We start from the raw sequence: 144,179 nt of genomic DNA on the forward strand, positions 1-144,179 counted from the left end.
TATTTCCACTTCTTTCGGTGTGACTGGAGGGAAGAAGAAAGGTGGGCAGGAAGGGGGGTAACGGTCCAGTGGGATGTTAATGTTAGAGCTATTCGCAAGTCTTGTTTTTTTATCTCTATTTTAGTTTGTAACATTGTAATTTTGTCAGATAGAGCATTCTGTATTTTGGCGCACCAATCCGCATCCTTGACGCATGCTTATGTTGGTGGACATGGAGACTCCAGTTCCCTTAGAATGCTGAAGAGCTCCTTGGTCCCAGATTTAGCATTCAGAATTCTGTTATTGTATGTCTCTTTTTTGGTGTTGGGGATGGCTGATTTATAGGAGGCAGCAGCAGAGGTGAACAATGCCTTGTTGTGGGTGGTAGGCGATTTTCTCCATTTGGTTTCAGCAGCTCTTTTGACCTTACGGAGGGTTTTTAGTTCAGTTGTGACCCATTAATTAAAGTGGGCTGCCGGTTTGGCTTTTTTTAGTTTGATAAGGGCAATGTTGGTTATGGCTAATTTTAAGGTGTTGTTAAGGATTTCAGTCAGGCAATACACCCGGGTCTCAGCCTAGCATGCAATGCACAAATGAAATACTTATTTTATTGTGTCTATAGGTTCAATATTCTGAGTGATATACCACTCATATCACACCCCTTCTCAAAATACCCCCAGGTCACAATGGACCAGGAATCAGGCTGGTTGGTAAAGGTAATATTTATTTATTTATTTAAAATCCAAATCAAACAAATGTTTTAATATATGGGGCATCAATCACCAATGTGGTGACAATACAAATAACAGAGTAGGTAAGGCAATTGAATTCAATTTTTAGCAACACAGAATATAAAACACAGAGAAAAGAACAGTTTTGGCTTGTTGAAAAGATAGCGCTTAAGTTAAGATTTCCCCCTGAAAATTTCTCAACTCACAAAGAAGCAATTCTACACAGGTGTAAATAAGCAGCAGGTATTCAGGAATATAGAACAGTGTACAGGGTTTGAATACAATCTTCCCTCCCTGTTAAGGATCTCAATCAGGCACACTGCCAGGTCTCACCTAGCATGTAGTGCGCGATGAAACCCTTATTTATTTGTGTCTATAATTTCAATATTCTGAATGATATACCACTCATATCACACCCATCTCAAAATACCTCCCAGGTCACAGTGTACCAGGAATCAGGCTAGTTTGTAAAGGTAAATATTTATTTATTTAGTTACTATTCAAATCACACATACACAATTCACTTATACTAATGCAGAATAGAAAACACAGGAAAAAGAACAGTTTACATGCAATCGTCCCTCCCCCAACAAGAGAGAAAACCGTTTTGGAATTTGACACTTTTAAAATGACAGGTGAAAATGGCGTTGTGAAATACTGCAAAAGGGTGCAAAAATGCTTAAATGGAGACAAATTCTTAGGAAAGCAACACTAAACAGGTCCTAACACACATGAGCTACAATATGAACAACAGTACACACTTTAGATCAGTATGGGATTTGAGAAACACTTTGAATGGGAAAAAGACACATGTAAACTTTTGCTAAAATGTCAATTCGCGGCAGAATTTCACTATGCGATATTTGAGAAAAACGGGTCAAATGCACTGTTCCGCGATATAGCTAAGGGTCTTAGGAATCAGTGAGAATGTAAATGTTCTTTCTATCTATAAATATGAAGAAGTTATAGAGGTTTTAGTGAGAGGCGTTTTTGCAAAATAGGCACGAAAATGAAAACATAATTCGGTTTTAAAAATGACAGATTGGTTTGATTACACAATATTTATGACTATGAAAAAGACAATGCCACACATGAATCTTCACAGTTATGTGGCCAGCTTAACCCTTTACATGGTGGATAATCAATTTCTTTCTGGGATCTACTTTAGTTACTCAAAATCACAAATGACTTGGGGTTTGGTAAAACAAACGAGAGAAAATCAGCGCAAGAATGGTTCTGACAATACTAGGGTTCTGAAATTAAAGATGGGATGGGTTGAGATGTGGATAAGACAAGGCAAATATTCTATGAGTCACTGTTCTTCCTATTAATACTTACAGTCCCTTGTAATTAAAATTGGACCGTCAAAGTTCTGATCATCGGATCGGGTCAGGTCTACTGGCAGCAGGGCACTTCTGGAGGGATTGGATCAGAGGCACTGTTCTGGTCAATTTTGGACTGCACCTCAGACTGGATTTTGGATGGGCCCTTCTGGTCACTGGACACGGCAGATTGCAGGATGAAAGTTTCAGCGGGCAAGCCTTAATGATAGCAAGCCAAACTGAATCAGAATTATTCTTTTAAGTTTTGGGATGGTTAAATTTGGGCCTAGCTAAAAAGAGTTCAGCAATGCTAAGGCCTGGATTCTGCAAAGAAATCTGGAGTCAGCTGCAAGGTGAAGAGTTAAGTAACTGCTGAAGAAGTCAGGAACAAGACACCACGCGGGAATCTGGACATGTTTTGGAAGCAGTGTCTATTTGGAGTGAAGTTCCTATATTTATACTATCAAATGACATCACCAAGTTTATGGTGTGGGCATAACTTCAAAACCCCCCCCCCAGCCCCACAGCTGTGAGTTGCCACAGGCACTTGCATTGTTTTGGTTGGCAGTCAGAACAGAGTTGTCATCTTTATGATGGGATTTAGGAACTCCCACATTGATTTTGACCAGACTTTTGCACAAATGTACATTTCTAAAATGATGTTCCCTAATAAAATCGGACATCTACATTTCATATTTGATGGGCTATATTCACATTCAATCCCCATCTCTGTGCAAGCTGTCTTTCTCACTCTATGGAATTTTATCAATTTTAATCATAACAGTTTGGATTAATAATTTCTAATTCGGTACATCTCTGGGCGCTTATCAGTGGATCATGTAGATACAATCTTAGACTTGCAACTTTAATAGTTCTGCTACCATTAATTTTTTTTTGTAACTTTGGTTCCTTAAGTGGTACAGGTTTCATCAATGTCTTCAAAGCAAAAGCCTGAAATTAGGTTAAGATCTACCAATTTTTAGGTTTATCTTCCTTTAGGTTGCACAGTTAAATAGTTTCAAACTTAACCATAAATACAGAATTAAACACCAAAAAGTTCCTTTGAACAGAGTTTTTTTTCTCTCCTTTCAACAAACAACAGCTGTATGATCCCTCTGATCAGGGTGGGCTGTAGAGGGAAGCATTCTGTCCCTCCCCAGCAGAGCCTGTCCTTTCTTCTTGGCTCAGCCACAAGATGAATGTCTAATGAAGTCTATTGTGCTCCATATGCGAAAACCTCCAGCAGCCATTAGCCTTCCTGTAGCAAGGGGTTGCCGAACTGAAGTGTCAAACTTTCCCAGGCTGGCAACTGTCCAATCAGAATTAAGCAGTTACTTAACTCCAATACTGGGTTGCTTTAAAATTCACAATAAAGTCTTTTCTTTAACACATATAAAAATAAGCACAGTTCATAAGTATTTGGACATTTAAAAGAATTAAGCCCTTCACAAACATGCTTTAAATAGGCAAATTTTGGAATTTCTTCAGGAAACAAGCACGTTTAACTGGGTTTGACATCTAATTTTCTTATGCAGCTGTCAGGCAGTGAGGCCTGGATTCCTCTGACTGTACTGGATGATCTGTGGTTTCAGCACACTTTAATTTGAATAGTTCACTTGGAAAATGCCTGAAATTAGCGCCAAAACAGCACTTTGAAGGTTGCAATTGATTAAGGAAACTGTATTTTAAAGGCATTTTCGGATTTTAACCCACTTCTGTGGCAGCACCCACTGAAATTCTCCTGCAGGGAGTTCTTGTTTTGACATAAACTTTGCCTGTGTTTGGCAGGGTGATGCAGCCTTCTTGTGATTTATGAACCAAAATGTTTTGGACATTTTACACTTTTAACATGACATTCAAAAATAGCTGTGTGAAACAATGAAAAGTGTGCAAAAAGTCCTTAAATTGATATAAATCTCTATGGGAGCCACACTAAAAAGATCCTAACAAACATAAGGTATAATATGAGCAACAGTGCACACTTTGAATCTTTATGGAAGTTTGGAAATACTTTAAATTGAAATGTACACATGTAAGACTGTGCAGAATTGCAAATTCCTGCCTAATTTTCACTAAGCGTTTTTTAAGACAAATGTGTCAAATACACTGTTTTTGGCTGCGATGTAGGTACAGGTCTTAGGTTTAAGTCAGAGTTAAAATGAAGTCTCTAGCTATTAAATTGAGGAAGTTATGCAAGTTTGAATGAGAGGTGTTTTTGGAGAATAAAGGCGCAAAAAAGAAAACAGAAATCAATTTTTACAATGACAATTATGCTCTACACTAGGGCATTCAGGCTGGTTACCAGTTTGGAACACAGTAAGCTTGATCCGCGGAATCAAACCAAGCACCTCCATATCCGCCCTGGAGGACTCAGTCCGATTACCAAAGGGAGGATTATGGGTTTGGGATTTTACAAGACAAAAGGATTTTAAAGAAGTTATCACTAGCACAAGGAATCAAAGACAAGGTTTCAAGACTGGGGTGACAATATTACAAATTCTTAAGTTAAAGATAGGATGGGTTATAGATTGGGATAGGACAATGTAAGGCAATATATGCTATGGTTTACTATGATTTCTATTGATACTTACAGTCCACTTTAAATTAAGATTTTGGACCGTCAAGGGCTCTAGTCATCACGGATCGGGTCTATGGACAGCAGGGTACTTCTAGCGGGATAGGTCAGCTGGGCGGTTCTGGTCAACTGGACTGGCACCTCAAACTAGACTGGATTGGATGGGCAGTTCTGGTTGCTGGACACTGTAAATCAGTGGGATGGCGAGTTTCAGTGGGCAAGCTTTAATGGTAGCAAGCCAGACTGGATCAAAATTGCTTCCCTTTAGTTTTGGGATGGTTTCAGGATTTGGGCCTAGTTGAAAAAGAGTTCAGCAATGCTGAGAACTTGGCTTTGCAAAGAAATCTGGATTAGGAACAAAGACGGAGAATTCAGGAACAGGGCATCACTCGGAAATCAGGATGGAGCCAGCAATCAGTGTGTGTCTGTGTGTTGTGAGGTTCCCTTATTTATCCTGCCAAATGACATCACTCAGTTTATGGTAGGGGCAGACTTACAACCCACACCCACAAGGCTATGATTGGTCAAAGGCACAGTTCCCGCCTTGCTCTTTGCTGGTTGGATGACAGAAAGGGGTGTCATGTTTTATGATGTGACATGGAAACCTCCCATAGTTATTGGGACCAAAATTGAACTTTCCCACAAATACATATTTATGTACGTATGCCCTCTAAGAAAATCCGATACATAAATTACATATTTCGTGGGTCACATTTACATCCAACTGCCAAGTCGGTGGGACCAGGTCTGCCTTTCAGTGGAATTTTGGCAATTTTAATCATAAAGGTTTGGCCTAACAAATCCTAATTCAGAACATATATGTGCAATCACCCGTAGCACATGGGTACACAATATTAGATTTGTAGCATTAATAGTTTCTGTGCAATTAGTCATTTTTCATAACTTCAGTTCCTTACGCAGTAAGAAATCCTACCAAGTCTTGAAATGGCTAGCATACGTTCAGATTTATATGTATGTACTTTTCACTCGTTTATTCATTCTTGCCGCCAAGTTAAATGTCTTGAGGTTCAGTGGCAAATAAGCATTTTAAATCCAAAAATTACATGTCCGTTTATTTTCTTTCCTTCCCAAGTGGGAGCAAATGGCAAGTCCTTTGAAGTTCAGTGAGAAGCCTCTTCCTGGAGAGTAGAACATCCTGCCCCTCCCATGGAAGGATGAGGGTCCAAGCCTTTTATTGTCTTTTCCTGGGGCCCAGACGACTGTCTAATGAAGCACATTGTCATGAGTATGCGAGGCCTCCCAACAGAAATTAGCCTTTCCTAACAGGAATGAAGTGTCAACCTTTCCCAGGCTAAGGACTGTCAGAGCAGAATTGTTTTTTTTTAAATAGTTAATTAACTCAAGATGGGGTTTAACTTTAAGTTTTACCTAAATTTTTCATTTAAACATATAAAATGAACACAGTTTATAGGTGGATTTTTACATTAGCAATCCTTTGACATTTCCTGAAGAATTAAGCCTTTAAACAAAAACATGATTTCACAACAGGCGATTTTGCACTTCATTCATAAAAAGCACATCAGACTGATCCCTTTAAATCCGATTTTCCTATGCAGCACATACACATTTTATTCAGCATTCTTTCTTCCTTTGAATGCTGGGATGGTTTGAAGTCTGGATACATGTATCCTGCCTTTGTTTAGAGTTTCTCTCTGCACAGCTAATGCTATTACTTGTTGCAATTTTAGCTGCGTTTTTCCTGTGGAAATGAAAACAAAGGTTCCTGGGCTGCTTTTCATTAGATCCATTTTATAGAGCTGTCAGTCCATGATGCCCGGTTTCTCTGAGCTACACTGGGTGATCCTGGGCATTGCGGTACACTTTCAATCCCAATGATTCAATGGAAATAAATGGATCTAGCGCCAAGAAAAAGCACTTTTTCAGGTTGCAAAGCTAATATTTTAAAAGGCATTTCTCCGGTTTTCAGCGCAATTCTGCTGCTTTGCTTCATGTTGAATGTGGCAGAGCCCACTGGCATGTTCCTGCAATGAGAACTCTGTTTTTCACCCCCCCTGACTGTGTGTGGCATGGTGTGCAGCTTTTTCTGGCTGTGACTCAAATGCAGTTTTGAAGATTTTGACGCACACAGGAGTCAGTGCATCCATTTTGGGCGCTGTTTCTTTCACCATTTGGAAAGTGATGCAGTGGGGCACATTGGAATGGGTCAAAATATAAGTCAGATGACCCCCTCAACTTCGGCTTGACTTCCAGTCATAGGGAAGTCAGGCACATGGGATTTTTATTTCTTTTCGTGAAGAACACAGGTTTCTTCAGGTGAAAGTTCTGCTTCCATCAGCGAATGATGCAACACACTCTCCTCGCCGGCTCTGGTTGGAATAGGAACCATACCTCCGTCTTCTCTCATGCTTTCTTTTCCAGTGTGGAGCGACACTATGCATTTCTTTGGTTTTTCCTCCTGGGTCCCCGAGGAGGTCCTCCTTGGTTGTTCACTGCACTCAGTGCCAATACTAGAAAACAGAAAACAACCCAGTTATGAACATTTTCCCACTACTGCCCTCCAATAGGGATGACAGCCGTGGGATAAACATATGCATTCAATGACAATTTACAATATTCCCCACATGTATTCAATGAAAATGTAAAAATGTTCCTAGGTTTCAGAATCCTCTCCCTCTGGGTTTTCTATAGGCTCCTCTATTTGCCGCAAAGTGTGCCTGGGGTGGCAACTCTTTAGCTGATTAATGTGGACCCACTTTTCTTCTTCTGTCAAGTCGCTCTTGGGGATGCGGATTCTGTAGGCAACTGGTGAGATTTTGTCCACAATTTCCAAAGGTCCCTGCCAGCTGGGCAAAAATGTGCGCTCCGTGTCTTTGTTCCTTCGGAAATTGTACACGTAGACCATGTCTCCTACTTGATATTCCTTTTTGGTTATCTTAAGGTCATCGTGGGTCTTCATGCTGTCTGCAGCTCTTTCTAGATTCCGCTGAGCATACTCAAAAGCATGTTGAAGGTGTTTTCTCAGATTCTCAACATACTCATGAGTTGTTTAGGCATATACCAATGTCTGCTCTTGGGTTCTATAGAGCAGGTGCTGGTGTAGCACCATCCTTCATCCAGTCATCAGCTCAAATGGAGATATTTTAGTTGCAGAAGAAGGGGTAGATCTGATGGCCATCAGGACAAGGGGTAATCGAATATCCCAACTTGGCCCAGAGTCTGCCACACACTTTTTTAATATGCTCACAATGGTTTTATTCTACCTCTCAACTCCACCACTAGAGGACCGCCGGTATCCAATGTGTAGTTTCCTTTTTACCCCAAGTATCTCCCACATCTTTGTCATCACCTCGCTAGTGAAGTGACTACCTCGGTCTGACTCAATCCTTTAGGGTAGTCCAAAACGCGAGAAGATGTGATTGGTCATCAGGGAAGCTGCTGTTTCTGCCTTGCAATTTGGGGCGGGAGACATTCCACCCACTTAGTAAACAAGCATGGTATGGTTAACATGTACTTGTTTCCGCTAGAGGAGCGAATCACGGGCCCGATGAAATCTACCTATAAATCTGACCAAGGCAGTGTCATCCCCCTCCTTTGGAGGGGAGCACGGTGTGTGAGTGATGTTGGCTGAAATTGTGCACACACAAGCCACCCCTTCAAGTATTGGTCGAGGTCCTGCTCCATGTGAGTTCAATATGCAACCTCTCAGAAGATTTCTAATGTAGTATGAAACCCCTGATGACCGGCTGTGGTCTCATCATTGGCGAGACTTAGCATCAGGCTTCGGAATGAGGTAGGACCACCCACTGGTCACAGCCAGATTTGGATCTCCTCACCAACAAACCGTCTTGGATTCGGAACATTTTTGGACATTTCATCAACACTCTGACGTCCTCTTTCCCAATGCAATCGGTATCCAAGGGGAAAGTTCTCAGGGTCCTCAATGTGTTGATAAAACATACCAATGAATGGATCCCCTTTTTGAGCCATGATTAAATCAGCATCTGGGGTCTCCTTACTCTACTGGGCAGTTGAGAGTTCATTGTGAGCATTTGTCTGGGACCTAGTGATAGCAGTGACCTGGATTTCCCCCAACAGGGACTCGATCTCAAGGAGATTGTTACACATCGCTGCAAATGGTCTTTGTGGGCACGTACCCATTTGTGCGGCACTCTGCTTTCGAGCAATTCCAAGATGGATGCCCGTGAGATACCCCGTGCTACCTGCAGTGGTCCAGTTTTTGCACATCTCTTCAACATACGGCCAACTGCTCACGTGATCCTTTATCCGGAATCGAAGCGGACGGTGCTTCGCGTCGCTTCTGCTTTTGGCGCTTTGTGAGTTCGCTTCTGTAACTTCTACTTACCTCCACTAGTCAAATCTACTTGTACCTTCCGTTTCTCCTAACTCTGTTCTCTCCCCTCATTCAGATTCTCCCTTCAGCCTTCGCTTGCAAACCGCTCATTCAGATCAATCCGGCAGACCTGTTTGTTTCCCGTCTCACCTTGACTTCCGTTAGAGTAAGTTTAGTCCTTTTAGGGCTCCCCCCTCTCTCCGATTAGCCTACTCACCTGTCCATTCCTTCCAGAGTCTCCCGCTGCTCCACGATACAACCGATCTCCAGTTCTGAATAGTCTTCCTCCAACTTCGTTGGTGAGAGGATTACTTTCTGCTTCCCCTTCACTGTTCTACTTTTTCCCTCTTCTGACATTCTGCTAATTTTCCCTTTCCTGTGCTCTTAGGAGAAGCCTCCCGTGTGAAATCCTTTTCTGCCATCCGTCGGAGAAGCTTCTACGTCAACTTCCTCCCGATCCAGACGAAGGGGGACTTAACCAGGGTTTTCTTCCCATTAGAGGGTTTCCCTGGCGGTCCTGCCCTTTCTCCTGGGTTACTTTATCCTGGGTAGGAGAGGTCAGGGCTATCTCAGGGAAACTTTCACGGCTGCATTGGTCCTCCCATTTGGTTTCATCGATCAGTCAAGGTGAGCTTTGTAGACTTTTACAACAGCTTTATTACACTGCTTAATACAAACATAACAGTAAGCGACGCCCTAATATTGACAGTCGATATTCCAAATGGAACAACAAATGCAGCAACTAATGGCGGCAATGCAGGCCATGTCTCTAGAGATGCAATCCTTAAAACAGGACAATGCTCAACTGTGACATCAAGTGGCCAGAGCCTTTTCTGACACTCCCCCATCATCATTACATACAGTCATGTATGATGGTGACCCATATAAACTTAAGGAATTTCTCGACAGCTGCACAATCCAATTTACCTTTAAATCTCGTTTTTTTCCTACGGATAAAGATAAGATGCGTTATGTGATTTCACATCTTTCTGGGCCTGCCTTAGCATGGGCAACCCCTCTAGTTACCTCCAACAATCCTTGATTCCTACTCCGCTTTCAGCAACAGTCTCAAAACTATGTTTGGTAGGAAGGAAATTTCGGTAGCCACTCAAGAAAGGCTTCTCGATCTAAAACAAGGCAGTAGAGATTTACTGTGGTACATTACGCAATTCAAACAACTATCATCCGAACTGGGCTGGCCCGATGAAGGTCTTCTTACTCTTTTTTGGAGAGGCCTTATAGATGAACTCAAGGATGAGGTCTCTAAGGTCCCTCGCCCAGCTAACTTGGCGTATATGATCACGCTAACCATGCAAATCGATTACCGTATGCATGAACGGACATATGAGAAAAAAAAGAGCAAAGGAACTCGATCTCCATCTGAGTATTCCCCAGCGATCCAAAAGTCTCATTCGCAAACCGAAGAACCCATGCAGATCGGGACCGTCCGAGGACCGATATCTGCTACTGAAAGGGAGAGGAGAAGGTCCTTAAAGCTATGTATGTATTGTGGGTCCTCCTCTCATGTTCCGAAAGATTGCCACTTAGTCCCTCCACGCCGTTCTCCGAACCAGAAGTTGGGAAACTTCCAAGCCTTACTGTTAGGGGAAGACTGGTAAGCGTACAGAAGCACTCTTCCCCATATCAGACAAGTATGTCTCTCGACAAGTCTCCTATTAACCAGTCCATGGTGGTAGTATCTTTGTCTCTGATATTATCTGAGAACATTATACCGGGAATCCCTGCTTTGATTGACTGCGGAGTGGCTGGAACTTTGTGAATAATGATTGGGTGAAGAAACACGGGATTCCTCAGGTGCCAAAGACTGTTGTCACTCCCATTCAGGGAGTGGATGGTAGTCCTTTAAGCTCTGGGCCTATTAAAGAACAGACCGTTCCGCTTACGTGCATGCTGACAAATCATAAGGAAACCCTAGTCTTCGGTGTCATTAGGACTGCCCATTACCCTATCATCCTGGGGCTCCCTTGGTTAAGACTTCACAACCCGTTCATAAATTGGTCTGCTGGGACCCTCTTTCTGGGGTCAGAGTATTGCGTCCACCATTGTCTTTCTCAAGAGTCGGTGGGGACCCGCATTCCTTCTGAAGAGACACTGCATCCCGTGGTATCCTCCATAAATCAACTAGAGATTCCTGAATTTCATTTGCGATACCGATCGGTATTTGAAAACCCCGAATTCCCTACTCTGCCTCCTCATAGAAGGGATGACTGTCACATAGACCTACTTCCAGACCAACCCATTCCGTTTGGTCGTATGTATGTTCTTTCTCAACGTGAAAAGTCAGTTCTGAAAGAATATCTTCAAACCCATCTACGTAACGGTCTTATCACTGAATCAGTGTCACCGGCGGGAGCATCACTTTTCTTTATTCCCAAGAAAGACTCTGATGAGCTCCGTCCTTGTATTGATTACCGAGGACTCAATAAGATAACCACTGCCGACAAGTATCCCATGCCTCTCATTACGGACATAATTGAAGCTGTTCGAGGGGCTTCCCTGTATACAAAACTGAATCTCCGAGGTGCATACCATCTCATACGCATTGCTCCCGGGGACGAATGAAAAACCGCCTTTCGTACACCATTTGGACACTATGAATACCATGTCATGCCATTTGGCTTGGTAAATGCTCCAGCGGTCTTCCAGAGGTTCATGGACCATCTATTTGCTGACATATTATTCCGATTTGTTATCATCTATCTTGATGATATCCTTGTTTATTCCACCAACCCGAGAGATCACGTTCAACATGTGAACACTGTATTGGAACGTCTTCAAGCAAACCGCCTTTACTGTAAAGTGTCGAAGTGTGAATTCCACCAGGACCAAGTAACCTATCTGGGATTAGTGTTATCATCTCAGGGAATTTCTATGGATCTCTCGGGGGGAAATTCTGCCGGGGTCGGCCGGGCCGTCCGCAGACCTCCGGGCAGGGAGGCCCCAACTCCTCCCGTATATCCCAAAAGAGATAGAGTATGAGACACACGCAAGAAGCAAGGTGACTCTGCTGTTTATTAGACAAAACGGCAGGGATGGGTCAAGGAGCGTACGCGTCCGTCCTGACACACACACAATCGTAGGGCTCGCAGGCCCTTTTTACCTTAGTATGACGCGCTACTTGCGTCACCTTGGAAAGTTAGCAAAAAACCTATCGCCACTCTTAATTGGTTGCTCGAGTGGTAGGGTTAGTATAGCACACGTATAGAGAACAATATTAGTGGACAAGGGTTAGTCAGGTGATATATCTGGGTTGTCCCTACAATTAGATACATGAGAATTGTTACATGAAGACCCCTGATGATTGGTTAATGTTAATGGCGTCAGTGATAGGAGCCCCATGTTCTGATTGGTGCGCCCGCGAGCTTCCCAGCCTGGGACCATCGCTGTTCCCAGCTCTCGGTGTACCTGTCATTTGCAACAATGTTTCACTATGGGTACGTGCAGACAATATGAGGACTTATTCATAGCTGGAAGACCGACTACTCCCACTGTCGCAGATGTCCATTGAGCCTTTTAATTGTATCTGCCTATGTCTTGTAACGAGGGATCCAGACGCCTTCTTTCTCCTGGGCTTGGCATCCTGTCAGGTTCGGCTTGGTCTCGTGAGGTGGGACCGTGTTTGAGGCAGAATTCTGCACAATTAATATTGTTTTTCCACTGTGTGCCTGGTTTAATTTGCAGGTGTGACTTTAACGTTGGTGTGCGGCGTGCGAGGTTGCAACATCGTGCCCTTGATGGTTTGCTCTCGGAATGTGGGTTTGCAACATTGCGACCTTGGCTGTTTGCTTTCGCCGGGCTCATTCTGCAGGATCAGCAACCTGACTCTTGTTCTTTTAACGTCCATGGAAGCTCTTGCTTGCGGCCTACTTAGGCCTGGTGTATAAGTGCAACCGTTTGGTGCACAGGCGCTTTAGGTTACAGTGCCATATTGTCTTATGACCAATATCGTGTCTTCATTGTATTTCTCATGGTGGCACCTGGTTTTAGGAGAAGCGTAAGCAAGCTCTTTTAGATGAGTTCATGATGCGTCTTGCGTTTCTGTATTTTAAAAGCCTATGTGGAAAATAATAAAGATGCACGTCCGTGAGTATGTCTGTCGCCTACGTCATAGCACTGGGTATATTCTTCGTGTGGATTGGTGCGGGAGTGTCCAGTGTGTATATTTGTACAGGTGTGCTGACCGTTGGCTAGGTCGTCATGGCATCTCTAACGACGTGTAGGTTTTAGTCTAGTTGATCCGCGCCGCAGGTGTCGGCATGGCCAGTGCGGGCTGCTGGGCAGGCAGATGGACACATCCGTATGTTCCTGTACCAGGGTATTTGGTCGTCTGGTAGATGGGCAAACTCTTCTCGTGGCGGGTGTCTGGGTCGTGACCCTTTAGGCCAAGCGCGAGAGGTGAAGGACGGGAGCCTGGTCTTCCATTCTCCCACTTCAGTCCCCCCTCTGGTCGACTTGTCGACCACAAACATATCCTTTTCATTATCTCTTCTTACTCTCCATATCTTAGTTATTCCTCCTAAATGTCCATAGTGGTTCACATGATCTTCAAATGACCAATACATATATTCACAGGTTCCTCCAGGAGTACAGTATACCCATTTCCCTATGTAGCTCCTGGGGTTTCTTGGGTTCTTGATCTTCACCGATGGTGGGTCCAGATGGTTGGTGATGATCTGGTTGCGCAACTTCTCTCTCTCTTGTATTATTATGCCTGTGTGTTGGCCGTCATATGCTGGCATCAAGGGGTGCATACCGACCATTTCAAGCAACTCGTCAGTGGTGCGTGCCTTCCGGGCCTTCCAAAATCTTATTATGATCAGTGTAGCTCCAGCCAAAATAGTACAACCAACTATAATTTTCAGTCCATCTGACAGTCAAGATGGCATCCATGACCATAATAGTGAAAACCAGCTCTCATCCTTGTTTACATCGTTACTTTCATCCATCATTTTGGAGTGCATCTGGGCCAATTGTGAAACTGCTTCTGTCAGTGTACCATTGTCAGCATCGTTGGCAGGAATAAACGTGCAGCATGATTGTCCTATCTTTGCGCAAACTCCTCCTTCCATGGCTGTGAGGAGGTCCAATACATATCTGTTCTGGAGTGCTACCATCCTTACAGCTCGCAGCTCCTCTTTTATTGCGTTGAATCCATTTACTGTAGAATTGATGGTCATCATTAGTTCCCATCTAGTTATCTGGAGCCATTTTGCGTTTGCGTAAGCCTGCAGTCCCGGATGGATTGTTGAGGAGAAGAACATTGCTGCTCTGCTGAATAGTCTGTGTTCTGGCGGGATTGAAGTGAGTGCCGTTTCCGACCTTCCCCACAGGTAATTTCCTGTCAGAGGTTCTCCTTGTCTTTTCCTTCTGTTTAGGACTGTATCATTGCTGTTGGTCCTGTTCCCTTGCTCCTCCTGAGGTGGTGCAGATCTCTTCCTTCTTTTGTCCCCTTCATCCATTTTGGGAAAGTTCGCCACATTCACATGCTTCTGGGGTACCACTAGTGATGACAATCACTCCTATCTCCCAATTGTTGTCCCGGTACACCTTCCCTGTTATCGTCACCAGTGGCCTCTCCCAACATCCTGGTTTACCAGGAACTTCAGTGGTGTACCAATCACATGGTAGATACTGCAGTGTTACTTTCTTTGTTTCCCCTTTTGCAGGACCACTTGTTATGTATTTGAATGCTTCAGCATGTAGACTGCTCTTGTGGTAACTCAAATAAGTCTTGAGGAAATTGTTTTCATATGGGTATGAGTCTCGTGTTTTCCACACCATATGCACCACTGTCCCTTGGAATCTTCCCTTCGTTTGGAACAGTGCCAAGTATATTATGCATCGTGCTGTCTTTTCATCTATTTCTGTGGCAACAAATGTTCGAGAAGCGCTCATGGCGTATGGTATTAATGAGCAAACGTAGCAGCTGTCCTCTGTTGTCTGCTTACCAATGCGCGTCATGCGTTGGTACCATATGTTGTTTGAGACGTGTGCTGAATCTTGTATATAATTATCAATACCTTTATTATCTGAGTATGTGCTGCGTTTAACTCTATTTTGCTTGTGTGCAATTTTACTAGTATCACCTGACGTAACACCTGTTGCAGCTGGGGATGGGGGTGTATTAGGTTTGGGTACAGCAATAATATTGAAAGCATAGCTGTACTGCCATACAGAGGCAGCCAAGAACCCGGTGATCATCAAAATCCCTATTATTTTTTATTACATATGCTAATTTCACCGGAATTTTGCTCTTATTTTTATTACATATGCTAATTTCACCGGCATTTTGCTCTTACCTTGCTGCAGTCCTGGCAGCGTATTCTTGCGACGTTAAAGTTGCCCGCCTGAAAATTCTCAAAATGCTTGTTATTAAATGTTAGTTGTTGTTTTTTCTTTAAGCTCTCCCTATCAAATAGTCATTCAGTGCCCAGGCGAAGAGCTGTTCCCACGCTACTCTAAGCGATCTATCTCTTAGGACAGGCAAGTATGGGTGGAGGTGGGGCATTGAATATTCTATGGCCAAAAGGAATGCTGTGTAGTAGACTCGTACCCTTCTCCTTTTCAGGTACGTTGGCCTTTTTATTTCATATACAAATTGGTGTGACAATTCTTCGGGGTAGTTATCGTCTGGGGGTACCATCTACTCCTGGGCAGTGAATTTGTTAGTTATCTATTTTCTTAGCAATACAATAATACGCAGTTCCTGCATGTGCGAGAGAAGAGAAAAGAGAGCATTCACGTGTTTACATGTGTACGTGTGCAAGGCAATGTCCTTCAGTTCGGTTATTACTGTATTGGGGGTAGGGGTCAATGGGCAGGGGGTTTGGGCTCAGCTGGCGGAAGTATTTTTACTCTTTGAGCGTGTGACCATAGGGTGGGCAGTATGGGGATCACCCCTTTCTTCTTCAGTTATTGTCTCCGGGGAATCTGGGGAGTGACAGGGTATGGGAACAATTGGGTCGTTGGCTGTGGTAGAACTCTCTTCCTCCGTTGGTGGTGTTGTTGCTGTTCTCCCAATGGACCTGTCGGTGGCGCTGGGGCGGGTCTGCAGTTTGTCGATCTTTACATCGTGTAGGTGGTTCCAGGCACGCTTGTCCTGTAGCTTTACTGCTCTTGTTGAGACTTCCTCTACCAGATGGGGGCCAGTAAATCGCGGACTATTCCATTTCCTGTTGAAATTGCGAAGTAGCACGTGGTCACCTTTAGCAATTTCACACAGTTTTTCCTTTTCCAATTCTTTATCCGCGTCTTCTTGTTGATTGCTGTTAGACCCGCCCCGTGTGCGCTCGAGCTGTTGAGACACAAACACTACACTAGTAATCAAAGAAGACACATATTGGTACATTTCATCACCAAGAACACTTGCTGTGCTTTCGTGGTCGGTAAATGCTCTTGATGTTGGCGTTAGGGGAAGGCGCATTTGACGTCCGGTAACCACCTCGTGTGGGGTGAGGTGGTGGTCGGACCCTGGTCTATTCCTTAGCTCAAATAGGGCTAATGGAAGGCAATATAACCAACTCTTCTTTGTTGTTTGCTGTATCTTTGCAATTGCCTCCTTTAATAGGCCATTCAGGCGTTCACATACACCGTTGGCCTGTGGGTGGTATGCACATGCAAATTTATGCTTTATGTTCAGCAAGGATGTGATATGCTGGAACATTTCGTTTGCGAAATGTGGGCCATTGTCTGACCTTAACACCTCGCACACTCCCCACCTGGGGAAGACCTCTCTCACTAGGAATTTAGCTGCTCTAAATGCATCTGGGTGTGAACAGGGCCCTGCTTCAATCCACCTAGAGAATGGGCATACTACTACAATCATATACCTATTTCCTTGACATATGTTGATCATATCAACATAGTCAATATGGAGATGCCGGAAAGGTCCCTCTGGCCGGGGTATAGTACCTCTTATCACCTTTAGGGTATGGCCGGCCGTAAACTGTTGACATGTGAGACAATTACTGATAAAATTTGACACATGAGAATTTAACTCGGGGCAGAACCAATCTTCTCTAATTCGTGCTGCAATTACTTCCTTGCCTGTGTGGGCTGGATGATGTAGTTGGCTCAGGGCGGTGTTCAAAAGTGACAATGGTATTACAACCTTTCCAGTGCCACCCTGGCGCCATAGTGCGTCGGTTGGTGACATTGTGCATCCTCTTTTTACCCATATTTCTTTTTCGGCCATTGGTGCAGCCGCTTGTAGCTCCATAATCTGCGTGGCTGGGAGATGGGTGTACCCTTCTCTTATCAACATCTCCTTAGCCATTCCCCTCCCTCTCCCTCTCTGTGACTCTGGGGGGTTCCATATCTCACCAAAGTATGCAGCATACTTCGCATGTGTGTCTGCTGCTGCATTCCCCTTTGAGACGTGGTCTTCACCATTGGTGTGTGCGGTGCATTTTACTAGGGCTAATTCTTGGGGGTCATTTATTACTTCAATTAGTTCAGCCAATAAGAGGGCATGTTGCACTGGAGTGCCATCAGCTCTCCTAAACCCTCTTCTTCTCCATTTCGACAGCCCTGAGTGGACAGTGGATGTAACATATGCACTGTCGGAGTATATGGTTACTCGTTTGTCAAAGCTTTCCTTCAAAGCCAAGATCAGTGCAACCAATTCCGCTGCTTGAGCGGAGTAATGCTGTGGTAATTGTACACATTTCATAGCCACACACACCGGTACCTCCATCATTTTTACCACTGCTGCCCCAGTTCTCCTTATCCCATCCCTTTGATCGATAGTTGATGACCCATCAATAAACAAAAGCTCACCTCCCTCTAGTGCGTTTTCTTCAACCTTTCTAGTACATGAGTACATTTCAGTTATTTGCGTACAGTCATGGGCATAATCTCCCTCCTCAATTACTTCTGCTAGGAATCTTGCAGGGTTAACCGTGCTACATCTAACAATTGATAGTTCAGCTCTGGATAAAATGATCTCATAACCTGATGCCCTCTGCGTGGTTAGGGTGGACTTAGGTTTATTCAATATTGCAAATAGTGCATGTTCCACAAACAGTGTAGTTGGGCACCTCATGGTGATTGCTGATGCTTTTTCCACTGCAAAAGCAGCTGCAGCGAGGCCTTGTTCGCAAGGGAAGTGACCTAACATCACAGGATCTATGTGGCCGCTGTAAAATGCTACTGGTTTGTAGCCCATGCTTGTTTTTTGAGCCAACACTGCTTTCATTACTGCTGAGTCGCAATGTGAAAATATAAAAAATTGTCGCTCATAGTCTGGGGATGCCAGTACTGGAGCAGTTGATATCGCATCTTTCAATTCATCAAAAGCTTCTTTCATTTCCATCGTCCACCCCAGCTTTTTCTCCCCTTTATTAGCTTCACTTAACGCCTCAAGCAGGGGTCCTATGTACGAACTGTAATCAAATACCCATGCTCTACAGTAGTTGCACAGCCCCAGGAATTGCTGTAGTTCCCTCACAGTTTGTGGCATTGAAGTGCTTGAAATGGCCTGTGCTCTTTGTGGTGCAATCTTTCTTCCATGTTGGGATATAAGTTGACCAATGTAAAGTACCTGTTCTTGGCAGTACTGTATCTTTTCCATGTCTACCTTGTAACCTTTTTCAGCCAATATTGTCAACATCTTTAAGGAGTCCTCTCTGCATTTTCTTTCGTTTGTACTGCAAATATTTATGTCATCCACATACTGCAACACTGTGCTTTCCACTTCAATGTTACCCAAATCCATCTGTATTACTCTATTGAAAATTGAGGGTGATTCGCAATACCCTTGTGGCAATCTGGTATGCTTCCACTTTGTGTTTCTGTAAGTGAAGCTCGTCAGATTTTGTGAGTCTGGGTGCAATGGTATTGAGAAAAAAGCATTTTTAAGGTCGATCACAGTAAATCGTGATGCTTCTACTGGAATGCCACACAATATTGTGGCCGGGTTTGCTGCTACGGGATATTCTGCTTCTACTATGTTGTTCAAGGGCCTGAGATCCTGTATGAAGCACCAAGACCCCCCTTTAGCCTTGCACACTGGGTACACAGCCGTGTTACATGGTGATTCTGAGGGGACCAATATACCATTGTTTATAAGGGCCGTTATGGTTTCATATATGCCCTCATCTGCCTCTTTTGACAGTGGGTACTGTTTCACTCTGGGGAGTATTGCACCTTTTTTCAATTTTATCCGTACTCCCCCTATGCTTTTTATGCACCCCACGTCATAAGGGCTAGTGGTCCACAATGATTTGGGTACCTTTGACATATCCTCCTTAAAGAAGGGGACTGGGGTGCATGCGGGTGCAATTTTCTGTGCTACTTGTTTGTAAGCCACTCTTAGCCATATTTCTACACTCATCATGAACACCATTTCACCTTCCTCCTTTTCTTCTGAGAACAGCTCCTCATCAGACACCTGGGTTAGCCTACATCCTTCTGCTAGTGCTATCACTGCCCTCCATGCTCTTCCTTCTCTGTCTTGGGCATGCACAGCAATGTAATCAGCTGTTGCAATAATGCTCTCAATGTCCATTAGAACCACCTTTCCTTCTGGTTCATTAACAGGTGTTTCTGGTCTGAACAGATAGGCTGCTGGCCTCCTCCATATTTTCCCTTCTATCCCTGGCATCCATGCAAATGCCATATCTGTTCCATACTGGAATAGTTCGCCATCTACTGGCTCCGCCCTAATCGCTGTCTGTCCGCAGTATGCTTGCATAATCTGTCGTGCTGTGAGCATGTTAATCCCTGGAGTAGAGAAAATTATGCCGTCCTCTGTAAAGGAGATCGTCATATTCAACCTGTTCATTATGTCTCTCCCCAGTATATTTACTGGTGAGGCACTATAATATAAAAGTGGAACTGACAGATCTTAATCTCCAATAGATAAGGGAATGTTATCAGTAAAGGGAACCAACCCTCTAGCCCCAGAGAATCCTTGGGTGTTCATGGCTTCGCCTGACATCTTAAATTTACCTTCCCTTATGCAAGACCGGGTCGCCCCGGTGTCAACAAGGAATGATAATTTTTTGTCACCTATCGTTACCTCTATGCGTGGCTCCTCCGCACTATTAGGTGTTACTGACAGGATGGGACACACCAAGGCCGTCTGTGGGCTGTCCTATTGAGGGTACAATGATTGGCCATTTCCTGTGTAAGGGTTGTGTCCCAAGACCGTCACCCTACCCAGTTGTGTTTGTTGTGCTTGGGGTTGTTGTGTTATCGCTACCTGTTGTTGTGGCAGTGAATATGTCTGTGGCTGTTGTTGTGTTATTTGTTGTTGTTGTTCATTTCCCTGTTGCAACGTCTGTTGTTGCTGTAGGCCCTGCTGTTCTTGTGAGGGCCTTGGTTGTCCCTGTTCACTCCATGATGGTGTTCCTGGTCTAACTCTACACGTGCGTGACATGTGTCCTAATAGTCCACAACTCCAACACACCGGTGGTTCCCTACTCTGCCATGGAAAACTCCCTGTGTTGTCCTGGTACACTGGTTGCCCTGTGGGGTAGGAATTTCTAAGTCCTCCCACCTGTTGTTGGGTGTTATATCCGTATCCTCTCCCTCTCATAAATCCTCCTCTCCCCCTGTTGTAATTATAATACCCAGCTCCTTGCATTGGGTGTCCTCCTCCCATGTTGGTTGTGTATGGTTGCAGTGGCGGCGCCTGTTGTGTTACAGTCTGTGAAGGTGGTATTTGGGCGAAATCTTGTGCAGCCACTACTTGTGTGGGGCTTTGGGTCATTGTTGTAGGCGTAGTTATTAGTGCCCCTTCCATTGTGTATTTAGTAAGCTTTTTCTGTACTAGTTTAGCCTCTTCCGTTTTCCTGTCCTCTTCCTTTTGTTTCATTTTTCCTTGCCATGTCCTGCAATGATGCACTATAGTCAGTTGTATTTCTGGCCATGGTTTTGCTTCCATTCCCACTACTTTCTTTAGTTGTTTCTGAACTCCTTCTGGGAGCCCTTGTACTAGTATATGATAAAATTTTGCTGGTGTTTTATCCCATTGCTCTCTAGTTTCCATGCGCCACTTCTCTTGGATCTCCTGGATATAATCAACAGGATCTTCATTCTCACGCATCTTGCGAGAGGTAATTGCTCCTATGTCTGATGTGTCTGGGTACTGCACCCTCAGGGCCTGCCATAGTGCATGTCTACAGTTTGCGAATGGTGCCCCATCATGCGATGTGTTTGTTATTGTTACCCCATGGAATCCCGCTCTCTTCCAAATGTCATCCGCTCTATCCCCTAATATTGATATTAAAAGGCCCTTTACATCTCCTACTGCCAGTTTCTGTCCTGCGGTGTGTTTTTCCATTTCATATATCCACTTACCCGCACCTCCACTTAATGATGGGAGCCTGCATTTTATATTTTCTTTATCTGTATGCTTCCAAGGGACATACTGTGGTCTAACCCCTCCTCTCTCCAAAAGTGGCATTAAGTTATGTATCGTTTCACCCTTTGTGTTCCATAATATTGAGTCCTTACACCCTTCCTCCTCCTCCCTTTCTTCTACATCTTCAAGTTCGTCCGTATTTCCCCTTCTCGTAACTCTTTCTTCTCCATCTTTTCCCCTTCTTCCATCGTTTCCTGTATTTAATGTGGGCATGTGTATTCGTCTGTCCTGCCTGCGACTAGGGAGGTCTCTAAGCCGACATGCATAGGGTGTCAGTTCGTCTGTGAAGGGCGCGAGTTTTATTTTGCGTAACGAGCGTGAGGTGGTTGAGCATGTAGGGTGCGATGTGGAAGGGCGTGATGGGGATGGGGATGGTGCGGCCTCATGTGTCTGTCTTTCCGCTATTCCTTGCTCTCCCTCCTCACTTCTCTCCAGCTCATTCTTTCTCCTACTGATCCATGGTGAGTCTGTGTTGGTCCGGGTGATGTATAGTTTATCTAAGCTTTCCCTTTCACTTTTTCTTCCTTCCTTCTCCACTCCTTCTTCTTCCTCACTACAAAAGTCAGTCATAAACGGCACCCCCCACTCGGTCTTTTTCCCTTTTATTGTTACTGTTTGTAAGTCTATTAGGTCCAGTTCTCCTTTTTCTCCTTTATTACCCGCTCCCCTTTGTGCTGATGTTGTTGCTACTTCTGTGTTTCTATATACATCCCCCCATTCTTCACTCTCCCTTCTCCTATCTTCTCTTTCTCCTTCATTTCTCTCCTCCATCTCCCTACTATTTTCCTCCCTTTTCCTTTTTAATTCCTCCATCACTTCACTGCTCATCTGTTCCAATATTCTTTCATCCTCTTTCTTCCTTTCCCATTTCCCATTTCACCCTTTCTCTTTCTACTATACTCTCTATCACCCTCCCTTCTTCATATTTCTTAGTTGTTTCTGATAGTAATCTCCTCTTCCACATTGCCATTTCTTTTTCCTTCTCTTCTTCTTCCCTTTTCTTGCAGCACTACTCTTGATACCCTTTCTGCTGCTGCTTTTACCCTTTCAGCTTCTCTCCTTTGCTCCTCATTCCGTTCCCTTATTTTTTCCAATTCGTTCTTACCTTCTTTCCTTTTCCTCGCTCTCTCTCTCTCCTCCCTCTCGAGCTGTTTGATCAATTCATTCTGCTCATCCCTTAGCTTTGCTAGTCGTTCCTCCAAAATCTCTTCCTTTTGTCATAATAGCTCTTCCCCCCTCATTTCACTCTCCCTGGCATTATCCTCGTCTGTTTTCTTTACTACCTCCTTCTCTTCTCCTGTTAATGAACCTCGTAGTTTCAATAATATCTGTGCAGCTACCCACTCATCATTTCCTATTTCCACAGTCTGGTCTTCTCCAGTCCTCCCCTCCCCTGCTGGCATCTTCCTATGAGCCACATATGGTGGAGGGCTGTATGCCGGGTTCGAGTATCCCTCAGCCGCCCTTAACTGTCCTCTTTCTATTTCTCCTAATTCTCTTAAAGGGTACACCCCCCTCCCTCTGTTTTCACTCCCCTTGCTATGGGTATCTCGTTGCTCGGTTCCTTTTTTATGTCATCTGATTTATTATTCTTTTCTCCTCCCTCTCGTCCGTTCCCCGTGTTCTTTGGGTCCTCACTCCCCTTTTTCCCATCCTCTCCTTCCTCCTTAATCTCTTTCTCTTCCGGTATTTCCCCCATAGTGAACATTCCATTTGGTCCTGGTCGGGACCCTTGGAACATCCTCCATAAGTTAAACACCTCCACATGGTTTGCCAACTTCTTCCCCTTGTATGTATTGTGCAGATGGTTTAGCAGTGAATGTTGGGCATATGGATCGAAGCTGCCATTAGGCGGCCACGGTGTTAGCATTTTGTTATCCGTCCCCTGGGTCCATTCTATGCTGTACTTAATCAGTTTCTCCCTATGGGGTGGCAGTGTTGTGCATTTGTGTTGTAGTGGGGTAGTGAGGGTGTTCCCCCACCCTCCCGATCCTGTCCCGTATGACATAGTAGCGCTCCACTTGTTACCCTTCCCCTATCTGGTAGCAGTTTACCTCACTGGCAGTTTACAATATACAACCTTATATCGTTTACCTGGCCCCGTAAGTCTGGGGACTTACGATAGTCCGCTAAGGAAAATTATAAAAAATAGGGTATTTTACATGTGTATATTTTCTTCAGTCTTCCTTTCTTTATACAACACCTTTACGGCCCCCTGCGGCCGAGGCGCACATAGCCCCCTGCGGCTGCGTACCCCTTATGACGCTCTTATACAGTCGTCCTATTTTCACGTGCTCCTCCCCCTTCTACACTTGCCGTGGCCGGCGTTCTCCGTGCGCAGCCACGCCCCCCCTTTCTCCTTTCCCCGATCAGCTCATTTACCGTTTATCTCCGTTTCCACTCCCTTACCACAGTTCTCTTCCCCACCACTCTCAAAACGAAGATGCCTTGTGCTCGCGATATCCTATGAAAGCCCTACTGGTGACGTCACCGATCTCTTCGAGCTACTGGTAAGTTCTTCATATATTCTTTAAGTTCAAAATACACTTGCAATCTACCTCCGTTGACCCTACAGCTGTCTTCCTGTCACTCCTGGAACAAGGTAATCAAATCAATAATATAATCGGACTGCGCACGCTGCGTCGCCTCGCGTGTGATACGCCCCACAACAGGAGGGCTTAACCAGCCAATTATCTTCCGTATTGGGCAACTAACTAGCTACCGCCTACAGGGAAACGTCATCTACCTATCGAGTTTCTTGCTCAAACAATAGGGATCCTCATCTACTCATTGATCAATAAATGCCAAATCGTAGGAAACCACACACACCCACCCTTACACGTAATCGCGACCTAGGCCAATCAGTGTCTACGAGCGGTCGCACGTGATGTTTTCGTGCTCCGCCCCCCTCTCTCGCGTGACGTAGCCGACTGCTCTCGCACTCGTTCCACTACCATTCATTCCATTGCCAACACTAGATTGTCAAACCTTCGCCGCGCACCTGTGCAACACCTCCCTCCTCCCTTGTTTAATTCCTCCCCCCTCCCTCACAATTTCGCATTGCTTGTTGTGCGTGTCATGCTCACCAAGTTCTCTTGATGCGGGGCCGCTCGACTGCGTGCACCCCTCCAAGCGGCTCGTCACCTCCCCTCGTCTGGACCACGTCTGGACACTCGCCAACCGCGGGCGGGATACTGCTCAACCGGCTCCCGAGGGCCAATATCCGGATTGCGCTGTCCGGTCTTCTCGCAGCTCCGCGATGGTCCTCAGAAGGGGGCAACGGCAGAGGAGGCCGCGCCGCCGGGCCTCCTCGCAGCGGGAGTGCCTGGAAAAAGTAAAAATAAAAAGGCGGATCTTAAACAGATCTCAGCAGTGCCTCCAACTTGTCGGGGGGAAATTCTGCCTGGGTCGGCCGGGCCGTCCGCAGACCTCCGGGCAGAGAGGCCCCAACTCCTCTCGTATATCCCAAAAGAGATAGAGTATGAGACACACGCAAGAAGCAAGGTGACTCTGCTGTTTATTAGACAAAAACGGCAGGGATGGGTCAAGGAGCGTACGCGTCCGTCCTGACACACACACAATCGTAGGGCTCGCAGGCCCTTTTTACCTTAGTATGACGCGCTACTTGCGTCACCTTGGAAAGTTAGCAAAAAACCTATTGCCACTCTTAATTGGTTGCTCGAGTGGTAGGGTTAGTATAGCACACGTATAGAGAACAATATTAGTGGACAAGGGTTAGTCAGGTGATATATCTGGGTTGTCCCTACAATTAGATACATGAGAATTGTTACATGAAGACCCCTGATGATTGGTTAATGTTAATGGCGTCAGTGATAGGAGCCCCATGTTCTGATTGGTGCGCCCGCGAGCTTCCCAGCCTGGGACCATCGCTGTTCCCAGCTCTCGGTGTACCTGTCATTTGCAACAATGTTTCACTATGGGTACGTGCAGACAATATGAGGACTTAGTCATAGCTGGAAGACCGACTACTCCCACTGTCGCAGATGTCCATTGAGCCTTTTAATTGTATCTGCCTATGTCTTGTAACGAGGGATCCAGACGCCTTCTTTCTCCTGGGCTTGGCATCCTGTCAGGTTCGGCTTGGTCACGTAAGGTGGGACCGTGTTTGAGGCAGAATTCTGCACAATTAATATTGTTTTTCCACTGTGTGCCTGGTTTAATTTGCAGGTGTGACTTTAACGTTGGTGTGCGGCGTGCGAGGTTGCAACATCGTGCCCTTGATGGTTTGCTCTCAGAATGTGGGTTTGCAACATTGCGACCTTGGCTGTTTGCTTTCGCCGGGCTCATTCTGCAGGATCAGCAACCTGACTCTTGTTCTTTTAACGTCCATGGAAGCTCTTGCTTGCGGCCTACTTAGGCCTGGTGTATAAGTGGAACCGTTTGGTGCACAGGCGCTTTAGGTTACAGTACCATATTGTCTTATGACCAGTATCGTGTCTTCATTGTATTTCTCATAGTGGCACCTGGTTTTGGGAGAAGCGTAAGCAAGCTCTTTTAGATGAGTTCATGATGCGTCTTGCGTTTCTGCATTTTAAAAGCCTATGTGGAAAATAATAAAGATGCACGTCCGTGAGTATGTCTGTCGCCTACGTCATAGCACTGGGTATATTCTTCGTGTGGATTGGTGCGGGAGTGTCCAGTGTGTATATTTGTACAGGTGTGCTGACCGTTGGCTAGGTCGTCATGGCATCTCTAACGACGTGTAGGTTTTAGTCTAGTTGATCCGCGCCGCAGGTGTCGGCATGGCCAGTGCGGGCTGCTGGGCAGGCAGATGGACACATCCGTATGTTCCTGTACCAGGGTATTTGGTCGTCTGGTAGATGGGCAAACTCTTCTCGTGGCGGGTGTCTGGGTCGTGACCCTTTAGGCCAAGCGCGAGAGGTGAAGGACGGGAGCCTGGTCTTCCATTCTCCCACTTCAGATCCTAGAAAGGTATCAGCTGTATTGGACTGGCCTGTTCCTGCTGGGATAAAAGACATGCAGAGGTTTTTGGGATTCGCAAATTTTTATCGGAAATTTATTCCATGTTTCTCAGAAATCATTCTTCCCATTACTCCACTTCTCAAGAAAGGTGTCTCATTTTCCTGGAATGAATCGGCTCAGAAGTCATTCGACATGTTGAAGAAAATGTTTACTTCCGAAACCATCTTGATCACCCCAGATCAATCCAAACAATTCATTGTTGAAACAGATGCTTCTCAGAATGCTTTAGGAGCTGTTCTTTTACAACTGTCAGAACAGGGGGATGAACGACCTGTAGCATACTTATCCAAGACTTTCAATCCGGCGGAACTGAACTACTCTGTTCTCGAGAAAGAACTGATGGCTATTAAGCGTGCCTTCGAAGAATGGAGACATCTACTTTTGGGATCTCCTTATCCAGTTAGGGTGCGCACGGATCACCAAAATCTCAAAGTTCTTCAGAATGCTTATACCACTAACAGTAGACAGGCCCAATGGGCTTATTTCTTTCTGCCCTATCGGATTGAGTTCACCTTCTGTCCTGGGAAACATAAATTGAGGGCAGATGCCTTATCCCATAAGGATTCTCCGACATCCACTTTCTGCTCCGAAAAGATGTTTCCCAATGCACAATTCATTGCAGTTCTGACTGATTTCCTTCAAGAATTACGAACAGCTACTAATCGTAATAAAGCGTTATGTGAAAGTATTGCTTCGACCCATCATTTTACCAAGGAAACTGAATATTACTTTCATGGAACTCAAGTACTGATTCCCATCCCTTCCTTACAACTGGAAGTGTTGAAGACTTGCCATGACTCACGAGCCGCAGGGCATCGTGGGTTCCTCTCCACCTTAGAACTAATACTACAGCATTTTTGGTGGCCATCTATAAGATCTGATGTCCGGGACTATGTTGCAGCCTGTAAAATCTGCGCCCATGCTAAGACTCCTCGATCGATCACCACCTTTGGGATTACTAGCTAGAATGCCTATTCCAGACCGGCCTTGGCAGATCATTTCAACTGATTTCATGTCAGATCTACCCCTATCAGAAAATAAGACTGCAATCATGGTGACCATCAATTACTTCACCAAGATGGCGCATTTTACACCTTTGCGAAAGCTACCTGGTGCACCTTTCATGGCAAAAATCTTCCTCTCTGATATTTTCTCTCGCCGTGGATTACCAGATACCATCGTGTCGGACCGAGGTCCCTAATACACCTCTCTCTTTTGGCAACACGTTTGTCGCATTTTGGGCATTAAACGTGCCCTCTCTTCCGGATACCATCCCCAAACTAATGGGCAAACGGAGCGGTTGAACCAAACCCTCGAAGGTTATTTACGGTGCTTTATTTCGGCTGCTCAGGATAATTGGGTGGAGCTGCTTCAGTTTGCGGAATTTGCTTAAAATAATTCCAGACATTCGGCAATCCAGACCAGTCCTTTTTTTTGTTCCTATGGCTACCATCCATCCTTTGTTCCGAATGTGTCTCCTCCTGATTCTGGTTGCCCAGGTGTGGATTCTTTGATTACTGACATTCGCGAGGGGCAGAAACTGGCTAAGCAATCTTTACAGATGGCTCAAGATCGAGCTAAAAGGAATGCTGATCGGCACCGTCATGACGATCGGGAACTTACCGTCAGAGACTCGGTGTGGTTGGCGTCCAAGTTCCTTTCTCGCCACCTGGTTCCGTCTAAACTGTCTCCCAGGTACTTTGGACCATTTCAGGTTCTATCCAGAATCGGCTCAGCTGCTGTCAAACTTTCTTTGCCGGCCTCTTGGTCTCGGATACATCCGGTTTTTCACCTGTCTCAGATCAAACTGGTTGTGCCAGATCGCTTTCTCCGGAATGAGGGTTCTCCTCCGCCTCCGATTCCCACGGACGGTGGTCCTGAGTTTGAGGTGGCTGCTATTTGTGACTCACTCTTCCGTCATGGTTGATTGCAATTCCTGATCGATTGGAAGGGTTATTCTCCTGCTGAAAGAACTTTGGAACCGTCTTCTGGAGTTCATGCGCCTCGTCTTGTGCAGCGTTTCTTTCTACTTCATCCGGGTAAACCCGGGGCGCCCCCCGATGGAGGGGGCATACTGTTACACATCGCTGCAAATGGTCTTTGTGGGCACGTACCCGTTTATGCGGCACTCTGCTTTCGAGCAATTCCAAGATGGATGCCCGTGAGATTCCCCGTGCTACCTGCAGCGGTCCAGTTTTTGCACATCTCTTCGACGTACGGCCAACTGCTCACGTGATACTTTATCCGGAATCGAAGCGGACGGTGCTTTGCATCGCTTCTGCTTTTGGCGCTCCATGAGTTTGCTTCTGTAACTTCTACTTACCTCCACTAGTCAAATCTACTTCCTTCCGTTTCTCCTAACTCTGTTCTCTCCCCTCATTCAGATTCTCCCTTCAGCCCTTGCTTGCAAACCGTTCATTCAGATCAATCCGGCAGACCGTCTCACTTAGACTTCTGTTAGTCTGTTTAGTCCTTTTAGGGCTCCCCCTCTCTCCGATTAGCCTACTCACCTGTCCATTCCTTCCAGAGTCTCCCGCTGCTCCACGATACATCCGATCTCCAGTTCTGAACAGTCTTCCTCCAACTTCGTTCCTTTGTTGGTGAGAGGATTACTTTCTGCTTCCCCTTCACTGTTCTACTTTTTCCCTCTTCTGACATTCTGCTAATTTTCCCTTTCCCGTGCTCTTAGGAGAAGCCTCCCGTGTGAAATCCTTTTCTGCCATCCGTCGGGGAAGCTTCTACGTCAACTTCCTCCCGATCCAGACGAAGGTGGACTCGACCAGGGTTTTCTTCCCATTAGAGGGTTTCCCTGGCGGTCCTGCCCTTTCTCCTGGGTTACTTTATCCTGGGTAGGAGAGGTCAGGGTTGTCTCAGGGAAACTTTCACGGCTGCATTGGTCCTCCCATTTGGTTTCATCGATCAGTCAAGGTGAGCTTTGTAGACTTTTACAACAGCTTTATTACACTGCTTAATACAAACATAACAGAGATCTCCTTGGATGGCTCCGGTTTTAGCCAGCTGATCAGCTAAGTCATTTGCAGTTTTGTCTGGTCCCTCTATTTTGGAATAACCCTTGATCTTTTTCTAGTAGATGGTCATCCCGCTAGAGGTGACAAGATCATCAATATTTTGTATTAGCTTGCCAAGTTTGAGTGGTTTGTTGTTAGCACATAGCATGCCTCTGGCTTTCCAATTAACCAGCTGCTCCACGAACCAGTTCCGGACATAATCTGAATCAGTGATTATGACCAGTTCATGGAGTTGGTGTTGGACAGCAGTGAGGATGGTTTGATGTACTGCCATCAGCTCTGCCACCTGACTACTACGGGGACTGATTTTCACTACTACGGGGACCGATTTTCTACCCAGCAGAGAGTTCCTGGGCATCATTCACCCAGGCGTTCCCCACACCGGCACTAGTTCCTTTTCCCCATTGTTATCAACATGGTAGGAGCACCCATCCACATAGACAATGGTAATTCCCTCACACTTGTCTTCTTCATAGACTTTGTGTGGGGAATTTAGGTACGCCCATGTTGTCCTGGATTTTAAGACTTTCATCCTCGAGACTGTTTTCTCTGGCACAATCAAGCAAGTCAGCCAGACCTTGCGCGAGGGGACTCTTTTTGTTTTGGCCATATCTGACCTCCACAGGAAAGCCTTGCATTGACAGAATCCAGGAAGTAATTCTGGAATTACTCACATTTCCGGCCCAGATTCTGTCACTTTGAAGACATTGCAGCAGCTGGTGTGGAGTCTCCACTATGATGTGTTCCCCCTGGATGAACGGGCGGTACTTTTTCAATGCTCACACCATTGCCAGGAGTGCCTTCTCACAATCGTTGAATTTTTCCTCCGCAGAGGATAAAGTCTTACTTGCATAGGCGATTACTTTATTGAGCTTGTCATGCTTTTGGTATAATACTGCGGTCAAGCATGCATTTGAGATCCCTGTCTCCAAGAAGAATTCCTTGTTTTTTACAGGGTAAGCTAGACAAGGCACTTGTGAGAGGCTTCTTTTGAGTTGCTTTACTGCCTCGGCTTGTTCTGGACCCCACTCCCACTTGACCCCCCTTCAACAGATGGATCAGGGGTCTTGTGATCTCTGCGTAATCCTCAATGAACTTTCTACTGTAATTAGTCAGTCTAAGGAGGCTCCTTAGCTCACGCAGAGTTGTGGGGTCTTTTAGTTTCAGGAGTGCTTCCACTTTTTTTTCCTGGGGACTGAGACCCTCAGTGGTTATCTCATACCCCAAGAAATCGACATGGGTCCTGCACCACTGTGCCTTTTGGAAAGATAGTTTTGCTCTGGCAACCCTCATCTGAGTCAGAACATAACGGATTTCCGCTATGTGTTCCTCCACAGTTGAGTTTTGATCAGAACATCATTTACATAGGCCAGGTTACCCCTTTCACCCAAGTCAGGCATGGCCTTCTGTAAGAAGATATTAAATTAATTTCCGGAGTTTATGTGTGTACTGCTGCCCCCCGAAGGTAAACGCCAGCTTGTATTGGTCCTCCCTACTGATAGGTACAGTCCAGTAACCATTGGTCAGGTCAATGGTAGTGTGGCAGTGTATACCTTTGACCCCTGTATCTGGGCCAGCTCTTGGTTAATGTAGGGAAGAGGCCTTCGGGACGTATGGACCCGTTTGTTGAGCTCCCTTAAATCGGCACAGAGTCTCCACTGGCCGTTCAGTTTTAAAATCCCCAGCACTGGATTATTAAAAATGCTGTGGACTGGACAAATTATCCCACGGACTCAAGGGTTTTAATTATTTCTGTGAGGGACTCCATGGAGGCGAGAGGCAATCGATATTGCTTCACAAACACTGGAGTTATACCAGGGCAGGAATAGTAAACCAGGAAATTCCCCCATGCCGTGTGAAGATCCTGTCTGGTGTTGTGTCATTGTCGCTATCACTGTCAAAACAGTCATTGGGGATCGGTCCTATCAGTTCATTACCTAAATATATGGAAAGATGTCAGTTATCAACCGCCATTCCAATAATGGTGCCTGCGCCCAGAGTGATACTACTAAGGTTGCTGTTATCCACCAATATTGGAATGGTGTTGTGTTCCATATTGACTAATGGTGTTGGGTTTAACCCCAACCCTTGCTGTTTGAGGTGAGCATTGAGGTAAACATATGCGTCAGGATTTTGCAGTTCCTGTCCTCTTTTAATTTTTACTTCAAGTGGGACTAGTCGTGTCTGTCCTGGGATGGTGACTTCCTCTCCAATTTGAACTTCAACTGCATACGGCAGCAATTGAGCTGACCGAAATGCTTTTTCTGATTCATCAAAGTCCATGGGATTACCCTCTAATCAGGACCAGGCTTTGTAGTTTATCAGGTCCAAATTAATGGCAAAGCGATTGAGAATGCCACTGCCTAAATAGAATGCAGCAGGGACATCTCGCACAACCCAACAGTTACGTACTATGCTTTGTTGCCTATAGAAATGTTTAGCATACTCCTGGAAGGCAGGAGATGTTTGGAATTCCAGGTCCATTTCCCATTTGTCTATCAATTTAAATGTGGGAATGGCTGGATCTTTTGGGAGTTTTCGGAACATGATGGCTTCGCTGATGAAGCTCTTACCGTTGTTCACGCACACTCGGGCGAAAACAGATTCCTTTCCCTCATTTAACTGAATAGGGATGTACAACCGTTCTTTAATCTTCTGAATGTCAGCTAAGCTTTGAGCTGGTTTCTCATCATTTTGGACAATGGAAGTGGGATTTTCTGATTGCGAATTAGTATAGAATTTCAGAGAAGGTTGATTTTCAGAAATAGAGAGTAATTCCCATCACCAGTTTGTTGTCCTACTGCAATGACTGTCACGCCAGGGATTTGGTTGTTTTGAAAATGGAACTCAATATGATCCTGTTTTTGTTCAGCCTTGTGGCATGTGCCATTTAAACTAACATGGTTGACACTAGGTTTTAATTATATTGGTCGGTTAGTCTGGGTCCAGAGGACCCTGTTTGCACAGTCTATTAGGGGAGACAATCTGCACAGGATGTCATTCCCCAGTAAACATGGTGTGCCCTCCGGAGTCACGACTATTACCGTGTGTTTCCCCTTGTGTCGCTCAATTTTAATTTCCAAATCCGCTGTTACCTCGACAGGAATTTTATTCCCATCGAAGTTATGAAGTTGTCCAGGAAGAGGGGTGAGAGGGATCTAGTATCTCTCCCCCCTTCCTGAATTTAGCTGATCCATGGCTCTATTTGACAGAAGAGTGGCTTGGGATCCAGTGTCAACCAGTGCCAAAAATGTATATTGCCCTTGTACTTGGACCGGTGCATAAAATATTCCCTCCTTCTCCTCAAGGGGGCAAAGATAATATGCATTTTGGGCCAGTTGGTAGGTTAGTTTTTTGATTCTTGATTCTGACACCAGGGTAGTTTGGGCAGGATTATGTGTGGCAGTTGGATATTGGGGGAGTTTTGGGCTCCCCTGTTTCTAATTCTGGGCCGCCCCCCCTTTTTGGAGGCAGTCCCCAGAATAGGTTAGGGCAAGGTGTTTTTTTGGATTATCATTCTGGGGTTCAATGATGGGCGATCCTAACTCAGTCCCCACGTTTACCCCGTCCTTATTAGGGTCTCTCTGGACCCATTGTTTTTTGGGAGGAGTTCCCCCATCCCTGAAGGAGAAGATCTTTTTCCCAGAGTCCTCTGAGGACCCCTCTCCTTCATATTGGAGGACACTAACCTCCTCCACAAAATGGGTCTTTTTAGGTCCTTTATTTCTCCTACTCACCTTCTGTTCCTTAGGTTGCAGACTTTCGGGGGCAGTAGTTTTGGTTCAGGTTCTTGGGTTTCCAGGGGTTTTTCACAAGTAGGGAAGGTAGCTTCCTCTAAGGCTTTACACCCCCTTTCCCCGTGCCTCCTCCATTGGAACTGGTGAGTTGTTGGGGTTCTCTCCCGTCATTGTTCTGGAGTACCAGACCCTTGGTTTGTGGAGTTCTGAGCCGCCATGTTCATTTGAGGGTTCTGTTGAGCCTTCAACATGTGACCCAGATCCTGGGACAAGTTCTGGACCTGGCGCTCCAGTTGGGACACCCGCTCTGGCTGGTATTGGGGTCTCCTGTCCATTCTTGGTGACTTACGGGAAGGGTAGCTATCCCTTCTCCCATAGTATCCTGGGTTTGGATAGTTTGGGTAACCCTCCACCCTTGGCCTCCCCTCTCACGGATTTGGCTGCCTGGGCTCAGGAAAGTGGGGAAAGAAAGGAGGGTAGTTTTGTGTGTTGAAGGTTTGAGGGTACCGGAGAAAGCAACTCAACCCAGCATTTGGGGGATTACTGCCCTCCTGGGGAAAGTTAGGAGGGAAGTTTCCTGGGTTGGTACTTACCTGGTTGGATCACCCCCCTTGGAATGGGGGAGTCCACAGATACCCCAGGATGGGTTTGTTGCCCTTGTATCGGGAGCTAATGTAATCAGGGGAGTTAGGAGTCCCATTTGTGGGGTTACCTCCCTGATTGCCTGTTTGGGATTGGCCAGAGGGCCTTCTGGTTCCTAGATTGGATTGGTTCTGTGCAGGTATATTTTTAGGCCCCCCCATCTCCAGATCTAAAATGGGGACAACCTTCACCTCCACCACCTTAGCAGCAGCAGGGGTGTTGGCTGGTTTGGGGGTTTTATTGGTGTTCTTGTTGTCTACAGGTTTCTGGACCTCATAAATATGGGTCGCCTGTTCTATGACCCAGTCCAGTGATCTGTTCTTGTGAAAGTCCCTCACCAGCTGAGTCATGATTTATTTGGGGAGTGCATGGAAGAAGGTGTTGATGAAATCCATACTTTTGGTGCACACCCTCCTGGTGGTTTGCGCAAAGGCACGTTTGAGTTCCTGCACAAATTCTTGTGGGGCCTGATCCTCCCCACACTGCAGATTGTAGGCTGCCTTGTGGGCCTCTTGGGGGTTTTTTATGGACAGAGAAGTGTTTTAAGATGGCCGGCCTGTAGGTGCACCATCGTCAGTGGTTCTGATCCTCCAGCCCCACAAAGAAGCTGGAGTATTCAGGGGAAAATGTCCACTTGACATATTAGATGCAACTCTGGCTATCTTTCAGGTGGAAAGTATCCATCATTTGCTCGTATAACTCCAGGTGCTCCCAGACTGAATACTTGGCATTTTTATGATAGGGAGTTATAACACACCTAATGGCCTTGATCTGCTTCAGGGGATCTTTTTGTATAGCCCTCTTGAATTTTTGGTCTTAGTCACCCACGTCCACTCATCCTCTGACTCAGAGGCACTACTACTGGAGGTGGATATCTGATCCTCTAGACACTCCCTGATTCTGCGAGCTTGAGAGAGGCTTGCAGAATGTGGGTGCCTAGTTTCTCTATGCCTGTTGTGCTCAGAAGAGTCTCTGACTCTCCCCTTCTCCCAGGATTGGTGGAGTACCCCCCCCACTGCCCAACCTGGGAAGAGGTCTTTAGGATTTTCTTCTTGGGCTTCATTTCCTGGAGATCCCCACCAAATTTAACAAACTGATCTTTTGGAAGGCGGTAGTTTTTTGGATCCAGTTCCCTCACTCACCCCTCACAGGAGTCTTCCTGATCAGAGATGTTAGCCTTAACATTTGGGGATCTGTACAGTGACGCCCGTCCATCAATTTCTGGGAGACTTGGAGCTTCAGTCCTATTTTACCAATTCTGTTGAAGTCTACCATCACCCTTGCCCCTGGACATCATGGAGGCAGAGTTCATAGTCCTGAAGGGGTTAGAGTCCCTGATTACAGGGGTCCTGATGTTAGGAACAGGAGTTTCTCTATCCCTCTCTGCCCTTTCTCTTTCAGCCCCTATTCCCTGGTGATATGCCAAAATCGGAGCCTTTTGTTCCTCTATCAGAGCCTTACTGGTCTCAATAATTCTCTCTTGCATTGCTATCTGTTGGTGCAGCACATCATTCTTTTCACAGAGAGCCTCATTGTCTCTATGCGCTTACTACCTGGTCTGGAAATGCTGGGCCAATTTCTTCTGCAGGAGACTCACTTCCTGAGTTTTAGCATCATTGGTCTGGGTGTTCTTTTCCAGAGCATCCTCCATCCATCTGGTGTGCTCTAGTAGCTTCTCATATTCTGTTTTTACTTCAATGAGCTCCTGGAGGGCCAGCTTTCTTCCCTCTAGCTTGGTTTTTAATTGGCTTACTTCCTGGCCTAAGGTGTCCCTCTCCTGACTCAGGGTGCCTCTCTGTTCAGCCAGGTTGTCCCTTTGTTTTTTTAATGCACTGGGTTTCTGGCACTCCTCATCAAATTCCTCTTGAGAGTGGAGATCTTTAATAATTCATTTATTATTTTCCTCTTTCAATTTGTCTATCTGGTCCTGTAGGGTAACTATTGCTCTGCGCAGGCTCTATTAAACTGTAATTGTTGTACCAGCTTGTGTTGACTCTGTTGCAGAGAGTCCACCCTTTCATGATTCTCCTCTTTCAGTGCCTGTAATTGGGTGTCTTGCTCTGCATTCTCTTGCTGTAGGAGAGCCAGATCTTCTTTTAATTTTGTAACATACTGTCTAGATTCTGTCTCTAATTCTTGGCTCTTCTATAGCCTTTGCCCTGCAGAGTCTAAATCAATTTGGATTCTTTCTAGTGTTTCCACTTGATTCTTTGCCAAAACTATGTTCTCAGCATGCTTTTCCTGCATGTGGAGGTGTAGGAGGGCCGCTATTTTGGCAATTTTACTCTGCTCCTCTTTTACTTTTGGGGCCATGTACAGTTCACTAAGAGCTTGGTGTAATGGGCCCTTGTCCTGCCACATATCCAGGTACATGGCAGTGACCTGTTCTTTGATTTCCTGCAGCCGGACCTGTCCATTCTGTTCTGGCCACTCACCCCTGACAAACTGTTTGTGTAGGAGGTGTTGCCTAGACATATTGATTTCTACTGGGATCGCCAATTTGGAAATATCAATTTCTTTATGAAATGGGTTGATTTTACTTTTACAAACAGGCCTGATTTTGTAGTATTTATTTTGAAAGGTGCTTGTACAGTGTAGCACAGTACACCAACCAAACAAGGTGTCTGTACCCTGCAGGTTAGTCTGTTGTGCTAAATTGTCACAGGTGGTAACTCGAACTCAAAATCACGGCACGAGCCCCCAAATCTGTTAAGGATTTCAATCAGGCAATACACCCAGGTTTCAGCCTAGCATGCAATGAACACATGAAATACTTAGTGTATTGTGTCTATAGGTTAAATATTCTGAGTGATATACCACTCATACCACACCCCTTCTCAAAATAACCCCAGGTCACAATGGACCAGGTATCAGGCTGGTTGGTAAAGGTAATATTTATTCATTTAAAATTCATATCAAACACATGTTTTAATATATGGGGCAGCAATCACCAATGTAATGACAATACAAATAAGAGAGTAGGTAAGGCAATTGAATGCATTTTTTAGCAACACAGAATATAAAACACAGAGGGCCTCATTACGACCCCGGCGCTAAACCATGGTGCTATTAGCACCATGGTCCATGCCGGGGTCCGCCATGGGGAATGGCAGAATTACCGCCCCATTCCAAGGTTGGCGGGGCGGTAATTCCCCATTCACCATGGGCCCTTCCCCATTACCATTTTTGCCCCATAGGGCTCAATGGGAATGGGGAAGGCGCTAAGTACGGTGCCGCAAATTGCGGCACCGTACTTAGCACCAAGGTCCCTTTGCGGCACCCTACTTTAACGACTGGTAAAACCAGCCATTAAGGTCGGGTCCCGCAAAGGGACCTCGTAATCAGGCGTTAAGGGTTTAACGGTGCCGACACCTTTTACGGCTCCATTAAACCCTTAACGGCAGGGTCGTAATGAGGCCCAGAGAAAATAACAGTTTTGGCTTGTTGAAAAGATAGCGCTTAAGTTAAGTTTTCCCCCTGAAAATTTCTCAACTCACAAAGAAGCAATTCCACACAGGTGTAAGTAAGCAGCAGGTATTCAGGAATATATAACAGCGTACAGGGTTTGAATACAATCTTCCCTCCCCAAACAAGAGAGAAAAACGTTTTGGAAATTTTACACTTTTAACATGACATTCGAAAATGGCTGTGTGAAACAATGAAAAGTCCTTAAATTGATATAAATCTCTATGGGAGCAACACTAAAAATATTCTAAAAAAACATAAGCTATAATATGAGCAACAATGCACACTTTGAATCGTTATGGAAGTTTGGAAATACTTTGAATTGAAATGTACATGTGTAAAACTTTGCAGAATTGCAAATTGTCACCTAATTTTCACTAAATGTGTTTAAGACTGTATCTACAGGTTTTAAGTTTAAGTCATAGTTGAAATGAAGTCTCTAGCTATTAAATTGAGGAAGTTATGCAAGTTTGGAGAATAAAGGCGCGAAAAAGAAAACAGAAATCAATTTTTACAATGACAATTATGCTCTACATTGTGCATTCAGGCTGGTTGCCAGTTTGAAACACAGTAAGCTCTAGAGTTGTTCCGTGGAACCAACCCCAGCACCTCCATGCCCGCCCTGGAGGACTCACTCTGATTACTCGAGGGAGGATTAAGGGTTTGGGATTGCACAAGACAAAAGGATTTTAAAGAAGTAATCACTAGCACAAGGAATCAAAGGCAAGATTTCAAGACTGGGGTGACAATATTACAAGTTCTTAAATTAAAGATAGGATGGGTTATAGATTGGGAGTGGACAATGTAAGTCTGTATATGCTATGGTTTACTATGATTCCTATTGATACTTACAGTCCACTTTAAATTAAGATTTTGGACCGTCAAGGGCTCTGGTCATCACGGATCGGGTCTACGGACAGCAGAGCACTTCTGGCAGGATAGGTCCGTTGGGTGGTTCTGGTCAACTGGACTGGCACCTCAGACTGGACTGGACTGGATTGGATGGGTCCTTTTGGTTGCTGGACACTGTAGATCAGTGGGATGGCGAGTTTCAACAGGCAAAATTGCTTCCCTTTGGTTTTGGGATGGTTTCAGGATTTGGGCCTAGCTGAAAAATAGTTCAGCAATGCTGGGGCCTTGGCTTTGCAAAGAAATCTGGATCAGGAACAGGCCGCCACTTGGAAATCAGGATGGAGTCAGTAATCAGTGTGTGTCTGTGTGTTGTGAGGTTTGCTTATTTATCCTGCCAAATGACATCACTCAGTTTATGGTAGGGGCAGACTTACAACCCACACCCACAAGGCTATGATTGGTCAAAGGCACAGTTCCCATCTTTCTCTTTGCTGGTTGGATGACAGAAAGGGCTGTCATGTTTTATGACGTTACTTGGAAACCTTCCATAGTTATTGGGACCAAAAGCTAACTTTCCCACAAATACATATTTATGTAGTTATGCCCTCTAAGAACATTGGATACATAAATTACATATTTCATGGGTCACATTTACATCTAGCTCCCAAGTCGGTGGGACCTGGCCTTGTCTTTCAGTGGAATTTTGGCAATTTTAATCATAAAGGTTTGGCATAACAATTCCTGATTCGGTACATATATGTGCAATCACCCCTAGCACATGGGTACACAATATTAGATTTGCAGCATTAATAGTTTCTGCGCAATTAGTCATTTTTCATAACTTCAGTACCTTACGCAGTAAGAAATCCTACCAAGTCTTCAAATGGCTAGCATAAATTCAGATTTATATGTATGTACTTTTCACTTGTTTACTTATTCTTGCAGCCAAGTTAAATGTCTTGAAGTTCAGTGGCAAATAAGCATTTTAAATCCAAAAATCACATGTCTGTTTTTTTTCTTTCCTTCCCAAGTGGAAGCAAATGGCAAGTCTTTTGAAGTTCAATGAAAAGCCTTTTCCTGGAGAGTAGAGCATCCTGTCCCTCCCCTGGAAGGATGAGTGTCCAAGCCTTCTATTGTCTTTGCCTGGGGCCCAGACGACTGTCTATTGAAGCGCATTGTCATGAGTATGCCAGGCTCCCAACAGCAATTAGCCTTTCCCGCCAGCAGTGAAGTGTCAACCTTTCCAGGCTAAGGGCTGTCAGAGCAGAATTGTTTTTTTAAAATAGTTAATTAACTCAAGACTGAGTTTAACTTTACGTTTTACCTAAATCTTTCATTTAAACATATAAAATAAACACAGTTTATAGGTGGAATTTTACATTAGCAATTCTTTGACATTTCTTAAAGAATTAAGCTTTTAAACAAAAACATGCTTTCACAACAGGCGATTTTTCACTTCATTCATAAAAAGCACATCAGACTGATCTCTTTAAATCCGATTTTCCTATGCAGCACATACACATTGTATTCAGCATTCTTTCTTCCCTTGAGTGCTGGGATGGTTTGCAGTCTGGATACATGTATCCTGCCTTTGTTTAGAGTTTCTCTTTGCACAGCTAATTCTGTTACTTCTTGCAATTTTAGCCACGTTTTCCCTGTGGAAATGAAAACAAAGATTCCTGTGCTGCTTTTCATTAGATCCATTTTATAGAGCTGTCAGTCCATGAGACCCGGTTCCTTTGAGCCACACTGGATGATCCTGGAAATTGCAGTACCCTTTTAATTTCAATGATTCAATGGAAATAAATTGATCTAGCGCCAAAAACAGCACTTTTTCAGGTTGCAAAGCTAACATTTTAAAAGGCATTTTCGGTTTTCAGCGCAATTCTGCAGCTTTGCTCCATGTTGAATGTGGCAGAGCCCAATGTCATTCTCCTGCAGTGAGAACTCTGTTTTTCACCCCTCCTGACTGTGTGTGGCAGGGTGTGCAGCTTTTTCTTGATGTGACCCAAACGCAGTTTTGAAGATTTTGGCACGCACAGGAGTCAGTGCATCCATTTTGGGCTGTTTATTTTACCATTTGGAAAGTGATGCAGTGGGGCACATTGGAATGGGTCAAAATATCCCACATAGTCATTGTATAGGTCAGCTAGTTTATCTTTGTCTAGGTGATTATAGTTAGGTGGGTCCAGGATAGCGTGGAGCGGAGGTAGGAGGTTCTGAAGTGTTATGTTCTGTTTGTTTCTGGATAGAGTTTGAGGGGCGATGGTGGAACTAGGATTAGGGGGTGCATTTTCCTGAATGGCGAAAGCAACGCAGTGATGGTTTGACCAGGCAGTGGGTTGATTCTGGAGGATTATGGTTGAGAAGTATAGATCTGCCAGCCAGAACAACTTTCTGCCCTTGGTGTGCATGGGCCCCATGATACGTTGTTTAAAACCCAGCTGGGAGGTAGAGTTTTCCACTGAGGTAGTGTTGGTGTCGTTAGGGTCGTGCAGTCCTAAATTGAAATCTGCAAGCAGGATGATTTGAGAGCCAAGTTTGGTATTATGAGTTAGTAGGTCTGTAATGTCTTCCTTATAGGAGGAGATGGGGCCTGTGGGTCGGTAGATTAGATGCTTTAGGATCATTTGGGTTGCTAAGAGGGGGAGTTTAGCAGACAGGAGTTCCACCGAGGGGAGGCAGACATGCGAGATGGCTCTGAGACCAAGGTGGGTTTTGGCTATGGAAGCCACTCCCCCTCCTTTGCCAGAATCTCTGTCCGACCTGATGACGGTGTAACCCTCAGGGAGAGCTAGAGATAGGGCTGGGCCTGCTGCCTGATGCAGCCAGGTTTCGGTGATGGCAAGGAAGTGTAGGTAATTAGTCGAGATGAGGTCCGCAATATCAAGTGCATGCATGACCAATGACCGTTCATTGATGAAGGCTCCTTTGATGGTGGGGTGGATTGAGTGTAGAGTCTCCATATGCTGGGGTGTGGGTAGCGATGGCCTGGAGTTTTCGTTGGGCTCCGTAGTCACTGCCGGTCGGGTGGCGGGCAGAATGGTAGTGGGTCTGGTTGAAGGAGGCAGAGCTTTGGGCCTGGTGGGGGCCTTGCGGTTTAGAAAGTGAGACCCTAGTTTTATATCTATGAGCTTACTGGGCAAGGTATCAGAGGCATGGGTGGCAAAGCAAAAAGTTGGATCCATTCCATGGGAGTCAGGTGGCTGCTAAGGGTGCCATTATTGTTATTGTGATGGCCAATAGTGGCGGCTTTGAGTGCCGTATGTGAGTGGAGGGCGGCTAAAGAGTTTGGTGGAGTGATGGAGTGGAACAGTGGGAGGATAGTGGCCATGGTGAGTGTGACTCTGCGTAGGGAGGCCATGAGAGCGGGGGATATGCTGTGCTGGTATCACCGCTTCATATCACAGCTCAATATTGCAGTGGGTTAAATATGACTACTAGGTATCACAGCTAAGTATTTGTACTTACAGAGGGCTAAGTTTCAAAATGGGCTAGGTTTCACAATTGGCTAAAAATCACAGCTTAATATCATGGCTAAATGTCACAATGTTCTAGAAGTCACAGCTTAGTATCATGGCTAAATGTCACAATGGGCTAAAGATCACAACTAAATATGGCAAAATATAACAATGGGCTAACACTCACCACTTAATATCATGGCTAAATGTCACAATGGGCTATAAATCACAGTTGAATATCGTAGCTAAATGACACAGTGGGCTAGATAGCGCAGTGAGTTTCATAAGTACAGTGCGTCGTAGCGCAATAAGGTGGTATTGGGCAGAACGTGGGAAGAGTCAGTATGTTTGGCATGCTGGTATCAGGTTAGGTATCACGCTAAGCTCAGCGACATACTAGGCTGAATAACAATGAATGATTGTGATGAAACACGTGAGGACATAATGTTGTACTGCGCCGCAGGGGTTGCCTGAACCTGTGGGTATGGCGGGCTCAGGTGAGGATGAGTGACGCCGTAATCGCATAATACGGTAGTCCATTTGTGGCTTGGGGCTAGGGACCTAGGAGACAGTCACCAGCCACAGTAGACAGTACAGTACAGTACGGTGGCAGAGGTTCCCCCGTGAGTGTGGGGCTTGTGTGTTGGAAATCGGGGTGATAGTTTATCATTGGGATGGACAATAGGCAAGTGGCTCAGTGTGGGACTATGGTAAGTAAGGGTGGCTTGGGGAACGAGAGTGCTCCCCTGTGTGACATTGATCAGAAACGCAACGAAGTGAACAGGGGCAAACAGGGCCTTCCTCTGAGGGCCTTACTCGGCAGGGCCGGCGTTTCCACCTGCTAGCATCCTCTATTGGTTGAAGAGGGCACACGTTGCTAGGCAAAAGGACCGCTGCCTCCGAGTGGGCTAGGAAATGCGCTGGCCATTTTGAAGGCAGGCGATTGTTAAAGTACCACGAATCCTATGAAATCGAGGTAGGTGGGCAGCAAAAATTGTGCATCTGATCCCCCAGAGGATGGGCACTGACAACATTCCTACCACTACAGAAAGTGGATGTTGTAAATGTAGCTTGCTGCACAAGGCAATCCCATAGAGTCAGGGGATGCGGTTCTCCCTCCTGGGTGGTGTGGGAGCAGGCAGCTCCTGCGGGGCAAGAGGATTCCAACCCTCTCACAGCAGATGCAAATGGACACAGATGGCCAAAAAGACACGGCCCAGGGGGAAGTGTCAGAAGAGGAATGCACCACCAGAACCTCTGTCTTGTCCCCATTCAGATTTAGCGAGTTGTCATCCATCCAGCCCGCGACAACAATTCAATCTGGTCAAGACTTAAATGGACCAAGATCTGGGTGTCATCAGTGTAGGCGTAGCACAGGAAGCCGCCATAGATGAGAGCAACCAGCGGCTGAATAACGATGGTAAACAGAATTGGGGACAGGGCAGAGCCCTGCGGGACACCACAAGAAAGAGATTGAGGAGCTGAGAGAAAGGGTGGGAGAGACAGTGACTGACCCCGATCCGACAGGAAGGAGGCAAACCAAGCCAGGAGGGGTCCAAAGAGACCAGGCAGTGCTAGGTAGCACAGCAGCATGGAGTGGTCAATGGTGTCCAATTCTGCAGATAGGTCAAGCAGTATCAGGACACCCACTCCACCTCTGTCCACCTCTGTCCACCAGCATTGCCAAGTCATCAAGCACTGCCAACAGGACACTCTCCAGAACCCTGCCTAAAAGGGATCAAGACCAGATGATCTTTCCAAAAAATAGGAAAGAAGAGGTGCCACCAGAGATTCTAGGAGTTTTATGAAAAAGGAAGAAGGGAGATGGGCCGATAGTTAGTCAAAACAAAAGGATCCAGTGAGGTTTTGTTTTACAAGAGGGAGGACAATGGCCTGTTTTAACTTGAAGGGAATAATTCCACTTTGGTAGAAGTTATTAATTCCAGTGGTAACACAGGTGATGACCTCAGGAAGGATTACCTTTAATACTGCCACAGGGATAGGGTCTGAAGGGGCGGAAGATTTAAGGTGACAGGTCACCGTGGCTATTACCTCAGTAGAGAAGTCAGGGAAGTGGGACCAGGAGTGAGAGACTCCTGTGCCAATTCTGATGACACAGCTAACACTGTGATTAAGGGCACTGGATTGAATATGGTCACAAATGTTAGCTACTTTAGCAACAAAGTATTCAGCCAGGGAGTCACACACAGTTTGAGAGGGTGAAACCCCAGGCGTGACTTGTGCAGAGGAGGTAAAAGATTTCACCACAGCAAACAATTCCTTTGATTGGTTAAGGGATGCCACTGTCATGATGCCTACCCCCAGGCATCCGGACCAAGCCCATCAGCCCCGGGAGCAGGCATCTAGACATTTAGTAAAACCTCAGCAGCCCCGGCTAGCGGCTATCTGGGTTCAGTCCTGGCGCCTTAGGCGCCAGGCTCATAGTAGAAATCAGTCCTGGCGCCTAAGGCGCCAGGCTCATAGTCATTACTTACCTCAGGCAGACCATGCTGCAAATGACTCCAATCCAACATGAAGCCTGAAAGGGACTATTTTTCTACAGGGACTATTTTTTACTCGGGTGTGGTTCTAGGGACTTCTTAACTGGGACTACTTTTGAGGCTATTTAAACCACGCCCGACCAGCAACACAAGCTTCACGTTATTCTGCATCCAGCAGCGTAACGCTCACCGTGCCTGCAGCCAGTTTTCTGCCACGCCCACCTCGAATCCGGAGCTCCTAAAACAAAGAGGAAAGAAAGGGACAAGGTTAGAAAACGAACTTATTTCTATTCCACACCTGATTCTGGATCCATCTCGTCTCCGGACCTGTAAAGAACATCATTTCTGCACGCGCCGCATCTCCAGCTGCAGCACAGCGCCATACTCACTAGTATTCACAACATCCTTCAGGTCGGCGCTGCCTCCATCATTTCTTCGCTGAACTTCGGCACCTAGAAGACAAAAGAAAACCACAAGGTGAGCCGAGGGAACCAACAAATATAATTCTTACCACCATAGACTTACCTGATTTACCACCGGAGGCATCCTTTTGTGACTCTCCATATTTTCACGTGCCGCATCTGTAAAGAGAGACAAAACAACACGTTTTCCATGTGCAATATTTACCGGACAGCGCCGGGTAATACAGACTCTTACCTGAGCACCACCTGCTGCCAAAAGAGCATCTTTTCACGAGCCAGCTGCAAGACAAGAAAGGAAGGGGGGCACAAGAGTGAACATCGGACATATTGAACTCTATGAACTTAATACTTACTGGTCCTCACCAGGAACCTCAGAGTCAATACTCTCCGGAACTCTCCCGAGCCTTCAAACCAGTGAAGTAACTGGAATCGACGCGCCCCTGCAAATCCACGCAGGATGGAGAGCTCATCTTTCAAGAATATAAGGTGAGATTGCTGTGAGGGCATTTCGGAGGGTATTAGTTGGGGAGGACTGTGGGGGTGCCATCACTCAAATCCACAAGTGGCTAAATACACCTCTCCGCTTGCAGGAGAATATTTCTACGGGTTAAGCAGACAAAATTAGGAGGGCAGACCCAGTCAGTCATCGCTGCACTACACATCACGTGGGTGGAGACCGCAGCTGTCCGGGTCCGACTGACGCCCCTGTGGGAGCCAGGTGAGCGTAACAGCCACAAATTTGCCAGTAAAGAAAGCCTGCTTGGCCAATTGGAAGGCAGTATGATACCTTCTCTTGGATTCCTGAAAAATAATCCTCTCTTTGACCATAGGACCGACGCCACTTGCGTTCGGCCTGCCTAAGTTGCAGGAAAGAAGTTTTTAGCTCAGCCAAGAACCACAGCGCAGAAGGATGTTTGAGTGGCCTGGACAGTTTTAGAGGAACCACTAGGTCAGCAGCCTGAAGAAATGTCTGAGACAAAAAAGGGAGGTCAACCAAACATGCCTTCCTGCTATGCATAAGAATGGATGCCACGATCAAATTGTGATCAGCCATTCTCCAATTACATCTCAGAGTGGCAGCCAGACAGGGTGCACTTAGAGAAGTGATATCCTTAATGGTAAAATCAATAAGAAAGTGGTCTGACCAGAGTTTAGGTCTGGGGGAAAACACATAAGTATTAGGATAAGCCAAAAACACCAAATCCAGAATGCCACTTCCTGAATGAGTGGGTTCAAAAAGTAGCTGGCTTAGCCCTAGATCGAGCAGTTACTCGAAGAACTGTGCCAGACGAGGCCAGTGCTGATGTACCTAATTCAGGACAAGATGCATATCCCATTGAACTCTAAAAGTAAATTGAATGCTTTTCAGAAGCTCAGATCATAGTCACAGGACCACCAACACAGATCTGGGCAAGTGCACGTGCATTAAATTGCAGCCTTTAAAATACTGTAAGACATGGGCCTAGTGGACATCTTGAGGGAAATGCATAAACATGAAGTGAAATTTAGATATTTTATTTTATTGTACATCCCACATGCTCACACATAGACCACATTTTTGTGAGCACAATGTTATTTTGGGACAGGCGGAATCGTCACGAATTGGCCAGAGAATCATATCAGATCATGCCCCAATCACAGCAGTTCTTAAGTTGCCAGGTCTCCCATGGGGTGAGAGGGTATGATGATTTCTATCAGAGCTGCTGAAAGAACTTATCATGAAATTGGAAATTGCTGATAAAATCAGGGACTTCTTTGAAGTTAACATTTGGGACAGTTTCAGACCAGTTCTGCGGAGAGAGATGATAGCAATGTCTGTAGAGAGTAAAATGGCTTGTGGGTTAGTATAATTAACGCCCTTGAACGAATTGGAAGACCTGGAAGCGGCTCGTAAGTCTAATCCATCTTAACAAACCTGGCATAAATTGAGAAGAGTAAAAGGTCACACCGAGTGATATATTGTATACCAAACAAGCTGAGAGGTATTACTGTACCCCCATCGGAAAGTATACGTTAAATCTAAATGAGCAGACACAATATCAGCCAATCGGTTCAGAGAGCAAAAGGCGTCAGGGTATATTAAACATAAGATAAATCAACAGGGGAAACTTATCACTAAGTATTTTGTAGGGAAATTGCAGTTTTCTATATGAACCTCTACGATTTGAGAACCCCCGCAAGAGCCTTCAAGAGGCATATGTGAAGGATATACAATTATCTACCTTGGGCGTTGAAATAAAAGACATGTCGGGCTCAGAGATTACAAAAGAAATGATTTTAGCAGGCAGGCATCAAATCACTAAAAATGAATAAAGGTCTGAGATAACACAGGCTTATGGCAACAGTTTCTGATACGTATGTGTCAATATAAGGGCCCAAATTAGCAGCCCTATTTAACTCATTTTTAAGGCAGGATCATTAGCACAATGGAGTCAAAGATAATTATGTTGATCAAGCCAGGAAAAGACTCAGAGGAATGCCCTTCATGTAGTTTAATCAACAGCTATAGACAATGATACTAGCCACCATATTAGAGGGACTGATGCCAGAACTGATCCATTCAAATTAGTCTGTTTTTTCATATTTATAAGGGGTAGACAAACTTTTGATAGCACTCAAAGGGTTACACACCTTATTGAAAAATGACAAAGGAAACAGCTCCTGGCCTTCTTGGTCCAGTCAAAGCCAAGAAGGACTTTTGACCGGGTGGAGTGGAGCTTCTTGTTTTCGAAGATGCAGGCTACATATATTTTAGAGAGATTTTTTGTTATGGAACAAGCTTTCAATTCCTATCTGATGGCCAAACTATACATACATAGGAAAATCCCTAAAACCTTCAATCTAGACAGATGCACGAACAGGGCTGACCCTTGCCTCTTTGCTATCAGCACTGAGCCCGTGGCAATTAGAATTGAACAAAATCAACATATCAATGGGATCCAATTCTGAGAAATGGAACACAAACATATGTTTGCTGGTGACATTATGGTATTATTGACAAACCTGACTTTGTCTAGTCCAGCACTACTTTTGCAATAAGCCTCGAGCAGGGGGCGGGAGGGCATTACTTTTTCAGGTAATGCCCCAGGGCCCATAGATACAGGCCTGAAATTCGGAACCTTACTCTGCGTCGGGAAAGACTAGATGAGACAAGAGGGTTTTCAACCTTCAAATGGGCAACAGGGGAGGTCAAATACATTACAATGCACAATACCCCTAAAGTGAACGCGCTATACCATGCAAAGTTCCCTAGTCTCATTAGACAGATCTGATAAGATTTACATAGGGCTAAGGCCTCGGGAATATCTTGGATGTGCCATATGGCTATACTTAAAATTTGCATTTTATAGATCCTATTGTATCTGTTTGAGACACTCCTAGTAATTCCCCAACATCTGTTTTAAATTCCTAGGTCTAACAATGGGTTTTGTCTGGGGGATGGCAAAGCCACACATTTCTCAAAAATTGATTCGGCCTCCAGGGAGACGGGTGAACTTGCCCTTCCAAACCTAAGTGCTTATTTTGAGGCAGTGCATCTACTCTTGCTCTTTGATTGGGTGTGGTTTGAGTCTAATAAAATATAACCACAGATGAATCATGTAGTGATAGGTACATTAATATTAACATCTGGATTTGTAACGCTGGAAAAGAAGGAACAACCACATAAAGTATATAGCAGCGAGGTAACAGGGAGTATACTGAAGACTTTGGATCTTATCCCTGTTACAAAAGGGCTAACAACGTTTTCTTCCATTCTGACACCAGTTTTATTATTCCCAATTTTGGTAAAGGGTTAGAAAGGGTAGGGCAGGAGGATGCAGTTGCATAGGGAACCTTTTCACAAACTGAAGCTCAAGTCCTTAAAGATGCCAAAAGATGAGTTCTCAGTATCAGAACTTGATAGGTTACAATACATCCAACTCAGGCATTGGGTTCTTGGCCCTTAATTTAATGCTGCTGTTTTAAATTAAGAGCACCAGTAAAATGATCACATTGCTCCACAAGATTATAACACAAAACAATGGGAATAAAGAATTGTCCCCGCAATGAATGTGGCGCACAACAAATCACTATGATTTTGATTCGGTTCAGTTTGGTAAGACCTCCAACCCGTCTCGCACCCAACCCCAGCAAATACTCAGTGCCACAATGGACTACGAACCAGGCCAGTGTGTAGTAAGAATTTAGATGTATTAATTTATTTAAACCAAATTTGACAGACTAACATCAGCCACCGATGCTGTGGCAACACAAAAACAAAAATGACTTCTGTAAAGGCACGAACACAGAGATAATACTGAGATATATAGTCACAATGTCTTTTTATATCACCCACCAATACAGAAAAATAACAATTCAAGACACACAGTGATTGCTGATTTGGTTATAATACTTTTCTCCGAGAAACCCACACTCTCCAAACACCAATAAGATTTGACCCCTCTGAATTGAAGGCCCATGGCAGAGAGTGGGAACATAGTGGGAAAATAACTTTGGGATTCTGGTCACAGATGCCACATGAGGGAAAGAAAAGCAATGGGAAAATTAGTTTTGCCACCCCTAAAAAGAACATGTAGGGCTTTGTGGTTTTGGGTCAGAGCACAATGGGAACAAGGGGGCAATTTTGTTTTGTACCCTGGGTATACAAAGGCAGTACCAGGCTTCACACTTCTGATTTAAAATGAAGGGCATCAATGGGGAATTTCGTTTTGCACCCTGCACACTCATGTGGAAACAGGATTTTGGGATTTCTATAGGGGAATTAATTGATTAACCTTGATTAAATATGCTAAGAATCTACACAGACAAACACAATATTTTTATGGGAAATAACTAAAACAATGCTTGAACAATGCAGGCCCAACACAATCTATGGCTTTGGGTATAGTTTTACTTACAGGACAGGCCTTGTAATGGACATCAGGGAACAGCATGGCACCTTTAGGACAGCAAGGGTGTCAGTCCAGGAAAGTCTCCTCTAAATCCTCCACGGGGCCCCAGTCAGCTTCTATGTCTCCTGGTTCCTGTCTCCAGTGCTAGATTTGGGCCTCTCTGCTTGAATGTTTCTCGCAAGAGTTCAGCAGCAGGTTGCCTCCCGGAATAAGTGAAAAAGCCTAGTTCTAATGCAAACTGATCTACATATAGGACAAATGACATCACAAACTTGTCATGATTCCCGTGAAAGGGATTGGTTTATTCTCTCTATCCACCACCCACCTGTGTGCTAATAGGACAAGGAGATGGGGGGAGTGATTTGGGACTGCTGTGGGAGGAGAAAGCTTTTTTGTTCCAATTTGACAGGTGGGATTGACATGTTCCAAACTCCAAAAATCTATCAACATGGCAAGTACCCTAATTTTTCAAATCTTTACAGGTATGAATATATTTTTATGAACTACATGGTAAGGAAAATCAGATGATGCTAATCTGAAGTCGGCACACCCTTCTATGCAGAGATATGTTTTTTTCTTCATTTACTCAGGAGCTGTATCACTGAAAAATATGTCACTTGATAGTTTTCATGTTAATTATTTCCTTCACCCTCACAACAACTTTCAAATGTCTCAGAATTAAGGGAAGGCTTAAATCAAATGTACAGTTATGTTTATCACAAAATAATAATTTTAGCATGGTTCAAATGGGGTTAATGTCGCCTTTAATAAAAGTCTGGAATGACAGCTGTGGCGTAAATGCTGCCCATTTTATGCAATAATATGTATTTTCCTATTAATTCAATTGCAGCCTTTTCATTTGTTCTCTTAAATTGCATTTAACCTTAGGAGTGTGACCAGGCAGAGGTTTGCCCATGTTTAGGTTTGTCTCCCCCTTCAAGGCCTATGAGGCCCTGATAGCAACTCTATTGAACATTTTATGGGAATTGAGACCTCAGGGTCACTTCTGCTGAAACTACAGGCATGGCTTTATCTGTCTTAACCGTGGTTTAGTCTAAACAGTGTATTTTTTTCTATATTTTTAAGTAATGACACTGATTGGTGGTTACCAACCAGACCCCTTTCTTCAGGGCAGCAGAGGAAAGGTCTTGGAGGTTAAGTTTCATCTTTAGAGAAATGACCAGCTCATGTACCCTGCAAGAAAATGGCTTTTAAACTCACATACAATGCATTTTACATAACATCTTATAAAGCACTTGGGCCTTATCCATATCTAATATGTTTATTTAATTTCACAGTTTTGTAGAGGAGGAGCTAAGTGTCTCTACCGGAAATCCTGCCCCCGTCTTGCCTATATGTTAGGAACCAGAAATTGTGACAAGCACAACACCAGTAATGATGCATATAACACGAAAAGCCTTTGAGACAAGGTATCCATTGAGAACATCATTCTTCATGTATCCTCGGAGAGCTGATGGCCTCTTAGGAGAGGTCCCGGAAGAAGTGTAAAGATGAATGAAAGGGAAGGTTGGTGACGTCACATGAAGCAAAGACGATGCGCCAAGAAGAGATGCCAAGAGAGAAGGCAAATGGACCTTATAGAACCTGATGACAATATTAAGAGTCGCGTAACATTTCATGTGCAGAATGAAGATTGCACGTGCGAAGAACACTGAAGAAAATATAAGTCACGTTATAACTGTACAGATGCTGCAATGCAAGTAGACTAAGTAACCATGAAGTCTGGCTATAAGTAGTGAATAGACTGCAGACAGTGCCAGAAAAATATATATGTATAGACTCTGGATGCTGCATGTCACATTTTAGCAAATCAGGACCTCAGTAGCAAAAGGGCTAAAAGTGTGGTGCAGCTGAAGATGGAGGAAGAATCAAGAAAGGCTGTTGGCCCATTGTCAAGATTTGAGGCAGCCAAGAAATTGGTTATCTATTTGAGAAGATACAATGAAAGTGAGAAGCAAGGCAAGCTCCTGTTGAGGTGCAATGGAAAAACACTATGAGTGCCAAGTTTTATTCATTTAATAGTATTAAATGTGAAGAACAAGCTAAAACATGGTCTGTCACATGGGGTAGATGGAAATAGACTTTGGCCAAGCAACATTGAGACTGAATGTGCTCACACTCCCTTCTATTCTCAGGCAGAGTGATACTTTGAAAAGATAATTTGAATGGCAGACAGCAGGAGTGATCATATATAATTGGCTAAATGCGTTGGTAGGCATGGTCAAGTTCACCAACAAGCACCTGGGATACCACCTTGCGTGCTGCTAGCGAGTGGAATATTCCAGAAGGGTACAAGCGTGCCAACCAATTATAAAAGGCCACGTAGCAAAGAGCCCTATAGTTTGAGAGCCAATGAAACGTCATGTATTTGATGACAATGAAGATTACTTGCACTAGGTGTGGGCATAGTTGTCCACCTGACTATAGAGACCCAATAATAATCCTATCCCCCATAGAGAGTATACCTAGATGTTCCCCGTAGACCAACCACAATCCCAGATATGTTTTCTTAGTTTGCCATGTAGAATGATGTCAATGTTGAGTTTTTGCTATAAAAATATATTTTTTCATGTAAAACTTTGAGAGATATGCTGTGAGTCGTCTGTTGATGTCCGTTGTACTCCCTGTTTTAGACAATTGACAATGAAACAGTTATGTTTAGCCAATTTCCTGAATCTAATTATTGGTGTAAGAGTAAATTCTGCACCCCCATCCATCCAATAAATCGATACCTCATTAAAAAGGGCCAACAGGTTCAATTTCAAAATACATGAGTATCTCTTCTGGATTGTCCATATGTATGGGGCAGTTATATGAGAAAACCATGTTCAAACTCTAAAAATCTAGTAAGCACTTCTCTCTTCATACTGGCTGATTTATTTCTTATAAATGCAAGAAGCTTAGTTTCAATTTTGATGACTGGAGCACAATCTGGTATTACACTGAAGATAATGTACGCACTGCTATCTCTTTAAGTAAAAGTGTGACTCTCCATGTATTTAGTAAAGCAGCATTATCTTTGCCCTTTTGAGATCCAAGCCCGCTTTCTTTCCTTGGTGATATCGGACTGTTTTTGGTTCAATGGGCCTCATATCTGACATTACCATTTCTGTGATGGCCTTATATTTCAATGGGCGTTTATAAATCACTCTGGCCTCTTTATTTCTGGGCTTCAGGGGCTATGTTTCACCTCACAGAATGGCACTTTGTAAAAAAGCGGACTAAATCATTAGACACTTCTATATCAGAGGAAATTCAGTCTCAGCTCTGGAAGCATAATTTGAAGTTTTGCAACTCAATACCCCCCAAGGGGGACTGGCTGAAAGTAATGTATGGCTGTCATCCCGATCTGAAATATTGAGCAAGATTTATGCTGGTCAGAACAAAGAGTGCAGAAGGGATTGCAGTGAGCAGGGGGACTTCCTTCATATTTGGCGGATATCCCGCATGCTTAAAAGATATTGGAAAGATGTGATTAGAAGAATAAGCTATATCATGGCATTCCTATCCCAAAAGATCAAGCAATGATAGCGCTGAGGCTGTAGATAGGATGCATGAAGGGATTTTCTTTGAGAGAATGGAAATTGATGGTGACCTTGAACAATGCAGCTCACTTTTTTATTTCAGCATGGTGAAGGAAACCTCATACACCTCCATATTTACTTGAAATTCATAACATTTGGAAATTGATGATAGTTGAGCAGATTATTATATCTCTGGCTGGCAGATTAACCTGTTTTTGGAAACATGGGTACAAATAATGATCTACCTTCTGTCTTATCATGTTAACCTTACCCGCCCACACAGATATGGTGATGGTATTTGGAAGTGAATGTAGGCTGAATGAAGGAAGCAACGGGCCTCATTAGGACTGTTGCGGTAAGGCAACAATGGTGCCGGTAGTGCTACCGGCGCTGTTGTTGCCATGCCGCAACATTACGAGTTTGCTCGTGGGTGCCGCTCTGCACATCTGGTCTGACCAGGCGTCCAGAGCGGAGCCTGCGAGCAGACCAGGATGGTAGCAATGGTACCGTTATGAATGGGAATGCGGACATACCAGCTCTGGGTCCTGCGAAAGGGAAATTACCGGGCCCTCCAAGGTCAGAATGGCCGGTAATTCCCCTTTCACGGGACCCAGACCCGGACCTGAGTTTGGATGTAGCCAAAACCTTAAGGGCTTGGCTACCTACAAACTCGTAATGAGGCCCAATGTCTTTTTGCTTGTTTAAATATCTTACTGGAAGAGTATGAACCCTGATGGGGGGCATTGGATTAGATTGGGCAATTACAGTGGGGTTTATCCAATTACTAGTAGTACCACCTGGCATTGGACGGGTCTGTAGCTGACATTCATGTGGGGGTCTGCTATAGCCTTGTGTATGTTTTATTGTGTCATGACTTCCTATTTTTGAAACATCTCGAATCAGCAATCTCCCGAAATTGCAGGGGGAATGGGAGGGGTTGGTGAAATTTCACTATCACCAGTACACCGCAGACTGGTATGCCAACCTTGTGTTCTAACTTCCGATTTTTTGGAAAAGTCACAAAATCGGCAATCTCCCAAAATCGCCTATACTGATTAAACAGGGCCAGACCTTGCCCTGTGCAGGGCCAATGGGTGGGCTTGGTCAGAAATCACCATCGCCAGTACACCCCAGACTGGTATGCTGATGTTGGGCCACAATTTCAGCCCATCAACTGTTGTGGGGCTGGAGCCAACAATTGCAAAAATGTCAATCTCCTGAAATCGACCAATACTGATAGCACAGGGCCGGGCCCTCCCACCCGTGCAGGTTGAATGGGTTGGGTCGGTCAACATTTCAGCCCACCAACTATTACTGGACTGGAGACAACCCTGAACATACTAACACATATATATATATATTTATATATATATATATGGCTTATAACTTCACTCTCCCTGGACAAATCCTCAGTATATGGATCACTCTGAATTCTATTGCAAAGTTTGCTGAGGTTTGGTCCAAGGGGGGCAAAATTATAGGGGGGATCCCAAAATGTATTTTTTCCCATAGACTGAATGGGGAAAAACTTTGCTCACACCTACAGCCCAAACCGCTGGACGGATTTTCACCAAATTTGTGGCAGGAGCAGCAGCTTGCCCGCGAAAGTGTGCTTTTGTAAATTTGATGAATATCCGTCCAGTAGTTTTTTTTAAAATGACCAAAAAGTAGGTTACAAAAAATTAGTGATATCTATGTCCGCTCTGCGGGCACACTTCCCTGTTCGCTCCGCAGACAGGGCACCGATTGGTTAATCGGCTTGCGTCATGTCCGTGGACATGCGACGTGTTCTCTGATTGGCTCGAATGAAGCATGAGGTGCATCGTATTGTTTAGAGGCACCCGTCATCTTGGATCCACGGACACCCTTCGGACAGCGTGGCAACGAACGGGGGAGAAATACAACTTTGGGGAGTGTGTTGGTGTGTAAGAGTGCTTGAGGAGGGTGGGGGAGTAAGAGATGGGTCAAATGCTGTATTTGTTTCGGTGGCAGGTGCCCCTGATTTGTTTGCCATGTCTGCGGTCACCGCGGCTGTCTGTGGACATAAAAAATGCAGTAGTCCATATAGCCAGTTAAAATGTTTGATTTTATGGGTATGATCTATGGGTGTGATATGCTGCTGTGGTTGTGGCCAGGGCCTAGAGTCTTGGGTGCATGGCCGAAGGCCGTAGGCCCAAGACACAACCGCCGCAACATAGCACACCCATAGATCACACCAATAGAATCAAACATCTATCAAATATTTGCAAATCTACAGTTTGTACTGTTTGCTTTGTATAGTTTGTATGTATAGTTTGTATCTGAAGTTTTGGCTACGTCATGTAATTAAGATTGTAGAGTTTGGTAACAAGCACTGCAGTATAACATATGCATGGAAGTAAACAATTTGTATTGTGGTGTATGGTTAGATGTTTGCTTCAATGGTTGTGTTATGGAGCAGTATTTCTGAGTTGTATTATAATATACTTACTGTTTGATTTTTTGTGATTGGATATATTTTTTCATGACTTGGGTAACTGGAGCAGATGTTCTTTTTCAATGTCTGCGATAAAAGAAAAGATCTTTTCGATTTCTGTGATAAAAGTAAACATTATGTCAGGGTAGGTAGTTTATAAAGACTTATTGCATTGCATAATAGATTTCTGCTTTATTTCGACCCTCACATTTAGTAGTTTACAAACCAGTGTACTGTGCAGTGTGCTCACTTTCTGTGTTTGTTTTTTAAATCATTGGGTCTGTGGGAAAAAAATCCATGTTGGATTAAAAAAAAAACTTTTTTCTGTTATGGTACAGTACATTTCTTTCTATGTTTTCAGTGTTTCTGGATAATGTTCTATCTGTTGGCTTGTTAGATACCTGTTGTTGAATTGTAATTGGTTAGAGTTTTTTATTTATATTCTAAAGTTGCTCATCTATCTGTTGGGTTGTTGCAGATTTTTGGGGCAGTTAAATACCTGTTGGCATATTCTAACTGTCTATTTCTTGTTATATTTTAGTAGTATTGATTTATTTGTTTGGTTGTTGTAAACTCTTGGGGCAGTTAGATACCTGTTGGCGTATTCTAACTGTTTATAGTTTTCTTATTGAAGTTTTATTAAGGTTTATGCACAGAATAGTTATTAAATTTTGGTTTTAAGAATATTAAATAAGCGTTTATAATATTTGCTGGTAATCTCTGCTTTAGAGTAATGGTACTATCATTACATTCGAACCATCCACAATTTTTTTTTATATATGCAGTGTAGTGACCTGCATTGGTTGTGGCTCTTGTGTGGTAGATTATACCTATTGTTGTGAAGGTTTTGTTACCAAGTGATACTTGACCATGTGTGAATCCAGTCAGCTTGCAGTTGTTTTTGGTACCATCTGCATTTTAATGTAGAAACATTAGTATTAAGTATTTACTGTGTGTTTGTATTTGTAAGGTGTCTGCCATGGTTTGTATTTTGTACAAGTTGCTGAAATGGAACGGATTCACAGTTAGGTATGGATACATACACGAAGCGTTCATTAGGAATTTGTTCCTGTGCCACATTGTTGCAGAGAGTGCATGTGTATTTCCACATGTGTGAAATCTGGAAGTTTCATTTATAGGTATGTTTTTGTTTTCCAGTACTTGTAGTAAGTACATTAGACAGTCTTGTGGATCTTCTTGTGAGTTTATAGTGAATTTCACCATCCCAGCACAGTAGTCCAATTCTTGTCTTATTCCATGAACACTGTATGTGTTGTCAGGATTGTTGCTTGCATTTCTATGAAGGACTAACATTTGCAAACACAATTGGTCTGTATTGTGTAGGTAAATGTTGTCAACAATTGGTGGCAATTGGAATAGAATATTTATTGCTACATTTGCGTAGCAATTTACACCAGTTATATTTGAAAATTTGAATGGACCAGATAGTTCTGTGTCCAAGTCATTTCTTTGGAGAGTGTGTTGCTTGTTTGAAGAAGTTACTTTGAGTATTAGATTCTTCTTTGGTTGTAGTAATTGATGAAGTATTAGCTTCTTTTACTCTCTTTGGAGGATTTGCAGTGAGAGCCTGTTGCATTTCTGTTTAAAGTAGTTTTCTTTTACAGCGTTTTGTTTTTTGTGGAACAGGATAGGTTTTAGATGGGGGTATACAGTGAACGTAGTCTATTGTATTCTAAAATGCAAGGAATATCAGCGTTTGCTTTACTTGCATCAAAGTTGATTAGAAATACTGTACGTAAGCGTGATAGTGCTACATAGCACATGCCTTCTTTAAAGACTGTGTTCCCAATATCTATTAATGCTTTATCTAGGGTAAGACCTTGTGATTTGTGAATGGTGACTGCGTATGCTAGAGTTAGAGAAAATTTCTCTCTGCGTACATACATGTCTTTGAAAAGCAGTAATTGAGCTGTTGAGTGCCCTATCTTTTTTACTTCTGATAGTTTGTCAAAGAGAATATTGACAAACTGAATGTTGTCGTCACGTGGGTATGTTTGAAACCCAACAACTGTACCAAGTGCTCCATTAACTAGTTCTTGCTCCACGTCAAGGTTACGTTTAAGCATTACTCTACAGTTTAAAGATAATTTTAATATTTTCTCCAAACCAGCTGTGTTGGATATAGAGTTTTCTAAGGTATTTAGTCTTGTTTTGGCTTGTTGACACATGGGTAGTGTCATACCATGTACGTCCAGTTTGTCTGTGGAGCACATTTCAATTATTGGTTGCATTTATTTTTTCAACATTGTTTCATTGAATTTTGAACAGCTTGCAAGGGTTGGCATCAAGGACATAAAAGTGACATTTTTGTGTGCTAATTTTTCCATGACATCAGTAGCACATGAATTATGGCGTATGTGAGGTCTGCAAACTGGCACATGTTTTTTGTTAATTCTCTGTATTGGAAATGTTGCCAAAGGTTGACATTTCCTATGCTGCAAACAGTTTTACGGCAGAGTTTGTGTCCTAAGGTTTTAAAAATAGGTTCACGATTCACTGGTGTCAATTGAAGAAGATCTCCGAAAACAATAATGTGTTTTCCTCCAAAGAGCTCTTTGTAATTAGTTTTGAGTACTTTTTGTAATCTGAGGTGAATCAAGGCCAACATTAGGTTGGAGAGCATGCTCACTTCATCTATTAGTAGCATTTTTATTTGTTTTAACACTCTGCGTAGTTCCATTGCATCTTCTGTAGAAAGTTTGTAATATTCTAATTTGTTTTGGTGTTCTACTGGAAGGAGTAGTAATCGGTGTAAAGTGACACCACCTATGTTGTAGGCAGCTAAACCTGTGGGGGCAGTTACAACAGCTGACAGTTTGTTTTTTTGTCAATTGTTGAAGGAACTTACTGATGATTTTGATTGTTTTGCCTGAACCAGCTTGACCACTGACGTATAGTAGTATAGGTTTGTAATTTTGGCAGGTACATTCTTTATTTTCATGCTGTACACCATGTGCAATTTCTTTTGTTACTTCTTGAAAAATGCTACGTTGCTCATAGTTCATTTTTGATTGCAATACATTTAAGTCTTCTGTATCTTCTTCATAGTGACACATGGTGCTTTCTACTTCTGCCATAGCTAATTATGCCTCATTTGCTATTAGTGGCTGTCCCAGTGGTTCTTGGCTTCCTGTTATAGAAGGTTGACTACTGTCGGGAGTGTCTTTATCTAGTTGGGCTTGGAGTTCTTCTTCATGTTGCTGTTCATTGTGCAACATTGTTTTGCACTGTGTAAAGTTTACATCGGTTATAGTGCTTTCATTTGCTTTGAAAGAATCTTTATAGGAGTCATAGATATCTAGTAACTCTTCTTCTTTTCTCCATGGTTTAAAAAGCTGAAGCAGGGACATGTAATATAGTTCTTTATGTTGAGGAGTTTTTAATGACAATTTGATATGATTAATTAAGCTTCATTTGCTTAGTTTCACTAAGCTGCCTTCCCAATTTGTCACTCTGTATCTACCTTCATTTTCACCTGCTTTTATATTATTTTTGTATGTGAAGTTTTTGGGCTATGTGGTATAGACACATGGTTTCTAAAGTGGTACTCCTGTTTGGGAAGTATGTGTCGAGTAAATTGTTTTTCAAAATGTCTTAGCTGTGGGATAATTTTTGGCTATTGTTTCTATGTCGTCGTATGATTTGAGAACTCTTTTTCTAGATTTAGCAGGACCAAGACTTAGCCATACTATATTTTCAGATTTTCTATACAAAGCAGAACTGGTTAAACGATCTGCAGCTTCATAGCAGCCACATTCTCTATGAGAGAGCATGTTTATGCCTAAGCTGTACAATTTCTGAGACAGTGTTTTGTCCTATGATAGGTCATCCCAGAGGTCTTGAAGCTCTGTTTTTTCTGCTTTGGTTAAGTAGGCTCTAACATATTGTGCAAATACAGTGGAATTGTCTGCAACGTACTACACATCTATGTTTGCATTCCATAAGAGGGCAATGATTGCATCGTAATCATTGATATATTTTGCTTCTTCTGTTCTTTTTATGTAATATGTGTTCTTAGGTGATATACCTTTAAAACTATGTCTAACTGAAGACATGAAATTGTTTACTTGACCTGTTGCTGCAACTGGTCCAGGGAAACCAAAGAGGGAGTTGGTGTAGTATTTCCCTTTGTTTTTGTATTTGCAATGACAGTATTTCCCACATTTGTGTCTTTAAAATTGTAAAATGTGTGCATGAAGATCACTATTTGTTGCTTCTGATGGAATTTCACAAGTGACATATTTTTCGTAAAACTGTAAAACAGTGGCATCACTGTCTTGACCAAATTTAGGAGCATCTTTAATCCATAAAAGCATGTGGATATTTGGTGCTCCTCTGGCTTGGTATTCTTTTCTCCAAAAGAAGTGTTGCACTTCTCCGAGGGGAGGAACAGTTTTATTACAAATAAAGTGTAGCATAGCAATGAAGCAATGATGGAAATATCTTGAAACATTAACAGCATCTAGAGAGCAAAGTTCTCCAGGTGTTAGTATATCTATGTTTGTTTTGTTCTTGTTTGATATGCGTAGGAAATCATGTAAATCTTCCCATACATATTCTGCACAACTTAATGTAACAAACCAAGTGGGTGGGCCAAGGTTTCTTATCATACAATGTACATCTCCCTGATGTCGGAACCAGTACTCTTTAGTACCACGCATGTTTGCTAACAGATTTGTAATGCTTGATTGTAAAACCTCATCTTTTTCTTGCACTTTTTGTAGTAATTGCGTAGCTGACATATTTTGAAAGTGGGTGCCTGATTTCAATGTGTGTGCAACTCTGTAGCATAGAGTTGCTAGTTCACTTTCAAATAGTAGGTGGAATATGTATTCCCAGATTTAGACAAAATGTGGATCTTCAGAATACATTCGTAACGAGCGGTATTCTGATGCTGTTATCTGAGTTGGTCTATCATCGTACCTTCCTCCTTTCCCAGTAGGAAAGAGTAGAGGAAAACCACATGCTTCTATACTTTTTTCTCATATGCTGATTGGTGATCCTTTGGTTCGTTGCATTTGGTACGTTTCTAGTGCATCATCTATGGTGTCTTTAGAGTGTGATGGATGAATTGTATAATGGTCTAAAATATTGGTTACTGTAGCAGGATCTAGAAGTTCAAATTGACCAGTTTCTGGTGACTCTTGAATTATTTCAGTCGTTACCCTCAGGTTTTCTTCAATATTCATTTATTTGTAGTATTAATTTCTGTCTTTTAGATATTGCAAGTTTTGTCTAACTTTATGTAAGTCTATGAGGTGTTGCCAAATTTCTTTGTCTTTTGTAGGCACACCATTTGCTAAGACAATTAAAGATTGCTCTATTGGACGTTGCACTCCTAAAGTGTGTACATTTTCTTTCAGATCTCATGGTAAATAAACTACTTTGCCACAAATGCCTTTCACTAATTCTGATGGAGGTAATTTTGCTGTTTCTGGTTGAAGGCATATTATTGCTTGAAATGGATGCCCTGTTTGAATTATGATGCTCTCATATAAATTGAGTTGTTGCAAGGGTTTTGGTAGTGGGAATAGTTCTTAATTATTTGTGATAGCACGTGAAGGAGTTTGGTTGTTGTCAAGTTTTGCAGTGCAGTAACTGCAAATTATTAAAGGGTCATTTATTTCATATTTGTTTTCTGCTGTAAACTACAGAGCTAATTCAAACCATTTGGAATCTTCATTGCCTTCTATTTTGTATGTTATGTCTACAGTTTTTGTGCTAGTTTTATAAAAAGTTCTGCGGCAACACACACACAGACATGGTTTGGTACTTCAGCAGATGTACTTTTAAATTTTAGTATTTCTTTATTGTATGTGTGTAGTAGAAAGTTGCCATTTGCAGAATTGTTCCTAGTCTGTTGTAAAGCTATTACATTTTGTAAGTGGCTTTCACTTCCAAAATATTTTCTCTGGATATGCTCTATTTCTTTAAGTCGGTCTTTGGCTGTACCATGTAGAAGATTGTTATTTAAATTGTCTAATGCTAAACCTGGACTTTTAGCATAGTACAGTTTAAGGACTAGATTCCTTATAGTTGAATGATGTGTTGGTATCATTTTGATATGATGGAAGGTGCTTTTGCAATTAGGTCCTGAAATGCAGGCTAATGAATGTCCTTGTAGTCCTGTCTGTTTGCGCACTGGTCAGGTATCCATATTTTTTAGAAGTTTCATTTTGAATTTGTCTTTGCCTTTTACATATTGATTGAGGAACTGGCGTAAAGATTTGAAAGATTTTTTTGTCACAGTGCACAGCCATTTGTATACTGGATGTTTTGATTCAGTCTGATGGAAAGGTGATACTGAGTTTTCTGGGGATATTTATGTGAGCAGTGTTTCTTGTTCCATAATGGTATTATTAAGTTTTTCATACCCTCATCCAATGCTATGTATGGCAATTGTGTTTGTTTGCTTTTGTTTCTATGAAATATGGTTATGTGCTCATGGTGTGACTCCATTCACCTCCACAGATATTTAAGAAGTTATTTTTGATGACATTCCATTTATTGGGAAGTCTTTTTTGTAATTTAGTAGTTCGTTTTGTTAGTGGTTTCATTCTGTTTAACACTAAAATAAATAACTTCCTTTTGAGAAGGATTGCACTGTCTATGAGAGCTTCTAAGATTACTTTTCTACGGTAGGTTTTAAGTGTTGTGCATGATTTCTCTCCTATTTTTATAAGATTCTGAAGGACTCTGTGGCAGAACATTTTTTGTAAAATACTTTTTTGGTATGGTTACTTGCCACTACATCAAGATTTATAGGAGCAGTGTTAGCAGTAGTGGTAGCTGAATTCTTGTTAATCACTTTCTGTTTTGTTTTACATTTTGAAAGAGGAGGCAACGTTTTTGTACTGGAAGCTTGTTTTGTTTCGCTTAATGACTCTATTAGATCTTTTGTTGGAACTTTTTGTACAAAATCTGCTAGAGATGGATGCTTATTTTGGACACTTTCATTTGCTCTACTTCTGCGTTGCTTTCTTCGGATTTGTTTTTGGTGGGCATTCTTTGGGGTCTGTTGAAAAAAAGAAGGTATGGGTTGGGCTGTTCGGCAATGTATGTGTGCTGTGTGCATGACTGTCTGAGTATGATGGTAAGGATGTAGGTGGTGGTGTGTGATTGTGCATTGGGCAGCTACAACTAGTTGGGAAGGCTATTCTTGTATTTGTGTTTTAGTATGCTGGGATTCAGGTGTCAGAAGAAAGTAAGCTGGTGGTGAGGAGAAGCACTAATACTAAATCTAATGGTACATAATTAAAACAGTTCTTTGTTCTGCAATACTAACATTCTACGGTCTGAGCTATGTAATTTTTGCACAGACAAACAGGGATTTGTGCACCATTCTGCCTGCAAATCCTTGTTTAACAAATGGGGATTTGTGGGCAGAATGGTGCACAGAACTCTGTTTTTCCGTGTACAAATCCCATGAATCAACCCCACAGTGTGTTTGAGTAACAGTAAGAATATTATGGTAGTATTAATTTTTGTTTGGAATGAGCAGGTTTCTTCTGAATTGTTGTTTGTACTTCAGATGCTTCTGCTTTTCAGGAGAGTGGTCTTCACTGCAAATGTAAAAGAAAGAAGTTAGTAATTTTGTGTGTTTTTAGCATTTATGTTAATTTAGATGTTGATTTTTATGTTTTTGTAGTAATGTTCTTGTTTGATAACTGAACATAGTGTGTGCATGCAGTTTCCTTTGACTATGCACCCAAGACTCTAGGCCCTGGCCACAACCACCGCAGCATATCACACCCATAGATCACACCCATAGAATCAAACATTTTAACTGGCTATATGGGCTACTGCATTTTTTATGTCGCAGCCTTTATATTTTACTTACAATATGTTAGATAGTTGTGTGTGTAAAAAAGAATTTAGATAGCAGACATGTTTGGAAGTGACAGTTGATTATAGCAGATGGGAAAAATAATAGGAAGTTCATTTGATATGTTATACAGGTTAAGTGGTAGTTAATCTGTTTATAATCATTTATAAGAGTTGTACATGTACTGTGCATAAAATATGCATACCTGTGGTTTGTATTCATGCATGTGGATATGCATGCAGCTGCAAGTAGAAATCTTGGAGACTTGTACAGTAGTTTTTGTAGTAGGTGCTTTCCAATGATATGAGACTTGTACTCAGAGTGATCAACAGTACATTTGAAGTGCTGAACTCTGATGAAGGAGTTAGATGTAGAGGTCTTGGATGTGATTGGTGGATGGTTGTGTGACTGCTTAGCTGTATCCACTGAGGGAATGGCACAGAGAGTGAAGTGGAAAGGGTAGAAAGGCTGTCTAAGAGTTACACGGTCCACGGACACAGGGCGTGCCACATCTGGGGTTTTCCAGCAAATACAGCATGGAAAGGAGACTTTAGGGATTTCCCAATAAGGTGTTGAGGTTGTGGATTTGTGTTGAAAGAGACTGTGTAGTGAAGATGGCAGAGGTGGAGAATGTCAGGGTGTTGGTTCTTGGAGATATGTTTGTGCATGGTTTACAGCAATATGCTCAATGCAGGCATGTGGCAAACAATTGTGATGTTAAAGGAGTGGAGGTGGTGTGGAGCACTGTGCCTGATTGCAATGTACTGGGAATTGTACAAGTTTGTGAAGATATGGGCAGGATGAACAGTCCCCATGTGTAGTTTTGCACTGTGGTGCTTTCCATTTGGGCTATGTCAGTGCCCCTATTTTGTTTGCAGATTTGGAACACTTGGTTCAAGCAGTAATGAACATCCTTCCAAATGCTAAACTTATTTTTTCTGGGTTAGTACCTAGGGCAATATGGGAAAATAGTTCTCTTTTTTGTCCTCAGCAAAACATTTATAGGTGTGCAATCAACCGAGGCATGTGTGCTTTCATGCTTAGAGCTGGTATGTTCTTCTGTAATAATGGGAATACTGATTCCAGCAATGCTGTTTATTTTATAGAAGATAGCATTTCTTTATCTTTTATGGGAAATGCCATGCTGTTCTGGAATGTAAGGGTTGCTTTAGAGAAGGTTATGTGAAGATTTTAGGAGTAAAGTAAGAAAAAAAAGAAAAAAAAATACAAAATAACAGGTGTCTGTCAAGTATCTGCAAATAAAACGCCTCTTTTTAGAGCCAACCTCAAAGGGGAAATGGGGCACACTATTTAAATTTAAATTCACCACGCTCAGATTTTCGATATGTCCGCGGAGATGGCGAAAGTCTGCAGACATTGCGTATTACATAAAGGGATTTTGGGGTGGAGAGACATGCAAATGAGAATGAGCAGAGCAAGGGATTGGTCAATAAAGTTTACTGGGTGTGTTGTGTAAGGAGAGAGTTTGTCAGAAAGTCTTTTTTCTCAGAGAAGAACAGATAGCTATGGCTGTGTGTTTCAGAAAACAGATTATCTGGATTTTGGAGACTCATGGATACATTGGTTGGAGGTGCATGCAGAACGCTGTGGAGTAGCTGCAGATCTTGGATTCCCTTATGTGGAAGTGAATTGGCATGGAGTGCGTGGAATGAAGTGGCTTGACTTGGTACCTCTCTGTGCTACATTGGAGATACAGCATCTTCCAGACATAATTATAATTAATTGTGGAGGGAACAGTTTAGGAAATGTGTCTGGAATTTCTTTGCAATTTGCAATGAAAGAAGGACTTGGGAAGGTCATGGACATGTTTCCAAATTCTCAAGTAATTGTTTCTCGTATTGCGCAGAGACAAATGTGGCTGCGTTCTTCTTCATTTGGTCCACAAATGGAGAAAGCGAGGCGCAATGTCAATAAGGCTGTTTGTGCCTTTTTAAGAGATGTTGGCATGTCCTCTTTTCACAATGAAAATATTATGTTTCGTAGTACATACATTTTTCGCAGAGATGGAGTCCATCTTACTTATGCTGGCAATCAGGTTTTTCTGAGAAATGTACAAAATGCATTGCAACCTTTTTTGGAAATATAGCCATCCATTTTGCAGTAGGTGGTGACCATTTGAAGTTTTTCAAACACAAACAAACACTACCCAAAGGCTCTTTTCAGAGCCACCACTACCTCCCAGAGAAAAGTGCAATGGTTATGATAGGGCAGCACCCCAACATTTTAGATGTCTGCGAACTGTCTGCGGACTTCTAAAAAATGCACAGGGCCCTGCTCCATTTATTTGCCACTTCTATTTTTAAACTGTGAAAGGCGGCTCTGAAAAGAGCCTTTTTTTGGGGGGGTTTGTTGTTTTATATTTTTTGGGTTTTTTTACACACGGCACACTAGGAGAGGAGGGGAAAGTAGGGTAAGGAAGGGACACCAACCACGGGGATAAGAAATGGCTGGTGGAGAGAGGAAGATGTAGGGTGGGTCTTATTTAGGTAGGTAGCAGACCTTCTCATGCTTCTTGACCGCAGTCTCGAAAGCACTCTGAATACTCTCCCACCCTGAAGAGTACTGCGTCACAGTACATACACAATATTGTGACCCTCGAAATGTAAGGGTCAACAGCATCATGGATGGCCTGTGAGGCAGCTGGAGGAATGTGCTGTCCCACAGGAGTGTCTCTTGTGGTGACAGGAGTGGAAACAGAGGATGTTGTAGAGGAACACAACCTACTACGTTTATCACAAGGTACAACCTTGCGAACGGCCCCACCGTGGAACTACCTTAGGTGTCGCTTCATGGATGTCGTACCAAAGCTGTACGAATCAGACCTCCCACGACTCAGCACCATTTTGCACTGGTTGCAGGTGACCTTGTTCGCACGTGCTTTTGGTACGTCACCATGAATGGTAAACAACCGCCACACCCAAGACTCAAGCGAGTGCTGTTAGTAGGGGCTTCCACTACCTCATCCTCTTCATCCTCTTCATCCTCCTCCTCTACATCCTCATGCCTGTTCCCCTCTGCAGGCCCTTGGGGAGGTGTTGGTGGGAGTGGGGGTGGTGCTGAGACACTTGTAGCACCAGCTGGAGCAGCAGAAAGCATAGATGCTATCAAGTCTGATGGGAAGCAGCAAGAGCAGCAAAATCAGAAAGATTAGCAAAAGCTAATATAGACAATGCTCTGTCAGGTAGCCAGAAGCACAATGAGGATGAGCTCTGGGGTGTGGCCTTTTATAGTGGTGCAGGTGTGCAGGTGCGCTGTCCGCGGACAGATCGAACACCCCAAAAAGGCTCAAAAAGTTCCAATAAGGATGTAGAAAGCCAGGGTCATTATCTGGGACATGTGGAATGGTGAATTTGTACTGTAAAATACTTTGGATTTTCCAAAAAAGTACTTTTAAAATGTTCGGGGACCCGAACAGTGTCTGCAAATCAGGACACACGCTCAGCGTGGGTGCGGTCACATGATGATGTCGCGAACACGTCCGCGAAATGCGTAGGAACGGTCATGCTCATGCACGCGGGTGTTCTACGGACAGTGTTCAGGTCCTCAAACTAATTAAAAGTGCAACACACGTGAGACGGACAGTTACGGAGAGGCGCAATGTTTGTAGGACATATGGGTGTGGGGCGCATGTGTGTAGATGTTCTACAGACAGTACAGACAGGTATAGTGTCCTTAGGACACCTCCATTTTGGTTAATTGCCGACATTTCGGACACCAAGTGTGTTCTAAGAATAGTTCCATGTTGCTTGCGGACAGTACGGACAGGTATAGTGTCCTTAGGACACCTCCATTTTGGTTAATTGCGAACATACCGGACACCCGAATGTGTTCTAAGAACAGTTCCATCTTGCTTGTGAACTGTACGGACAGGTATAGTGTCCTTAGGACACCTCCATTTTGGTTAATTGTGGACATTTGAGACACCTAGTGTGTTCTAAGAACAGTTTCATCTTGCCTGCGGACAGTACGGACACGTATGGTGTCCTTAGAACACCTCCATTTTGGTTAATTACGGATATTCTGGACACCAAGTGTGTTCTAAGAACAGTTTCGTCCTGATTGCGGACAGTACGGACGGGTATATTGTCCTTAGTACACCTCCATTTTGATTAATTGCGGACATTCCGGACACCGAGTGAGTTCTAAGAACAGTTTCATCTTGCCTGTGGACAGTACAGACAGGTATAGTGTCCTCAGGACACCCCCATTTTGGTTAATTGGGGACATTACGGACACTAAGTGAGTTCTAAGAAAAGTTTCATCTTGTCTGCGGACAGTACGGACAGGTATAGTGTCCTCAGGACACCCCCATTTTGGTTAATTGCAGACATTATGGACACCCGCGCTGTCTGCGGACACCTTAACTCCCTTTTTTTAAAAAAAAACACAAAGGACTGAATTAAACCACACATAATTTTTTTTTATTATATACAGATATAACATTTATGAAAGAGACATGGAAGCAGAAACTGACACAAATAAAGGGGAATTAGGGGTTTGGAGAGGATGGATGGGAGGGGATGAAGGGATGGAAGTCTCATCATAACGTTTTTCTTGGTGGTGAGGGTTTGGTGATAGTTGACTGGGACATGTAGAGGGGGAACAGGTACATGTGGGACAATGATATTTAATTTTTTCTTTTATTTGGTCCTCCACAAAATGTTTTCCATCCCTTGCAAGCATCCACCCCCCGCCTTGCCCACAAACCCCCACCACCTTCCCCCCGAACACACCCTTTCCCGTCACTAAAAACTGCATGCCTAGCCCTAGCAAGAACCGAAGCCGCATCCCTCTTCCCCTCTGACCTCCCTTCCCTCTCTCACACTCCAATCGCAACAAGGAAACTAAAAAGGAATCGCACCTGGTCCCCCTCAATCTCTCAGCACTCCTCGCCTCCCCTGTCCCGACCCACCTCCACTTTCCCCCAATCACCTCTGTCCCCCGTAGCTTCGCCTTTCCTGAAGCCCCTCTCCCTCGACTTCTCATCAACTGTAATGTAAACTCCTAACTGGCCACACCCCACATTCAAATCCCCCGAGCCAACCCCAATCATCCGAGCACACGCAGCCACCCAATCCCGCCCGAAGTCCGCCAATCCTTCTGCCCGCCCACTCGTCCCACCGATCATCACCCACCCCCTCCCTCTCCAGCTTCCTCTCTCTTCGCCACTACCCCCTTCCGCCCCAGCCCCGAGACCATCGCCTGCCGATGTGACCTGCATCCTATTTAATGCCCGATCCGTAGCAAAAAACAGATTCTCCATCTTTGACCTCCTCACCTCTGACAATCCAGACCTGGTTTTCATCACCGAAACTTGCTTCTCTGACGACTTCGCACCAATCGCTAGTGAAGCCTTCCCCCCGACTACTCCCTCATCCCACTGAACCGTCCCTCTAGAGGAGGGGGAGTCGCATTCCTCTACAAGTCTTTCTTCCACGCCTCAATCATCGACAACCAACCTTCCATTCCTTCCTGCGAATCACTCCTTGTTAAACTATCCCTCTCCCCGTCGGTCTCGCACATCTTCCTAAAAATCTACAGGCCCTCAGGCTACGATAGATAATTTGCAAACAACCTCTGCGACTCAATCGCCACCCTCTATGAATGCACTGAATGAAAGAATGCATGAGTGGAAGAAAAGATGACTATATAGATTGAATAAATGTGTAAATCGAATAAGTAAGTACATCGGATAAGTGTATAGAATGGATGAACATGTTAAGCGGCCGAGTGTGTAGAGTAGTTGAGTGTAAACAGTTGAATGCACTAAGTGGAAGAATGCAAGGATGGAGGAAAAGATAACTACATAGATCGAATGAGTGTGTAAATCGAATGAGTATGTGGATCGGATGAAGGTATAGAATGGATGAACATGATAAGCGGATAAGCGGATGAGCATGTAGAGTGGTTGGGTATGTATATCAGACGAGCGCGTATGGCGGATGAAGGCATAAATACAGAGAAGCGAATATAGGACTGATGATTGCACAGAACGTATGAGCGTGTAGAGTGGGGGAGCGTGTGGAGTGGGGGAGTGTGTAGAGTGGGGGAGCGTCTAGAGTGTAGGAGCGTGTAAAGCGGATGAGGTTATAGAGCAGATGAGGTTATAGAGCGGATGAGGTTATAGAGCGGATGAGGCTAGAGAGCGGATGAGGTTAGAGAGCAAATGAATTTATAGAACTGGATTACTGCATACTAACGAATGACTCTAAGGGGCTGATGAGGGCATACTAATGTTGAATGCGGGGAAAGCATGAGTGCATAGAGCGAATGAGTGTGCTGAGCTTGTGAGTGCAGGGAGCTGGTGAGTGCCGGGAGTGGGTGAATGCGGGGAGCGGGTGACTGCGCACGGTGGGTGAATGCGAAGTACAGGCGCAGACAGTTTGCGTGCGAGGGGCAGACAGGAGTGCATGCGTGGGGCAGTCAGGAGCGCACAGGGCAGACTGGAATGCATGAGTGCGTCGAGCAGATCGGAGTATGTAGCACTGACGGGGACGCATGGAATGAATAAAAGTCCATAGAATGGACTGGAGCGCATAGAACTGCATGACGTACATAGTATGGTCTGGAATGCAGAGAACGTATGAAAGAGCATATAACCCATCATATCACACCCCATGCTTACTCTCTTCTTTACACCACCACTCAACTAGAACACAGAGATACTAAGACACCATTCGGTATAACTGTTCTCATACCAACACCTCCCGCTCACTCCCCATCACTCTAAGTAAACACTGCTGGTTACACACCCCCCAGCCAGGCGTTCTCCTCAGGCCTAACGCAGCCACAGTCGGTCTGGATAAATCCTGCCAGAATGAACACATACCCCTGATCTCAACCACCACGCCTACTGCTAAGAAGCAGCTATTTAACGAATACCGCAGCAGCTGCACACATTCCCGGTGCGCACACGCGCCGTTGACTCTCCCTACTCTCTCTAGTGACCTGAACTTCGGTTCCCAAAGACGTTCAACCTACCAGCGCCTTCAGACCATACCAATGGTATATAAGGCGCTATATAAGTGCAAAATAACATAACATAACATAACCATATCCATTTTTTGTTCAATGCGCTGCACAGTATTTTCTAATGTCTCTTTTGCTGTATTATTTTCAATGTTTTCATGGTCAGTTAAAAAAATATATATGTTAAATACACATAAAGTAATGATTATTAATTTGCTATATAGAGTAGTGTCTACCATTAGTATCAATGACTTCAGACATTTCCTCACGTGGGAAATTTTCTTCAAGCCATTCCAAAGTACTGGACATTTATGTGTAAAAAAATATATTACTTTTAGTGTACCTAATACAGAAAGTTTAGAAATATATAAGACAAATGAAGTTTACTTACTAGTTTCTGGTAAGTTGTGTTCTTACTGTTGTGTAGGTCTGCTGTTTCTGTGAGGTGATTATGTTGTAGGCATATATTTTTCGTTTTGGTATATTCCATTTTAGTACATATGCTATTTAAATGGATGGTTGATGTGTTACATATATAGGTTGCACTTTTTATTTATTATTACATATAATGTGTTTATGTGCTGCTTTTTGAACTTGTTCAGTGTTTATATGGCATAATAGAACAATTTAAGATACCCCCTGAGTTTTTGGGTAGTGTTGATGTTGTCTCCGTCCATCCGCGGACATAAGCACAGTCCGCGGACATCAAAATGACTAGCTGGATGCTCAGTATGTTCTATGTTACATGTATATAAAGTCGGGAATGCTAGTAAACATCTATCAAATTCACACTGTGAATATGTATATTCAGTAAAATAAAATTTGATAAAGGGAGGTTATGGTTAAGTTGCGCTATTAAAAACCTATGAAATTCAGTAAAAAAAAAAGTTGTTAAAGCGACGTTATGGTTCAAAGTAAAATCGAAAACCCCCTGAAATTTGCTAGTTATGGTAAGCTAAGAAACCATAACTCGCGCCACCACCGTGCATTGCTAAGACTAACACCCAGGGCAACAAAGATGACATCACAAATGTCATTGATGACATCACTGATGACATCACATGTCTGACTTGCTCTTTTTTCCTTTAGTGATATATCTTGGCTAGTAATAGTTAGGAACAAAATATTCTTTGCAATGCACGGTGGTGGCGCAAGTTATGGTTGCTTAACTTACCATAACTAGCGAATTTTTTACTTTGAATGATAACATCCCTTTAACAAAGTTTTTTTACTGAATTTCATAGGTTTTTAGTAGCGCAACTTAACCATAAGGTGCCTTCAACAAAGTTTTTTTACTGAATCACACAGCCACAGTAGTGGCTGTGTAGTTATGGTTAAGTTGCTGTTTCCATAGGAAGAGCCCTTTTTGGGTGGCTTATATCTTCGCTTTCCCTGGACGAATCCTCACCAAACTTTCCAAAGAAAGTATATAGGTCACTCTGAATTTATTTGCAAAGTTTGATGAGGTTTGGTCTGGGGGGGGCAAAGTTATGAGGGGGGTCCCAAAACTTCTTTTTTTCCCATAGACTGAATGGGGAAAAAACTTTGCTCACGCCTACAGTCCAAACCGCTGGACGGATTTTCACCAAATTTGGACCAAGAGCAGCGGCTTGGTCCCGAAAGCGTGCTTCTACAAATGTGGTGAAAATCCATCCAGTATTTATTTTAAAATGACCAAAAAGTAGGTCACAAAAAATTAGTGATATCTATATTCGGTCCGCGGACAGTGTCCTGATTGGCTAATCGGCTTGCGTCATGTCCGCAGACATGCAACGTGTTCGGTGATTGGATGGTGAAGAACGTGAAGTGCGTCAGATTTTTGGAAACGCCCACCATCTTGGATTCGCGGACATCCGCGGACAGCGCAGTGAAACTTGGTGGAAAAATACTATTTAGTAAAGTGTGTTGGCGTGTAAGACTGTTTGGGGAGGGTGGGGGAGTAAGAGATGGGTTAAATGTTGTATTTATTTAGGTGGCAGGCACCCCTGTTGTGTTCGTTCTGACCACGGACAACACGGGTGTCCTGAAATGTTCGTAAATAAACGAAATGGAAGTGTCCTGAGGACGCTATACCTGTTTGTACTGTTTGTGGGCAAGTTGAAACTGTTCTAAGAACACATCAGGTGTCCTGGGATGTTCCTAAATAAACAAAATGGGGGTGTCCTGAGGACGCTATACCTGTTCGTACTGTTCGTAGGCAAGTTGAAACTGTTCTAAGAACACATCAAGTGTCCTGGGATGTTTGTCAATAAACAAAATGAAGGTGTCCTGAGGACGCTATGCCTGTCCATATTGTTCAAAGGCAAGTTGAAATTGTTCTAAGAACACATCATGTGTCCTAGGATGTTTGTAAATAAATGAAATGGGGGTGTTCTGAGGACGGTAGACCTGTCCGTATTGTTCGCAAACAAGCTGAAACTGTCCTAAGAACACAAGTTATGTCCTGAAATGTTTGTAAATAAATGAAATGGGTGTGTCCTGAGGACGCTATGACTGTCCATATTGTTCACAGGCAAGTTGAAACTGTTCTAAGAATACAGGCGGTGTCCTGAAATGTTTGTAAATAAATGAAACGGGGATGTCCTGAGGACGCTGTCCGTATTGTTCATAGGCAAGTTGAAATTGCTCTAAGAACATGTGTCCTGGACGTTCATAAATAAACAAAATGGGGGTGTCCTGAGAACGCTATACCTGTCCGTACTGTTCGTAGGCAAGTTGAAATTGTTCTAAGAACACATCAAGTGTCCTGGAATGTTCGTAAATAAACACAATGGGTTTTTCTGAGGACGCTAGACCTGTCCGTATTGTTCACAAGCAAGCTGAAACTGTCCTAAGAACACACGCAGTGTCCTGAAATGTTCATAAATAAATGAAATGGATGTGTCCTGAGGACGCTATGCCTGTCCGTATTGTTCGCAGGCAAGTTGAAACTATTCTAAGAACACACGCGGTGTCCTGAAATGTTCGTAAGTAAATGAAATGGGGGTGTCCTGAGGACGCTGTCCGTATTGTCCGTAGGCAAGTTGACATTGTTCTAAGAACACATCATGTGTCCTGGGATGTTCGTAAATAAACAAAATGGGGATGTCCTGAGGACGCTATACCTGTCCTACTCTTCTTAGGCAAGTTGAAACTGTTCTAAGAACCCATCAAGTGTCCTGGGATGTTTGTCAATAAACAAAATGGGGGTGTCGTGAGGACTCTATGCCTGTCCGTATTGTTCGTAGGCAAGTTGGAATTGTTCTAAGAACACATCAAGTGTCCTGTGATGTTCGTAAATAAACAAAATGGGGGTGTTCTGAGGACGCTAGACCTGTCTGCATTGTTCGAAAAGCAAGCTGAAACTGTCCTAAGAGCACACATGGTGCCCTGAAATGTTCGTAAATAAATGAAATGGGTGTGTCCTGAGGACGCTATGCCTGTCCGTATTGTTCGCAGGCAAATTGAAACTGTTCTAAGAACACACACGGTGTTCTGAAATGTTCATAAATAAACAAAATGGGGGTGTCCTGAGGACGGTATACCTCTCCGTACTGTTCGTAGGAAAGTTGAAACTGTTCTAAGAACACTCATAATGTTCGAGGACATTAAAAGTGTCCATATGGCATAGTTAAAATGTTTGTTCTATGGATGTGATATGCTGCGGCCGTATGGCCATGCACCCAAGACTCTATGCCCTGGCCACAACCACTGCAGCATATCACACCCATAGTGGCTTATAACTTTGGGACCCAAGAACAAATTTATAAGCAACAAAGTTATAAGCCAGTATGAGTGTGATATGCTCTTGTGGTTGTGGGCAGGGCCTAGAGTCTTGGGTGCATGGCAAAGACCAAATCTATAAGCACTGAAGTTATAAGTCACTATGGGTGTGATTTGCTGCAATGGTTATACTTATTATAATATACTTACTGTTTGGTTTAGTAACTGGAGTACATATATTCCTTGTTAATTTCTGTGATAAAATAAAAGATCATGTTAGTATTGGCATTTTGTAACGACTTATGACATTGCATAATCAACATTTTTTTTACCCTCATATTTAGTAGACTACAAACCAGTTTACTGTGCAATTTGCTCAGTTTCTGTGTTTGTTGCCAAAATCATTGGGTCTGTGGGAAAAAAAATCCATGTTGGATTTAAAAAAAAACCTTTTTTGTTATGCTACAGTCTATTTGTTTGTTTGTTTTCAGTGTTCACTTGTTGTTTCTGGCTTATGATCTATATGTTGGCTTGTTACAGATTTTTGGAGCAGTTAGATACATGTTGGCATATTCTAACGTCTATTTTTTGTTATAATGAAGTGGTATTGATTTATCTGTTTGGATATTGTAAAATCTTGGGGCAGTTAGATACCAGTTGGGGTATTCTAACTGTCTATTTTTTGTTATAATGTAGTGGTATTGATTTATCTGTTTGGTTATTGAAAATCTTGGGGCAGTTAGATACCAGTTGGCGTATTCTAACTGTTTATTTTTTTATATAATTTAGTGGTATTCATTTATCTGTTTAGTTGTTGTCGAATCTTGGGGCAGTTAGATACCAGTTGGCATATTCTAACTGTTTATTGTTTGATATAATTTAGTGGTATTCATTTATCTGTTTAGTTGTTGTAGAATCTTTGGGGCAGTTAGATAGCTGTTGGCATATTCTAACAGTTTATAGTTTTTTAATAGAAGTTTTGTTAATGTTTAAGTAAAGATTAGTTAATACATTTTGGTTTTAAGAAGATTAAATAAGCGTTTGTAAGATTTGCTGGTAATCTCTGCTTTATAGTAATGGTACTATCATGACATTTGAACCATCCACATTTTATTTTATATATATGCAGTATAGTGACCTGCATTGGTTGTGGCTCCTGCGTGGTAGATTATAACTATTGTTGTGAAGGTTTTCTTACCAAGTGATACTTGACCATGTGTGAATCCAGTCAGCTTGCAGTTGTTTTTGGTACCATCTGCATTGTAACCTAGAAGCATTAGTATTACGTATTTACTATGTGTTTGTATTAGTAAGGTGGAGCAATTATCCGAATTGCAGGTAGTACATAATCTACCATGGTTTGCATTTGGTACAAGTTGCTGAAATGGAACGGATTCACAATTAGGTATGATACATATACGAAGCGCTCATTAGGGATTTGTTCTTGTGTCACATTGTTGCAGAGAGTGCATGTATGTTTCCACATGTATGAAATCTGGAAGATTTCATTTATAAGTATGTTTTTGTTTTCTAGTACTTGTAGTAGGTACATTAAAAATTCTTGTGGATCTTCCTGTGAGTTTATAGTGAATTTCACCATTCCAGCACAGTAGTCCAATTGTTGTCTTATTCCATGAACACTATACGTGTTGTCAGGATTGTTTGTTGCGTTTCTATGAAGTACTAACATTTGCAAACAAAATTGATCTGTACTGTGTAAGTAAATATTGTCAACAATTGGTGGTAATTGAAATAGAATATTCATTGCTACATTTGCGTAGCAACTTACACCAGTTATATTTGAAAGTTTAAATGGACCAGGTAGTTCTGTATCTGAGTGCTTTTTGTGGAGTTTGTCTTCCTTCTTTGAAGAAGTACCTGGTTTACTTTCCCTAACAGGTTCTTTTTTGCTTGTGGTACTTGATGAAGTATTAGTTTCTTTTACTCTCTTTGGAAGATTTGCAGTGACACCCTGTTGCATTTCTGTTTGATTTAGTTTTCTTTTACAACATTTTACTTTTTGTGGAACAGGATATGTTTTTAGATGGGGGGTGTATGGTGAACGAAGTCTATTGTATTCTAAAATGCAAGGAATATCAGCATTTACTTTACTTGCATCAAAGTTGATTAGGAATAGACTGTCAAGTGCACGTAAGCGTGATAGTGCTACGTAGCTCATGCCTTCTTTAAAGACTGTGTTACCAATATCTATCAATACTTTGTCTAGGGTAAGACCTTGTGATTTATGAATGATGACTGCGTATGCAAGAGTTAGAGAAAATTGTTCTCTGCGTACATACATGTCTTTGAAGAGAAGGAATCGAGCTGTTGAGTGTCCTATCCTTTACACTTCTGAAAGTTTGTCAAAGAGAATATTGACAAACTGAATGTTGTTGTCACGTGGGTATGTTTGAAAGCCAACAACTGTACCCAGTGCTCCATTAACTAGTCCTTGATCCACGTCAAGGTTACGTTTAAGCATTACTCTACAATTTAAAGATAATTTTAATATTTTTTCCAATCCAGACGTGTTGGAGATTGAATTTTCTAAACTATTTAGTCTTGTTGTGGCTTGCTCACACATGGGTAGTGTCATACCATGTACGTCTAATTTCAATTATTGGTTGCATTTCTTTTTTTAACATTGTTTCATTGAATTTGAAACAGCTTGCAAGAGTTGGCAATAAAGCCATACAATTGACATTTTTGTGCGCTAATTGTTCCATAATATCCGTAGCACATGCATTATCACCATAAAGTGCATGAATGTGCCGGGTTTTCAATATTGCTTCTTGAGATAGTATACCAACTCTAATACTTTTTAAGATGTTGGCATAAGTGAGATCTGCAGATTGCTGCATGTTTTCTGTTAATTCTCTGTATTGGAAATGTTGCCAAAGGTTGACATTTCCTATGCTGCCAACAGTTTTACGGCAGAATTTGTGTCCTAAGTTTTTAAAAATAGGCTCACCTATTTTTGAGATAGTATACCAACTCTAATACTTTTTAAGATGTTGGCATAAGTGAGATCTGCAGATTGCTGCATGTTTTCTGTTAATTCTCTGTATTGGAAATGTTGCCAAAGGTTGACATTTCCTATGCTGCCAACAGTTTTACGGCAGAATTTGTGTCCTAAGTTTTTAAAAATAGGCTCACCTTTCACTGGTGTCAATTGAAGAAGATCTACGGAAACAATAATGTGTTTTCCTTCAAAGAGCTCTTCGTAGTTTGTTTTGAGTACTTCTTGTAATCCGAGGTGAATCAAAGCCAACATTAGGTTGGAGACCATGCTCACTTCATCTATTAGTAGCATTTTCATTTGTTTTAATACTCTGCATAGTTCCATTGCAGCTTCTGTAGAAAGTTTGTAATAGTCTCATTTATTTTGGTGTTCTACTGGCAGGAATAGTAATCGGTGTAAAGTGACACCGCCTATGTTGTAGGCAGCTAAACCTGTTGGGGCAGTGACAACAGCTGACAGTTTGTTGTTTGTCAATTGTTGAAGGAATTTGCTGATGATTTTGATTAAGAATGTTTTGCCAGAACCAGCTTCACCACTGACGTACAGTAGTATAGGTTTGTAATTTTGACAGGTGCATTCTTTATTTTCATGTTGTACACCATGTGCAATTTCTTTTGTTACTTCTTGAAAAATGTTATGCTGCCCATTGTTTAGTTTTGATTGTAGTATAGTTAAGTCTTCTTTATCTTCATACTGACACATGGTGTTTTCTACTTCCTTCATAGCTAATTCTGCCTCATTTGCTATTAATGGCTGCCTCAGTGGTTCTTGGCTTCCTGTTACAGAAGGTTGACTACTGTCAGGAGTGTCCTTACCTAGTTGGGCCTGGAGTTCTTCTTCGTGTTGCTGTTCATTGTGCAACATTGTTTTGTAGTGTGTAAAGTTTACATCAGTTATAGTGCTTTCATTTGCTTTGAAAGCATCTTCGTAGGAGTCATAGTTATCTAGTATTTCTTCTTCTTTTCTCCATGGTTTAAAGCAGGGACATGTAATATAGTTCTTTATGTTGAGGAGTCTTTAATGACAATTTGATATGATTAATTACATTTGGTTTGGTGAGTTTTACTAAGCTGCCTTCACAATTTGTCACTCTGTATCTACCTTTTTTGTCATCAGGTTTTATATAATATTTGTATGTGAAGTTTTGGGCTATGTGGTATAGACACATGGTTTCCAAAGTGGTACTTGTGTTTGGGTAGTATGTGTCCAGCAAATTGTTTTTCAAAATGTCTTGGCTGTTGGGATCTTTTTTGGTTATTGTTTCTATGTCGTCGTATGATTTCAGAACTCTTTTTCTAGATTTAGCAGGACTAAGACTTAGCCATACTATATTTTCAGATGTCCCATACAAAGCAGTACCGGTTAAACGATCTGCTGCTTCATAGGAGCCACATTCTCTATGGGAGAGCATTTTTATGCCCAAGCTGTATAATTTCTGAGGCAGTGTTTTCTCTGATGATAGGTCATTCCAGAGGTCTTGAAGCTCTGTTTTTTCTGCTTTCCTTAAGTATGCTGTAACATATTGTGCAATTGCAGTGGAATTGTCTGCAATGTACTGCACATCTATGTTTGCATTCCATAAGAGGGCAATGATTGCATTGTAATCATTGATATATTTATCTTCTTCTGTTCTTTTTATGTAATATGTATTTTTAGGTGATTTACCTTTAACACTATGTCTAACTGAAGACATGAAGTTGTTCACTTGACCTGTTTTTGTAACTGGTCTAGGGAAACCAAAGCGGCATTTGGTGTAGTATTTCCCTTTGTTGTTGTATTTGCGACGACAATATTTGCCACATTTGTGTCTTTGAAATTGTAAAATATTGCATGAAGATCACTATTTGTTGCTTCCGATGGAATTTCACAAGTGACACATTTTTCGATAAACTGTAACACAGTGGCATCATTGTCTTGATCAAATTTAGGAGCATCTAAAATCCGTAAAAGAATGTGGATATGTGGTGCTCCTCTGGCTTGGTATTCTTTTCTCCAAAAGAAGTGTTGCACTTCTCCGAGGAGAGGAACAGTTTTATTACAAATAAAGTGTAGCATAGCAATGAAGCGATGATGAAAATATCTTGAAACATTAACAGGATCTAGAGAACAAAGTTCTCCAGTTATTAGTATATCTATGTTTGTTTTGTTTTTGTTTGATATGCGTAGGAAATCATGTAAATCTTCCCATGCATATTCTGCACAACTTAATGTAACAAACCAAGTGGGTGGGCCAAGGTTTCTTATCATACAACGTACATCTCCATGACTTCGGAACCAGTACTCTTTAGTACCACGCAGGTTTGCTAATAGATTTGTAATACTTGATTGTAAAACCTCATCTTTTTCTTGCACTTTTTGTAATAAATGTGTAGCTGACATATTTTGAAAGTGGGTTCCTGATTTTAATGTGTGTGCAACTCCGTAACATAGAGTTGCTAGTTCACTTTCAAAGAGTAGGTGGAATATGTATTCCACATTTTGTCTAAATCTGGGATCTTCAGAATACATCTGTAACGAGCGGTATTCGGATGCTATTATTTGAATAGGTCTCTTATCGTACGTTCCTCCTTTGCCAGTAGGAAAGAGTAGAGGAAAAGCATGCGCTTCTATACTTTTTTCCCATATGCTGATTTGTGATCCTTTTGTTTGTCGCATTTGGTACGTTTCTAGTGCATCTTCTATGGTGTCATTAGAGTGCAATGGATGAATTGTATAATGGTCTAAAGTATTGGATACTGTAGCAGGATCTAGAAGCACAAATTGACCAGTTTCTGGTGCCTCTTGAATTATTTTAGTGGTTTCCTTCAAGTTTTCTTCAATATTAATTTCTTTGTAGTATTCATAATTGTCTTTTAGATACTGCAAGGCTTGTCTACCTTTATGTAAGTCTACCAGTTGTTGCCATTTTTTTTGTCTTTTGTAGGTACACCTTTTACTAAGATAATTAAAGATTGCTCCATTGGACGTTACACTCCCAGAGTGTGCACATTTTGTTTTAGATCTAATGGTAAATACACTACTGTGCCACGAATGCCTTTCACCAATTCAGAGGGAGGTACTTTAGCTGTTTTTGGTTGAAGGCATATTATTGCTTGAAAGGGGTGCACTGGTTGAATTATGATGCTCTCATATAGATTGAGTTGTTGTAGGGGTTTTGGTAGTGGGAATAATTCCAAATTATTTGTGATAGCACGTGAAGGAGTTTGGTTGTTGTCCAGTTTTGTACTGCAGTAGCTGCAACATATTAGGGGTTCACTATAGTGCAGTAACAGCAAAGTATTAAGGGGTCAGTTATTTTGTATTTGTTTTATGCTATAAGGTAGAGAGCTAATTCAAACCATTTAGAATCTTCATTGTCTTCTATTTTGTATGTTAGGTTTACAGTTTTTGTGTTACTTTTATAAAAAGTTCAGCGGCAACATACACACACGTGGTTTGGTACTTCAGCAGATGTACTTTTAAATTTCAGTATTTCTTTTTTGTATGTGTGTAGTAGAAGGTTACCATGCGTAGAATTGTTGCTAATTTGTTGTAAAGCAATTGCATTTTGTAAGTGGCTTTCACTTCCAAAATATTTTTTATGGATATAGTCGATTTCTTCAAGTAGGTCTTTTGCTGTGCCATGTAGAAGAATGTTATTTAAATTGGCTAGTGCTAAAGCAGGACTTTTAGCATAGTACAGTTTATAGACTAGATTTCCTATAGTTGAATGATGTGTTGATATCATTTTGATATGATGGAAGGTGGTTTTGCAAATAGGTCCTGAAATGCAGGCCAATGAATGTCCTTGTAGTCCTGTGTACTTGCGCACTGGACAGGTATCCATATTTTGCAGTTGTTTAATTTCGATTTTGTCTTTGCCTTTCACATACTGATTGAGGAATTGGCGTAAAGACTTGAAAGATTCTTTGGGAATGTTACACATTGACGTGCATGGCCATTTGTGTACTAGACGTTCTGGTTCAGTTGAATTGAGAGGTAATTCTAAGTTTTCTGGGGATATTTTTGTAAGCAGTATTTCTTGTTCCATTATGGTATTATTAACTTTTTCATAACCTCGTCCACTGCTATGTATGGCAATTGTATTTGTTTGTTTTTGTTTGTATGCTTCTTCATTAAAATATGGTTCTGTGCTTGTGGTGTGACTCCACTCACCTCCACAGATATTTAAGAAGTTATTTTTGTTGACATTTCATTTATTGAGAAGTCTTTTTTGTAATTTAGTCATTAGTTTTGTTAGTGGTTTCATTTTGTTCAACACTAAAATAAATAACATTCTTTTGAGAAGGATTGCACTGTCTATCAAAGCTTCTAAGATTAATTTCCTACAGTGGGTTTTAAGGGTTGTGCATGATTTCTCTCCTGTTTTTATAAGATTTTGAAGGATTCTGTGGCAGATCATTTTTGTTAAAATACTCTTTTTGGTATGCTTACTTGGCACTATATCAAGATTTATAGGAACAGTTTTAAAAGTAGTGTTAGCTGAATTCTTGTTAATCGTTTTCTGTTTCGTTTTACATTTTGATAGAGGAGGAGAAGTTTCTGTACTTGAAGCTTGTTTTGTTTCGCTAAATGACTGTATTACCTGTTTTGTTTGAACTTTTTGTACAAATTCTGCTAGAGATGGATGCTTATTTTGGACACTTCTATTTTCATTTCTTCTACTTCTGCGTTGCTTTCTACAGACTTGATTTTTGGTAGGCATTCTTTAGGGTGTGTTAAAAAAAATAAAGAAGGTATGGGTTGGGGTGTTCTGCAACGTATGTGTGCATGAGTGTCTGAGTATGATGATAAAGATCTATGTGATGGTGTGTGATTGTGCATTGGACAACTACAACTAGTTGGGATGGGTATTCTTGAATTTATGTGCTACTAAACTGTGGTTCAGATGACAGTAGAAAGTGAGCTAGTGGTGAGGAGAAGCACACATAGTAAATCTAATGGTATAGAATTAAAACAGTTGTTTGTTCTATAATATTACAATTCTAGGGGCTGAGTTATGTCATTTGTGGCCGAAAAATGGGGATTTGTGCACCATTCTGCCTGTAAATCCCTGTTTAACAAATGGGGATTTGTGGACAGAATGGTGCACAATCTCTGTTTTTAGGCACAGAAATAGCATGAATGAACCCCACAGTGTGTTTGAGTAATAGTAAAAATATTATGCTGGTATTTAACTTACTTTTTTTGTGGAATGAGCAGGTTTCTTCTGAGTTGTTGTTTGTACTTCAAATTTTGCTGCTGCTTTTCAGGAGAGAGGTCTTCACTGCAATTGTAAATGAAACAAATTAGTAATTTTGTGTGTTTATAGCACTGATGTTAATTTAGACATTGATTTTTATGTTTTTGTACAAGTATTCTTGTTTGATATCTGAACATAGTGTGTGCATGCAATTTTGTTTGAATATGTGCAGTCTTTATATTTTACTTTAAATATGTTAGTTCAACATGCTTTGCAAATGTGTGTGTAAAAAGAAATTAAATAGCAGATAGGTTTGGAAGTGACAGTTGATTATAGCAGATGGGAAACCTGACAGTACGTTCATTTTATAGGTTATGCAAGTTAAAAGTCAGTTAATCTGTTTATATGAATTTATAAGAATTGTACATGTACTATACAGAAAATATGCATACCTGTAGTTTGTGTTCATGCATATGGATATGCATGCAGCTGCAAGTAGAAATCTTGGAGACTTGCACAGTATTTCTTGTAGTAGGTGCTTTCCAATGATATGACACTTGTACTCAGAGTGATTAACAGTACATTTGAAATGCTGATCTATGATGATGGAGTTAGATGTAGAGGTCTTAGATGTGATTGGTGGATGATCGTGTGACTGCTTAGCTACATCCAATGAGGGAATGGCACAGAGAGTGAAGTGGAAATGATAGAAGGGCTGTCCATGTTACGATATGTCCGCGGTGATGGCGGTAGTCCGCGGACATCGCGTGTTACATACGGGGATTTCGGGGGTGGGGAGGCATGCAAATGAGAATGAGCAGAGCAAGGCATTGGTCACTAAAGTTTAGTTAGTGTGTTGTGCCAGGAGAGATTTTGTCAGATAGTCTTTTTCCTGAGAGAAGAAAAGATACCTATGGCTGTGTGTTTCAGAAAACAGATTGTTTGGATTTTGGGAGACTCGTGGATACATTGGTTGAAGGTGCATGCAGAAAGCTGTGGAGTAGCTGTAGATCTTGGATTCCCACTTGTGGAAGTGCACTGGCATGGAGTACGTGGAATTAAGTGGTTGGATTTGCTACCTCTCTGTGCTCCTTTGGAGACAGAGCATCATCCAGACATAATGATAATTCATTGTGGAGGGAATAGTTTAGGACATGTGTCTGGAATTTCTTTGCAATTCGCAATGAAAGAAGGACTTGGGAAGTTCATGGACATGTTTCCAAATTCTCAAGTCATTTTTTCTCGGATTGCGCAGAGACAAATGTGGCTGCATTCTTCTTCATTTGGTCCACAAATGGAGAAAGCGAGGCGCAATGTCAATAAGGCTGTTTGTGCCTTTCTAAGAGATGTTGGCATGCCCTCTTTTCACAATGAAAATATTATGTTTCATAGCACTTATATTTTTCGCAGAGATGGAGTCCATCTTACTTATGCTGGCAATCAGATTTTTCTGAGAAATGTACAAAATGCATTGCGACCTGTTTTGGAATTACAGCCATCCATTTTGCAGTAGGTGTTGACCATTTCAAGTTTTTCAAACACAAACAAACACCACCAAAAGGCTCTTTTCAGAGCCACTACTTCCTCCCAGAGAAAAGTGCAATGGTTATGATAGGGCATCACCACAAAATTTTATATGTCCGCAAACTGTCCGCTGACTTCTAAAAAATACACAAGGCCCTGCTCCATTTATTTTCCACTTCTATTTTTAAACTGTGAAAAGAGCCTTTTTTTATTTTTGTTGTTTTATATATTTTTTGTTTTTTTACACATGACACACTAGGAGAGGAGGGAAAAGGAGGGCAAGGGGGGACACCAAACACGGGGATAAAAAAGGGCGGGTGGAGAGAGGAAGATGTAGGGTGGGCCTTACTTAGGTAGTGGGCAGATCTTCTCATGCTGTGAGACCGTAGTCTCAAAAGCACTACAAAGTCTCTCCCCCCTGCAGAGTACTGTGTCACAGTAGATACACACAACTGTGACCCTCGAAAGGTAAGGGTCATCAGTATCATGAATGGCCTGTGAGGCAGCAATAGGGATGCGATCTCCCACAGGAGTGTCCCTTGTGGGGAGAGGAGCGGAAATGGAGGATGTAGTAGAGGAACTCAACCTACTATGCACCTTGCAAGGTACAACCTTGCGAATGGCCACACTGTGGAAAGACTTTAGGTGTCGCTTCATAGTTGTCGTACCAAAGCTGTACGAACCAGGTCTCCCACGACTGAGCACCATTTTGCACTCGTTGCATGTGACTTTGTTTGCACGCGCCTTGGGTACGTTACCATGAATGGTAAATAACCGCCACACCCAAGAGTCACGGCGTGTGCTGGTAGTAGGGACTTCCACTACCTCATCCTCTTCATCCTCTTCATCCTCTTCATCCTCCTCTACATCCTCACTCCTGTTCCCCTCTTCAGGCCCTTGGGGATGTGGTGGTGGTGGAGGGGGTGGGGGTGGTGCTGAAGCAGATGTAGCACCAGGTGGCAGTGGAGGAGCCATGGATGCCATCAGGTTTCAGCTGAAAATCTGGAAAGTTGGCAGCAAAATGCACTGTGTTCTGTAAGGTAGCCAGAAACACAATGAGAATGAGTTCTGGGGTGTCGGTCCGCAGACACCCGCTCCGTCCGCGGAAGGATCGAAAACCAAAAAAAGGCTCAAAAAGTCCCCAAAAGTATGTACAAAATCTGGATTATTGTCTGGGACTTGTGCTATGGTGATTTATTATTATTTAAAAAATTGTGGATTTCCTGAAAATGTAGTTTTAAATTGTTTGCGTACAAGAACAGTGTCCGTAGTCAGAACACACGCTCAGCGTGGGCGCGGTCACATGATGGCATTGCGAACATGTCCGCAAAGGGAACGGGTGTCCGCAGGACACCAAATGCACTGAAAATGTTTTGTGCATGCGCGTTGGTGTTCTACGGACAGTGTTCGGGTCCTGAAACTAATTAAAAGTGCAACACACATGAAACGAACAGCTACGGACCGGCGGTTGTTCTTTCAGGACACCGCATGAGTTCTTGGAACAGTTTCAACTTGCCTACGAACAGTACGGACAGGCATAGGGTCCTCAGGACACCCCCATTTTGTTCATTTACGAACATTTCAGGACACCGCCTGCGTTCTTGGAACAGTTTCAACTTGCCTACGAACAGTACGGACAGGTATAGTATCCTCAGAACACCCCCATTTTGTTTATTTACAAACATCCCAGGACACTTGATGTGTTCTTACAACAGTTTCAACCTTCCTATGAACAGTACGGACAGATATAGTGTCCTTAGAACACCCCCATTTTGTTTATTTACGAACATTTCAGGACACCACCTGTGTTCTTAGAACAGTTTCAACTTGCCTACGAACAGTACGGACAGGAATAGCGTCCTCAGGACACCCCCATTTTGTTTATTTACGAACATCCCAGGACACTTGATGTGTTCTTAGAAAAGTTTCAACCTGCCTACGAACAGTACGGACAGGTATATTGTCCTCAGGACACCCCCATTTTGTTTATTTATGAACATTTTAGGACACCACCTGTGTTCTTGATATGATATGATATGATATGATATGGCATTTTTAATGCGCCTATACACAAGTGTTTCAAGGCGTGACGAGGCGGGAAGGGGGGAACAAAGGGAAGACAGACAATGATCCTACTAGGCCAGGTGTCATTCAGATCGCACAAGTGCAAGGGTAGGGTGGAAGGGAAAAGTGCAAGGGGAAAGGGAGAGGGGAAAGTGCAGTACAGGGGTAGAAGAATAACAAGATAAATAATAAGGGCCAGCTGGTGGCAAGTGCAAGGTAAGTGCAGACAAGTGCTGGGAAGGGGGGCTGTAGGGATGCAGAGACAGTCCCACAGTGCAGGGGTTGCCAGGGAGGCAGTGCAAGGGGAGAGTGGCTGGGCCAAGGACCGAGATCGGTGAGCGTGGCCCCGTTGCAGAATCAGTGCAGTTTCAGTAGGAATTTAGCAGGGGAGAGGGGGAGAGAAAGCAGAAGCAAAGAGGAGGGTTTTGAGGTGCTTCTGGAACCGGAGATGGTTCTCCTCAAGTTTCAGGGATGCAGGAAGGCTGTTCCAAAGGGAGGCCCCTGCCGCAGAGAGAGATCTACCCCCAACTCGTTGCTTGGAGAAGCAGCAAACACTGAGGGAGTTAGAGGTGGATGAGCGAAGAGCTCGAGCAGGAAGATATTTAGGAAGAGAGAGTTGAAGGTATTTTGGCCCCAGGCCCCAGAAGGCCTTGTGGACAAGCAGAGGGTTTTGAACTTAATCCTCGCAGCCACTGGGAGCCAGTGCAGAGATTTCAGTCCTGGAGAGATACGGTCCCTGGGCTTGAGGCCGTTTAGAACAGTTTCAACCTGCCTACGAACAGTACGAACAGGTATAGTGTCCTCAGGACACCCCCATTTCGTTTATTTATGAAAATTTCAGAACACCCGTGTTGTCCGCGGACACCAAAACTGACTTTAAAAAAAAAAAACACAAAGGACCAAATTAACACATACATAACATTTATTTTTCATTATATTATACATATGTACAATTTATGATAGAGAAGGGGTAGCAGAAACTGACACAAACACAGGGGAATTGGGGTTTTCAATAGGATGGACAGGAGAAGATGAAGGGATGGAAGTCTCATCAAAACGCTTTTGTTCGTGGAGAGGGTTTGGGGATAATTGACTGGGATATGGAGAGGGGGGACAGGTACATGTTGCACAATGGTATCTAATTTTTTCTTTTATATGGTCCTCCACAAAATCTTTCAAAAGGTGGAAATTTGTCATTAGCTTGTTCATTTTTTCTTCCATGCGCTGGAGAGTTTGTTCTAAAGTATCTTGTTGAGTATTGTTTTCATTGCTTGTATGGTCTGTTAAAAAAAATATATATTTATACATCTGTTAAGTGCACATAAAGTAATGCTTATTAATTTGGTTACAAAGAAAAGTGTCTACCATTAGTTTCACTATCTTCAGACATTTCACCATATGGAAAATTCTCCTCAAGCCATTGTAAGGTATTTGACATTCATGTGAGTTAAAAAAAATATACATTACTTTTATTGTATCTAATATAGAAACTTTAGAAATATATAACAAAAAAAAGTTTACTTACTAGATTGTGCTAAGTTGTCTTCTCACTGTTCTGTAGATGTGCTGCTGCTCCTAGTTGTGCAGTTTCTGTGAGGTAATTATGTTAGAAGCATACCTTTCTTGTTTTGGTATATTCCATTTTACTATATATGGTATTTAAATGGATGTTTGATGTGTTAGATATATAAATTCTACTTCTTATTTATTACTATATATAATGTGTTTGTGTGTTGGTTTTTCAACTTGTTTAGTGTTCATGTGGCATGATATAACAATTTAAGATACCCCTGAGTTTTTGGGTAGTATTGGTGTTGTCCGCGTCCGTCCGCGAACATGCGCACAGTCCGCGGACATCAAAATCACTAGGTGAGAGTTCAGTATGTTCTATGTTACATGTATATAGAGTTAGGGATATTATGGTTATGATATTATGGTGGTGCGAGTTATGTTTGCTTAGCTTACCATAACTGGAGAATTTCAGGGGTTTTTCGGTTTTACTTTGAACCATAACATCCCTTTAACAAAGTTTTTTTTACTGAATTTGATAGGTTTTTAGTTGCGCAACTTAACCATAACGTCCCTTTAACAAAGTTTTTTTACTGAATATATATATAGATAGATTGTGTGCACACAGATTGCTGAAGTTGATTTGCCGAAACTGCATAAAGGCCTTGAAATTGGCCTGATTCTGATGTTCACTAAAATGTATTTCATGTATTTCTTAGTGTTTATAATATTCCCTTTGCATTATCTAATAAACTCAATAAAAAGAAAGAAAGGAAATCAGTATAAAATGGGATGAAGCAGGGGTTAATTCCATTAGGGTCAGTGACTGTGCCTTCACAATCAGTTTGCATAGAGTCGATGACGCTCCACTGTTGTTGGCATTTCAGCATGCACATCAACCATCCAATGGGCTTTCTCCTTTATCATAAAAAGATTATGTATGCTTAACTGAGGTTGACCGACCAGATTTTACATATATGGTTTATTTCCTTAATTAATTTGAGCATCTTTGATAGCAGCTTATGGTCACATGTCTCATTGTGTATCTTCTCAAGGCTTGTTATTTTTACAGTCACCAACTAATTGGCATACCCACAAACCTCTTTGCTTCCCAAACAGCACTCATTGTCTTCATAACAGTCTCCATGATGGACTGAAAGGGATATCAGAATACCATCACAGCTGGAAATTATATGACGAGTGTGGGATTGGGCAAACCACATAACTAAGTATGCCGAGCTGTTATGGGCAATTGAAAATAAAGTATCACAATTGACATTTGAATGCAAATTCCCCAATCATCTATAAGGTAACCTTGCCATCAGGTCCTTTCATGCTTTCATAGCCTTAGATGGTCTAACATGGGAGAGTACTAGAGGGCACCACGTATCTACCACTACCACATTAATTTAACCACCCATTGAAAGGTAAAGTAAGTTAACAATTTAACAGTAATTATTGTGTGGAATAAGGTATCATGCATAGCTATATGCCTTACCTCAATGTAAGCCAGCGTATAAAAAAGGGTGAATGGGACATGCTTCACATCTAGAATCGATACACTTCTTTTTTGGGATGTGGTGAATGATAACCTGCCCTATCCCCAACATACAACATTGTGAGGCAACCTGTCAATAATGTATCAAATACTATATTGTAACCTCAAGAAGAAACATTGTGCCCACAAAACAAGTCGACAATAAAAGCAAATTAGTTTACCCAAATGTATTAAACATGAGCTTCGGCCCAGTCAACCAGGCAATGGTTACAATAAAGGACCGTCAAGTTAGCCTTTGAGGAGAGGGGACTTGCAAAGGGGTGATTGCAATCTCTGTGAATCTGGGGCTTTGGGGATAGAATAAGAAAAAAGAATTAGAGGAATTCGACTAGCCGCACGGTGGGTGTATGTTTGCCTGGGATTTTTTTAAATTTTAAATGAAATGAATGATGGTAGAGCAACCTCCAAAAAATGTGTGTGGCTAATCCACACATATTTTCCTATGCTCATCGCATGACATACACATAGATCTGTATACTCTGGGTAGACACAGCCTACAGGCGCTGTCCCCCTGTCATATTTTGTTGAAATATGACAGTGAAGAGTACATGAAGGCATCTAAGAAGGGGAAAGCAGAATCTTCCACCTGCCATGGCCAGCCTAATTAACTAACAGAGGCTCCATGGATCCACCCTTTTCTTTGTTAGCTGCTGGTGGCAGCCTCACATACTAATCAGAGTTAATTCAAACAGGCCTATTGGAGGCCTCGTCGCAGGAACAACAAAGGACAGGATAAACCCAACAACCTTTGATATGCACTGTGTCAACCTGAAGCCAGCTCTTGCCTCTCAGTATTAAGGGCAGTGGCCTATCATGTCTGGAACCATATATTTATAGAAGTGATTCCTTCAGGGGTTGCCCATTCAGAAAGTACAATAATGTGGTATGGCGGAGACAAAAAGTCTGGTCTCGCCACAGCTTCAAGGGAAACCTGCTGCTTTAATTAGGAACCACAGAGAGCTCAATTAACCAGAGAGACCTTTTGATCCACAACAGACAGGAAGATGGGTGAGATTTAGTATACGTGTGTTCACCCCTTTACCTTTTCTGTTGCAAAACACTCTGGTTATGACCTCACACATACAGGAGATTGTTGGTGGGGACCCAGGATTGGCTCATTAAGGTAGGTTTAGCATAGACCAATCACTCGGGCCCACTTGGCTTTAAAAGAGGGCTGAGACTCTCTTTTGGGCAGATCATCAGAAGACTTTGCAAAGAGTAACAAGAGTAACTCATTTGAACCCTGGCGGAAGGTACAGTCTGCCTTACAGCTTCCGCTAGTGAAGGAAGGCCAGGATTTCCAAAGAGGGAAGCAGGATCCCTCCACTAAACATCTCCCACAGAACAGAGGGAGATACTGAATCCAGAGGACCTGCCAGCAGCTCCAGAAGCGATGCACCGACCAGCACATAGCGTGCCCTGCTAGGATTGACAAGCAAGCTTCCTAGGTAGGAAGTGCCACAGAGTCTATGAATGAAACCAAGGACAAGGCCATTGCCTGCACCACTCTCCTCAGCTTTGGGATGTCCAACTTAAAGGATGACACAAGCCCAGTGAAGAAGCTAGGCAGAGGCCACCAACAAGCATCAACCAGCGTCTGCCTTAAAGGAAATTTTCGAGCCAGTCAAGCCCTCGAGCTGCATCTGACTGCACTGCTGATTGTTATTACGCAGCAGTCATTCACGCTGTCGGAGATGCCTTGACCAGTGCTTCAGACCCGCCGACCAGCACTGACACAACGATTCCTGACCCCGAGCTGCTGTGTTGGCCAGCCTGAGTCGTCCATCCAGCCTCGCTCAACAAACTGCCTGCAGCTTGATACCCACAGCTGTCTCCCAGCTTGAACTCTGATGCAGAAGCTGCAAAGCACTCTGAAATGGACTGGACCCTGTAGAGCACCAAGAATTTCTACAAGCACAAGATACATTGTGGTTATGTCCCTCTGGTCCTTCTCCAAAGGCCCCTAGTGACATTTTACAACATATTGCTCCCTTTGTGTTCAAACCCCAGTATCATTGAACTATTGCAATTAATTACTGTATCAACTATCCTCCTGTCAGTATCGAGAGTGAATCCCATTTCCTTTTTTGAAACTGTCTGTCCTCTGCATTCCTTTACAGGGTGGATTGTATTTTGTAGTGTGATAGACCTGTCTGTTGTGATAATAATAAAGTAGATATTTGTATACAACCTTGACTGCACAGTCCCTTTTATCATTGGGTAATAATTGTATATTGTTGCAGCTAAACAACGATCCACAACCTTGCGGAGATCGGCCTCTTTTCTGTCGACGTTACCAAAAATTGGGCCAGGACGTTTAAAATGTGCTTGTGTTTCCAATCTGTTCCGATTCCTTTTGGTGTACTAGAGGTGTAGGGCTGATTGAAGATTTAGAAACCGATATTCATCCCTGGACCACTGGTGCCCCAGAAGTTGATTCGTCACAAAGCCCAAACATGTTTTCAGCATATATAGTAGGCAAAGTAAACGTATTTGGGAAGAACGTCATTATGATACCATCAAGAGAATCAGTTACAAATTAGAAGCATCAGCATTAGAGTGACAATCATCATGGGGTGCCATGTCAGTCAACTTCAGGCATTGTATCCTGACTAGGCTGAGGGGGCTGTGTCTCTTGAAATGGACTCTGACACCAGAGATAGCACACGAGGCACAGCTTCACTTGGGCCGGTGTTTCTTCCCTCCATGGTGGAGCAGAGATAGCCATTCAGATCAGGTTTACCAGAGTGTCCAGAGTGAGACTGTGCCAAGTATGAATCTTCTTTCATTGTTTCCACTTGAATCACAACATAGGGCCAAGTTTCCAAGGCAGACATTATTATAAATCAATACCATCAGAAATAGAACGTAATATCAATTGTCTGATCTACGAAGAGCTTCAAATAGCTCACTGAACTCTCTACAACGTCTGGAGACATCAATAAAAAAGTAACTGAAGAGAATTATGGAGGGGACACACTTTTGGACATCCCCTTGCTCTAAGGCTCCATTATTACTTCTTTGTGGTGGAAATTCAAGAAACAAACTTTAATGAAGGGCAGGTGTTCGCCTTTGACAAGCTTTGGTATCAGAGGACAATGGGCACATTCAATAGTCAAATGTGTTGCCTTTGGACGTAAAAGATCTTTTTTTCTGAATGTGTAGAGGAATGTGTTGAGATGTGGATCTTCTGTGTTCTCTGGTAAGCCCTGATGTGAATATTGTTCTGTGGTGAGCTATTTTTTGGTCCTCCTCATTCATGTTGAGACTTTGTATTACCATAATGGCCAAATTAAATTCCGATGCAAGCACATTCCACCTATATGAATACTCCAATCTCTCATTGTCCTCATTCCTTTCTGATTGCTGGGTGATGTGTGTATTTACCTCGTTGACTCCTGCGACATTTTCTGAATGATTTTGTGGGAATCTATAATTTTCAGATTCAGAGATTTTAATTTTGTAAAGATTGCTTGCAGTTTGGCCACATTGATATGCCATTGAGTGTTGTTGCACAGCGATGCATGGGATATGTGAGTGTGTGCCTAAATAGCCCTCATGACACCCAATCTGATTCAGATGTAACATGGAGCACTGTGTATGTGGAGAATTTCCACCACCATCATTTCTTACATATTTTGGAGCGGCGCAGTTGGAACCGATCCAAGATAGGAGCAATCAACCATCTTGTTCAAAAGGGTGTCAGCACAGGCCGGCCATCAGAACAGTCTTTAGGAAACATAGAAAAAAGTGCATTTCTAGTTGCTGAGATATTTAATGTAGAATAAAATACTGAGGGCTTCTGTGTCTTAAATTGTCCACAGTTGCCACTGAATAGGTAGAAATATGTTGTTGGAGACTTAGAATGGCATGAGGGATCGGGACAATAATTGCAGACAAGTGTGGCTCTGCACACGTAGAAGATTACCTACAATTGTACAGTACTGGCATTCTTTTTTTAATTGAGGAAAAAAGAAGTACATTGAATACTGAGATGTGGGGATACACACAGCTCTCACTAAGGACCTGATTCACACAGCGTTTTCCAATGGGATTGGACCATTATAAAACGCTTCTGTGAATCAGGCCCTAGAGCTATCTTCTTCCAGAGCATGAGCCGTGAACACCCCCTTCCCCTGATGCCCTGACGATACCCTTGAGGCTCCCTGTGATTGTACCAGGAAGGCTCCTTAGAGGGGACATCAGCCTAGGACCCCCGGCACTCACACGTGTCTCAGCATGGGATCAAGCACCCCGGTGCTTGTGCAGCAATCTCAGGCCACAGCCATTGCACTAACAATATCTTTTGCCAGACCTGGCCATGGTGCTGTCGAGGCCTCCCTCAGTCAGCTCAGCTCTTCAGACATGGAGGAGGCAGGGAGGAGCAGGCTGAGGCCGGGCCTCTCTGACATTTGGTGTATCTTCTTCCATGTCCTTTGAAGCCATGCAGGATGGCACAGGCCCTCAAGTCCCAATCACCAGCACACCTGTTTCTTCAAGCACCAGGGTCACCATGGTCGATGCAGCACTGATTCCTTGATACATGTCAGTCATTTTTGCCATCTATGCTGCCTGCAATTAATATTATTTCATCCCCGTCGCTGTAGCAGTTTCAAAGAGCTGCCATCTTGTGCGAGCTGAACAGCGCCCCATTTTGCATAGGACTATAAATAGAAAGAAACTATGAAGGTAAATTCTGATTGCTGTACCAGGATGAGGATGACGTTTTAGGGACTGGACAATGGCTAGAGGATAAGGCCTTAGCAGTACCAGCTCAATGCTGACGACCGAGTTCGTAAAATGTGGCCATGCAGATATACGAATCTCAGATGACAGTCAAATGGGTCATTGAGAGTGTGAGCTAGTGAGAAAGGGACAGGAATACCGGGGTAGACCTACAAGAATAGACTCATGTCAGAGACATGAACATAACAGGTGCACTTAGAGAGCACGCGTCCACTCCTAGAGGGGTATCTGAGCGCTATTGACAGACAACATATGTTTATTGTGGCCCACTTAATGGTACTCATTTTATCGTCCTTGGAAGGATGAAGGACTGAGTGGATCTGCTGGGATTTGAACCTGTCTCCACAAGGTCAAACACAGGCCCTGTAGTGGATGCACTAGTCCACTGACGAACCTTTGTAATGGTGATGATAACAACTGCCACAGCGAATTCCTGTTTGTTACCTTTAAGCATGTTTTTCAGTGATATCTGTTTGACATACCTAGCCCTGCAAAACAGATGGACTTTCCTTATGTTTTGTTTAAAAGGTTTGGCGCCTGGCAAAAGGATGGGTGCATGGGGTGTCACTCCTCGTGGTTAGCAAATGTGATGTTTTGGTAAATGTAATGTGACTATTGAATACCTGAGCCATCTGATTGTCACATGCTAGGCTTTGGCTGATATAAAGATGTTCTTTTTGGTGGGGTTATAATATTGAATTCTAACTTAAGGTCGGAAGATGCTGTTGCCTGGAAGATTCTTGTGCACAAGTTTGTCTGGCAGTTGTAGCATTTCCGGTGTGATACAAGATACATTTAAGGGACGTATTAAGCAGGTCTTATTTAGCTTGGCCTTCCCAGGGCCAGAACACTTTGTAATTTGTGCTGTTTTGGAGAATGGTGCACTGGTAGATTCATTTGCGAAATGATTTAGTCTTCCGGTAAACATAGACAATCCCATAACATTATTTTAGATGTGTTTTTATTGCAGCGTCGATGAACTGCATCTTATTATATTGTGTGCGTTTTAAAAGGTAAAACTCGTAAGGGAGTTGGGTCTAGCATACTTAATGAATCATACAGAAATGTGTAGGCTTTAGGTGAGGAATCATTTAACGAGGTTCTCTTGCAATGTTTATCTGCATATACTGATGTGTTTCGCGTTGTATTGTATGGATGGTTTGTTTGTAAGCAGTGGCGGCCGCTTTCATAGGGCGGGGGAGGGGGGCGCCGCCCCCCCCCCAAACTTCACACACAAGAAGATGTGCTGTGTGCAGCAGAACAGATTCAGACCTTCTAATCTGAATCTCTGATCTCTGCTGCATTTGTTACTGTGAGCAATACAGCACGACCATTCTTTAAAAAAAAAAAAAAGAAATATATATATATATATATCTCTTGCACCCAGAGGCGTTGCTAGGGGGGGGGCTAAGGGGGCTATAGCCCCTGGTCTTTTGGTTGTAGCCCTGGATAGAATCTCAGTAGCTACAACCAAAAGGCTAGCTAGCCCCCAGTCCAGACAGTTTCAACATTAGCATAGCCCCGGGTCTTTTCCAGACCTAGCAACACCCCTGCAGTTGCACCACTTATTCACACTCTCTGACTGTGTGTGTGTATTGCCTTACCTGAGTCTCTTCATCATGGCCCATCTGCCACAGGGGCGCGTCCCATTTTACGCAGATTGTTTCTGCAGTAAAGTGAGTTGAGTTCGTAGCGCCAATCGCTCTACGTAACAGCATCAAACTAGGAGACTGGCAGGGCGCTAGAGGGGCGGCCCGCCAGCATTAATATGTGCGCAAACAGTATCTTCTGATCATCTCTGCCTTGCTTACAGTTAGTCAGTTCAGGGCACATAGCAACAGAAATGTCATTGGCTGTTTGCCAGCCAATGATATTTCAGTGTGGGTGGGGTGATGAGCGCATGGTGAGTGCATGCCACACTGACACCTTTACTTTGTCTTGGGAAGTCGTGATTGATTGGTGACTGAGGTGTTAGAGCTGCCCAGCCAGAAAACAGCAGGTCTGCCATTTGGCTCCCTGGGCCGCTGGTAAGTAAAGTTAACTTAAAGTAACTTAGTCATTCCCCCAGGAGGACAGACTGCTCCAAGACCGTCCAGAGCCCTGCGCCTAGAAATGAAATACATGGCCAGAGGACCTAGTTGGACGACTCAAGAGGGACTACGCCATTACGGCATAGTCTCGAGCTGTCCAACTAGTCCCTGCCACAGGCGATGTAGTCAGGGGTGGCAAGATATTGGTGAGGTGGAAGCGTGGCTGTCACAGAGGGTGCTTGTCACACTGGAGAGATGACGGTTTTTTTAGCTGCCAGAATGAGCCCGAGCTATGCTGGCTGCTCTCACAGGACAGTGTTGGGGCGCCTGGCCCCAGGTAGCCACAGTAGGCAGTGCGCCATTGCAAGGATGACATCTGCCTTGTTGCCTGGGAACAAAGGGTGACTTGCGCTGCCCAGGGCTCTGCTGTTTGCTGAGTGGAAGGTCGCAGAGTTCTGTTGTCACTACTAAAATCAGAAGCTGTGTGTGTGTGTGTGTCAGTGTCCGTCTGTGCTGGGTGGGGCAACGCAGCAGCGCAGCAGTAAGGTCGAAATATATTCTGTAATGTGTGGGCATCGGGTGTCTAAATGGGGGTGGCTTGGGAGGGACATGGGAGTTCTGTGTAGGGAGACATCTCGCATTTGTGCCATCACGCGACAGCCTGGAAATCTGAAGAGGCCTGCGAAGCTCCCAATGTGAGACAGCTCCTGATTACCCGCATGGTATGAGAGATGCCACTGTGCTCCATATAACGTGACAGCCGCAGGGAAGCAGTGTTGTGCGGTGCGAGAGTTGATGTCTCGCGTTGGTTATTAGCTGCAGCCCTCTCTTGCGTGACATGTCACTTGATGCTGGTTGCGAAATCCATTTTCAGAAAGCAAACCCGTCTCTCATGGTATGAAATGTCACCTCATGCTGGTTATAAGGAATTGCACACGGCAGAACGGTCTCTTAAGACATGCCGTGTCTGTTTAACGCTATGTAAAGTTACCTAGCGCTGATTAAAACTAATGAGCTCCCCGGTGGCTGTCTCTCTTAGGGTGGGAGATGCCATCTTGTGCTGGTTATAAGTTAGCTGCAAGGGTGATTTATTTTATGTCAAGAGAGATGTCATCGCGTGCTGGTTTTTGGAATGAGGTGCAGCCGCGCTATCTCTGATGGCATCATACATCTCTCATCCTGGAAAAGATGAGATGCACTTTGGACTTGTTTCATGTGTTGCGAGGGATGTCGTGTCACTGATGAGGGTCATGTCTCTTAATGCATAGGGTGTTAGTGGTCTGTCAGTTGACATCTGTCGTCCTGTTCACTTATACTTTTTTTGCGTGAGGGGGGAGGAGGGGCAAGGCCTACTACAGTTGGGAAATAATGCCTTCCTCTGCTGTTGTAGGGTGAGGATGCCTGTCTCCCATAGGGTGGCGGTGTCATTGTCTTCTAATTATAAGATAAGAGGAGGTGGGGGTCGGTGGAGTCCTGTACTAACCTGTGCCACATTGGCAGGGGCTTTCTCACATGATGCTATCCTGTATTGGTAATGCCTAAATAAGTGGGCCGAGGAACTGTCTCTTTTCCTGAAACCTCATTCTCCGCCCAGCAATAGCCGTCTTGGAGGCACAGCGAGACAGGCATTCAAAAAGCAGGTGTGGGATGGTCAATTGGGGGCTAGACAGTGGATGGCCTCTTAATGTCCCAGCGGGCCGTTGCGCTCTTAAAAGATGACAGGTTTGGGGCAGAGACAGTCGCATGTCAGCAGTGGTGCCTCCAGGGAGGGCCAGGAGAGAATCACCACCCTTTCATAATGCTGCCACCCCATTTAGGCCAAACCCCTGCAGTGACCAGCAGGAGGCCCAACGCTGGCCACAAGCAGCACAAGCAGCGTCCAGTAAGTGTGAGAAGCCTCAGTGTGATGAGTTCCGTTCTTGTACAGTCTAGGCAGCTGACCTCTGCACAACAGTACAGGTAAGGTGGCGTGCAGTGTGACATTTCCACCACAACCCTCCCTGTCAGAAGCCTTTCTCCTTTTGCAGGTGTCTTTCTTTCTGTGGCTAATTTGCCATATTCGTAAGGGTAGAGCCAGAGAGGTGGATTTGTGTCCATAGGACTCCCAGTGCCAGCCAACTTGATTGTTTCATATGCCTGTGTCTTACCATTTTGTTTCATGTTACCGTGCCTTAGAGTGTCCAGTAGCCAACAAGAATAGTTCATATATCACATTTTGTATGTACAGTGTGTCATGCCTGATCCCCAGCTTCCAAGCACTGTAACACAAGCTATCATCACTACCGAATGTAATGGCATTTAATGCATCTACTTCAGAGGTATGAAGGGCTGATTCAGATCTGCAGAGGTTTGAACTTGCAAGTTCAGGCTGACACATCTATCTTAAAGGTGAACATTTAACCAACTGAGCTATCCACTCAAGTATGTTGTTTGACCAACTGTGCAGTTAACAAGGAACATTTATTATGATCATCTACCCACCATCCTCTCCAGTCCCTTTTCAACAGACAATATAACATTCTCATATTTATAATAAGCTTGCCTTGAGAGATTACAAGCTGCGTAAAAAATACACCATCACAGATACATACGTAAGAAGAATGTACCACCATTAGTATGTAAAACCTAACGCTTTTTATGTCGTATTTTGGTTGGTTTGGACAGCAAATTGCACATTTTGTAGGCTATTTTTCAAAGGTTTTGCAGGCAGAGACCCCCCCACCCCCACGCCTGCCTTGGAGGGGTGTGAGCTCGCTCGGTGCGCTCGCTCACTCCAAACTTTACGCCCCACCAACTTTCAAACTCACCAGCCACCACAGTTTGTAAGTCATTAAATAATTCAATGAAGGAATACACTATTCCGCTCTTTACCTTTGCCAGCATGTAGTCTCATTTCTGCAGCTTGTGCATCCTGCTTCCTGCACAGCCCTGCCGTGGAAGCAGCAGCAGCAGCATCAGAGCGATGACTTTTCATTGCCCTATTGGCCAAAGTTCATATCATAGGTCGAAAGGCTTTGCAGTTCCAATCGCAATCTAATTTCCATATCTCTATTTGTTTACACTGCGGAGCAGACGTTTCAGACTTTTGGGCTTACTGCACAAAACACCTGGACTCGCTTGTAGTGGAAAAGGTTGCTTTAATGTGACAGGCCAAAGCTCACAAATAAACACTAATCTGGCCCCAGGCCTTACAGACTAACATATCTGTTTTTAACAACTTGTCAAACAAATGAATAATTAAACACTTTCAATTCCCCCAACAATTAAATAATTAAATCAGTTCCACTTCCTCCCTACCTATCCCTTGGTCCCTACCGTCTCCTTACAATCTTCTCAAGGCTTCCCGCTTTCTCCCTGGGGCCATGCCCTCCATCTTCAATACCTGTTCTCCCGGGGTAGCCCGTTTATGCAAACAGCACCACCCCCATCATTTCCTGCGCTATTCCCCCATTGTGCTTCACTCCCCCCTCATCCAAAGGGGCCACACCCCAGGCAACAGAAAGCCCTCCAATGAGGTGACTTTCTGCCCCACCCCTCCTAACTTACCTCTCCTTCCTATTTTTTGCCCCCTAATTCATGAACTATTCCGAAAAACCGATAGAATGCCCTCCCTCCTCTTAAAAGCAGTCCTCACACAGATGTGTCCCTGAGCACCAGCCCTCGTGCCCCCCCACTGCCCTCAACAACTACCCGTAAAACTTCCTCCTAGACCTACCCCATGCCCCTTCAAATACCATTCCCTTGCAACCCTGCCCGGTGACAAGCTTGACCAACTACCATACCTTGAGCTCCACTCCCGAAAACCAGCTAGTTCCCCTGTTATTTCTTTAGCAAAGCTACTCCTCATTCATTTTCTAAGCCATACCTCCTACGTATACTATAAATTCCACGGAAACCCCATGACACTCCCTTCCCACCACCAACCTGGGCAGCAAAGAGACCCCCCTAAACACCTTACCTCCCTAAAACACAATTCTGACTGTGTCCTCAGTTGCATCCATACAATCCGATCTCTCTCCCCACATACCCCGCCCCAATAACCCTTCGCTGGGCGCAATTCCACGTCCACAGCAACTCACCTCTCCTTCAAGTCCCCCATCTGCAAAAGAAAACAGATATGAGTCTCTCTTCTCCATTGCCAAACCACCCCCCTTGTTCCTGCCCTCGTTCCCAATCTGCCCCCAGTTCCCATAAATCTCCACTTATATCCCCAGAACTTCACTTATCCCTGCCCCCCGTTACCTCTTCCTCTGCTAGTCCCCCCTACAACGGCCTTCCCATGCCTTATGCCAAACTCCTTCATGCAACAAATCCCCCCTCTGCTCACTGTCCCACTTTCTCAAAACCTTCCTCATGAACCCCTAATACCTTTGCTGCCAGAGCTGCAGACCAAACTTAACTCTTAAAAACCACCCTTCATTTACCCCCATCTGTCTCCCCCAAGACAACCCATCCTCACCTGACCACCTCCTTACTCCCACTACGGAAACACCCCTCGGCCCTTTCCTACCTGGCCCACCTCTAATTTGCACTTTTTACAGCTCTCTTCTAAACAATGCAGCTGCCCCCACCTAGGCCCCTTATCTCCTCTATCCTATTACCCTCCTGTTCACACTTGCCCCCTACCCTCCATCACTGTCCTACTATCCCCGTCCATGCAGGCCCTTCTCCTCAGTCCTCCTCTCCGCCCTTGCACCAGGGGCCACCTGCGTCCCTGTCCATGCAGTCCAATCCATATAGCAAGGGCCAAACGAGCCAAGTTCTTCCCGTGCTGTGCATACTCAATTCCCAGCTTAGCACGTGCCCTGCCTCCTGTCCATCACACGAACCGGGGATACTACCGTACCCTCGAAGTTGCGATATCCTCTTAACCTCTGTCATTCTCTCGGTATTGACTCTATGCCGCTATAACCCTCTCACGTCTCCCAAAGCTTCCTCACCTTGTCTTGCGGCAAGCGTGAGTGCTTTGCCACCATCTTCCACACCCTCCAATGATGGCCACCACCACCCCCTATTAGTTTTCCAGTTACACCCCCCATGGCCTTCCCCCGTCCTATCTAAACACCTTCCTCCTCACCCCCTCCTACTCCCTTGGTATTACCCCCAAAACCTTTCCTCCAACATTTGCGCCCCCCACCCTTTCTGATAAACTGCAGTCCCACCTACAGAAACCCCCACTTTAACTAGCATACGGACCTTCCCCCACCTCCTTGCCCTGCTCCTCGCTCTTTCCCTCCGTCCCCTGCCTGAAAACACTGCGTAATTGGATGCCGACCCGTGCACCTGCTGCACTCATGTTTAAATTTGCACATCCTCCTTGTGCAGCCTTCTTTATTGAAAGCCCAACATGCTGCTGAGGGCTGAACCCTGCCTCCTGCCCCCGCCCCTTACTGGGCGGGCGACCAAGAAAGGGCACGGGTAAGCCACTTGCCGTGTGTACCGTTGGAGCTAGCCTCGTCGGTGCCATCCACTGCAGCCACAGGTCTAACTATCTCGCCCCAGACCGCCTGGCTGTCCTCTGCCATCCTCGCCCTAAATTCCTCATCATACTGCACACACGCAAAACCCCCGAAACTCGTGAATGCGTTTCTAATCACGTCCATGTACTTCAACAGAGCCACACATCTCTCAATAGACACTTGCATAGACAATAAAAGCCGACGACCAATTCTCGATCGTCACCGGCACCTTCGGACGCGAGGCTAGCTCCCTCTCCTCCTCCTTAGAACCCTCCTTGGCTCTCACCTCCCTATGTAGAAGCTTGAACATGCGCACAAATTCCCCTGCCCATGTCTTATCCTTTGTTGTTGTCATCAAATGTGCTCCCAGAGGCTATGTAATGCCCATGTTTGGCAGCTTTTTCTCCTTGCCCTTTCCCTCTACCTCCTTCTCTTTCAGAACCTGTTCTTCGGGTGCCACGGGCTCAATCACCCTATCTGTCTGCACCTCCACCGAAGTTTTCTCCTTCTCCCCCACCAAGGCTCCCATAGCCTGCACGCCAATCTCTCTCCTCACCCCTTGCAACCCTGTCCCTTCCCTTCTTGGCCACACCCTTGTGTCCCCCTCTGCCATGCCGCTGACCAGTCCCCTTTCCGCTCACCTCTTTCTGCCCTGCCATCACCCATCTGCAGCCTAGCCTCCACTCCGATGGTCCTCCTCTCCTTCCTTACTGGGCTCCTGCTGTGGGAACAAAACATGTAAACAGTCTCACCCAGCCAGTTATCCCCAGACCTCTTGCCCCCCAACCCCATTGCTCCTGTCTTTCCCTTTCCCGTCTTAGGCCCCTTCTTGCCCTCTCCCTCCTCATTACAGCACTGTACCCTTCAACCTCCCACTGCCCCACATATTCTTCCACTCCTTCATCATCGCCCATGTAATACCCTTGCTGTTGCGAGCACATGCTCGGTCCGGACAGATCCTCCTCTTGCGAGCCCACGGCGTCCACCCCACCACTCCATCGCCGTCTTCTCGGCGGGGCCACAGAAACCCCTTCCTGGTCCTCTTCTCTCGGGCGAGGGGTCCTCTCCTCTTCCCTGTGGTCCTCCTCGCTAGGGGCCGTGCTGTGCCCTCTAAACTGTCCACGCAAATTTCGAGGAGGGGCAGTTCTTAAACCCTCTCCATATTCCACCTCTGAAATAGCAGGGGCCGCTCTATGCCCTTCGCCCGAAATCGTCCTAGCCGGGGGGGGCCGTTCCGCACCCCTCCCTTACCTCACTAATCAAAAGGGACTGCTCTCTCCTCCTCCCACCTGCACTTTTCTGCAGTTATTTTCCTCCCTTGCCCCTCTGCCCTGTCGCTCCTCGCTGCAGCCCGTCACCCCCACCTTCAACCCCCACCTGCCCTGCACCTTTTTGCAAACTCCTAACCTCCCCTTGCTCCACCTGGTCTATGTCCCCCGAGCCCCTTCCTGACCCCTGTACTGACTCCACTGCCCCCCTGGATGCTCTCCCTTCTCATCTTCCTACCCCTCGGCTCCCAGACCTCCCCTCTACCAGCCACAGGGCTACATTCCACCGCTGCTGCGAGAGCCCCATCTGCTGCTCCTCTCTGCTGCAGTCTTTCCTCACTATCCGCCCTTTCACCCATAACCTCCCCCACCACACCCTCGAGCTGGGCTTTGGTTGCCCTGCTAATAATTTCCAGCGCTTCCCTAAGGGCCTTGGCATCCACCACCCTCTTTTTCTTTGCACCTTGCCGCACCATCCTGTCGCAGCGTCACTACACAAATGTGTGTAATTACCCGTATGCCTGACCCCTGACCCGTTTACCCCTTTAAAAGCGCTAACCAAATGGTGAAGCTTCTTATTCGAAGCCCAGCAAAACCCTGCGCCAATAGTAAACCGCGAAAATGGCCACTTGTAATTCCAACCAGTTCACCAAATTAAACTGGCAAGCTACCAAAATTACCTGCTCCACTAAAATGGGGGAGGGTGGAAGCAGGCTACTGCCCCAACCCACAAGACCTCAGCCCCCCAGGGGAACTATATGAAAACCTGCCGAGGGCTGCCCAGCCCCCTATTCAGCTTACCCAATTTTGCAAAATCCCAGATTGATAGTTCCAACCCACATCCCTTTCACTCTTTTATTTATTTTAACTAACCCAATACTGGGTAAATAACACAATATATCTGGCACACCAGTAAGCAGTGCTAAGGCTCTCTGCCTGAAACCCGCCTCTTTATTTATTATTATTATTATTATTATTTTTTTGTATAGCCCCCCCAAACCTCTGTTTGCCACCCAAACCCGCGAAACAAAGGCACAGCTGGTTCCCCTCTAGGAAGCACAAACGGCATAAGCCTATGTAGCAGCGGCCCTTTAAGGGCTCCGTACCACCACCTTGCGGCCGCTGTATGTCACTGCGTGCAGCCCTGTCCCAATGGGAAGCCGCTTGACAGGCGCCAATACTTCCACGATCCCTGCCCGCCACACACTTCCCCCAGCAACCCGACCTGCCAGCTGGCCCACCGAACCTGCGCCCTCGCCTCTCCCACAGACCAGGCAGGTCCCCAACCACCCGGAGTATGCACCTTCCCCAGAGCAAGTGAACGTGTTGCCATAGCAGCTCCGGAACGGTTGTAGACCTGACAGGAGCCCCTCCGCCCCCACTGGAGCCCACCACCCGCTAACCAGCAGCCGTATGCCGCGGACCAGCTTAACACCGCAGTAAGAGGGGGTACCTTATCCACGGTACCCCCGGCTATTTTATTAATCAAATAAACAAAAGTAACCTGCTACTCTACATACCTGCCCGCCACCAGCTAACTGCTATGCCCAAACTCCTCACCTCTGCTAAAACCCACTAGCAGGCCCAAAACACAGAGAAGGCTCAGGAGCAGGCGACCAGGACAAACGCTCCTCCTAACTGCCGCCTGCTCTCGAACCTTCCCTGCCCCCCTTAAATATCCCGACGGCGCTCTATGCACAGGCCAGCTCGCTGGCCTGTGCATCGCCCAAAACAACCCCGGGGGAAACGCTTTGCGTTCCCCCCGGGTCCCCCCTTCTCCATTTTAGAGTGGGGCAAATCAAATCTTGGCGTCTTTAGACATTTCCATACCTTGCAGGAGAAGGTACGCTGAGTTGCCCACTGGAACCCAGGATCCTACCAGTCAGAGCGATCGTAACATCAGAGCCTTTGCACGGGGGACAGATCTGCTACGTTGCTTTGTGATGGCAGGCTACTTTTGATGTCATTTGTCCTTCTTTTACGCAGTTTTCAGCAGGCAAGGTGGTAGGTGGTTGAGTACCATCACACTGAGAAGACACCCAATAAACAGCTAGCTATAACCATGCCCATCTTACTTAGTCTGTATCTTCAACTTTTTTCTTTATTCGTTTTTCTTTCTTTATTTCTTTGTTTCTTTGTTTCTTTCTCTTTCTTTATTTCCCTCACCTGCTCCCTCTCTTACACACACACCTTTTCTGTCACACTTCCCACTATCTTTCCCTCACTATCTTTGTCTCTGTCTCAATCTCTGCCTCTATCTTAGCCTCTCTCTTTCCCCAGTTCTCACTCCTTTTCCCATTCACCCATTTTGTAGCTTACCCTCCATATCACTGCTCTCATTTCCTCTCTTAATCCTCGTCTCACTATCTCGCTCTCACTTTTCCCACTTCTTTCTTTCTTTCTTTCTTTCTTTCTTTCTTTCTTTCTTTCTTTCTTTCTTTCTTTCTTTCTTTCTTTCTTTCTTTCTTTCTTCCTTTACGTTCCTCCTTTCTTTCATTCTTTCTTTCATTCTTTCTTTCTCCCTCTCGCTCTTTGTCCTCCATCTCGCTCTGTGTGTCTGTCTCTGTTTAGCTCTTAAAATGAGCCCTGCTTTGTCTTTTTGTGTATCGAGGCAAAAGAATGTACACAACTCCTAATGCTTTTTTATCAATACACAGCCACTTTCTGGGCCTGGCTTCCCAGGTATAGTACATCTTGGGGATATATGTTGATGCTTCCTAGCAATGTACTCACTGCATGCTTTCTTTGAGGTTGTTTTCAATTCGTGGCCAAGTCTTTTACGGTCAGAGAGGGGAAAATAAAATATCTATTTAGGAAAGCACATCAGGCTGTGTGTGACTTATTTACTGGATATGAAATAAAGCCTGCAAGTTAACCAGGCAGTGGGCCATGTGTGCGTGCCACCGTGTCCACGTGACACCCTCCCTCGGGACATAGCACTGACAGTCTTGCCGCAGGCACCCTGCTTTGAGACTGATTGATGGTGGGGCATTTCCCAACACAGTGGACAGTGACAGTCTGAACTGCTTGCAGTTTAGTAATGTTGTTAATTAGAAGAATAACGTTTGTAAGAAAATGTTACTTTACTGTTAAACAGTGAGTTTTCCACTTGTATCCACTTGTGCTTTTATTTTTTTATATTTTTTTAAAGACGTTATAACCCGTGTAAGAGGTCAAAGCCTTATTTACACAAATGTTTTCAATGGAACATCTCCATGTTAAAACATTCTTAGTCATTTCGGAACCTGTTCAGTTCTGTTGCAAGGCCAGTTTTTAGTTGCACATTTTATTTTAGAAACTGTTTACATCGAATGATACAGCTTAATTTACAATACTGTAAACTCTGCTATTTGGAAAAAAGACGATGGCTCTGTAATGTGCCGTTTTCCAAACCTGTAAACATTTAGGCCCTGATTTACAGAGTGTTTTCCAATGGGGCTTTGCCATTATAAAACGCTTCAATTAATTAGGCCTTTAGCTTTTTCTGTGCTGCATGTTCACTTCCAGTGCGTGCTTATTTCTTTATTTTTGCCTCAGCCCGGTGTTTTTCTATTTAAATGAGCACATCTCTTTAGCACCGTAAAGGATGGCGGCTCACTGTAGCATAGCCTGTTTGCCTGTACAGGGGAGCTCCATTTTAGATGTGACTATTAGTTGGCCAGCCAAAACTATTGTTTTAAGTACAATTAGGAGGGAGATGTCATATGAGGGACACACAACTTGTGAATGCTGTTTGGTTAGTTATGCACCCAATGACTGGCCATGGTCATGCTGATCCCTATGGCAATCCCTACCCTCTTACTACCCCTCCCTGCCCAAAAGACATCCCCATGGGTTGTCTTTTAGCAAGTTTTATCATTTAGTAACATCAAACTGTGTACTGTAAATGCTTGCCAGTGTTATTTTGTTATTGGAGCTGTAAATGACCAACTGGTGTAATAAAAGTGTTGTAGCCAAGTGTGCCCTCAGCCACTTGATTTATAAGCAAGATATGTGACCTTGCAGTGAAACCTGTTAAAAACAAGCATTGGCTAAGCCAACATTTTTGGCTTGTCACTAAGTATTATATAGTCATTTGCCATGCACTGCAATCATATTCCCAGTAACGTGCACCATTTTGCAGCTGGTACCATCAATGGCCAGTTAGTACAATTATGACAGGGCTTCGCAAATAGCTATCCCATACCTACACAACAGCCAAAACTGCTGGCATTGCAAATGCTTGTTAACAAGTTCACTGTGGAAATGTTGCTATGTGTGTGGCCAAATGCCATGCACAGCACAAAGCTACTATTGAAAACCTGCATGGGAAGAAATGTTCCTTTTTCCAATAAGCATTCCTTCTGCGATTTACTTGCCCACACTAGCTCAAAAGCACAGCTTTTCCTAAATTCCCTGTGATGGATAATTCTCAAATTGTGCAATAAAGATATTTTTTTCAAATGTCCTTGTCAGAAGTACCAATATATGATGAATTTGGAAGATACATGCAGTTTCTTATGAAACCGCAGATTTGAAATGATGTCCGTGTGGTTTTGTTTTTAGTTATAACTTTACGGACGTTTTGTTTTCTAATTTTTTATTTGCGTGGGAAAGAGTCACTTATACGCTATTATAGTTGCCTGTTGTGGGGAGGTGACACTTAGAAAAGAGATCAAAAGACTTAACCATGTTGGAACTGGGTAAATGAAGAGAATGTGTTTTGGGCTGCACCAAACAATGTCCCACCAAATTTGACAAAGTCCCACTGTGGGGATGTCACGTGATCGCGGGAGCGCAATCTCGCGAGATCTCGATGCAACGAGATCTCGCGAGCCCACGCTCCCAAGAAAACATCGGAGAGCGTTGCCGCCAGTTCCTGGCAGAGCGCCAGACCAATAGGTCGGCTCACAGCGCTGCTCCTATTAAGGAGCCACTATAAAGGAGGCACAAAGAACCCTCTGAGTGCCAGCTTCCAGGGCATAAGTCCAAGGCCACAGGAGGCCACCTGGGGGCCCTGGAAGCTCACAGCGTGCCATCCATGAGCACACTTTGCCTCCAGTGAAGTAACTGGAAGGCCCAGACTGGAACTGGAACTCCCCTGCCCTACTCAAGTACAAGTTATGCCCACCAGATTGTCTTAAGACCCACCTAAGCGTCCTGTCGTCCTTAGAGGCCACAACATAATTGGCGACGAGGATACCAAAAGACCCACGGGCCCACCATGCAAGGCGCCACACCGCCCCCTGCGTTTCTCCCTTCACCTGGGACCCCGGCAATTCCGTGGATGCAATGGGAGCCCCTTTTCACCACGTATCTGGAGGCTGTGGGCGGCACGGGATATGCCCCCTTCAGGAAGAAGGCGATGCTGCTGAACGCAATGGGGGTTGAAGGTCAGCGCATTTTTGCCAGCCTAACAGCCATACCAGTAGTCGATGACGACGACGACGTCTACAAGGAGGGGACCCGTCGCATTGTGAAGAGGTTCACCAATAAGGAGAACGTGGTGCTACACAGGCTGAGGTTCTACACCCGTAAACAGGAAGGGAGCGAACCTGTGGACGACTATATCACCAGGATGAGGGAGCTGGCTTCTCTTTGCGCATTCGCCGAAAACGCAGAACAAGTTTCCTACGACATGCTGGTCGTTTACACTAACTCCAGGAAAGTGCAAGACAAGTTCATCCAAGAAAAAGAAGTGACCCTCGACAAGGCCATTCAAATTGCCAGGGCAGAGGAAGAAACCTCCAGCAGGCGCAAAGAGGCGGGAAGCCACCTGCCCGCACCAGAACTTGTGGCACTGCAATGGAGAGGGCGCAGAGACAAGCAATCCCGCGACAGCCCCAGAGACAAAGTCACCAGACAAAAGGATCTGCCGAAATGTTATAGATGCGCCAGTACCAAGCACATGGTGAATGATCGTGACTGCCCCACCAGGAATAAGGAGTGCTCCAAGTGCGGACGCATTGGTCACGTGGCTCTGGCATGTACGTGGCGGGAGAAAACCTTTTCCCACGTCAATGGCAACCGCGCCTCAAGCGATGATGACGAGCTAAAGGACAGACCCATGGTCATCATGGTCAACGCCCTCCACGCCAGGAGATAAAAGCCCCACTGCAACATTAAACTGGACGGAATGAAAATACATGTCATGGCAGATTCGGGATCAGACCTCACTATCCTCCCCATCAACACGTATAAGGAAATGATGGTCCAAGCACAAGTGGAAATCAGAACGACCAGGAAAAAAAACCGACGGTCTTCGGAGGTGCAACTGTCAACCTGCTGGGCTACATCTGAGCCCGGATTGATTTCAAAGGGAGGTCTACCACCACCAAAGTGTACTTCTCGCCCAAAGGTCCAGCCGTGCTTGGATGGGACGATCAACACAGACTCATCATTAAACTGGATCCCAGCACTCCGGAACAGGTACTCATGGTCTCCTCAGGAGCAGCGCAAAATTTCAAGGAGATGTTTCCTAGCCTGTTTTCCGAGAACCCGGGGAAAGTGAGAGACTTTGTCCACAAATTTCGTTTGAAACCCAATGCGGTCCCGGTGAAACACAAAGTTAGAGCAGTACCTGCCACGGCGAGACCTACATTAGAGGCCCACCTTCGGAAAATGGTCGAAGAAGGAACCATCGAGACCATGGAATCCTCTGAATGGTTGGGTCCAGTGGTTCTAGTTCAAAACAAATCAACCTCAGAATATGCATCGACTTGAGAAGCCTGAATCTCGAGGTGGTCACTGATAGCTTTCTGCTCCCCAGCATCAGCGACATTGTCCTCATGATGAAAGAGGTGGCAATCTTTTCAAAGGTGGACATGCGTGACGCCTATCACCAGATTCCTCTACACAAGTCTTCACGCCCCCTGACGGCGTTCATCACTCCGTTTGGCACCTTTCAATATACCCGCGTGCCTTTTGGGTTGTCTTCGGCAGCGTCCACATTCCAGAGGATGATGAATTCCCTACTGAAAGGACTCACAAATGTTTCATTCCTCGTGTACGCCAAGGACAACGAAACCCATGACAAAGCCCTCAGGGCAGTCCTGAGCAAGCTTCAAGAGGCAGGCGTCCATCTATGCCATGAGTAATGCGTTTTAAATGTGAGCAAGGTAGAATACCTTGGGTACTGCATCTCAAGTGAAGGGTGAGCCCCAAGAAGAATCTGATGGAGGCCATTACAGACGCCCCGGCCCCGATGTCCAGAGAAGAACTACGCTTGTTCCTGGGCCTAGCCGAGTACTATGCAAAATTCGTCCCAAGGTTCTCCGAAACCACGTCCCCCATGAGGGAGCTTCTGACGAAGGCGGCAGCCTAATCCTGGGGGCCAGAACAAAATGAAACCTTCGCTGAAATCAAAAGGAGAATTCTACATGCACCATGCCTGAAACCGTTCAACCCTGAATGGGACACCTGTATCACAACAGACGCCAGCGCTTACGGGCTGAGGGCCACCCTGACCCAGAAGAAGGGCGACACTGAAAACATTGTGGCGTTTGCATCAAAAGCCCTATCATCAGCGGAGAAGAATTACTCCACTGTTGAGAAAGAAATGTTGGCATGTGCCTGGGCCATCGATTACTTCAGATCTTATGTTTGGGGCACGAAATTTAGACTGGTCACCAACCAAGACTGCCACCCCGAGACTGGCCAGGATCACTGCAAAACTGCAAGAGTACACATACGAGATAGCCCACATTGCTGGTTGGAGAAATGCTCAAGCAGACTGCATGTCCAGGCTCCTCAACCAAAACGCCCCTGGGACCACATTCTTGGAAGATGAATGTGTCGTAGCCTCCATAGGTGACTTGAGGAACGACGAGTACATGGACCTAAGTGAGCGCCATTGGCAGGAAGAGTTCGAGCAGGAAAATGCTCTAAGGCACGTAGCAGCCTGGGCCCGCGAAGGGTGGCCTGACGAAAGAGCAATCCCTGAAGCCCTACGTCCATACTGGAAGGTGAATGACGAAATCACCACCATGAACGGTCTCATTCTGAGAGGCGACCAAGTGATCCCGCCCAGCAGAATTCGCAAAGTGATCCTGTGCAGAGCAGACTCAGGCCATCTGGGATGCAACAAGACCCGACGCAGCATATGCGACACCTATTGGTGGCCAGGCATAGATCAGGACATACGACAAATGGTCGAAAGGTGCCGTGAGTGCACCAACAGTGACAAGTGTCTGGCTGTGAGACAAGCCCCTATGCTGCCCACCGAAGTCCCCAAAGGAGTGTGGCACAAACTAGGTTTGGATTTCATCGGGCCCCTGGACAGCATGCCCCCAGAACATAAATATGGGATAGTTATGGTCGACTATTTCTCCAAATGGGTCGAAGTCGACTTCACTTCGGACATCACCACAAGCTCAGTCATCGAAGCACTCACCACCATATTCCAGCGCGAAGGCCTCCCTGAGGAAATTATGACGGACAATGGAGTCCAGTTGGTCTCTCGAGAGATGGTGAAATTCCTCAACCTCAACAACATTCGGCAGCGGAGAGCAAGTCTCTACCACCCACAAGCCAATGGCCTTGTCGAACGGGTGAACCGCTTCATCAAAGGGGTGCTGCAACTAGCGCATGCCTCGGGCCTAAACCCATACAAGACGGTCAAGCAGGCTGTCGCAGCCCACCGCATCACCCCCAATGCCGTCACCGGCATTTCACCTTTCCATCTACTAAGGGGGAGAGGGCAGTATCCACACTGGTACCACCTTGGCTCCATCAAGTGAGGGCTGACGAAGATGTGGACATGGCAGATGTGGTTTTCCGCATGCAGCGTAACAAAGAAGCCATGAAGGCCCAAGGGGACATGCGTCGAGCTGCTCGCCAGACAGCAGTCAACAAAGGCGACCTGGTAAACATACGTCTCCCTCACAAAGACACTTCGACCGGCTCCAGATACAGCAGTCCCATAGAAATCATCGAGAAGGGGTCGAACCACATCTGCACCAGCGACGGAAGGAAATGGAATCTAGAAAGGCTGGCCATGTACCGCAGAAAAGAATCCGTTGAGCAGCCACACTGGGAAAATGGAGAAGACCCAGACCAACAAGAGCCATCCGAAAACCCTCACCAGTCAGGAAGTGATGCCTTGGAGTCACCCTACGGCGACGAGTTCTCAAGTGTACACTCCCCAACTCCACTCAGGGAGTCACAGCGAAGGGCAAGACAAGGAGAACCTGAATCACCTGCACCTCCCCACGAGTGCCTCCGCAGCCCTACCCCGTTTCCGGATCAAGGCAGACCTCAAAGAGAGAAAAGGAAACCCAGCAAGTTTGCAGACTTTGTCATGGAATGACATCCTATCCTTTTCCCAGCAAAGGAGGTGTGTGGGGACGTCACGTGATTGCGGGAGTGCAATCTCGCGAGATCTCGATGCAACGAGATCTCGCAAGCCCGCACACCCAAGAAAACGTTGGAGAGCGTTGCCGCCAGATCCTGGCAGAGCGCCAGATCAAGAGGTCGGCTCACAGCACTGCTCCTATTAAGGAGCCACTATAAAGGAGGCACAAAGAACCCTCTGTGTGCCAGCTTCCAGGGCATAAGTCCAAGGCCACAGGAGGCCACCTGGGGGCCCTGGAAGCTCACAGCGTGCCATCCATGAGCACACATTGCCTCCAGTGAAGCGACTGCAAGGCCCAGACTGGAACTGTGAGTAACTCCCCTGCCCTACTCAAGTACAAGTTATGCCCACCAGTTTGTCTTATTAATAAAGACATTTAAGACCCACCTAAGCGTCCTGTCGTCCTTAAAGGCCACACCACCCACTATTGGAAAAAGTGGGTGTATACCTGCCCAGAGAAAGCTTAGCATAGTTGAATTTTAGGCTTCAAATTTGCACCAATAGATATGGGTGTTCCGCTATAACTGTTCATGTTGACCCACACAACCAGTGTGCCATCAATGAAGTATATATATGGCTGAAGCAAGAGGATTTGTACTCCACTTGATCCAAAAATAGAGATATGATATTTATAGCACACTAAATACCCAGAGGTTTCTAAGTGCAGACCCGGGGATCGAACCTGGTGCTCTGTCTGTTACTTCCAAGGCGCGCATGTTGCACCTGAGCTATCCTCCAGAGATGTTTACCAGAACTGGACCAGGTTCCTGGCTGATGCCATGGTTCCCCTAAACTGCTGCTGTGCCCTTCCTAACTGCATGGAGCCCCAAGTTCCCAGGATCGTTTCTTCCAGATGTTTTGATGAGGAACCCGGGGGAGAGAGTAGCCAGAGTCTGGCATCAAACAGTGACTTCTGTAGTCTGTTGCGGTGCCCTGCCTTCATGCCCCAGGAGTCTCTGTGACTGATCTCGCAGGAGAGCTGAACCAGGAGCATGCAGGAGCTCACTGCCACACTGACCGCCTGCACAGATTCCGGGCTCGACTTGTGTAAAAAATAATCTATACCCGTTTTTCATCAGTTTGTCAGCATCTTGATATGTGAGGTTTTTTGTGTTCGCACTGAGAACTATGCAAAGATATTTTATAATCCATCATCTGAACTGAGAACCAGAGGTCACATTGTGCAGCAATATATCTTTTCGTAACTTATGCCCACCACAAACCGCCTATGTGGAATACTTTTGTTGTTGCATTTTTGTATTGTTTCAGAGAGAAGCAGCTTTGGGGAATTTGTATTTACAGTTTATCTTCTCTACATTTTGAGGTACTTCTTTTTGATGATGGCTATCCAATTTGGCTTGTGTCTGACAAATTCCCCCTATTTTCCCTTCATCGTTGTCATCAACTATTTGTGAACATTTGCAAGTGCAATGTATTTCCTCACTTGTTTTAACTTAGTTTGGTCATTATTATTTTGTATTCTCTTAAGTGGATTGCTTTTTGGGTGCTTGCTCCTTCCCAATACAATAGATGATAACAGAGGGCGATGGGGGAGCGTGCTGGCCTCTGACCTATTGAAAGTGGAGGTGCAGCGTGTTGTGCTGGTCAACTTCCCACTTGCAGCATAGGTCTTTTCCGTGATCATGTGGTTATGAGTGTGCCATCACCACAAATAATTCTGCTTTGGGCTGCCATAGGGGGCACCATTATGTGCAGGGAGACTGATGGGTGCAATTCTGAAGGTGGGTAATGAGAGCCGGGTATTAATATCAATGGGGGGATCTGATCATGGAGACTCACACGTGGATTAGCCACTGCTTGAGCCATCTAGGGCATATATGTATATGGTTATGGGTGCTCTTCATCAGTAGTATTGTTCTGCTTCAGGTATAATTATTGCGCCCTCCATGATGCTGTCTGGTCTGATATAGTAAATCTTGTTCACATGCTGCTGGTGCATCACTCAGGCTTGTCTTCCATCACAACAGATCACTTTGCTTAACCCTGGCTCTTATCGAATTACCACTGCTACTCAATTACTGACTTTACCTGGACATGGTTGAATATATGCTTCCTCCCCCTTCTTGCCGGGGCCTCTGTTTGGATGAAGCATTATCAAGGATGCTGCCACATCTATTGGATTAACGCATAGGAGTCCAAAAATCCACATCCCTCCTCCAGCTAAGACCCTGCATGACCCCTACGTTGGCCACTTCTTACTGGACATCGTGGTCCCCTTGAGTGAAACAACCAATGTGGAATTACAGCAGCTGGCTGAGTGGTATGGGTCTTTGAGGGGAGAATGGTTGAGCAGCGGATAAGAACAATAGAGGATGTGATGGATGGATGGAGTCTCGCATCTGGAGCAAGAAGACCCAGGAAACATTCAGATGACCTAGAGAACAAGGGGTGATGCAGCAACCTGTGTGTCCATATTATATCAAAGTGGGCCAAGGGGGATAACCAAGTGGTTTTCACCCAATTCTTTGACCCAATACATCACTGTCACAAAGTGGTCAACGACAAACTGTCCCGTTCCATTTGGATTCTGGGCCATGTATTTTTTGTTTTTTTATTTCCCATTTGAAATTTAGGAAAACATTACAAGTTCAAGAATCTAAAGCAAAAACAGTACAGGATGTTCTTCTCGTGCATAAACACAGGAAACCTGAGAGCGCTGTTTTATTCTTATAGCACTGCAGTTTGTGTCACATGTTACGTTATTTAAAGCGATTGTTGGCACACAATCCATTTCAAATTGCTTGTGTGGTGGGTCTGGATTTGGTGCCAGCAACCCACACTCCCATCCCACCTGCTCACATTTAATGGCATGTTGTGTGTGTATCATTCATCGAGTGCTATCCCACTGCCATATTACACTGTATGGCAAGCTGTATTTGGTTTCTGAGCAACAAGAGCTTTTCTTCATGTTATAATGTACTTTCAGGGCTGTGCGTGAATATTGTTTTGGGGTCCAGTGTCTGGGGTTGACATTTCTGTCAGAACGTGAAGGGATGATTATTCCAATTAAGTGACAGGGAAACATTAAATAGGGGAACAAGGAGTGGATCCAAAATCTTCAGATAAGCCTTGAATTGTTAATAAGAAGAATAGGCAATGGCTTGTCGATCTGAAAAGAGGCGGCTTACAATCTTTCAAGCCATTATATATGAGGTTAATATATATTTTTCCATTGCATGGGAAAACCAAACATTTTGGGACCCCCTATAACTTTGACGAAACCTCCCCAAACTTTGCAGAATCAGTCTGACAGAGCCATATACATCTTTTGCAGAGTTTCATGAGGATTCTTCTGGGTGGGGGGGCGAAGTTATAAGCCGCCCAAAAAGTGTTCTTCCTATGGGTTGAGCAACTTAACCATAACTACACGTCCGCTACCGCAGGCCCTGTAATGCAAAGATAGAAATGGACCATGTTACCACTAGCATTGGATTTACTGCCCCAGGCTATTTAAGGAACAGAGGGTAGACAAAACTCTCAAATATTAAGTGAATTTTCTATGAAACAGATGTTCTTGGGCATAGCTTTCATCCATCTCTTAATGCTTAGAGGATAAACCTCACTCCAGGGTTGCTCTCAAGCATGCACTGTACAAAACTGAAATAGATAGATAGCACAGGTATCATCTGTAAGGCCTTATCTTGCATTGAAGGCCGTGAAAGGGGCCATTGAGCTGACATTTAGCGAATGATTGCAGCAAATGGGCATTCGAAGGACGGCCTTTCATATGATGACTATACCAAACATTAGCCAACATTAGATAGCATTAGAGACTGTTGTTGTATCGTAATGGGTCATATTCTTCCATAGTTGTTGTTGATATGCCAATTATATTGTAAACATGTTGGTGTGCTTGTTATTGTTTGTTCTTACCTGTGTCCCACCCTGGGGTCACAGCTTTCCAAAACTGGAATCCCGAGGAGACAGGAGTCACTTGGGCCAGTTTAGATGGCTGTGGGCTGCTCAGAATAAACTATCCTCTTCTATACACGAATGTTGTCTGGCCTTGATCATTTCAACTGTACTTGGCATATGATGGCAGCACCTGTGCATTTCAATCTGTACCTTATATATAGTGAATTTGCCATGTACAAGAGAAGTTTTAACTGGCATTAGAAGGCATTGCTGGGGGATTAACGCTGCACTTCCATACGAGGGCAGCACTAAGGCATTTGAGACAGTGTCTTGCATATGGTGTCTACACCACGCATAGGGGGCCTTAATAAAGATTAGACGACATTTTTGAATCTTCTGAGAATAGTTTTAGCAAATGATTATACAACCCACGCATTTGAGGCTGATCCTTGCGTGTGGTGATCATACCAGGTATGATATGATATGATATGATATGGTATTTGTAACGCGCCTATACACAAGTGTTTCTGAGGTATTAAGTAGCATTAGAGTGTAATGGCAGCATCTAGACATGTCAGGCTGTACCTTATACATGATGACATACCTAACTGGTTAGATAGCTCAACGGGTTGAGCTTTCACTGCTGCAATCTGTGTTTGAACTGCACATTGAAGGTTCGAACCCCGGTAAGAACAACTCAGCTTTTCCTCCTTCCGAGTTCGATAAATGTGTATCAACTTCCGTTGGGTGATAATATATGTAAATATGTTCTATGTAAAGGGCTTTGGTGAAAGTGCTATATAAATAACACATCATTATCATTACACCTGGCATGTGAGGGTATTACAGGCATCAGTTGGCAACATCTCAGCCACTCTTGTCATATTGTGGCAGCACCTGGAAATGTGTGGCTTTAGTAAGCATATCATTCCTATATTTGCTGTTTGAAGCTATACTTATCTGGATAGATAGTAACTGGCCATTTGCAGCTGCATTGGAATATGAGAGCAGTGCCCCTAGCCTCAGTTGGCTGTGCTTGGTGAAACCTTTCATATCATGAACCCACCAACAACCTATCAAACCAACACCCTAGTTGAAATGTTGTTGGTAACTGATGTGGTCCCTTGTCTACTTTAGTAACTATTTATTTATTAATTGTGGGCTAATTTGCTATTTTATATCCACCATATCATATCTGGATGTGTCCCCAAAGGGCATTCGTGCAACATCACCTCTTGTGATGTCATTGGTGTGTGATGTTACTTCCACTACCTTTGTCAATTTAGTGAATTAATGTCCCTGGATGTTATTATACGTTTATCACATTTACATATGATGCTGTTTTTTAGAAGAGTAAATGGATCATTACAGTCCTATCTAAATGTAATTAAGATAGGGCTATGATGGGGTGTGGCTTAGTCACAGATCATGATTGCTACCTTTCAGTTCTCTATGGGACAACCACATGGTTTTGTTTTAAATCAAACCAACTCAGTTACAGGTAACACCTGCAAAACAGAGCCCCTTTTGCAGCTGCTCCCACTGCGGAGTGTTCTGCGCCCCGCTGGTGGTCACTTTTTGGGGATGAGAGTATGCCTGCATAGGCAAATCAACATTGCTTTGTTTCCCATTGCTGAGGTCGCGCTGAGAGGCAATCCAGTGGGTTCTCCGGAATGATATGGATGGGAATTGAGTAGCTGCTGTGCCAAGTGCCCTCCCATTTGTGCAGGTGAGATAGGAGATGCCTGACCCTTGGAGGAGACTTCATTGTCCCTTCCGCAAAGGAAATACAAAAGGGGAAAAAAAAGAAAAATTGATATTTTCTTCTTTGTTTCGAAGGAAGAGGAAAAACAAGAGTTTTCAAACATGGGAACCTAACGGTGGATCTATCAGCTACCCACGCTGCTACGTAGTAAGGGTCTCCTGATGGTCTGTGATGGGCAAAATGCTGAGTTTGCTGCATATGTAGAGTTCTGGAAGACATTATTCCTCACATCATTTTTTCTGGCGTCTCATTGTGTCCAAATCCGGCGGTCATCTTGGAAAAGGCAATCTCCCTTCCTGCTTAAAATTACTTAACTGCTGATTGGATTTTCACTTTGCTACCATTTGCACAAGGTAAAGCACAAATAGAATTTATAGAAAAAAATATTTAAGTAAGAAAATGTTCTATCATTACCAAGGATCTGATATTTTGGAAATGAGTCGGCTTAAACCAGGTCTCAAAATAGAGAGAGCAGAGTTATTGAAGAGATATATTTGTAAAGGATGTACATTACTTGGGAGCTGTATAACGCTTTCTTATATGGGCATTGCAGTACAAAATGCCATGCCAAAGTAAGAAAACATGTCCAGACTGGCTGCACTAATGTAGGCCAGTTTAGAAATGTTATAACACTTATGATTTTTTAACCATTGATGCCCAGTAACAAAATGCAATGCCACAGTAAGAATATATGGCCATTCTGGCACTGTCAATGGATTAAAGTTTAGCCATATAATAACACTTGTTTCCTTTACCCTTGATGTGCAATAGCTATGCAGAGTAAGAGTATGTCCAAACTGGATGCACCAATGAAGGTGAGTTTGCTATTTAAGAATGCTCATCATGTTTCCTTTGCCCAGGATTGACTGCTCAAATGCCTATTACCATCACAAGTGAAGAGTGCATAAGTTGACTGTGACTTGAGAGGCGCCCATGGAGCAACTGAAAGTGCAAAACTCTGGTGTGAGTCAAAGTAGATTTACACTAGGTTCAAGAAGCAAAATGCCCCTGCTCTGCTGTCAGAAGAAAATCCTGGATCTGCTTACACGTTGCCTGTGCACTCTAATTGTGTCAGATAGTTGATAGCATGTGAAGAGAATAGATGTTTCCAGAAAACAACACTTCCAAGGCAGCACAGATTTCCACTCTCTCGCTGAACTCCCTTCATGGGACCCGTTTGATAGCTCTGTGGTTAACCTCATTTCTGCAAATGAATAAAGACGAGGTGGGAGGGTTTGAAAATAAGGAAAACTATATGAATAATTGTCTAGCAAGACAATAAAACTGGATGATATGATCATTAAAGAAGATGACATATAAGTTGGGATTAATGATGATTAATGAGATGTTAGCGTTCCGATCACCAGCTAAATTTGTTTTGCCCTAAAGAAGGCTGGGTGCATTGAAAAAAGTTTTACACCCATGCCGGAACTCGAGTTGGGATCAACAATTGGGAGCAATAAAAGTGACTGTTACATCAAATACACTTTAAACTTGTTTCAGTATGTAGGTGTTAATTTACTGAATTGCCATGTGTTACAGAGTAGTGATGCATAGTGTTTACACTGGTGGCGTTGGCTGTGAATTCTTTACCAGCGCTTGGTTTTAGATGGTAATGCATAAGCACTTTATCATTGATGCACTTTTTGGTGAGGAGTGAATGTTGTTACTATATGGATCGTTGAGTGTCATATGGTTGGTGGTTGGACATATGGTCTATTATGTAATGTTGATAAATTAGTGATGTTCATGTTTGCATTAATAACTGGTTTCTAATGTCTTTTATTCATTGCACATGCAGAAAACGTTTTTTTTAATACATTAAATAATTGGTTATGTGATACAACAAAAAAACTCTTCTGTGATTCCGTTCTTCTTACTGTTTGAACAAATATATCAAATGTCATATGGGTTCTCTTCATGTGTTTCTTGTTTTTGATTTCCACTGAACCCATGTGTTTAATTAGTTATAGTGGGACAACCTCATTTCTTGTTTGATGATCCTTTGCCCAGGACGGCAGGTAAAAAAAAATGCAATTCCACAGTTGGAAAATATAGCTAGACCGGCTAGACCCAAGCATGCCAGAGCTGGACTGCCTGCACCCAAGTATGCCAGTCTAGCTATGTACTTGCTCACAACATTTTTGCTTTACCCTTGATGCCCAGTAAAACATGCAATTCCACAGTAACAAAGCATAGCCTGACTGGCTGCACCCAAGTATGCCAGTGTAGCTATGTAATAGTACCTCATCATGTTTGCTTTGCCTTTGATGCCCAGTATAAAATACAATGCCACAGTAAGAAAGTATATCCTGACTGACAACACCCACGTATGCCAGTCTAGCTATATGTTTCACCTGAGCTGTGAGGAATACTGCTGTCAGCCAAGAAACCACCAGAGGCACTCAATCTGTCTGCCTGAGGCTGCCTACAGAGGTCATGTGGCACACAAGAACAATCGAGGGGCAATCTACAGGCTAATCGCCTGACCCATGAACTGCTACCTTTAAAGGGTTTTTCATCCCCAGAAGGGGCTTAAACTGGGCTGAAAGGCAGAGCGATTTCAGCCCAAAAACTCCAGAGACACTAATTCCAGCTTTCTGATGCTGCTTGCAGAGGTCAGGTGCCCCACAAGATCGAATCAGGAATGATCTGTAGGCTTATCACTTGACCCCTGACAAGCTATGTTAAGCAAGTAACTTAGGGACACCCTGCCCTGGAGGTGACCAGTTGAATGCAGAAAGTAAAGGGCACATTAGTGTAGTACTCTATTGTCTGTTAGCCTGATTGCTTGACTTGCAGCTTGCTACTGACCCAAGGTAACATGTTTGTTTTCTCCTTTGTATTATCCTGTACCATAATGTTGTGTACCAGAGGAATTGAGGATTCACAATAACATTGTCCTACATTGGCAGAAAATATTAGGCCCACCAAAGACTCCCCAATGCAAAAATGGAAGACTCAGCCATGGGCCAAAGTATACTGTATTTTGTTATCCAATACAGATAGGGATCATGCAGGAAAACAAATCTCCAGTAATCTCAGCCCCTGAACTTGTTTCACTCATTTTTATTTGAGTGACATCACACAAATCAGGTCACCTCCAAAAACCTACAGGGTGTCCTCGTTGGTCAGCTTAGACTAACTACATATAGGAACTATATATGTTAGTGATTCTAATGGCTTTGGATATATGGTGGCTCCACCTGAAACCTCCTCTAACTGTAACAAACTACACTGTTGCAGGGTCGCAGTAAGACCATTGGCCCATGCAACATTCTACACCACCTCACAAATCGAGCTTTTGGATTGGCTAGGGTGGCCCTGCCAGGCCTGGGAGCCTTTTGGTCACAGAGCTCGGTGTACCTCTTCAAGGTGATGGGAAGGGGCACAGAGGGCCATGTGTTCCCTATTGTTGCTACTGGTCTGATCACCTAGCCTAAGAGAGTGCCTGCAGGTTGCAGTTTTGGTGGGCAATGCTTGTATCATTTCACTCTGTCTCTCTGGGAACAGCTTCTCTACCCACCACGAGTAAACAGGCATTGTTCTGTCCTGCTGGGTTAGGTGTGAGGGGACCAAAAAACAAAGCCCTTCTGTCTGTAATTATGAGGGTTTTATTCGGAAATCTTGCAGGTGGCATGCTGCCTCGGGAACAGGATTTTTCCACCCACCCTTGTCCTTAGCTGTGGGCACCAACTGTGTGCCTCGTGCTGCAGGGATCATCTCTCCCCTTCCATGTACTTGAGGATTGTATTTTCCTACCTGATTCACTTCACTCACTCTATAGGTTGCCTATGTGTTGTTTTCATGGATTCTTGTATTTAGTTGCAATAAAGCATGTGCAAGCTTGGTCCACGTATATTCTGAAACTTGCATTTTCGCTTTGGTGAAATAAAGAAAAGGTTATTAGCATTATGCAAATATATCCGTCCTCTACCTACAGGAGTTATAAGCGTGTGTCTCATGTCATTCTAGTGCATGTCTGTGTAACTTCATCCCTGAATGCATATTTGCTTCAGGGGTAACACTGCTATGCCGTGATGACACTAATGACGTCATCGATACCTGGCTTTATTGTCAGTGGATCTGACCCATTGATGTGACCTCCGTCTCTGCGAACCCATCAACTGGATACAGTTTCAATGGTTTTCTGAGAGTATATCTCTTGTGATATCTTTGATGCATTGGTGCAGTCAGTGACATTTGCATAGGGGTCATGAGGGCCATTCCAGGGACCCTGTTTTCTACAACTCCATATTATTTTCTTCTCTCACCCCCCACAATGACTAACCTGTCCCTCTGCCACTTCCTACCCATGCTCAAATACCACAAAAAACCTTCCAAGAAACACCTGTAGGAAACAAAGAGAATATTTCTATAAAAAAACTATACACCACCTACCTCTATAGCAATTAGATAAGTTACACAACCACACTGCGCAATTACATTTTATTAAATTGTAGTCAAATTTAATGTAGTTGAATACAGCCGACATGTGTTTCGACCACAGGTCTTTCGCTAGGTTGGTATTCACATAATAGCATATCCAAAATTGAAATGAATAATCACAAACAAACATAAGCAAATAACAATAGCAGACCATTTCGCAATTAAAAAAAAATCAAATCAAATAGAGCGAAAAAAACAGTTGCATGGGGGAAGGTGGATGCAAGGCACATACATTTTTAGGTGTGTATGCAAATTCCAGTGAAGGTAAATTAAATATACATTGATTGAGCTCAATCAAAGATATAATCAAAGGATATGGTTGTCACATATCATAGTCAGACAAAGAAAAACATAGAAGCACATTTGTAAATTCATGAGAGCAGGGCATTGATTGCCAAGAACAAATAACACTAATCTAATATGTGAAAGTGAGATTACACAAATAATATAGAAGATGCCCATTATTGACGCCCGTGAAAGAGGCCGATAAAGGAGGTAATGTAGTCATGTTAGGTAAAACGGACTGCATACAAATGGCACACAATCATTAGAATATCCCAGGCTGTTATTTCACCTTACCTAGGAATCCTACTAGATGCATTTTTTCATCTGTGACCCAACTAATTCTCAAATTTGCACGAGTGGAGTGCCAGCTGAATGCTGACTGCTGAACCTGCTGTCTGGACTGCCTCCCGCGCTCCATACCAGCCAGAAATATTTTGGACTCACTTATGCTCCTGGATTCTTTCATGGACTTGGGATCCTATTAGGGTATATAGAGACTCCAACGCAATGTATTACTACACCGTATGCTCCTTGCTAAAATCTAATATTCACTTAATTTCTTTCTCTCCATTTAGCCATGTCTCCAAATCCCATCACATCAATAAGTACTGGAACGCACGAGTGGAGTGCCAGCTGAGTGTTGACTGCTGGCCGCTGGTCCGCTGTGCCGCTCGCCGTAACTTTATCCTTATTTCTATTACCATCATATTCCCATTTCTATCATTATCTTGTCCCTGTCAATTCCTATTTGTCCTTTTTTGTCTCTATCTTCTATGGTCTTTCACCATAGCCTACCTAAAACTGGTTATAAATTGAAATGGATATTAATAAAAGTCACATTGACACAACCTACACACTACAAATATTTGAGGATGAATTTAAACACTCATCCTTCTGACTTGCCCTATGAAGCTGAACTTAAATCGAGAATGAAACTTTTAACAACACAAGGAACAGCCATACAGTTTAAATATGGTAAGTTTACCTACAAACCATCGATAATGTTTTATAGACAAAAGGTAATACCAGTTATTACGTATCATGCGCACACTAACCTACCAAGCAACGCACCAAACTGGGATGTGATAGAAGGTGGATATTGGAAACAAATGATATCTCTATCTTTCAGCATAACGATTGCGGTAATTAGATATGAGCTAGGCCTTACATCACTAGCAGCAATCGTATCATGACAATGCCTAGTTGCCTACAGAAAATGTCTTATCACCCCTTCTACTGACCATACGCTAACTCCTGTTTTAGAATCAATTCTTGATTCTGTAATCGAGGGAACCTTGCAAACATGGAAAACATTTTGTCACTCGATATTGAATGAAGCTGACAGTTAACCTGCTAATAGAATCGCCCAATAAAGCAAAGTTAACGCTATGGCTCTGGGACTGGCGATCAACATGGGAAACCTCTAACACATATGATATATTTCGCCAGGAACCATTCCTCCTAAAATTGTTACACAAACTGACAAACTATCTTAGGCAGTTTCCAGATACGAAATATGCAATGTCCATTTTACGTCTACGGATGAATTTATGGCCAACTAAATCTAAATCAGCAACCTACAGATCGACTCTGAACATAGACACATTTGTGTAGGTTCCGTAGACTAAGTAATCAGCAGGAAACCCTTCAACATCTCATTACAGAATGTTCAGCTCTCATAGAATCAAGAAAACAAGTGTACTATAAGCACTTCAGTGAGCTTAAAACACTGACAAAAGAACAAATGTGGATTCTAATGTACTGGAGGACAAAGCGATCTCTGAACGGGCCCATGAGATTCAGAGCTTGCCCCCCGGCACATTTAAACAAGATAGCCGCACCATGAAGAGGACGGGGGGCGGGATTCACTTACTCCATCACCAATCAATAAGGACAAGTCAACGGTTTGGCAAAGGGAAGTCCGTTTAATGACAAGTACAAAAAACGGGGACACAAATGGCAATCAACATTGATGCGATCGCCTGTCTCGCTTCAACTCCACCATTATTCATTCCGACAGCAATAGTTATACCCAAAAATCGTCATCATTGACGTGTAACACTCATAAGTTTATCATGCAATTCTATTGGTTGGAAAAGGTAGCTTAAGTATAGGTACTATATCTGTATATGGTAACAAAGCGTAGGGATTGGATAACTCTTATTGGGTGGGCATCTACGCCCATCCCTCTACATCACCCGTGATAGACGTCACCACAAGCACGACGTCTAATTGGTTCTACAGCTATAGGACCCTAGATTATTCGGTCCATTGTGATTGGGTGGATTACACCCCTAGGCATAAATCTTTACTTTAATTAGCAGCATGCAGAATAGACATCCAGGTGCCTTGTGCCCCAAGATTCACCCTGCCTCCTTTCCATCAACCAGTACTTTAGGGCTATGTGTCAATTAGTTGGCTGAGGATGGCCTCGAAACTGTAGCTTAATATCTGGGATAGTTATGGCATCCTCGGGTTCTGGGTGACATCAGACGTTGGTACCTCTTCGCCCTTGGCTGGTCATGTGTCTGTTCACTGTGAAGCTGCTTCATTTTCCTTGTATTCGTGTATTTGATTCTCCCGTAGCCTCGCCACCTGCCTGGGGCCTCTTTATCTCGACCTTCACTGGCTGGCTGCTATGCTCTGGAGTCTCGATTCTCCGGAGCTGCCACTCTCCTCCCTTCATTAGGTTGACCTGGAATTCCCAAGCATGAGCTACTTCTCACTAAGTTTCGTTTCCGCTCTTCCCTTTGGCTTTGGCTGGAATTTGAATCTTGGCCTTGCTAGCCCTTTGCAGCCTGGGCTTACTTCTGCTTTTACAAAATGGAGTTGCACTTGTGTGCCTTACTGAGGTAGATATATAGTTGACGCATGCCGCTCTATTCTTCTACTAAGCATTGCAAGCAGTATCGTTCTCTTAGCTTCTTGCGTTCTGAGCCTATTTACAGGCACTTCAGTCAGTTACGTGTGTTTATTTCACTTATTGGTTACGTTTCTTTATATTAACGTCTTTTCTCTTACACGTCCTTTACAACTGTATTCCTAACATTTCACCCTTGTGTGTCAACTTTCGTTCGTCGTTTATGTTCATCTGTACGACTGTCCAGGTTCTTATGTCGCCACACAAGGGATACACACTCAAAGGCATACAGGGGACAAATGAGTGACAGCATAAACACACAGAGGGGGGTCCCCCAGATGAACCATTTTAAACCAAATTTGATGACCTAGTTCCAATTTAATCCAGGTTGCATTCCATGAGTCGTATATATCACCTCACAAAATGAAAAAATACACAGAGTAACAAATTTATCATTTAGTAAAAAAATGTTTTCATAGTTTTATTGCGTAGGCCATAGGTCCTACGTACACCAATCATAAAATGCACCTCACAAAGACATATATCAATGTAAAAAATATATACAATGCTAATAGATGCATTGTATATATTTTTTACATTGATATATGTCTTTGTGAGGTGCATTTTATGATTGGTGTACGTAGGACCTATGGCCTACGCAATAAAACTATGAAAACATTTTTTTACTAAATGATAAATTTGTTACTCTGTGTATTTTTTCATTTTGTGAGGTGATATATACGACTCATGGAATGCAACCTGGATTAAATTGGAACTAGGTCATCAAATTTGGTTTAAAATGGTTCATCTGGGGGACCCCCCTCTGTGTGTTCAGGTTCTTATGTCGTCACCATTTGCCTTCCATTAAGGCTCTTTGGGTCTCTTCGGGGACAGTCTTTAAGTAGTCTTCATAGCGTGTTAACTGCTGGTACGGTTGTCTCGGTGGGTACCGGGCTGCCAAAGGTTGTCTGGTTATAGGCACTTCAACAGGTATTGCTCTTCTGATGTGCACTGAGCAGAGTCCTAGAGCTGCTCTCTGTTGGCTCATTTGTTCCTCATACGTCACATACTTTGGCAAGTATGTTTCTGGCACCTCATTCCGTGGGGTTTGGATGTAGGCCATGTCTGGGACCTCCTCTACACTATTATTTAATGCAACAAAAGTGTCATTGAACATCGCAACAGTTAACTTTCTTCTAGCCCTTAATCTAGCAGAAAAAACATGATTCTGATCAAACTACTGTAAATACTTGTAATATTCTATATATCCTCTTTTGAATAATGCACCGTCTATGCCGCTGTTACTTGACTGCAAATTACTGACATATACGAAATGCAAATCTTTTAGAATTTGTTTTAAATCAACTTTAATTTAATGTTTTCTTTTTTTTACATTTGTATAGGGCATAAACAGCCCCTAGGTATCGAGGCGCTGTTACTTGTGAAGAGCTTAGTTCAGGGGTACTAGAAGTACAGATTTGAACATATACAATTGTACATTATAGACAGACAGGGTACATTTCCTGCAGGCATTGGTCACAGTATTACATGGATGTGGTAAATGGCGGTGATTAGGTGAAGATTAGCATTTTTACCGCTTTGCGGAATGCTATGTGTGAGTTTTCAGCTCGTAGGGGTGGTGGCAGGGCATTCCATTGTAGGGCTGCTAGGTATGACTGTTGGACCCATATGCATGCAAGTTCCTAAGCCGACCCACCCTCCCTGGAAAGAAAAGTGGGACCACACCATTTCAAGTGTTGGCAATAAAAGGCCATAGGATTTTATTGTTACAGATATGATTATGGAAACAATGGCAATAATCACATATCCATATATATACATACTTTTGGGCACCGGGTCCTAAGGTAACCTCCTCTGGCCCGTGCTGCCTTTTTGTCCCACGACTTGTTGTGGTCACCGTACAGTGTGGTAGGATATTGCTACTGGTTGTTTCTTTGCCCAATTCCTCTTGAAACCCTGTTCATGAGCCCATTTTAAAAATATTTCAATATCTTTTACTGTTATCAATTCTACGTGGCTGAAACCTGTTATTTTAAAGACTGTTTGCAGGCACTTACTGTACTGAGCTGCGGTTGTGCTTGCTAGCGCCTTTTCTGCCATCTCTGCAAGGAAACCCGTGCCAGGGTTCATGCTATCTGTGTGAACAGCGTTGTTGGCACTCGTTTGTGAGGTGCCTGTTTCTTGTTGTACATCCCGGCCATGTCTCTCTGGCGATGGCATTGATGTAATATCTTTTATCTTCCCATTATTGACCAGCAATCCGCTGGTATTAACGACATCTTTTCTTGGGCGTGTGGTGCTAGCTCCCGGAATCTTGTCCACTGAATGTGAGATAAAGTGTCTGAAATGTTATATCCATTCCAGTGATATGTTTGGCTTTAATTACAATGTTTTCTTGTAATGTGACTACCGTGTTGGCTCTTAGGACTTTCAGTACCAAGTGGCATTTGGTCATTCTTCTGTTTATGATGCCTACCACCGCCATGTTGTCACACCAAATTAACAGTTCCGTGTTAGCTAGCTGCCTGCCCCAGATGCGTAGTGTTAGCCAAATGGGAAATATTTCTAAATGGTTGTTTTTTGTCCATCCTGCTGGGTGCCATGTTTTCGGCCAGTGCCCAGCCACCCATTCTGTGTCAAGGATGGCACCAAACCCCTTGCTCCCGGCTGCGTCTGTAAAAGGGACCCTTTTTTCCCATGTATTCATTGCTGTGCGCCTAAGTGTGGTTCCGTTGAATTTTCAGAGAAATTCTCCCTTCATTTACTTCTTTGCCCAGCCGGATGTGGAGGTGGGGTTTGGTGCATGATTTGGTTTTGAGCTCTAAGCTCCTGGAGAATACCTTCCCTTGTGGGATGATTCTAGCTGCAAAGTTGAGGCTACCTGCTAGTGATTGTAGTTCTTTTATTGTGCCCTTATCTTTTATGCTTAAGTTTTGTATTTTATCCAAGAGTTCAGCAATCTTTGTGTTTGATATTCTGCAGAGGCCCTTTGCTGAATCTATCTCAATCCCAAGGAAAATTATGTTGGTGGATGGTTTGGTTGTTTTTTCTGTGGCCAGGGGAATGCCCTATTGTGTGGCCATTTTTTCAAGCTCGGCCAAAGCCATCCTGCATTCCTCTGCCCATTACCAAAAGGTCATCGAGATAGTGCACTGCTTTGACCCCAGGTTGTTATTTTTGGAATGCCCATTGAAAAAATGAGCTAAACTGCTCAAATAGTGCGCAAGAGACTGCACATCCCATCGGGAGGCATCTATCAACATAAAATTTGTTTTCAAAGGTAAACCCTAGCTATTTCTGTGATTCTGGGTGCACCGGTAGGAGTCTCAAAGCGGATTCAATGTCTAGTTTGGCCATCAGTGTATTCCTGCCACATTCCTGTACGAGCCGTACCGCCTCTTGGAAATGTGTGTAGGAGACAGCAGATTCTGTGTGTGGAATGTCGTCATTGAGTGAGTGGCCTTTTGGGTAGGAAAGGTGGTGGATTAACCTCAATTTTCCTGGTTCCTTTTTTGGAACCAGGCCTAGCGGTGATACTATGTATTCTGTAAATGGCATGGAATCCCAGGGTCCTACTATCAGGCCAAGACTTATCTCTTTTTCTATTTTGTTTTTTAACACTTCTGGGTTGTCTCTAGCAGATTTCAGGTTTTTGGGGATGCATTGGGACCTGGTTCCTTTGAAAGGAATTGTGAAACCTGATGTGAAACCTTGTCAGATTGCCGAGCTGGTATCGCTGTCTAGGTAGTTCAGTAGGGCCTTGCTGAAATTGTTGGGGTTCTCCCTGGTTTTAAAACAGTGGTTGTGCTGTTGTTGCTCGGAAAGTGATCCATTGCTGGTTGGACAGGGTTGTGGCTACTGTTTCGTATTTTTTGCTGGTAGCCTGTTGCAATTGCTTGCCAGATGGTTGCCATTGCAGTTAGTACAGCTGTGTTTCTTCCAACATTCTTTCCCCCAGGTGCATAGGTTTTTCCCAAAATTCCTGCATGGAATATTGGCTTTGGAAGCATGGTTATTTTTGTTCTGTCCGTGGGCATTTGACGTACCCGCCCAGGGCTGGTTTTTTTGAAAGGGTTGCTCCCCTTTCTTGTTTTTCTCATTGCCAGGGACTCGTGTCCCTTGCAAACTTTTGTTGGGTTTGTTTGGTAAGGTAACTTCATCCTCAGCTGGAAGCTTGGCGTTTAATATGTAGAGATAATTCTGCACTTCATCCCATTCCATGGCTTGCCTCTCTGACATGCTCCTTCTGAATCTAATATCATAAGCTAACCAGATACGGCCTTTCTGGGCAAACTTTACTTCTCTGACTTTGTCCATGTAGGGCCAAATTTTGCTGCCATTCCCGGGAAATTTTTCTAAATATATATTTGCTAAGATGGTGAATGATTGCAGCCAGTTGTCCCAGTTCTGCTCTACCTGATCATTCCTGGCTATTGCCTTCTCTTCTATTTTCTTGGGGTCCCTGAATGCATCTCTCCCTTTCTGTTGTGCTTCTATCAGGGAGAAGATTTCAATGAATTCTTTCGCCCATATGGCTTCCTTGATTGTAGTATCTATGTTCCATGCTAAACATCTTTTTTTATCTATTCAGGATTTCTGTGTGAAAAGATTTTATTTTTTGGTCCAGTTGTGCGCTGCTCATCATTACCATTTCTGCACCGCTGTTTTTGATTATTTCTGGCTGACCTGTTGAGCTAGCATTTGGGGTTGCCCGTGCTTTTAGTGCACCATCTGGGTCTGACGTGCTTGCAGTTATGGGCCCCTTTGGGCTTGTGGGTGTTGGTGCTGGGATAGGGATGGTTGTGGGGGGGGCGACTGCTGCTGGTATTGCAGCAGTTTCTCCTGTCTGTGCCATTGTGGGCACAGCTGGGTTGATGATAATTATAGGTCCAAGTGGGGTGCTGTACCTTGTAGGACTGCTTGGCACTGCGGGGGGTTGTTGTTTGTCTCTTATTTCTAGCATAATTTGTTGCATGTTCCTCATGCTTTCACTTAACTTTGCCAAAATATCACTTTTGTTACCTTTGTTTGCTCCTTCTGATGACTTCCTCCTCTTTGCGGGTGGGGGGCTGTCACCTAACCCAGCTGGCATGGGTGCACCTTCTTTTGGTAGACCATATAGGTTTTCTCTTACCCAGGGCCAACCATAATGTTCAGCTGCCTCAATTGCTGCGAGTAGGTGAGGAGATTTGGGCTTTGGTGTTGTTTTTGTCGCTTCATGCGTTTTTCTTTTGGGAGCCTGTTTGTGAAAAAAAGGACAAAAGAATTTTCTATTCTTTGTTGTTTAAATGACTAGTAATTTATAGGTGTTGCCCGTGACTGTGTAACTGCTGTTGATGTGCCTTGTGTTTTATTTTGCAAGCTGCTACCTAAAACGTTTTAAGGTTTGAATCCTCAACTTTTGTTGAGCTCACAAAAACTTATGTCTGTGCCACTGCTGCACAAACGTCTTGTTGATTTCTTAGGATTTATATTTAAATAAATGCTTTCTTTGTTTCTGCGTGAGCCTGGGCCACATAGTTCCTGTTATTATTTAAAAGTCTTATTTCAGCGAGCTTGTCATGTGCTGCTGATGCGCTTTTTATCATTTAGCTGAGTCAAATGAGCCCCGCGTTGTATTTAGTAAAAAGTGCTTGCTTCTATTAAGTATCCATCAAACCTCATCCCTGGTACAATCTCTTTTGTTTTGTAGAAAGTTGCAAAAAGGGCCCCCATTCGTAACAATGGCTTTGTGCGTGTTAAAAATTTCTAAAATCCCTTTATCGGGTTTGCAACTATGCGTACAATGTCAATAGATTGCTCCGTGTTGGCTTGCTTCCAAGACAGAAAATTTATTTTTCTTACGGAACGCTCGGCTCCAGGCCTTTCGTTACCGCACAACTCGACGCAGGGGCTTACTTACTTGAAGGGCTGGAACTGAAGCCGCCGCCTGCGCCGTGTCACTCACTTTGGATTCCTTTGCTTATTTGTTTTTCCGGACGTCTCCTTCACGGCTTGGCGCGTGCCTCTGATCACAGAGGGGAACCTGGGAATCCTTCTTGGTTTTTTTGAGCAGGGACAATTCTCGGGAGTAGGAAACAAAGACGCCGCGGCTGCAACAAACTCTGTAAGAGAAAGGTAGGTAAGAAAAGATGAAGATGCCTAGTTAAAAGCACACCTGAAATGAGAAAGAGGTGGAAGACACTGAGTGAACAGTGAACTTCCAGGCTGTTTGGGACCCCGTTCAGGGTTGACAAACAGATTGGCCCTCATTACGACCCTGGCGGAAAGTGACTGACCTGACCGCCATAGCGTAAATAGCGTTTCCGCCATTGCACGACGGAGCAAAGTGCGGCTAATTCCGACCCATCGGGCACGAGCACTACGCCATGGCGGAAGTGCAAAGTCCGCGACGGCGGAAATGACCCCAAAACGCCCCTCACCGCCGTCGTACGGCGCCCTAGGTGCAATTCCGCCACCCATCTTAGCGGTCACAGTAATGAGCGGCAACCGGAAAGTACGGTGACCGTAAATATACGGAAACGGAAGTAAAAACATGGGCCCGGAACGGGAAACAGCACGCCGTACACCTATAAAATCAGAATTCCCACACAACCATTAAAAATACTACCCTGAGACACATCCCAACCCGTCATCCACCCTAGTGAAAGCAATAGAAATGGGAAAAGTAGCGAAAAAAGCGTGCGACCGCAAGCGGCAGGTCCACTTCTCCCGTGAGGAACTCACCGTGCTTACAGAGACCCTCCAGGAGAATGCTGCCGTCGTCTTCTCCACGCAAATGACCAGGACGGCACTTGCGAACAAGAAGGCCATATGGGCCCTGGTGGCACAGCGGGTAAGTGCGGTGGGGACCGCACCCCGCAACCCACAGCAATGCAGAAAGCGATGGGACGACCTGCGGATACGCGTACGGAGCATACTATCCGCCAACCGCAACATTGCCACAGCTACCGGGGGAGGATCGGAATCACCCATCAAGTTGACCCCCTGGGAAGAAATCTGTGCCTCCACCATTGGAATGGAGAGCATAGAGGGAGTCGGAGGGATGGAGAAAGGAGTGCAGACATCCGAAGAATCCGGTAGGTGGGCCAACTAAAACAATGCCAAATCCACAATGTCCAATCATGTGAAGTACCATGTGTCCACATAGTGCAACAGTAACACATGTCCAGGAGAACGTCCACATAAATTGGCCTGATAGCGCACTTTAAAACTCACATTAAATACATAAATAATTAAAAATCCTAAAAACACCCTCTACACGTGCAGCAGGCACACCCTTACTGCAGGCTGCAAAACAACTGCATCCTCATTCCACACAAAAATGAAACCACCTCCAAGGCCCCGACCCAAATCACCCTCAGGTACCACCCCAATGCATGTGATACATTGCCATTCCAATTTCAACAGACCCATTAATAACGCTCGCCCTCCTTTACTCCACCACAGGGTCCGACTCAAACGACGAGCTCCAGGACACCCCTACCAGCACACCTGCAAAGAGGGCCAAGACCAACGGCCAAAGACCCTCCACCTCAGCTGCACGCATCAAGACACGGCAGCAGCACAAATCAAGTGGCAGCACACAGGAGGGAACATCAACAGGCACCACAGCAGCCAGCATGCCCACAACAGCACCACCACAGGTCCCCCCAATGGATGCCACAGAAGGCACTGCCTCCGGTGGTAGCAGCACCATAGGTGACACTCCATTAATGGCAGCATGCTCCGACACAGAAGACGGGGATGTCGAAGTAAGATCCATCCATGACCTGTCTCAATCCCCCTGTTTGTTTCATCCCGTACACCATGAGGATACCACGCAGGGGCACCCACTAGACGACGACTGGCCATCCCCCACAAGCCCTGTGGCAAGGCAACATGAGGTGACCAGCCCCTCTGTGACACCACCGCAAATGGCCATGGCACAGCAGAGGCAACAGTCCCTCGACCAGGTCATCGTGCAACAGCAGCAACTGGCCACGCTCCTCAAGGACCATGCTGATGAATGTGGGGGTACCAAGGCAGCCATAGAAACATCAACTGAGACACTTAGGGCAGAAATGGAGAGAAGCACCGAGAGCCTGAGAGTACAAATGGAGAGAAGCACCGAGAGCCTGAGGGGGGAACTGCATGCGACGTCCAAAGACGTATGTGCTGAACTTGCCGCTGTGCGCCGTGTGCTCACTGAGCTCTCACAAACCCTTAGGGACATGCATGGACGTGAGCAGGCAGAGACATCATCCGTTGCAAGTTCCATCCAGGGCAGCCCCCAACGTAGATCTGGGAGGAACCTGCGCTCCACAGGCAGGGGTGCCCCTGATACCCGGAGAGGGGGCTTGCAATAGCGTCTGCCCACTGACAATGAGCATCTTCGGACACTGGTGTTCGGGGGGGAGGTAGGAGGGTGGAGGGGGTGTGTTGGGCTCACTTGGGTGGCGGGTCGATGGGGTGTGTAACATAATTTCACATATGCTATAAACAATGCACGATCATCCAATGAGATGTGTGGACATTGATCTTTGTGTACGAGGCCTTCATAGGCGTACAGTCCATATTGTGCATGTTCCTGACACACACAGTGCCACAAGTCCCGGGTCCATGTATCAGCCACCAGCCGTGAGTGCTAGAAGCATGAATCAATGAGAATCTGACGAATGTCATGGCCCTCCTGTGCCTCGCAGACTCCTTGAGGTGCTGCCACATCCCCACCCTCATCATGACCATCTTCAGGTGCTTGCAGTTCTGCGTCAGGGGGCATGGGCACATTTCTACGTACGCACATGTTGTGTAGCATGACACATGCCATGACCATCTTTGCAACCTTCTCATGGCGGTACAGGAGTGCCCCGCCAGACCTGCTGAGGCAGCGGAAACGAGTCTTCAGTAGGCCGAATGCCTGTTCTATGACTACACGGGTACGTGAGTGGGCATGGTTGTAGTCCTCCTCATGCTGGTTCTGTGGGTTCCGGAGTGGTGTAAGGAGCCATCTCTTCAGTGGATACCCGGCATCACCTGTATGTGGACAATAAAGGATGTTTGTGGAATGACATTGCTACGTACGCACCCCCCCCTTCCTGCCAGGTCATTGCCGCATCACATACCCCACATTATCATGCATGAAATGAGACTCACCGAGTAGCCAGGATCTGTTCCCTGCGTGCCGCTCCATGTAGCGTGGTATAGTAGAGTTCCTCAAGACCATAGAATCATGGGTTGATCCAGGAAATCGGGCACAACAATGTGTAAAGATCCTGTTGGAGTCACACACCATTTGTACATTAAGGGAATGAAATTGTTTTCGGTTGCGGTACTGGGCCTCCATGGCATGTGGGACGACCAGTTCAACATGGGTGCAGTCGATGGCACCAATGCAACCCGGTATGCCGCCAAGTGCATGGAATCCCACTTTTGTGTTCGTAATTTCCTGCTCCGAGCGTGGTAGAGAGATGTAGTCGTCTGCGTGCTTCAGGAGGGCATCGAGCACTTGCAATAGTGTCCGTGAGAACACTGGCTGTGAAATGCCATGCAACTGTCCGACTGTGTGCTGGTAGGTGCCTGTGGCCAGGAAGTGGAGTACAGACACCACCTTCAGTAGGGGTGGGATGGCGGTTGGGCTATCTATCATGCAGACAAGGTCAGCCTGTGTCATGTCCACAATGGCGGTTATGGTGTCCCGGTCCAAACGGTAGAGGGTGTGGATCTGCTCATCCGTGAGGTTGAACGGATGTGCTCGGAGGCGTGGGATAGCGGGCTGCCTGCGTGGTGGTAGTGGCTGTGCTGGCGGCCCTTGCTGGCCCTGCCTTGCCCTCCTCCTCCTCCTGCGTCTCCTCTGTGCGGCCGGTTGTTGTAGTAGTTGGCGTTCGTCTTCTTCTTGAAGTTGTAGTACTTGCAGTGCTATCAGGTCCCCCAGGGCCAACATCGCTAGTCCTGCCGGTAGCATTTTGGAGTGGGTGTAGTTGTGGGAGGGGGTTGGGTGTGCAATTTATGTGTTTTCAAGCTGTATTGCCTCCACCTGTGGTGATTCATTCCACCTGTGCAAGCTGCAATCCCCTTTGGGCGAGCACGTCCCGCACACAACGCTGCAATTCGACGCATGGCATCTTGCCATTACAATCATGTATTTCATCCCGATGGCAGTGAGATATTGGTTCATATGTTCATTCTGCTATGGTCCCATTGCTTCACATACCATCTTTGCAGTCGCGAACAAACTTGTGAAGGGTCAGTGGAATGTAGTACTCGATTAACGGTGGACCCTCATGCAGCACTGTACCGCGGTTCACCGACGGGCGGGGCATCCCATTTGTGAGTGAAGCCAGTTTGCATTTTCACACATTGCCGCACTACATAGATGTATTTGTGAATTCAAGCGGTCACAGATGCCTTTTCGACGTGATGTTGCAAATGAGGAATTCGAAGGACAGCGCTTTTGGTTTTCAACTAGCGGCGAGGAGACGCCCACAGGTCTGACTGCAGATGTAAAGTTCTATTGTTTAATGTCCTTGGGACAGGGGCCATGGCGAGAATGCAATGATTGATATGAATAGTATGGGATGCGCAATAGCGTAGTGGACGATAAGGCAGGACGTTCCCAAATACATGTTACTTCACAACACTAGAATTCTGGCCTGGAGCACAGTGGATTTTGCAGACTGCATTACGCACAGACTCAATGGAAATTTCACATGTTATGTGAGTATATAATCAGGCGTTTTCATTCCGGGATGAGGGAATGATGTATGGATGCATGGACAGATGATTTGATGGAGAGTTTGCCATGTACATGGCTTTTTGGAATCTATCCCCTTCCCCTGCGCTATGTGATGCAGGGCTGCCATAGTGGGACCATCGTCTTTCTGCCCTTGTAGAACCCTCCCTGTCTCGACGCGCCTTCAGACACTTGTGTCTATGCACGTTACTAATCCCATTTTATGGATTCTGTCTTAACAGACGCATGCACACAAACACTCGTTTGTAATGGTGTTTTCACCTCGATTTTTATAGTTGTGATTCGCAAGTGATTTTTGGGTGGGAATAATCCTTTTGAGTGGGCTAGCATGCATATGGCTGTAGATTTAGTGTGATCATTGAAGTGAGTAATACAAATGAAGTTCTGATGGCCATACTGTTCTTTTTCATTTCATTTGGGTGACAGGTATCTCCTCCCCTTTTGCCGCTGCCATCTGTATGCCACTCCTGCAGATGGCTTTTACTCCCGACACCTGCTGCTTCGTGTTAATCAGTGGAGCACCATTACGATCTTATGGGACGATCGCCAATGGGCCACATGCCCTTACGCAGTACTAGTGGCTAGGAGCAACATATCGTCCTTTCAGCTGGACTAGTGCCTACCTAATGGGACGGCCCTGCAGTTCTAGGCGCTTCCATGTTGCCTTTTTGAACGTGAATGTAGCCCCTGTGTACCATGATGGAACAGGGCGTCACACAAGCAGGAGCTGGTCATTTATTGCGGATGCAGCCCACAATACTGGAATGTATTTTGGAGTTCATGACCTAATGGCTGTATGGGCTTGGTGATTTTGTGGTGCATTAAATTTCTATTCTGATATTCACCGTGTGGCGTTATTCTTTGCAAGTAATGTAGCATATTCCTATTGGTGGAGGGTTGTATTGTGAGGAGATCTGCATTGGGTTCCCGCTTCTGAGTATAGTTGCGTGGTACTGTACTGGCCGCGTTTGCCTACGAAGCCCAGTGAGGTCAGGGATAGGGGCTGCCATTATGACTGTTTTAATGATGTCATGCTCAGGGGCGGGGGATTAGCTTTTGTGTAACAGATGCCGGTCAGCCAGGTGGATTGGTGGAATGATGTGATTATCAGACTATGGCTGGTCACAGGTGCCTGTGTTTGCGTGCGTTTCTTGGAGGGAGACTGAGGTCATGTCCATTGGAATAGCTTCTGTATTCGTGCCATCTGTGCCCTGCAGCTCCCATTGGCCCCTCTTGAGATGAGCCTGGCTGCTCTGTCACTCTGCCAACTTGTGTGGTACATGCTTATGCTGATGGTTGGTTTGTTTACTGGCAGGAGTACAGGGCTGGTGCAGTCTTACTCAGGATACTGCTTTGGATGTTGCCTTACACTGGTGTCAGTCGATGGGGGGGGGCCTGTTTTTGTTTGTCTCATTTTTCTGCTCATGTTGCTGTACTTGGGCCTTCACATGCCTGTGCTGCATCAGTGCGGCAATGGTGCCATGGCAGATAGGGATGCCCACTCACATGGCACTTGGAGCCCCTGGATTCATTTGTTCGTTGGCATGCATGGGTGACTTGTACATTTCACTGGTTGCATTGTGTGTCTTCATTGCACCTACGGGGAGTTGTGCAATGTGACCAGGGAGTGGTGTACAGGCACTCAGTAGGGCCGTTTACGGTTGATTCGCGATGCCGTACTTCTCACCATGGCGGAATGGTACTTTCCGCCATGCTTGATGGCGTTAGGTACATGTCCGCTAGGGTCAGAATTCGCGTACCGTTGCGCCATGGTGGTAATTACGGTTTGGCATGGCGCGCGTGCGCGTACTTGGTGCAGTTAGCGTTGGCGTTCACTACGGTGTCGCTAATGGCATCGTACTTTACGGTGACGGGTCATAATCGCACCGAGCGCTATTCGATGGCGGTATTGCATTTCCGCCATCGTTTTTCGATTTCCGCCAGGGTCATAATGAGGGCCATTGTGTTTTGTGATAGCTTTGCAGTTCTTTTTATAAGACCCAGGGGTAGCCCTGGGTCTTTGAAGTGTGGCAGTGGGGGCTGAAGTCCAACGCCCGGCCGGCAGCAGCCGATTGTTGTTGTTTTCACTGGGTGCTTAGCACCTTGTTGCTTTGTGGGAGGGTGGGGTGATTGTTCACACCTCACCCATCCTTTCCTTTGTGGGAACAGAGACTGCATGTCTCTGTGTGTGATGGGGAGAGGGCCAGGCAAGTGGGGGAAGGAGCTGCCCCTCTCCAGGGCCTGTCAGATGGTACCGACAGTTACCCTGTCTCGCTTTGGGAGGCCCTGCAGCATTGCCCAGGGGAAGCTGCTGCCTCTTGATCTGACTCGCTCAATTTTGGGCACTGTGAGCATGTTCGTAAGAATGTACGAAATGAAAATCTTTTAAAATTTGTTTTAAATCAACTTTAAGAATAATGCTTTTAGATGAGATTTTTTTTCTTTTATCTTCTGGGTATTGTCCTAAAACAATTTTTTATTATTATGCTAACGTGATAGCGAAATGAGTGATGCCATAGATTTTATGTGAGTAAAGATTGTATTTTAATCTATTGCACTTTAACCTAAATGTTTTATGACATTCTCTTAAATATTAACTGTTTCTATTCACTGAATAACAGCACCACTAGAACTCTTTCGATCTCCCCACTTAAACACCCATTTTAAATTAACATTTTATTCAAACTTGAATGTTAGAATTATTTTTAAGAAAGATAACAGATACTTAGACTTGATTTCAAGCAAAACTTGTGAAAAACCTATTGTTTCTTGAGGTACATGTCAAGAGATGTAACAAATACTATAGTCAAATGAATGTTATGTGCAAATGTATTGAAATAATTTATTGAAAAAGCTGAACAACGTCAACTAAAACAATATCAATTAAAAATAAAAGAAATAAAAATTCTGAAATGGCACAAGAAGGGGCTTCTGACGGATGCTGAAAAATAATTCTTAATTGTTGAACACCCTACCATACCAACAATTTACTTTCTCCCAAAAATTCATAAGAAGTATGAACTGGTCCAAGAAGGCAGGCCAATTAAGAGTGGGAAGGGCTGGGCCACTGAGCCAATGTCCCAGTACATCAAAAATGTTTGATGCCTGAGGTTACACACACGCCAGCATACATACGGCACACCATGCATGTTTTACAAACACTCAAAGAATTGGAAACTGGCAAACACCACCTTTTGGTGACTCTAGACATGAAGGCCTTATACATCACTATAAAACACAACCTAGCAACTGAGAGTGTTAACTATATATTTAGGACTAAGTTTGCATCTTTCAATTAAACACATAGAGATGGTGAAAGAATTGCTAACATTTGCCCTCGAGAACAATGTGTTTCTGTTTAATGGTATTTTTTTACAAACAGAAGGTTGGCATCGCTATAGGGGCTAGCTTTGCACCAGCCTTGGCAACATCTTTATGCATCAATTAGAACAATAATTTGCACTTGTCAACTATATATTCTAGCCGTATATCCATTTATGGTGACGCTACATTGATGATGTAATTTTGTTGTATATCTCAACTCCAGTAATTGGGGGTTGTCCTTCACTTACACATTCAGCTACTCCAGTATAGACTTTCTGGATTTAAGAATCCCCAGACATAAACTGGTTACACGACACATACGTTCAGAAAATGTACATCTATTAATTCCGTCTTACATGCGACAAGCTGTCACAGGAAAGCTGTGATTTGAAATATTCCAAAGGCCGAATATATAAGAGCCAGACGGAATTGCAGCTGCTCATGTGATTATCAATCTGAGTGTGAAACTATCAGAACAAGGTTCTTATCCAGAGGCTATCAAGCAGCAACGTTAGAATCGGCAGAACATGAAGTAAATTAGATGGAGTGAGTTGTATTGTTGACACCCAAATCAAAGGACCAAGGGTCCAAATTAAATAAACTTAGTTATATCACCAGGTACAATTCGGACAGCCAACATTTATTCCAGATCTTATACAAGAATTGCCATTTATTACAACTAGATAAGGATTTAGCAGAGTACATTGATAACAAACCATGCATCACATATAGCAAGGCCCCCACATTGTGGATCGTATTAAGCCCATCATTCTGCACCACACAATGCAGACTGGTTACAGACGATGCGCAGAGATGGATTTTATAAATGTGGCAGTTGTTCCATGTGTCCATATGCATTAGAGACCAATGAGATTGATTTTGGTAGCACTGGTACCCAGAACGTGGACACATTCATCAACTGCAATGCCACATTTGTAACTGATTCCATTATATTTGTATGTGGGGCCCATTATATAGGCAGCACAATTTGTGTTCTTAAAGCCAGGTTTCGAGAACATATGAGTACTATCTACAGTCAAGATGCCAAATATCCACTTGCTATGCATTGGCAACATTACCATCAAATGGATGATACTAAAGACATAGGGCCTCATTACACAGAAAGCGGTAAGGGTTAATGATCACCGGTAATGGTACCGGTGACTGTTAACCCTTAACGCCTTACTACGAGGTCCCTTTGCAGGACCCGACATTAACGGCTGGTGTAGACCAGCCGTTAAAGTAGGGACCCGCAAAGGGACCAGGGTGCTAATTACGGTACCGCAATTTGCGGTACCGTAATTAGCACCTTCCCCATTCCCATTATGCCCTATGGGGCAAAAATGGGAATGGGGAAGGGCAATGGAGGAAGGGGGAATTACCGTCCCGCCAACCTTGGAATAGGGCGGTAATTCCCCTTTCCTCCAAGGCGGTGCCGGTAATTTACCGGCATGTACCAAGGTGCTAATAGCACCTTGGTGCATCGCCTACCGTGTAATGAGGCCCATACACTTTGTCGGTATGATACAAGTTAGCCTACCACCGAGAGGTGGCAACCAACAACTCAAGCCGAGACAATTGGAAGCACGCCTTATCTGCAAACATGGGACTGTGCTCCGTGGACTCAACGCAGACCATGAATCTTCTGTCTTTTTGTAAAAATACTTAGGAATTATGCATCATATAATCTGTCCATATACAAAGTAACTAGCATTGGGTAACACTTATACATTGCTCAAGCTGTCCGAAACTGTTCCTAGCACTGACAATGGTGTACATATAAGCTCAATGAATCTGCTTATTGCATGTAGATTACTGTTCATGTGACCCTAGGCCCCGTCTGGGTAGCATCAGAGCCAAGGCAGGGTAAATGCCCAACAATTTTGGAAGCAATCAATAGCGCAGTGGGAACAGATAATTGGGTCAACAAACAACCACAATATGTTTGAGGGCATTGGCCACACATTCATGCTTATAACAGGTCAATTAGAATTGCCCTCGGTTTTAGATTTAAACACAATTAATAAATGGCCACATTACCATTGTAACTACCAATCGTTCTCTAATACATCCCACAATCATTGTTACCAATTAGCAAATTGCAACCATTCACCACAACTAGCCTGTTTCAACCGAACTACCCATAGGGTATTATTGTAATATACTAGTGGTACTTCACAAATATTTCTCTCCCAAGATGGCGGAACGTTATTCCCAAACAAGCACTACCAGCTACATAGTGAGTGTTTTTTATTTAGTCATGAAGAGGCAGTGGACTCTGCAAGTGTGTTGTTCTGTTCAGGCTACTAGCAAGAGACAGGAGATGAGTGCCTTTGGCAATGGAGGTTAGCTAACTTACCATGGTTAGCTCACATGTGGCATTATAATCACAGCGCTATCATCCTTTCCTCCCCACCTCCGTTTTGTTTTCTGTATCCTGTTTCTTTAGATTGCCATTCCGCATTGGCAGTATTTTCTTTTTATTGATTTCATAGTTCGCTACAAATCTTTATCAAACTCTTCTGTCAGATAAAATCTTCCACAATCTCACATGAATTTGACACAAATAACCACAGAGCCCCATCTCATCTCCCCAAAAAAAAGAAAAGAAAAATGCCTAATCAACACCAGCTGACAATTAGCCTGGGAATTATCCCCCATATACAATGAAGTTCTAGTGATGACAATTAGCCCTTCTTTATGTTGGGAATACCATCTTTAGAAACTGTATTGCCACAAAGATAATCGAGAAATCCTCACAACCCATCAGGCACAACTTATCAGCCTCTTTGCATTGCCTTTTAGTTAACCAATCGCCCAAAAACCCCTGCAATTAACCAAAACATGGCGCAAGGTTTCCACCTGTTCCTCCCCAGGACAAAATCTGTAGTTCTCAGACTTTGATTTCCCATACAACTTCAAGTTCTCATTAGTAGGGAATACGTTTTGTCTCATGAACTAGATCCTGTAGCACGGGGAGGGGAAGAGTTTTATGTATTTTTGCCTTACACCAAATGCATTGGTCTCATTGCCTAAGTCGAGTTGCATTCAATGGTTTTTTTCTTTCATCTAATGTGCTGATCCAATCTTGCTCCCAGATTTTCTTCTTTATTTTGTCCGGGTTTGTCAGCAGGACCTCAATATTAATGTCCAGCAATTCAACCAACGCTCTACAACAATGCACCCAATGACCCAGGGTTCCAGAGCCTTTCCCCCCAATTCTTTGCTGAGTATTTCAAATGGAGCAGCAGGAGGCACCAACAAGCATTTGTGAAATGAGACGCAGCTCATATCTGATGGTTGTAGTCACAACTGAGTTTGGCAGCTTCAGAAGCTTTCTCCCAAAAAATCCTTCAAGAGTGACCCATATCTTATAAGATGTAAAAAGAAAGCCCTCCACCCCGGGGTCACTTTTGCCTCAAAGAAAGTAATCACAGGCTCTAAGGAACATTTTCCATATCCCCTTTGCAGCAATATAGCTTGCGATGTCAACATGGACACCTTCTTTTTTAAGGCCATGACTATGGCGCCGTCGTTCATCCTATTATTGATATGGGCCCCCAAGTAAATCAACAAATGGGTTTCCATTAAGGGAGTCCCCCTTAAGAACCATTTCTGACCAGATCCTCCCCTCTTGTTGTTAAAGCCAAAAACCATTATTTTGGTTTTCTTGGGGTTGATCACCAGGCCATTAGTTCTCATGAATTCTTGCAATGCATTTAGGCTCTGCTGCAGCCCGATTGGGGTCTGGTCCATGAGAACAAGGTCGTCAGCAAATAGTAGCCTGCCAACCTTACTATTACCGATCTTCGGGGGAAAAGCCTTCACTCCATCCATAGTGGCAGGTAGGGCTGACAAAAAGAGACTAAACAAAGTAGGATCAAGGGCGCAGCCCTGTTTTAGCCCCCTTTGGGGTATATATTCATACCATTCGGGTATGGGAACGTGTTCCAAAGTTCTCTGCATTTTAAATTTGAGTCTGTGCGAGAAACACATAAACCTCCTGTGTATGTTTCATCCTTAGACATTCGTTCAATCAGGTAGATTTGACACAAAAGAGGTAAGAGTAATTACACTTCAGCTCGCTCAAAAGTGTGTGTGCTAGCAGCGCAATGGGACATGCTCTAAATGGTAACAGAGCTGGCCCTTATTTCACTTTATTATTGCAGCTTGCAACCCCCAAAGAGGGTACTTCTTAGAGGCAACATTCACAGGTGGGCGGCCAGTATTCAAACAAATATTTGTCCCATCACTGCATTATCACTGAATTATCACTGAGTTATGGAAAACACAGGATTTCAGTTATTCGTGCATCTCATCAAGGCAGCATAGACAGCAAGGCAGCATAGACTGACAATGCATGATTAATTAAGGTGGTATAGTGCACTTGTCTCTGATGTAACACCAATGGGTGTCAATAATGGGCATCATCTATATTATTTGTGTAATCTCACTTTCACATATTAGATTAGTGTTATTTGTTCGTGGCAATCAATGCCCTGCTCTCATGAATTTACAAATGTGCTTCTATGTTTTTCTTTGTCTGACTATGATATGTGACAACCATATCCTTTGATGATATCTTTGATTGGGCTCAACCAATGTATATTTAATTTACCTTCACTGGATTTTGCAAACACACCTTAAAATGTACATACCTTGCTTCACCCGTCCACCATGCCCCTGTTTTTTTCGCTCTATTTGATTTGAATTGTTTTAAAACGCAAAATGGTCTGCTACTGTTATTTTGTATGCTTGTTTTTGATTATTCATTTCAATTTTGGATGCGCTATTATATGAATACCAGCCTAGAGAAACACCTGTGGTCGAAACACATGTCAGCTGTATTCAACTACATGAAATTTGACTCCAATTTCATAAACTGTAATTACGTAGTGTGGTTGTGTAACTTCTCTAATGTCTATCTCCTTTGAATTCCTTGGGCAGAGGATCTAGCCTGACACACCTACACGCAGCTGTAACACCCTTTTGTAACCTTGGTTCTGACTTAAGTAGATATTTGATTCCCTCATAACCAGCTCATAGCTCTGACAAGCACTTAGGGTTCCAGTATCATGCCCGCGAGGTTCTGTGCATATAAAATCATCAAACATCATACTATTCTAATATAACATATACAATTGGGAAAATGGCTTTCCGTCGTCCTGAACAACTGCTCTCTTACCAAACAGCAATTGATCACCACTCTCATTGTAAAGATTAAACGAGATTTTACCACCACTATCACCATCCACTTCTATACATCAGGATTAAACCTATGCCAGGTCAGTCAATCCAGGCTA

This window comes from Ambystoma mexicanum, chromosome 4p (genome assembly GCF_040938575.1).
Source record: "Ambystoma mexicanum isolate Mex_15411 chromosome 4p, UKY_AmexF1_1, whole genome shotgun sequence".
Lineage (NCBI taxonomy): Eukaryota > Metazoa > Chordata > Amphibia > Caudata > Ambystomatidae > Ambystoma > Ambystoma mexicanum.